Source organism: Meles meles, chromosome 4 (assembly GCF_922984935.1).
Source record: "Meles meles chromosome 4, mMelMel3.1 paternal haplotype, whole genome shotgun sequence".
Taxonomy (NCBI): Eukaryota; Metazoa; Chordata; class Mammalia; order Carnivora; family Mustelidae; genus Meles; species Meles meles.
The window spans coordinates 75,709,643-75,853,821 of NC_060069.1; positions in this window are offsets into that span (position 1 = coordinate 75,709,643).

The window sequence follows — 144,179 nt, forward strand, 5'->3', positions numbered from 1 at the left end:
GGTATCTGTGAAGGTGTTTGTCCCATTTTTTAATCAGATTGTTTTCTTATCATTGAGTTGGAAGAGTTCTTTATATATATTTGCATAATACCCTGTATTAGATGTGTCTTCTGTAAATATTTTCTCTCAGTCTGTGGCTTGTCTTCTTATTCTCTTAACATTGACTTTCACAGAGCAGAAATTTTTAATTTTAATAAAAACTAGCTTATCAATTCTTTCTTTCATGGATGGTGCCTTTGATATTATATCCAAAAAGTCATTATCACACCCAAGTAATCTAGATTTTTTCCTAGGTTACCTTCTAGGAATTTTTAGTTTTATACAGGTAGGTGGCTTTATTTGTTGATTACTAAAATAACGCCTAGTACACAGTAGACACTCAAATTTTAATGAATCAATTTACTTAAGTATTTGGTGTACCTCTGTGCAGTATAATAATTTCTTTTTTGCCTTAGGTTTCTGACAAGGAGTTTCAAAAACTCTTAGAAATTCCTAAGTGACAGGAGTCTTTGCAATGCTAATCAGGTGACTCCTGTGGACCCGTAGGTAGCTTCAGGATGGAGCTGGTCCCCAGAAAGACCAACCAAATAATTACAAGGTTGAACTTTCAGCCTGCTCAGTCTCCAGGGAGGGGTGGGAGAATGCAGACTGAGTTCAGTACCTTGGCCATTGATTCAATCAGTTGTGCCTTTATAGTGAAACTCGGTGATACTTCTTCCTGATTGGTGATCACAGCGACATGCTGGGAGAGTGAACCACCCCAGTGCTTCCGGTAGAAGTCATGGAAGCTCAGTATTCAAGATCCTCAGACTGTTCTTTGTGTGTGCCATATATTAAAACAAAACAAAAACAAAAACAAAAAACTAAGTCTAATGCTTTCCTGCATTGAGTTGTTCTAGTGAATTATCAAACTTGCACTGGGTTGTGGGAACTCCCTAACTGGTAGTCAGTTGGTCAGAAATGTGAGTGGCTTCAGGACCCCCGAATCTGTGACTGGCTTCTAAAGAAAGGGTATCTGGAGAGTGACCCCTATCCTTCAACCTGTGGATCCTGATCCTAACTCTGGTTTGTCAGCATCAGAAGTACAGGGGAACTGCTGTTCCCCAGATGGGAATAAAAGAGAATACTGTGTATAACAAACCATTTAATTGTATTTCCATAAGTGTGTACACTGTATTTGTCTGGTATCTACAACTAAGGCACAGTCTCAATCAAACTGCAAATTCTTGCAATTAATGCATGGAATAGTTTTTAAACTAACTGTACAATTAAATGACAAATAAGAGTCCAATCAATGCATTGATTTTTTCCATGCAGCTGAATGTTTGCCCTTATTTACTTTTTTTTTTTTTTTAAGACTTTATTTACTTATTTGACAGAGAGAGATCACAAGTAGGCAGAGAGGCAGGCAGAGAGAGTGAGAGGGAAGCAGGCTCCCTTCAGAGCAGAGAGCCGGACGTGGGACTCTATCCCAGGACCCTGAGATCATGACCCGAGCCGAAGGCAGCGGCTTAAACCACTGAGCCACCCAGGCGCCCCCCTTATTTACTTTTTAACCAGTGACATATATATGTATTTGTTTCTCTGAGTAGTGTCATTAAATAAAATTTTGTGGACATAAAAATAGAATTGAGATGCCAGGAACTACAACTTTGAAATGAATTGATTAAGGTAAATCAAGACATCATTAACAGTAGCTGAAATATATTGTCACTACATCAGTACATAATGAGACACTCATTAATTTTATGCACTCCATGAAGAGTACATTCTAGTAGCTTCTAGGTTAGCAGGGGTAAGTAAATTAAGCAAAACATCAGACAGGCATTAGAAAAGCAGGTGACTCCTATTACACTGGTTTTTCATAAGCTGAGATAAGGATTTACAATAGAGACAATCAATTATTTCAAAAGAAATTCAAATTCAAAAATCAATAACTGGCTTTCTTTGCGCAAGGGGAATATCTAATAGCAGCAATCAGTAACTAGGGCAACTACTAACCTGATACATTCAGCCAAAATGATTTCAGTTTCTATCTCCAAGTATGTTTTAGTGCTTCTATTCCATCGTATTACTTTGAAAATTTTCATTAGAGATTCAAGGCTTTTCAGAACTGAAAGTCACCATAGAAATCATTATGAGAGAACATCTGCAGGAGACACCTTATGAAATTAAATTTGAATTTGGTTTAAATATGTAATAAGGATGATTGTTTTATTACACTAATCCTCTTGCTTAATGAAAGCAAAGTGAATAAATATAGGTGTTGTGTTTCACTTGTAAGGACTGTAAGAATTTAGGATATTTTAGAAGTACTGGGCAGATTTTATCTTTATCTTTATCCTGTCAAATATAAAACAGATTTGTTAGCAAATCAATAGTGCAAAGGAAGAAAATGTTTCTTCTCCTGGAGAGTAAAGGACAACCACTGTTTCAATCACCACTTTAACAGCAGTGTTTGCATTCAAACAATGAACTGTTAATTACAAATGATTGTTATCTGTATGTAAAAACAAGTTCTCAAGATATATATAGCCTTCCTCTTCTTCCCTGAAAGCCATCAACAAAATATCTCTGTGCCCTTGAACCTAACAAAACTAAATTATATTTTAAAAACATTCTATACATTTGACTCTTCAGAAAGATTACCCTCTTGTCCACTACAAATTAAGAAAGGTTTTTTAGTGTGTGCAAAGAACTAACTAGCTTAAAATCCCTTTGATTACTATTCTTTCAGTGGAAGAATTTTAAGGAAATCTTTTTTAAAGAATCCAGAAATGCACCCAAACTAATTAATCCCTGTCCCAACATCATATTTAAAATTCTACATCTTTCTACCCTTTCAATAAAGATCATTGAAAAAGAGTTCTGAAAATAAATATATAAACAAATGAATACACATATTAAATAATTATAATTGCCAAATACAGGTGATACCTGCTAGAAAAGCGGATTTTAAGCTATTCTGTGTACCACAGGATTTCTCAACCTCAGCCCTGTTGACATATTGGGCTGGATAATTCTTTGTCATGGAAGGCTGTGCTGTGCACCCAAGGTTGTTTAGTAACATTTCTGGTCTCTGCCCACAACATGCCAGCAATTCCCACCCCCCTACCTCAGTCATGACAACCAAAAAAACATCTGCAAACATTGTCAAATGCCCCTAAGAATGGGGATAATATTATTCCTGGTTAAGAAGAGCAGATAATTTGTTGATAATACAGATTGATAAGTCCCATCCCCCTGCAATTCTTTTCCCCCAGCAATTCTGAATCAGCAAGTTTGAAGAAAGTTACTTTTTTTTTTTTCTTTAAACAACCATTCCGCATTTCCCTTATGTGGGTATTCCAGAACCCCATTTTGAGAGCCATTCTGGATTTATTTGCCAGCAACCTCCCAGGGTGAGGTGAGGCATTCACAAAGGTGGACTTCATGTTTAGCCATCTGATCTCAACAACCCTTCTGACAACCACAAACATCCTCTTATTAATCAGAAAACCATATAGCTTTTTGAACCCCTCATGTTTTCATGAGCTCTGAATTCTCCCAACAATCCTCTGGGGGAGATAGGGAAGATATTTTATAAATAGGCTTCCATACCATTTCTACCTCATTAGGATTTATATTTCTAGCTTCTGATCATGAATAACAGCAGAACAAAAGCTAATCAACTCTTTCATTGCATGGCATTCCTTAGAGAAAACAGATTCAGGGTTGTCTTATTGAAAATTATACACCGAAAATCTGTCAGAATTCAAAGCTTGGGATTTTTCATATGCAAAAGATTTTTTTTTTTTCATGATCCACATACCTCTTTCCTTCAGCGGGTATAACTAGATCAAACAGATCAGTTTGCTATAAAGTGGGCACTAAGGCATTCTATACTCTTACCTACGCTTACCACTAAAATTACATGTGAACATGGGCAAAGATTTTTTTAGTGAATTTTCAGATTTTTTCCATCAAGTAATTTACAAATACAGTAGTCATTTCAGTGAATGTCCCATCTTCCCTACAAGCTGAATTATATGTTTTTGTTGTTTTTTAGCAGTTACATGACTCCTTATCTAGCTTCTTGTCAGATAAATTCTCCTTTCCCACGGTCTACTGTCAAATCTATCCTGCACTGTGCCACTGACTTTTATGAACTAAATACAAGAGTGCAGAGTTATTGCTGTCAGATTTATCTTCTTGATTCAACCCAAAAGTCCATTCTATTAAACGAGATAATCAAGCTGGTGATCAGGCTAGATGTAAATTCCCGTACATGCCTGATATAACCTCTATCTTTCTTTTTAATCTTTCTCCCAATCATTATTAAGAGATATTTATATTTCTGAGAGCCTCTGAGCAAGATGAAATCATAAGGACATGTCAGGTAAGTGGAACAGCACCATAAATAACTTAGTGGATCAGCCCAGACTGTATTGGCTTTCAACAGCCCACTAAATAATGTCCGAGGACATGGTAGTCAAGTATCTCACTATCAGCTTTCAACCTCTCTTTTCAGGCTCACCTCACCTTGATCTTCATCCTCTTTGCTATATTATAAGCCAACAGGACTGTGTCTATTAATTGAATTTCACAGGATTTCTTAACCTCAAGTCTTCTTACCACTCTCTTGATTCATCCTGTCATGAGATTCTAACTCTGTCTGGTAAGATTCTCCTAATCCTTTAATGTCCAACACAACCATCTCCATATAATCTGCCATCATTACTACCTTCATTACCCAACTTTTTTGGAAACAAATTTCTCCTACTGAATTCTCATGGTAATATAGGAATACATCAGCCTTCAGATACTCATCAATTGCTAATACCCTGTTCATAGGTCATATCTATCTAATACCTAACAACACAATGTTTCTCACTCGGGAATTCTTTGTTAATTAACAAATTAATATTATACCTCAAACTTGAAATCTCTATGGGAAAACTAGGAAACGGTGGCAGCTAGAGTTGGCACAAATTAGGAGTAGGCTTAAGAGTAAAAATAAGAGTAAATCCAAGAAAATATTTCATAAAAAATCCTTCACTTAGAAGGAATAGCAATAAAAATGTTCCTCTTCTAATCCAAATTTTAAAAATGAGATTAATCAGTCTAATGGGCTTCCACAACCATTTCTGGTGCCTTAGGATTTTCATTTCTAGTTACTGTGATCATGAATAACAACCTAACAAAAGCTAATCAACTCTTTCAACTGTAGGGCATCACCAGAGGAAATGGAGTTTGATTTCAGAAAAAGCATTTCAGAAATGATGCAAAATCTATAGTGGCTACAGATGCCAAAGTAGGTTTGGGCCAAAATAGCAAATTACTTAACTAGTCCTCAGGTCACTAATTCATTTCAAATGGCTTGACCTGGAGTAAGCTTGGTGAGCCTAACTCTACTAGTTAAAAACTAGTTAATAACTAGTTAAAAACTAGTTAAAAACTACTTAGAGGAAGTAGGTAATTGATTCCCCCAAAGGACTCTAATAAAAAACAACTTAAGTTAGAGAAAAGAAAAGAAGCTCGATACTTGAGCCCAAATTATTTATGTACTTCCATCATAATTGCTGAAATACAATTTAAGTTGGGAAAAACTTCTAAGTGAAAACTTAGATTTTTTTCCTAGAACCAGTATAATAAATTGACCTGCAGTGAAATATATTTTAACAAACACTATTACTGCAAAAATAAAAAAAATTAAAATTTGCTTAAGTAACCTAACCACAGGCTTTTCTTAAGCAACAATCAAATGGCAAAATTCTAGTTTGAACAAGAGTTTTTAGAAACCTTCTACATTCACTTCATGGGATAATATCTATTTTATCAAATTAATTGACATAAATATACATTATAAAATAGAGCAACAATTTCCCACCAACATACTTTATTACATATATCTGAATATACATACATATATATGCATATACATATATATATACACACACACACACATATATATTTGCACACACTAATGTCAATGTGATGTGATATAAATAACAGATGCTTGAGAACCCAGAGATCTGATTTTAAATTCATCATCCTGACTTTAACTCACTTTATGCCTTATGGTCACTCTACCTCTTTAGAATTGATGTCAGTTGAAGAAAAGACAGATGCTTGGACTACATGAATTTTGGACATGGGCTTCCAGTAATAACAGTCCATGCCTTTATGATCTTACATGATGAAAGAGTATAGTGCTGAGATAATCTACATCTTAACCACAAGGATGTTAAATGTATTCTTCTTGGCACCAGTACTTTAATAAAATGAGAAAAAAATAATGAAATAATGTCCAAACAATAAAACAAAACAAGAAGATTTTCCCCTACACCCTACCAGTTGCCTTTGGTGTTCTAGTATTCATTCTATTTCTTACCTTTCAAAAGCACAAAAAATTAAGCATCTGTTTATTCATTGAATGTGTCATTTTATATCATCAGTTTTATGTCAGGGACTGTTCCTAGGCAGTAGGGATGCAGTAATAAACCATATAGACAAGCTATCATAAATATCACAGATCTCATAACTAGTGGAGGAGACAGATAATAAATAAAGTAAGATAGATATGGAGTATGGTACGGTGTGAAGGTGGCTGAGATATAGCTGGGTGATCAAGAAAGCCCTCTTTAAACACTTGAGATTTCAAGCTGATACCTGAAAATAGGCCATAAGCCAATAATGTAAAGAGCTGGGGAATGTGCATTCTCAGCAGAGGGACGTAAAGGCAAGGACAGGCCACCTAAACTATGCCACTTTGATGACATTATTTTTTAAATAAAAGTTAGAGACAGCCTGTGAAAGGACTCTCAGACCCTCCTCTATCCCCCTGAATGCAAGAAATAAATCTTCTCTAAGAAAAGTACCCTCCTCATACTAAACAGTAAATAGACATCTATATCACCAGAGATAGGGATGTTAAAGCTGAGAAAGCTGTATAAACAAAGCTTGTTGTTTTTACTAATCTACTACCTCAGCCCAAATTCCACTTAGAATTCCTTACTAACTGAAGCTCCCAGAGTTAAGTTTCCTTTGTCCTTTCCGTTCCTCACAGATTTATTGTCTCTTTATCTAGAAAGTATAAAAACTTCCTGCCTTGGTCATTTCTTGAGTTGTTAATTTCCTTATTGGTCCTTCAAGCATATGTAATGGAATTTGGGAGTTTTTTTCCTGTTAATATGTTTCAGGTAAATTACTTCTTAGTCCAGCTAGAAGAATCTTGAGCAGAGGAAAATTTCTTCCTCCCCTGAAGAGACCCATAGAAACAAGGGTCTTGGGAAGAGAAAGGCGTTGTTGTGTTGGTCATCAGGATCCATTTACTAAGCAAGAACATGGAACACTGATTTAGAACTTCTGTAAAGGATTATTATGAATCAGTTTTTGGATATAACAAGAAAAACAGTCTAGGTTTTGGAGTTCTTGATTAATATTCTAATCCCACTGGCCAGTTGATCACCAAGTCCTATTAATTAAAATCATGATAACTGGGGTGCTTGGGTGGCTCAATGGGTTAAAGCCTCTGCCTTCAGCTCAGGTCATGATCCCAGAGTCCTGGGATCGAGCCCCTCATTGGGCTGTCTCCTCAGTAGGGAGCCTGCTTCCTCCTCTCTCTCTGCCTGCCTCTCTGCCTACTTTTGATCTCTGTCTGTCAAATAAACAAATAAATCTTTTAAAACAAATCATGATAACTAACATAACTAAATGCTTAAAAGTGCCAGTTAGCCATCTATGAGTTTTATATCTATTAACTCATTTAATCCTCACAACCTCCCTACTTTGTAGGCACATTATTATTATTATCCTCATTTTATATTTGACCCAATAAGAGAGAAATGGATTGAGTAACCTGCATGAAACACAACTGTAAATGTGTAAAACCATTATTTTAAGTAGCATGTCTGGCTCCAGAGTCCATATTCTTCTCCATTACATTTCACCATCCTCTAACTATCTGTCAATTCTGTCTCCTCTTTACTATCCCTACTGCCTTGGATTTGTTTAGTTCAAGGACTCATCTTCTCTGGACTGGATTCTTGCAAGGGCTATAATCATTTTCCCTGACTCCACCAACTCCCCTTCCCAGAACAATGCTTTTGTCCACATTGATGCCAATGTGGCATTGAACACATAGCTATTAGACACTTAAAATGTGTCTGGGCCAAGTTTAGATATGTTCTAAGTATAACATACACACCAGATTTCAAAGACTTAATATGAAAAAATAAAAAGAATGTAAAATATCTCAATAATTTTCCCTTTGATTACACGTTACTGTGCCTTGTTGCTCGAAACCCAATGAGTTAGCAGAATCTGCAAACTTTTCAAACCCTCTAAAGAAGATGATATCTCCCAGTATTTTGTGAGAAAGCCCCTAAACAAAAAAGGTTAGAGACATAGGACCAAAGCACCCATGGTTCAGCATCTTGTTACTCCATAGGTCCTATAACACAAATGTTGGCATATTGGTCTAAAGAAATAGCATATGGAAAAAAGTAAGACAGAGGCTACAAAATGTGATAAACTTTTGGTCAAGAGCATAAAGGAGGCCAAAGAAGAGCATCAGAACAGATTTCCAAGACTCTGAAGCTGTCCTTTCTGAGAGCTTCCACCTCTCAATTTGAGACCAGTCAAAAATGAGATTTTCTAAGAGTAACAAATAAAACCAGATATTAAAATTTTTTAAAGCAACACATGAGGGACGCCTGGGTGGCTCAGTTGGTTAAGCGGCTGCCTTCGGCTCGGGTCATGATCCCAGCGTCCTGGGATCGAGTCCCACATCGGGCTCCATGTTCGGCGGGGAGCCTGCTTCTCTCTCTGTCTCTGCCTGCCACTGTCTGCCTGTGCTCACTCTCGCTCTCTCTGACAAATAAATAAATAAATAAATAAGCAACACATGAAGGATAGAATCCGAGAAATATAAACAGGAGGCAAGAGGAGGTTTTTGTTTTTCTAGAAGAAAATATATACATTTTAGAAAGGCTGCATTAAAGAGGTTCTTGACACACTACTTTTCTGGGCCTTGAATGTAGTGCTAAGGACATGCTTGCAGGACCCCACTACCTCCTTGGACAATTCTAAGAGGCTGTTAATACTCAGAGTGAACACATCTAGGGAAACACCTGCACCCATCACCTCAGCCTTTTCTGCATTCTCCTTCACATACGTTCTTACTAACTCAGGGTACTCTTTTCCAGCAGAAGGCCCCACTGGCCCCTATTTCCCAAAAACCTGCTTATGTGTCTGAGAAACACAAGTGAGCTCCCTGGGTCTCCATCCCTAAAAAATGTTTAAATTTTGAAATTATAATATTTGAATGTATTGGGTTAAATAAAATATATTATTAAAATTGATTTTACTTTTGTGATAAAAATGGGAGGGAGCAAGGGAGGGAATACATCCTGATGAGCAGCAAAATAGTGGAAGGAAGTACAGGAAATCTGTTTCCCAAGGATAATTAGAACTGAGAAAGACCATTTAAAGGGAATCCATAGAAAATGAAAACCCAAAACTTCATAACTATTCTTAAATGTTTAATGCAGATTTTATATTGAACAAGTAATACCAAAAATACTGCATTGATTTTTATCTTGTGTTTAAAAGATTTATATCTTTATATAATTAAAAAATAATAATTATTATTATATATAATATTTATATATAATAATTTATACATATAATTATACATTATATATTTATAAAATATTATATTATATATTATTTATATATAAATACATATTATTTATATATAAATATATATTATATAATATTTAATATATATAATATAAATAATATATTTCATATGAATATAGTATATATTTATAAATATATATAAATAATATATTATATTAATTTATATTATATATAAATATATTTATATATAAAATAAAAATATATTTTATATATTAAAATTAATATATATACTTTTATATAAATATGATATTATATATAATAGTGTATATAATAAAATAATTTATTTATATATAATAATTATAATAATAATTAAATAATTAAAACTATTCTGGATTCTTAAAATAAACTATAAGTATACCAATGGGGCAGTGCTGATTCTTTTTTAATTGATCACACCACAGAAGTTTGCATTCACATTTAACTTTCATAGTGTGACTATAAATAAGGGTCAGTTTCGCAGATGTATTCATGGGTTTCATTAATTTTCTCAAAGTCCTCTTATAACATTTTCAAAGTCAAATCATACTCTTTAAGATAATTGTCTTGGTCTCATCTTCACCAATTTTTATCTTATTATTTTTGGTTTAACTTCTACATCCTTGCTTGTCAATAGCTTTGTTCTGATTTAAGTAATTTACCAGTTTTACTTGCAAGTGATCTAGTAACTCTTATGAAAATTGTAATCTCACTTTATAATCATTTAGTTTTCATTCATTGTTGTACTGTCCTAAGTTCTATTAAGAGTGATCCTCAAAGATGTTGGAACAATGGGTCACAGATACTAGCATTGAGCAGAAAGGGACATTTGAGTGAGAACTAATTTTTACACTAAAGCTTATCAGTTTATACTAAATAAAAAGGTACAATAATTTTTTATAGAAAAAAATTTATTTTCTATAAAATGTTATAATTTCAGGGATACAGAAAACAAAGATGTGCTTATAAAAGACACATATTAAATTAAAATTATAGTCAAGATAGTCAAGATAGTATGCCATTTCATAGAAAACTATAAGAACTCAGGATATAGAACCTAGTATATTCAATGAAAGTCTTCATTTAGTAATTAGAAAAATGGTCTGTCAGACTTACAGAGGGAAACCTTCTGAGGAGAAGGAAGCCTCTGAGAAGGGAAGAGAGGCAGAGAGAGTACCCTGCATGCCTACATGAACTGGCGAGTGGCTCTGTTGTTCTAAGCACTGAAGTAGATCTTCTAAGCAACAGAGTCAAAACTATGTCATTCTACAAGATACACAGAAATAGCTCAAAAATTCAAATCATGGGGGCGCCTGGGTGGCTCAGTGGATTAAGCCACTACCTTCGGCTCAGGTCATGATCTCAGGGTCCTGGGATCGAGCCCCACATCCGGCTCTCTGCTCTGCGGGGAGCCTGCTTCCTCCTCTCTCTCTGCCTGCCTCTCTGCCCACTTGTGATCTCTCTCTCTGTCAAATAAATAAATAAAATCTTTAAAAAAAAATTCAAATCATGTATGGAGCCTGAAACTGAGAAAAAAAATTTTCTGTTTTAGAATTATAAAATATCCAATCTGAGCAGATTGTGTGGGAAGGGCAACTGTAAACATAGTTTGCTAGTGTCCAGATGAATATCAATCTTATTAATAATGTTTTTTTCTTCTACAAAAGTTTCCCCTGCCTTAGGCTAAGTAGGCTTCTAGCCAAAGGTGACACTAAACTTGGAGAAGCCAGTTATAATCAAAAGGATGCAAAAGGATGCTGTTGGAGTTGACATAGTCTCGGTAACTAACCATCTTTGTAAAGATTTATCCATAACTTTAAAAATCATAGCTAAATATCAAATCACAGTGTTCTTCCAGAACTCAGAGTTCAACCACATTTATTCAGCATACAAAAAAAAAAATGTTGAAATATACACAAAATAGCACTTGAAAGTGAGCTATCTGCATGAATACATCATATGTTCACTTCTCTTTGGCTGGGTCCACCTTCATGCACTTGGCAAATGCTGACTCAGAGCCTGCAATGTGTCAGACACCCTGCTAAGAGCTGGACAGCATGGATGAAAAAGGTTCAGTGTCTTCTTCATACAACTCAGCAGATGTATAAACCGTTTGAGCAGCTTGTCGAGCTAGTAGAACACACAGTTTGACTGTTGTTCCATTGATTTGGGATTGGTTTTATACTGATTTGGCAGACAAATTCTGTAGCATGGTCTGCATGATTCCCGGTCCCATATGCTCTACCTTGGCATGTGCAATCACTCAACCCCCACCTATAGACTGAGCTGTCTCCCAATACCTGGAATAAATGAAGAGCCCAGTTAAATGAGTTCCCTCAAATTAGCAATGCCATTCCCTTTCTGTTTGGTAAGTATGGTCCTCCTGAGATTCACATCCCTCACCTCTCTATCTCCCGATTCTTTGTTTCTTATCACTGAACCATCTAAACAAGCCAGAACACCCCCAGAATCATTCATCTGTTTGAAGTTTGATCAAGTGTGGTCAGTGAGTGCCTGCATCAGAATCACTTGGTTTCTGGGCCCCATCTAGACCAGCAGAATCAAAGTGTGTCCGGTGGTGTAGAGGGTGAGGGAGAGAAAGAATGAGTTCTAGGGTGGAATGTCAGAGTCTGAATTTCCTGAAGTGCCCTCACGGTGATTTTTACATTTTATAGGATCCCAAATTCTCCTGCTCTTCCTCTTACCTCAGCTGTTCATTCTTTGCCAGTGTTGTTTGTTGGTTCTTTTTTATCTGCTGACTAGGAAGTCACTGCTCAGTCCTTAAAATTCCTCTCTTTCTATCTACATTTATTTCCCCGCAGTCTCATGATTTTAAATACCATCTGGTTACTCCCATATTTATAGCTCCAGCTTGGACATCACCCTTGAAATTCAACTGCCTACTTGGTATCTACTGAATGTCTATTAGGCATCCAACACATAAAAATCCAGAACTGAGTTCCTGACTTTCATCTTCAAACGTACTCCTCTTTCAATGTTCCAATCTCAGCAATGGCAACTGGACAACCCAGTTACTCGAGCCCAAATGGGACATCATCTTTTACTTTAATTCCCTCCTTCTCTTATACTCCCATACCTTTCTCTGCTATATTTTCTCCACTGTCCTTACCATCATAGAACACAATATATTTTACCTATTTATTCTGCCAACTATTTGTCACCCACAGCCCCATTAGAAAGATAAAGATTTTGTCAGATTTTTTTTTCCTCACTGCTTACACTCTCATTTTCCAGAATGATGCTTGGTACACAGTAGTCACTCAGTAAACTTGTGGTGAATAAATGGAACAGTGCCTAACACAAGGTAGGCACTTAATAAATATTTGGCGACAAATAACGAATTATTACCTAATAATCCGTAAAACCGATTCCTTTGCAAACTCCCAAATTTCTGAGCAGTGTCACAACCCTGCATTTCTGGATTACCTCCAGACTATCTTATTTGTTTTCCAAGTCCCAGTAAGGCTACAGTGTGGAAGTCTGTAAGAAAGCAAAGGTGAATGACCTCAGAGTCTACGGGCCGGGCAACAAGAGATGTAGATACTCTCTACTATTATTCCTTCCTAAGCCCATCAAATAATTGATCACCAATAATGACAAACATTATTAGCATCACTACTACCATCATTATCAAAGTGCTGATAATACCTAGTTTGGAAAATTTTTGCCCTAACAAATTATGGGTGTATGACATAAGCATAGAATGTCATATTAACTCCAAAAGAAGATCTATTTAAACTGCAAGATTTTTACTCTAAGCAAGAGGCTCAAAACTGGCAGATCTCGAACTACATACATATTTGTTTGATCTACACGGTCTTTTAGTTCTTTCAATGCAATGCCAATATTTAAATATCAGGAGATAACATGTAAAAATCCAGATTTCCAGTTCACTCTCAACAACGGAGAAATCAGATGGTGCTGGCCTGCACTTCTGCACAACAGGCAAACGTATCTATCACCTGCTCCTTCCTGACAGGCGATGCTCTCTCCAGGTTGCCACAATTGCTATCCTGTCAGATTCGCCAATTCACAATGCCTTTCTGGTCTCTGTGAGGACTTAAGTTGGCAACTAGGACTCAAGAGCCCAGATTCTTGCAAAGAGAAGTAGTACTTAAGACCCAGACTGCTTAGTGTGGTGAAAGAGAAGAACATACAGAGGCTGAAATGCGATTCTTCTGGGGGAAATCCACTGGCTAAATGCTCTCTCAAGTTTGGAGACTACAGTTTTTATGACCAAACCAAATAGAAATGCTATACCATATTCTAAGGATTTCTCACCGGTGACATTCTGTGAGAAAGGAAAAAAACATTACTTAATGTTTCGTCCAAAGCAATGAGCAATGAGCAGGGACTCTAAAGGCAAAAGAATGCATCCCATTCTCCTTTCAAAGGAGTTTGCAGTGAAAAATCCCATTTCTCTTACACTGAACACACAGCATGCATTTGGTGACAGATGGTCATTCCAAGTGTTGTGGTCTGTCTCAATATATAATGAAAAATATATAAACCTTCTGTTGCACAGCATAGGCGTGAGGCTTAAACACCTGTTTCAAATTATTCTGATACTATAAACATTGTTGGAAATTGGAAAGCCTTGTGCTTTAAGAAAGTGAGAGGTGCCATAGCCAACTACACTAAATTGAGTAGGCTTGGGTCCAGTGAGCAGTAAAAAAAGAAAATTATGCCTGCAGCAACTGGCAACCAGCTGATGGTAATAATATTACTGAGTGAGAATATGGTTAAAATCTATTGCAGTAGAAATCCTGTATATTCTCCAAGGTGTAGTTAAACTAATGCTACATATTTTATTTTCCATCTCCTTTCTTTTCAATGCATTACTTCCGGCATGATCCTTGGGGGATATATTTTAAGGTGGTGATATTTTGATGTTCTAGTTAATAGCAAGATTAGTGACACTCTCTGCTATGGTTCCTTCCTATGTCCATCAAGTGATCGATTACCAATAATACACTCAAGAAACTGAACTGCTAGCATTTCAGCACATCTAGCAATTCTACCTGAAGAAGATATCTGAGTTCTTGTCATTCTACAATAAAGTTGTCACTGCATTTCCCTGATTTCTTCAGGGGAACATTTGCCTACTTGGAATAATGAAGCACTGTCAAATTATTGATGGACTGCACAACATCCAATAGCTAGCCTGCAAAGATCACTTGCCAATGGCACCTTGCCACGACAAACAGATATGGTCTCTGTTACCTCTCTGAAAAAGAGGTCAAGTGTTCCAAAACAGACATATTCTGCTCTCTACCTTGTGGGTACATATTAGTCATCTAATAAGCTTTTCATTTTGCACTGTATGAAAATCAGAGGTAGTTTTTCAGTTCATGGATTGACATATTAGATCATTGTAAAAGCAGACTATTCTTTAACGTAATTATGCAATTGAATCTGACTTCAAGACTGGAGCAAATAGCTTATCAGAATGTATGTCAGTTACCACTGCCTTTTACATTCATGACAGAGTTAAATGAACACTGTAATCAGAGTCTTGACAAAATATACAAAAATAAATTTAATAATAATAAATAAACAGTTGAAGCCCACTTTATTTTCCATGTGCAAATACTCTGGGTTAGAATATTACTATGGGTCCGACTAAACAAATTCTTTCAATCCTGAACCACTGGTCAGATTGATGATGAAGAAATGATACTTGCTAAACCAACAGCAGTTTCAATGGAGACTAGCATTTACTAAAATATATTAGGATCAAAACACTGTACTTGACCAAGAATATAATTTCTGCTCTTATAGGCATTCTTTCTAAGCAAATTTAGAGATTATATTTAGGAATTAAACCTCTGCAGAGACTTCTTGTTAAAACTTGAGCCCATAGATGGAGTACCTGGGTGGCTCAGTCATTAAGTATATGCCTTCAGCCCAGGTCATGATCCCAGGGTCCTGGGATCAAGCCCTGCATTGGGTTCTCTGCTCAGCAGGGAGCCTGCTTCCCCCCCCCCCAAATCCTCCTGTGTGTGTTCCCTCTCTTGCTGTCTCTTTTGTCAAATAAATAAATAAAATCTTAACAAACAAAAACAAAATTGAGCCCATAGAGTAAAAGTTTGTTTCAACACTAAAGAGAAAAAAAGTGGTCCTTTCTTATTCATTTTTTCTTTAAAAACATTTTGCATGTGTGGTTTTTAAATAGTCAACTATCAAAAAGATGTAAAATGAAAAGACAGCACTCCCCTCAGTTCCACGTTCTCTCCAGAGATAATAAAACATTGTGTGTGTCTCTCCAGAAATGTGAATGTCTACCTCATCAATGATACCGTACTGTGCTGCATCTTGCTGTTTTTATGTGTATATTTTGGAAAGCTTGTTATATTTTCATGTGAAGATAGATCTTCATTCTGTTTAGCAGACACATATGCATATACCATAATTTATTTAAATGTTCTCTAATGGATGCTCATTTCATTTCCAGTTTTTAGCTGCAGCAACAATGCTGCAATGAACAAGAGTGACTTTCTAATAGCATTTACTCAGAAATGGAATAAGTTTCTTTGAGGAATTGAGGAAATCACCCCAGTGTCTTCAAATGAGGAGGGCCAGAAGAACTTTTAGTTTCACGATTACTTCAATCAGCCTCAATTCTAGCACAAAGACAGGCTCATAGAAATTACTCCCAAATGTTCGTTTATGCCATCTTTGATGGTCTCACCATAGTCAGTTCCATCTATGAATAAGGGAATTTCATGGTTATTTAAGGCAAGAGTACATGAATTTTTATAGAGCTGCTCTCTTTGCATGTCTCCCCCATGTCTCTGTATGTGAGTATGTATATCTGTCGGTCTCCCTTTCCCTCTTTTTCCCTCTCTCTATCCATATAAAGAGAAGATAAATAGGTAGATAGAGAGAGAGAGAATAGACTTATGGGATATTTTTATTATGCTTGTAATATTTATTTTTAGTTCCCAAACCTACTGTATGTCCCTTTGATGTTGGGAAAGCCTAAAGCAGACAAAAGGTAGTCTGGCTCACAGAATCTTTGGAGACCTTGAAGTTCTCAAGACATCAGAGAAATGAGAGCCTGCATGCACTCAGCCTAGTTGCAAAATCAACATTTAAATAAAAACTTAAAAATACCTTTCTTCAATTTCACCATGTCCCTTCAATTTACAAGCCTTTCTTTAACCAAAAATTTCTGGTACTTATAGTAAAAACATTATAAGGGGATATTCAGGAAAATTAGCTGGCTATTGTCTTAACTCAACAGCTTTAATTTAACAACTTTGGTCTTGAAATTTCCTCACAGCACCTCTGTATGTTCTTCAGCCATCTTAAGACACTCAACTTGTGCTCCTTCCAAATTTCCAATATCAATCAGACATATTCATTGAGAAGGCACGCCTCACTCCTATGAGCTCTCCAGCTATTAGTCCAAGGGCAATAGCATTCCTGAATTGTGGTAAGCACCCTGTGGATTCAACCGGTTACTATGAACCCAAACTTGAGCGGCCTGCCAATATATAGATGACTCACTGAGTCAGCAACTTTTCTTTCACAAATGCATTACCTTTAGAAGTCTTTAGAGAATATCTAAAAACTTTTAAATAAGTCTCTGGATAATTAATAATTTATTGGTTTTGGCCACTTTATGTATCCATGATTTTATATATATATATATATATATATTTATATACATACATATATATATATATACACACACACACATATGTATATATATATATAATATAAAATTATAAAATCTATGCTGCTACATACATCTTTTCCCACTTACTGATGATTTCCTTAGGCAAATACCAGATGTGAATTATTTCTGATAATCTCATAAACACTACTATTCATTTGTCATTCAGGTATTTTTCTTTACTCTCTAAATCTCTGAACTTACTTCAGTATCTCCTTCTGTTCCTATCTGTTCCGTATTTAAGAAAGTGGGTATTCTTTATTTTGCCTTCACCATGACGCACTGCCTGCCCTAAGTGTGAAGTAAAGCTGATCTCTTGGGGTCCTGTCTGTTCCCTCCAACAAATATTGGACCAACTGTTTAACCCAGTGACTCTGGGCTGGAGAGGAAATGAATAGGAGCTTTCATGGAAGTTATGACCCTGAAAGAAAAAGCAAAATACCATGACCCTTTGGATACACAACCCTGGGATAAAAAAGTAATAAGAATATGGCAGATGATAAGTAGGATACACCCTATTACAATCTTTCAGACCTCAGCTTATCAGCCTGAGCTGCATATTAAATTCATGCGGTGAGACTTTTTTTTATTCTAATGTTAGAATATACTTCAGACTAAGTCAGTTTGGAGCACCAGTAGTTCTAAAACTCCCCCAAGTGATTTCAATGTGCAGCTACATTTAAGAACCAGTATTCTGGGGTACAGCAAAGCAGCCCTCTGATATAAAAACTTCAGACCTTTGCAGAGGTAGGCTGTGCCCATGTTTAATTAGTCCAGACCTTTCCGTAAGGAAGGTAGAACTGTATTAGCAATGGTTCAATGAAGGCTGGGTTGTGACGGAATCTGAAGCTATACTGTTTCACGGGATCCTACTTATGTCTTTGAGATAGATTTTAGGTCTCCATTTTATAGATGAAAAAGCTGAAGCTCTGATAACTCGTCCAAAGCTGACCAAACTAAGATTCTCTCCCAGGACCAGATGCTCTACAGTCCATGCTCGTTTGTGCAGCAAGATGCCTCCACTGCCCTGAAAAACAGAGACAACACCCATCGCTACTGCAAATCTTTCTCATTTCAGCCTCCTGTCATTAGATTTCATATCTGGCTCCCGGTAATCTTCCAGGAAGGGAAATGAAGAAATGAAGGAGTTCTAAACACACACAGAATTCTATTTTACTCAGAACAGCCATTCAATCAACCTGGCTCTGTGTCTCTGACATCCTGATAACAGAAAATAATTCCTTTCTTTTGCAGGCTCCCTGGCACATCAGCACCAAGTTTCTCGTGTCACGTCCGCTTCAATTTCAATTTTACCCTAGGACACATGTACCTCAGCATGGTCAGTGCAGCAGCATATCAATGATGGCAAAATTTAACAGCCTTTAAAAGAGAGCTGGATGAAAAGGATTCCTAAATGCTTTTCTGTGTCTCCATGAATCATCTGCTTTCAATGGAGTGATATTTTAGAATCGCCCACTCAAGTTGACACCAGTTCTGAATGGCGAGGTCTCACCTTTCTTACAAAGATAAGTTCCTGTGCCATTAGTCTCTTTAATGCAGCCTTAGTAGCAATGAAACTATTTTGGGCATGGAAAGATAGAAGAGTATTTTCCTGGAAAATACTCATTTTAAAGCTTTAACCCCATAGTTTAACAAAGCCCAGTAAGCTATATACCATGACAATCTCACTCTGGCTTTTCACAGAACTGTCTTTGCAGATCTAAGATATAAAATTACTTTTTCAATATTCAGTAAGGGCCAATGAAGATATACCAAGAGTCTTTTGTCCTTTCACCGTACATTGGGGAGATAATATCTATTTCATAGATTTGCTATACAGATTAATATAAGGGATGAGAGAATTTAAGGGCAGTTTAATAAATTACATAGAATATAGTAAAATTCAATACACATTAGCAATATTTCCTCAATTTTAATGTTATTTAAGTTCCCTTATTTAAAGAGCTTAAGAACAAATTTCATTCAAGAAAAGATTTCAGGAAAGCTTCCTCTCCTTGTAAATTAGATATTCACTTCTGCCAAACAATGGAGGCTGTGCAATCCACGGCACCTCCCTCTTTATCCTAGCTACAAGAAATCTCAGTGTTGTTTCTGCTAAATTACTCTTCCTTGAACCGAATAGAGGTTATTTTATTTTTTCATTCAGTTAAGTATGCTTACCTGTCTCTTCAAAGCATTATAAAGCAGCATACTATAGAAGCATGAATTTAATAGAAAATAATCTATATAAAATAATATAATTTTTTTAAAGTAATTTCTTGTCCTCAAACTCTGAGAGAAAGAGAGCCAGTAGGGCATTGATGTAATAGGAATTGAGCCCTGGTCAGTCTGCTATATAGATGGATGGACAGATGGTAGGATGGTAAATTGATGGATAGATGAATACATACAGTTCCCTCTTCCTGCTTTCCCTTTTGCTACTTGGCTTTTGTCTTTCACTTAGAGTTAAGTTTTTGATTTATAATGTTAACAATTTATTGTAAACTGCCTCAATCCTTCTGTGAAATAGAATATAAATAAATGCATTGATATATGCACAAAAAAGTATCCTCTTTTTCTCTCCTCTCTTCCTCTCTCCTTTATCTTTATTCCCACATCACAGAGTAAAAACCAGCATCATTCCATTCGTTCAGTAAATATTATGTCCCAGGCTTTATCCTGGGAAGTAGGATTACAGTAGTAAAGAAGAAAGGCAAATTCTCCTGAGAATGACATTTTAGTTCCAGGTAGGGTACACCAATGAACTAGAGTTGTACCAAAGATCGATCCTCTCAGTCTTTTGGTTTGTTAGGGGAAGTCTGGGGCCTGGAACACTGAACTCAAGAATCACATCCCCAATTGCATAGTAGATACCATTACTTGGTGTTTAGTAGGCATGCAAACCACCACATTTATCTCCAAATACCAAATACAGTCCACCTGCATTATTCAAGAATTCCATATTTATTCACCAAAATTTATAACACCAAAATCAATATTCCTTACTTCTTATAGTCATTCACAAATATGCAGAGCAGTTAAGATTTTGAATTATGTAACATGAATATTCCAGACTAAGTCTGAACAAGGTGATAGTCTTCTTCTTTTTTTTTTTTTTTTAAAGCTCATACCCTAAGCAAGTGCCTTTTCTGTAGTTTTAGTTTAGTGCTACATCTTCCACATTTCTGCTTTCGGTTGGTGGTTTGCTGTTTAATATAACTCCCAAGCATATTCTCACAGCGCTGTCGAATGCAGTGCATTATGCTTTACAGAAGGGGAAAAAAGGATGTATTAGAAAGTTTCATTCAGACATTTTAGTGCTTTTGGACCTGAGTTGAATATTATAAATCAACAATATATTTTAAATACAGTTCTTTAAACAGAAACAAATAAAAGTTTATGTATGATGGGTTGAGAATTGTGTGACAAGAGGTTCATAGGAACCTAACCCTGTATTTTCTGTATTTTCTGTAGGAACAATGGGTCACTTATTCACTAAGTCAGTGTTTATAGTGGCTTTATTAAAGATAACTACCATGATTAACAAAAATCAACTGAAATATTTCTTAGGTGTGCTATCACGTAAAAAAGTTGTGAAGAACAATTCTAGAGGGAAAAAAGACACATAATGGGGGCATACAGGTGGCTCAGTCGGTTAAGCAGCCAACTCTTGACTTAGGCTCAGGTTATGACTTTAGTGTTCTGGGATCGAGCCCCATGTCAGGTTCCACATGCAGTGGGGACTCTGCTTGAGGATTCTCTCTGCCTCTCTCCCTGTCCTTCTCTTTCTCTCTCTCAAGTAAATAAATAAATCTTTTTTTTAAAGACACATGACAAGCAAATAAAAGTGTATTAAACAGGGTGGGTTTAAATATTAAATTCCATGAAGAAAAAGAAAGAAGATTACTGAGGGGAATGAGACAACTTAACATTAGATGGTCAGAATGATCCTCTTGGATGTGGTAGCATTTATGCTGAACCCTGAATATCCAGAAGAAGCCAGCCATGAGAAACATAGAAGAAGCAGAGGATTCCAGGCAGAGACAGTGAGCATAAAAACCTAAGGAAAGATTAGGCTTGGTATATTCCAAGACAATAAAAGACCAGTGTAGCTGGAACACTTTTGGGGGGCAGGTGGTAGGAGGAAGGAGGGAGGCAGGGGTTTGGGCCCTGGTAGGGAATTTGTACTTTAAGAATAAATGGAAGCCATATGAGAAATCTAAGTGAGCAAATGATAGGATCTGATACATATTTTTAAACCTCTCTTTGGAAGCCATATAAGAAATGAATTGCAGCCAGGCCAGGAAGAAAACAGGAAGGGCTGGTAAGAGGTGTTGGCAAGATCCGGAGGAGAGATGGTGGTGGTACAAGGCCATAGCCTTGGGGATGTAGTGACACAAGTGGAAGAAAAAGAGAGGACTCACGGGTACATTTTAGGTGGCTTAAGCCATTTGACAAAAGTTATACTGGAGGAAAAACAGTTCTAGAGGGAAGAAATCATGAATTCTGTTGGAGAGGTCTAGAATGCAGTTTGAGAGCAGACTCTACAGAGTCAGTAAGAAAATTAGCACTGGAAATATAAATTTGGGCATCACTGGCATACAGGTGGCATTTGAAGCTTGGTACTGACATAATTTGTGAGCAAAAGGAGCAAAGAACTGAACAACCAAATCTGGGATAGGACACCATTAAGGACAAATATAGAAGAAAGAAAAGCCAGCAAAGAAAACCAAAAACGAATCTCCAGATAAAGCAAAAAGAAAATCAGGGCTTAAAAATATATTTTACAAAAGGGGTAGAATGATGCAAATTTGGTTGTCTGTATTATAAAAGTTTTGTTATAAAACAGAATGACAACTTTATTGTCATATTACTATTCTTGTTATTATCATTATGTGCTTACTCAATTACTATTAATATCAAGTATTTATATCTTAATGTGTAACATTTGTTCTTAGAATATATAAATATACAAAAAGAACAAAGTTTCTTTTCCTGCAGATAAATTATTCCACCATAAGTTGCTGGAGACCTTTAACTCTCAGGCATTGAAAAGGAGCATAGCAACTAAGTTCACTCTCTAGGATGCACAGCGATGGCGCATATGCTATGTTTGGTCCCTCTACACTGGACATTCTCAATTGTTTTCGGCAGCTAAGGTTACCTCTCTCTAAATTAAGCAATAAAATGCTGATATATGGCTACAGTTACAGATGGGAAAGTACACTGAACATAATGATAATTTTGGTGTGTTTTTATGTTATTGTGTTCTTATTATTATCATCTTACAACAGAACTTAGGGAACTTTTATTCACTGTAAATCATTTGTTGTTATAAACAATGGAAAACTAGGCTTGCTGCCACCAGCTGCAGGCATAGCTCAGGGCTTGAGAAAGATGAATGTAACGCCCTCACACAACATCATCTTACTCCATGTTGAAACCAACCGGAACCTGGGCTGACCACCTTTTGAAAAGAAAATGTCCCCCCTCCTGCACCCTTTGTGTCTGTCAGCACCCTAGGTGACCTCACCCCACCACCCACCTCCACCCCACAAAGAGCTCACCTTCACGTTCAGAAGCTTCGCATTCTTCTTGTTCTCATTCTTTTCCTTTATATCAAGGACTGTGTCTAATTTATCTCTCTATCCTCAGCATTCAGCAAAGTGGCTAGAAAATTATAGATTCTCAACAAATGTTAAAATTGTACCTTCAATTTGCAGTTGCCCTGCTTCCTAAAATCTTTTGTATTTTGGTGCAGAATCTCTAACACTTTTAGTAAAATTAGTTAATTTATAATTTGTGGATTTTTTGCTTTTTAAAAACTCATTTTGTAAAATCCTACCTTTGTGGAGTTGACAAGTTAATTATTGAATAATATAATTTAAAAATACCAAAATAGGTGCCAAATATATAGAATATGTTAAAAAATATCAAAGCAGTTCAAAGGAAAGAGAGATTAACATTATGTAAGAGTCACTGGAGAACATTTCTTAGAAAAGGCAGAATTTAAGCTATATATCAAGCTAGGACAGAAAAGAAGGACAGGGAATATCTTGCTGGAATAACAAATATGAGCTAGGGTCCAGAACTAGAAATATGTGGTAAATTTCAAGGACTAATGAGAAGAACAATTTGTGAAAGTGAAAAATCAGTACCCAAGAAAAAAAAAATGGAAAAAGCAAAATGAGAAAGAGAAGTCAGGCCCTTATCCTAGAAGATAGCTATTTTTCATACTTCAGTTCAGAATCTCTTTTAAAGCAGCAGGGAGCAACTGTGAGTTTTATAATCATTAAAGAGAAGAAAGATCAATTTGTAAGAAGGTTTTAAGATTGCTCGCAAGAAAGTAGATACTACTGAGGGCAGTGAATCCAGTGAGAATATGGTGAACATAATATAAGGATTAGGAATGGTAATGAAAACTAGCAGAATATATTGACTGATTAAATATGGCTGAAGAAGAAAGACATGAAAGACAGCACCGAGGTTTCCAGCTGGGACAGCTGGAGAAATGAGGATATTATTGACAGATATGAGGAAGTCGGGACAGATCAGAGGGAAGCTGTTTTAGAAAGGAAATAATTCTAATTTAGACCTACTGACTCAGGGGTGCTATTAAAACACCTCAATAAAGCTGTTAAGGACCAAAAAAAAAAAAAGACAAGTATTTTGTAAAAACATCTATCAAGAAGGTAGAGGGATAGGACTGGACACTAGACCAGAAACCTTCCCAGCCACCCCGAAGATCCAAGCAATCATTCCCAGCTTCATATTGTATATATTGAGAGCCTACTTTTCAACATTTAATACATATTAATATTAATTAACATATTAATTCATACTGTATGTATATATTGAGGCCTGCTTTTCAGCATTTAATACATTTTGATAACATTTCGAATTAATCTCTAAGATGAATCCATAGGAGTTCCTTCAATCAGAGAAAAACAGACAAATTTCTGAGCTCTGAAATACTTTTAAGGACCATTATTTCAGTGAATATTTACCCACAAGAAGCTTTTGAAACAACTACCAATAGAGGGGAGGTGTGTTTTTAGAGAGAATGCTAGACTAGAGAAGACACCGGTGTCTGCAGCAGTACTCGTTAGCGTTAGCCACGTCTTCGTAGGTAACTCACAAGTTGCCAGATCTCTGTTCCCCACCTGGAGACAGCAACCTAAGGTTTGATCATCTAGAACATTCCTTCTATTTCTCATTCCTGTTTTTATCAAAATCCATTGTACTAAAGCAACAGTGCCATAACTTAGGAAGAAAATTAAGTATAAAAGATTAAGGACACAGAGAAAGTTGAGAGGCTCTTCTCTTGAAGAGCTGCTTATCCATCAGAGCAAGCTGCCTCCCTTGCATTGCTTAGGCTTGTTCAAGAAGCATTTTCTGTGTCTCTGATGACTATTTAAGGTAATTAAAGGGTTGCTTAGATATGCAACAACATGGATGGAGAGAGAATTCTAATAGAAATGAGGATTAGCATTATGTTTTAGTACATGTGCATTTAATGAGTAAAAGCCCATATATTAATTTTTCTTCTTCCAGAGAGAAGTTAGTACACTCTGTATTTTTACTGCTCTGATCAGAGAAGAACCAGAGGAGAGGAACCAGTATCCACTGCTACCATTCAATGTTCCTGATGCTTGACATAGATAACATACATAATCTCACTGAACCCCCAAAACAACCGTCTAAGATAAGTACCATTTTGATATGAGACATTTCATAAAGAAAGAACTGAAGACTAAGTTAGAGTAACTTATTCAATTGTCCCTTGACTAGTACATGCTAGAAGCAAGACTTGAATGCTAATTTTATTCCAAAAACCCTTTCCTCCCTATACCTCTACCCTTACCCACACTTAAGAAACCTAATTCTAAATCACTCCACAAGACACTAGGTTAGAGGGCACCAGAGGCCTGGGATCAAATTTCAATTTCATGACCTAGGGTAAGACACTCGACCTCACTGTATCTCGGTCACAATGGAGATAATGGTAATGCCTATACCATAAGGCTATTTTGAGGGTTAAATATGTTAATATAAGTAAAATATTTATCTGCCTGTGCCTGGTCATATAAACGCTAACCAGGCACTGAGTTAGATGTTTTATAATCATTACTATACCTACTGTTTACAGCAAGCTCATGAGATGGCCAATATCGTCATCCTCATCTTCCCAATAAGATAACTGAAGCTCAAAGAAACCAAAGAACTGGCCAAAGATCACACCACAATAAATAACAAAACTTGGATTTTCATATAAATTCTCTGAAGTTCAAAGTCTCCATTCTTTTATATTCCATGTTTAAAACAGATGTGTCAGGGTAATGAACAGCAGGTTCCACAAAGGGAAAAAAAAAGACTGAATTTTAGGATCTTAAGTAGAGGTTTGTTAGCGTTGGACAGCCTAGTCTGTTATAGATAGACTATAGATCTGATATAGATAGAGCAGGTGGTCCTTTTCCAGTCGGAAGCTATACCAGATGGAACATGTACGCTCCACAGTTACCACGGCAGGGCACAAGAGAGATGGGGAAGGTGCAGAGTTTTTAAATGGCTTAGCCAGAGTCACACAAACAAACCCACAGAAAACCCACTGGTCCAAAAGAGTCACATGACCCAAACTTGATTACAAAGGAGGCTGGGGATCTCAAGGAGAACAAATAGGTATTTCATGAACTTTGTCTATGTTAAACTAAATCACTGCTTAATATTTGAATTCTCTGATATCTTCTATCAAGTAAAGAGTTTTGTATTTTGGAGAAGTACATTACGAAAATTTTAATGGAAAATATATTATAATGTATTTATACATTATACATAGGTATAATATGTGTTACACATATCATTTGATCTGCTCAATAAAACTTCCTTCCCTCCCTAGAAATTTTCACTAAAACAGAATGGAAAAATCAGTATCTATCCAATGATAATTTATACATGTGAACTTCTCTAGCTGTCAGTAGCCACTGGGATTCAGCCACTCTTCATTGGGAAGGAAATACAGGGAATACAATATAATAAAAGAAAAGAGACAGAAACAGTCTGTCAATACCTACACTTCTATTTCCAGTGGTTTCCTGGAAGATGGGCTAATTAATATTCAGTAAGCCTTTACCACATGTTGATGGTTCAGAACTAATCTAACCGGGTCAGCATCCTTACATATTGGTCAGTATCTGTTTTGCAATGTAGTCTATTATTTTAAATATTAATTTTACCTGGAGCCAATTTGCTGTCCTGGTTGGATCCTTTGGCCAAACCTCTTTTTTTTAATTTTTTATTTCTTTTTTTTTTTTATAAACATATAATGTATATTTATCCCTAGGGGTACAGGTCTGTAAATCCCCAGGTTTATACACTTCACAGCACTCACCATAGCACATACCCTCCCCAATGTCCATACCCCCACTCCCCCTCTCAAAACCCCCCCTTGCCCCAGCAACCCTCAGTTTGTTTAGTGAGATTAAGAGTCAATTATGGTTTGTCTCCCTCCTAATCCCATCTTGTTTCATTTATTCTTCTCCTATTCTCCTAACCCCCCATGTTGCATCTCCACGTCCTCATATCAGGGAGAGCATATGATAGTTGTCTTTCTCTGATTGACTTATTTCACTAAGCATGATACCCTCTAGTTCCATCCACATCGTTGCAAATGGCAAGATTTCATTTCTTTTGATGGCTGTATAGTATTCCATTGTGTATATATACCACTTCTTCTTTACCCATTCATCTGTTGATGGACATCTAGGTTCTATCCATAGTTTGGCTATTGTAGACATCGCTGCTATAAACATTCGGGTGCACGTGCCCCTTCAGATCACTACGTTTGTATCTTTAGAGTAAAGACCCAGTAGTGCAATTGCTGGGTCATAGGGCAGTTCTATTTTCAACTTTTTGAGGAACCTCCATGCTGTTTTCCAGAGTGGTTGTACCAGCTTGCATTCCCACCAACAGTGGAGGAGGGTTCCCCTTTCTCCGCATCCTCGCCAGCATCTGTCATTTCCTGACTTGTTCATTTTAGCCATTCTGACTGATGTGAGGTGATATCTCATTGTGGTTTTGATTTGTATTTCCCTGATGCCGAGTGATGTGGAGCACTTTTTCATGTGTCTCTTGGCCATCTGGATGTCTTCTTTGCAGAAATGTCTGTTCATGTCCTCTGCCCATTTCTTGATTGGATCATTTGTTTTTTGGGGGTTGAGTTTGCTGAGTTCCTTATAGATTTTGGACACTAGCCCTTTATCTGATATGTCATTTGCAAATATCTTCTCCCATTCTGTCAGTTGTCTTTTGGTTTTGTTAACTGTTTCCTTTGCTGTGCAAAAGTTTTGATCTTGATGAAATCCCAATAGTTCATTTTTGCCCTTGCTTCCCTTGCCTTTGGCGATGTTCCTAGGAAGTTGTTGCTGCGGCTGAGGTCGAAGAGGTTGCTGCCTGCATTCTCCTCAAGGATTTTGATGGATTCTTTTCTCATATTGAGGTCTTCATCCATTTTGAGTCCATTTTCGTGTGTGGTATAAGGAAGTGGTCCAATTTTCCCAGCACGATTTATTGAAGAGGCTGTCTTTTTTCCATTGGACATTCTTTCCTGCTTTGTCAAAGATTAGTTGACCATAGAGTTGAGGGTCTATTTCTGGGCTCCCTATTCTGTTCCATTGATCTATGTGTACGTTTTTGTGCCAGTACCATGCTGTCTTGATGATGACAGAGTTGTAATACAGCTTGAAGTCGGGAATGGTGATGGCACCCACGTTGGCTTTCTTTTTCAATATTCCTTTGGCTATTCGAGGTCTTTTCTGGTTCCATATAAATTTTAGGATTATTTGTTCCATTTCTTTGAAAAAAATGGTTGGTATTTTGATAGGGATTGCATTAAATGTGTAGATTGCTTTAGGTAGCATAGACATTTTCACAATATTTATTCTTCCAATCCAGGAGCATGGAACATTTTTCCACTTCTTTGTGTCTTCCTCAATTTCTTTCATGAGTACTTTATAGTTTTCTGCATATAGATTCATAGCCTCTTTGGTTAGGTTTATTCCCAGGTATCTTATAGTTTTGGGTGCAATTGTAAATGGGATTGACTCCTTAATTTCTCTTTCTTCTGTCTTCTTGGTGTACAGAAATGCAACTGATTTCTGTGCATTGATTTTATATCCTGACATTTTACTGAATTCCTGAACAAGTTCTAGCAGTTTTGGAGTGGAGTCCTTTGGATTTTCCACATATAGTATCATATCATCTGCGAAGAGTGATAGTTTGACTTCTTTGCCGATTTGGATGCCTTTAATTTCTTTTTGTTGTCTGATTGCTGAGGCTAGGACTTCTAGTACTATGTTGAATAGCAGTGGTGATAATGGACATCCCTGCCGTGTTCCTGACCTTAGCGGAAAACCTTTCAGTTTTTCTCCATTGAAAAGGATATTTGCAGTGGGTTTTTCATAGATGGCTTTGATAATATTGAGGTATGTGCCCTCTATCCCTACACTTTGAAGAGTTTTGATCAGGAAGGGATGCTGTACTTTGTCAAATGCTTTTTCAGCATCTATTGAGAGTATCATATGGTTCTTGTTCTTTCTTTTATGAATGTGTTGTATCACATTGATTGATTTGCGGATGTTGAAGCAACCCTGCAGCCCTGGAATAAATCCCACTTGATCATGGTGAATAATCCTTTTAATGTACTGTTGAATCCTATTGGCTAGTATTTTGGTGAGAATTTTTGCATCTGTGTTCATCAAGGATATTGGTCTGTAGTTCTCTTTTTTGATGGGATCCTTCTCTGGTTTTGGGATCAAGGTGATGCTGACCTCATAAAATGAGTTTGGAAGTTTTCCTTCCATTTCTATTTTTTGGAACAGTTTCAGGAGAATAGGAATTTGTTCTTCTTTAAATGTTTGGTAGAATTCCCCTGGGAAGCCGTCTGGCTCTGGGCTTTTGTTTGTTTGGATTTTTGATGACGGTTTCAATCTCCTTACTGGTTATGGGCCTGTTCAGGTTTTCTATTTCTTCCTGGTTCAGTTGTGGTAGTTTAAATGTCTCTAGGAATGCATCCATTTCGTCCAAATTGTCAAATTTGTTGGTGTAGAGTTGCTCATAGTGTGTTCTTATAATTGTCTGTATTTCTTTGATGTTAGTTGTGATCTCTCCTCTTTCATTCATGATTTTATTAATTTGGGTCCTTTCTCTTTTCTTTTTGATAAGTCTGGCCAGGGGTTTATCAATCTTATTGATTCTTTCAAAGAACCAGCTCCTACTTTCATTGATTTTTTTCTATTGTTTTTTTGGTTTCCATTTCATTAATTTGTGCTCTGATCTTTATGATTTCTCTTCTCCTGCCGGGTTTAGGGTTTCTTTGTTGTTCTTTCTCCAGCTCCTTTAGGTGTAGGGTTACGTTGTGTACTTGAGACCTTTCTTGTTTCTTGAGAAAGGCTTGTACCGCTATATATTTTCCTCTCAGGACTGCCTTTGCTGTGTCCCACAGATTTTGAACCGTTGTGTTTTCATTATCATTTGTTTCCATGAATTTTTTCAATTCTTCTTTAATTTCCTGGTTGACCCATTCATTCTTTAGAAAGATGCTGTTTAGTCTCCATGTATTTGGGTTCTTTCCAGCTTTCCTCTTGTGATTGAGTTCTAGCTTCAGAGTATTATGGTCTGAAAATATGCAGGGAATGATCCTAATCTTTTGATACCGGTTGAGACCTGATTTGTGACCCAGGATGTGATCTATTCTGGAGAAGGTTCCATTTGCACTAGAGACGAATGTGTATTCTGTTGCTTTGGGATGAAATGTTCTGAATATATCTGTGATGTCCATCTGGTCCAGTGTGTCATTTAAGGCCTTTATTTCCTTGTTGATCTTTTGCTTGGATGATATGTCCATTTTAGTGAGGGGAGTGTTCAAGTCCCCTACTATTATTGTATTATTATTGATGTGTTTCTTTGATTTTGTTATTAATTGGTTTATATAGTTGGCTGCTCCCACGTTAGGGGCATAGATATTTAAAATTGTTAGATCTTCTTGTTGGACAGACCCTTTGAGTAGGATATAGTGTCCTTCCTCATCTCTTATTATAGTCTTTGGCTTAAAATCTAATTGATCTGATATAAGGATTGCCACCCCAGCTTTCTTCTGATGCCCATTAGCATGGTAAATTGTTTTCCACCCCCTCACTTTAAATCTGGAGGTGTCTTCACGTCTAAAATGAGTTTCTTATAGGCAACATATAGATGGGTCTTGGTTTTTTATCCATTCTGATACCCTGTGTCTTTTGATTGGGGCATTTAGCCCATTAACATTCAGGCTAACTATTGAGAGATATGAATTTAGTGCCATTATATTGCCTGTAAGGTGACTGCTACTCTATATTGTCTCTGTTCCTTTCTGATCTACCACTTCTAGGGGCTCTCTTTGCTTAGAGGACTCGTTTCAATATTTCCTATAGAGCTAATGTTTGGTGTTTGGTGTTTGCAAATTCTTTCAGGTTTTGTTTGTCGTGGAAGCTTTTTATCTCTCCTTCTATTTTCAATGATAGCCTAGCTGGATAGAGTATTCTTGGCTGCATGTTTTTCTCGTTTAGTGCTCTGAATTTATCATGCCAGCTCTTTCTGGCCTGCCAGGTCTCTGTGGATAAGTCTGCTGCCAATCTAATATTTTTACCATTGTATGTTACAGACTTCTTTTCCCGGGATGCTCTCAGGATTTTCTCTTTGTCACTAAGACTTGTAAATTTTACTATTAGGTGAGGGGGTTTGGACCTATTCTTGTTGATTTTGAGGTGGGTTCTCGGCATCTCTTGGATTTTGATGCTTGTTCCCTTTGCCATATTAGGGAAATTCTCTCCAATAATTCTCTCCAATAGACCTTCTGGTCCCCTCTCTCTTTCTTCTTCTTCTGGAATCCCAATTATTCTAATATTGTTTCGTCTTATGGTTTCACTTATCTCTCAAATTCTCCCCTCGTGGTCCAGTACCCGTTTGTCCCTCTTTTGCTCAGCTTCTTTATTCTCTGTCATTTGGTCTTCTATATCACTAATTCTTTCTTCTGCCTCATTTATCCTAGCAGTGAGACCCTCCATTTTTTAATTGCACCTCATTAATAGCTTTTTTTATTTCAACTTGGTTAGATTTTAGTTCTTTTATTTCTCCAGAAAGGGCTTTTATCTCTCCAGAGAGGGTTTCTCTAATATCTTCCATGCCTTTTTTGAGCCCGCTAGAACCTTCAGAATTGCCATTCTGAACTCTAGATCTGACATATTACCAATGTCTGTGTTGATTAGGTCCCTAGCCTTCGGTACTGCCTCTTGTTCTTTTTTTTTTTTTTTGTGGTGAATTTTTCTGCCTTGTCATTTTGTCCAGATAAGAGTATATGAAGGAGCAAGTAAAATACTAAAAGGGTGGCAAAGACCCCAGAAAAATGTGCTGTAACCAAATCAGAAGAGAACCCAAATCGTGTGGGGGAGAAAGTGGATAAAAAGAGGTTCAGAAGAAAAAAGAAAAAAATTAAAAAAAGAAAACAAATAAAAAATATATAAAAAAGAAAGAAAAAATATATATATTAGATAAACTAGTTAAAAAACGTTAAAAAAGGGTAAAAGTTTTAAAAAATTTAGCAGAAGAAGAAAAAAGAAAGAAAAAAATTGAAAAAAAAATTAATTTAAACACAAGACTAAAGAATCATGGGGAGAAAGCCATGAGTTCCGTGCTTTGCTTTCTCCTCCTCTGGAATTCCGCTGCTGTCCTAGGTATTGAACCTGCTTTCCTTGGTACTTGAACTTCGTCCTGGCTGGATTTTTTGTTGATCTTCTGGGGGAGGGGACTGTTGTAGTGACTCTCAAGTGTCTTTGCCCGAGGCAGAATTGCACCGCCCTTACCAGGGGCCGGACTAAGTAATCTGCTCGGGTTCGGTTTCACCAGCTTTTGTTCCCTAAATGCTTTCCGTAGAGTTCCGGAGGACAGGAATGAAAATGGCGGCCTCCCATTCTCCGGCCCGGAGGAGTCAGAGCCCAGGGCTCCACTCCTCAGTGCGCCCCCAGAAAATAGCACCCAATCACTCCCATATTCCCGGTCTCCAGCAGTGCTCCAAGCTCAACCAGCCTGCGACCGGTTCAAGGTAACCCCGAGCTGAGGGCTCTGTCCTCGGCTCTGTCTCTGTAGCCGACTTCCCCGTTCTAATATCTGTGAGCTCTGCAACACTCCAACTCCCCCGAACCTTCTGTGACCCTGCGGGACCTGGGGCCATGCTGACCTCGCATGGGCTTCACCCCAGTTTAGCCTCTGGAGCAATGTCCCTCAGTGGAACAGATTTTTTTTTTTTTTTAAGATTTTCTTTATTTATTTGACAGACAGAGATCACAAGTAGGCAGAGAGGCAGGCAGAGAGAGAGAGGAGGAAGCCGGCTGTCCGCAGAGCAGAGAGCCCGATGCGGGGCTCGATCCCAGACACTGGGATCATGACCTGAGCCGAAGGCAGAGGCTTTAACCCACTGAGCCACCCAGGCGCCCCGGAACAGACTTTTAAAAGTCCTGATTTTATGCTCTGTTGCTCCGCTGCTTGCCGGGATCCGGCCTCTCTTCCCCCACGGTCTATCTTCCCATCGTTCTGGATTCACTTCTCCGCCAGTCCTACCTTTCAGAAAGTGGTTGATTTTCTGTTTCTAGAGTTGCTGTTCTTCTTCTCTTTGATCTCCCGTTGGATTTGTAGGTGTTTGCAATGTTTAGATAAGCTATCTAGCTGATCTCCTGCTACCTGATGTAGTCTCAGACTGCTACTTCTCTGCCATCTTGATTCCTATCCCAAACCTCTTTTGCCTTTTAGTTTGAATTAGATTTCTCTATTTCCAGCCAAAAATACCCGATTAATTGAGTCATTTAATAAATACTTATTAAGCACTCACAATGGACTAGACAATATTCTAAGTGTTGTGGGTATGGTAGTGCACTAAAGTGGACTGTTGCTATCTGTGAAAACAGTCATAACTCCGGCAGTTCATACTGTATAATCCACAAATCACTTTAGTGATTTCAGTCTACTCTTCAGTATGAGATTCAAGAATAAAATTTAATGTTGAATAACTGAATGAATAACTTTTACTATATAAGTGTGCAGGGTGTAAAAGGAAAGATGAGAATCACAAGGGAAGGATACTTATGGCAGGAAAAGTCACCTGAAGGAGCAGTCATTTAAGTGGAGATAGAGGGCTTGGATGAATATCCTAAGCTGAAGGAAGAGGAAACTCTTACTATATAATGAGCCTTAAGGAAAAGGAGCAAATATTTTTATATGGGTTTGGCTAGAGAGAATCTCAGCCGTGTATTGATTAAGAGAGAAACAGGCAGCCATATCACATAAAACACACAACACACACACACACACACACAATCCCAGAATGACTAAAGCAAAACATAACATTCTATAGTTCTCTAGAATACTGACAGTAAAATGTTTATATTCCTTTGTAATAGGTAGAATGCCTGCAATAATTATTGTCAGCACTAAGCTCAAGTCCCCATATGGGCTGAGAGTTGAGAAAGGGAGGTTCGAAAAGACTATCAGAGAAGGGTCACAGCTCTTCTCTCCTGAATTATTTCTTTTTAAATAATGAAGCATTAACATTTTCCTAAATAGTCTGATTAAGGTCTTCAGAAGTAAAGAACTACCTTGTGTGTGCATGACTCTAAAGAAAACACCTTGAGACGTGAAGGTATAAAAACTCTCAAGTCAGCAGTTGAAGGATAGGTCAGTTCAATTAAAAGTAAAATAATGTTTTGCCACATTTAAAATAGACTTAAATATCATGTTTTAAGGTATTATTTCTTTTATTCATTTTTCCTAGAAAAATCACAGTACGTGTTTTAAGATATAGGGCTTCAGAGGATTTAAAAATAAAAGTATTTCTTGGGCATCGAAGTGTTTTATGCAAAATACATATTTAAATTACATAAGCCTTAATGACTAAGATATGAATTCAATCTCTGCTAAATTATATGTTACTTCAAAAATTATGATGATGATACTAGATAAACATTTCTAAAAATAAAGTATCCAAAACTCAATGAACCCAAAGTTTATGGTCCATCTCTAGGATTAATGACAGACCAGGATTTTTTACCTTCTTTTCACTCAGCCATAAAGGTTGAGTTTATAAGTTTATTTTTATGCCAAGAGATTCACATTTACAGAATTTCTTTTCACTGTGCTGGAGCATCTTGTCTTAAACTGTCATTATACACCACTCATCACTATCAACGTCAAATGTAATAACAGCAGCTGCTCCTGCCTGAGAGAAAAATTCTCCAGCTTCAGAGTTTAGATGCTGACCATCCTATAATTTCTGTACTACTTATTAGACTGTCAGTTTGATTAGTAATGAGAATTTCCAGCTGGACTTAAATAACAATACCCCTTTAATTCTAAGGATGTGCTGAAATGGCAACTCTCCCCATCCCTTTCTGCTCTCTTCCTCATCCCTTAAATAAAGCCCCCATTCTCTTAGTCCAAGATGACTGCCAGAACTCCAGATACCCTATCCTTATTTCAGGTCTCACATGGCTTCCCTCTTCAAGATTTTCCAAATGCTACACACAATAGTTTCACCAAAACCCAATGGCTGAAACTTTGTCACATGACTGAGCCTTGGTTGTAAGACAAAGTGGGGAGTATAGACCTTTCCCTCATAGACGACATGCCCAACTAAAAACAAAGGTTATTACTAAGGAGGAAAAACAAGAATGGACAGTGGGAGACAACTAAGAATGCCAAGCAGACATTTGCATAAACTTAAACCTTTTTAAAAAGCACATATTATCACATGTGAAGAAGAAAGAGCTGATATTACTTTCATTTTATTGACAAAATTGAGTCTTAGGAAATTTTTGTAGTGGGGACCTGCTTGGTAATCAGTATTACCCATATATAGAGAAAGCTGGTCCACAGTCAAACAAAGAGGGAAATAAAAGGAAGAGAGATAAGAGTGGTTACCTCACTTTTCCTTAAGCTAATTTAGTGTGCTTCTTCTGTTCATAGCCACCAAAAGGCCAATGAGCAAAATCAGCTAACAGAAACACAAAAATAGGGAGAAAGAGAGCTGATTTTTTTTAAATACTTACTTCATATCAGGTATGTCAGTATATTTAGACCTTAAAATGTATACAGAGATATCATCTATTGAGTCACTAAGAAGCAAAGCAATTGATGTGTGAATCTAACCTATTTCCCGTGGTAATAAAACTGATTTTTCATTTGGAGTTCCACACCTGTACAATGAGGAGAAACCTACCTGACCTGTACCAACTCCCACTAATTATTTTGTCCTATGTAAACCAGTAATACTCTTTCTGCTATGTGGTCAAAGTGGCAAGCTCCTCACTCAACACTTACTCCCAACCAGTTTTCTTCTGGAATGGGCTTCTTTTTCCAAATTAAAAAAAAACAAAACAAAAAAAAAAAGTCCTTTAGAAGAAAAGGAATTTGGCTTCCATATATTTTTTTCTTTCCAGAACCTTACTACAAATCTTTGGGGTTCAGCAGTCATTTTGAAACCATATGGGAAAAAGTCACCAACTAAGAATGTCTAGGGAAAGATAAAAAATACCTAGGTTCCCTGATGACAATTTGACTAGCTGTGCCAACCTCTCTGACTGCCTATTTTGGAATTCTTGTTAGGTAAAAAAAATAAATAAATATTCAGTATTCAGGTTACTCCTTGTCATCTTCTCTGTGGCTTGCTGCTGAATATTTTCTTAAGTGAAACAAGTAGTTACCCAGATTCAAAAGCTCTTCTGGCTGTTATGTCAACCCCAGAATCTACTAAAATCATTGTGCTTTCTTCGTTCCAGAGACTGCTTCTCCATGTCACCACCTCCTTCCCAGGCCACCCTCAAAGCTTCTTCTGCCTCCTCCACTACAGTGTTGCCATGGCTTACCTGTTGTTCTGGTATTGGCAGGCTTTCAGTTAAGAAGGGTGTTGCTCAAATACTGGTCTAGACATGCAGAAAAACACATCTTTAGCTCTTCAGAAATTGTGAAATTTCCTTTTCTGTGTGAACCTAGTTACACAGAAAACCAGACACTTGCCTACCATAGTTTCTAAAATTTCATCCATGTGAGAGATACCTTCCCTTCCTCACTATTCCAAGGTAGCTGCCACTTCTATGGAAATACACACACACACACACACACAAACACACACACACCGCCCCCAAGAGCTAGATATTCAGAGATGCTGTATCCACCTTTGTTTTGAGGTCATCTTTAAATCTAAAATTCATTGTTTAATCACACAAAAATCTTATAGGATTTCAACCATTATCCTCACTATACAAAAAAAAAAAAAAATTAACATGCCTAAATTCAAGCAGCTGGTAATTGGAAAGACAAGATTAAATGCCATATATGACCCAAAACACTTTATTTTTCCACTTTATTTCATTTCCACTATTGGCTGGTATATTAACTAAATCTGTTTCTTTTTTTTTAAGATTTTATTTATTTATTTGACAGACAGAGATCACAAGTAGGCAGAGAGGCAGGCAGAGAGAAAGGTGCGGGGGGGGGGAGGAAGCAGGCTCCCCACCGAGCAGAGAGCCAAATGTGAGGCTCTATCCCAGGACCCTGGGATCATGACCTAAGCTGAAGGCAGAGGCTTTAACCCACTGAGCTACCCAGGTGCCCCTAAATCTGTTTCTAACTAAATTACAATTGAAAAGAAGAAAATAACAGGAAGACTTAAATCATTTTTAATACAGCAAATAAGTGCCAAAAGAGTGATACAATAAGTTACTCTAGGAACTCAGAGGGAGAATAAATGTCAAAAGGAAGATTGTTTCGATACTTAACAATCACCAATAAAATGAGTCATAATTACTTTCCTGAATAAGATTCCAACTGTTTGTCATGGCTCATGTTGTCCTTTGAGTAGTTCTCTAGTGAGCACCACAGTCATAGAATAAACAGATTATTCAACCCTTTTCAGGCTACTTGAGACTGATTGACAGGAGAGATCATTCAAGTTGCAAGAATGCAAGGAAGAGAGAGCGGAGTTGCTGGACAGTTTAGAAAGAGTGCGCCTCCATGATCTTTCGCCTGTGGGTGCTTGCATACCACTCATGCCAACATGATCTGTGTTACATCTTGTAAAAGGTTCTGGAATTTGTGGCAGCATGCTTTTACAAAATGAATGGCAGTTATTAAATAAATGCAGATAATTAAGAATTAAATTTGCTCAGGACACAGTATCTTCCAGTGTGAAAGGTTGTGAACATGGTACTGGATTTGTTTCCTCATTCAATAAATACTTTTATAGGAGACACTGTGCTAAAATCTGGGCATTCAGAAACAATTAAGACCTGTCCTTTTGAGAAAAAAAAAGTAAAGAATGAAAGGGATGAGGAACAAGAAATGAAGGAAGGAAGGAGATGAAGGAGAAGGAAGGGACGAGGGGAGTGGGAAGGGAGAAAGGAAAGAGAGGGAAGGGAAAAAAGGAAAGGTAGAAAGGACAGAAAGAAAATGTGTGAGAGAAGAAAGTGTTTCATACAGAACAAATATAAATGAATGGTCAACTCTATCCAGACTTTTTTTTATGGTGGGGTGTGGATTACTTTGTTTATTTATTTATTCAACAATGAATTTTTAAAAAATCAGGGCTGGAAATACTATCTTAAAAATATGAGATACAAATAGATACATGAGAAGATGTTCAACATACACCTGAAACTACTGCACTATATGTTAACTAACTGGAATTTAAATAAAAATTGAACAAGGAAAAAAAAAAGATACTCAATATCAGTAACCATCTGGAAAATGTAAATCAAAACCACAATGAGATATCACCTTACACCTGACAGAATGACTAAAATCAGTAAGATGAGAAATAACAAGTGTTGGTGAGAGTATACAGAAAAATGAATCCTTGTGCATTACTGGGGGAAACATAAATTGGTACAACCGCTGTGGATAACAGCCTGGAAGTTCCTCAAAAAGTTACAAATAGAATTATCATATGATCCAGCAATTCTACAACTAGGTATTTACCTAAAGAAAACAAGAAGATAGATGCACCCCTATGTTTGTTGCAGCCAAGATATGAAAGATATTGCTGTCCATCAATAGATAAATAAAGATGATGATAATGTTTGTGTGTGTCTAATAGAATATTACCAGCCATAAAACCAATGTGATCTGGCCATTTATGACAACATGGATGTACACCATGGATGGACCTAGAGGGTATTATGTTAAGTGAAATTAGTCAGGCAGAAAAAGACAAATGCATATGCTTTCATGAATATGTGGAATATAAAAGGCAAAAACAAGAATTAAGCAAGCAGAAACAAAATAAACACAAATTACAGTTGCCAGATGAGAGGTATGAGGGAAGGCAGTAGGCAAATGAGTGAAGGAGAGTGGGAGATAAAGGCTTCCAGTTATGGAATAAAGAAGTCATGGGAATAAAAGTTACAGCATGGGGAACATAGTCAATGGTATCTTAATTGTGCTGTAGAGTAACAGAAAGCAGCTGCACTTGTGATGAATATAGCGTAACATATAAAATTGTCAAATCACTATGTTGTACACCTGAAATGAATGTAGCATTGTGTATCAACTCTATTTCAAGAAAAAAATAAAATAAATTTTTTTTAAAGTTAGATAAGATCTCACTCCTGGTGGAGTTTATGGTCTAGTAGAAGTAGGAAGGAGTCAAGAGTTTCTTAATGGGCAGTGGTTCCTTTTCTTCTCGTTTTTCACATGCCGACTGTGGTATCTAAAGCAGGTCTCATAATCCCCTGGGCCTCAGTTTCTTGATATGTACAAGTAGTAGCTTTCCTTGCCTTTCCTAACTTGCCAGGTTTTGTTTTTTTTTTTGGCATAATAAAAGAAATGGTGTTTTTTAAATAATTTGGGGGAGATTGTAAAACATTTTACAAATAGATATGGAATATTTTTTCCACTTGGCCATCTTTCAACCAATGGAACTTAGCATTGAACAAGAAAATTATATGCTAACAAGAGTGAGTTCAGCACGGTAAACTCACTGTCAACACGAAGAAAATCAGAGAGAATAAATATGAAAAGCAAGCTTTTCTAGCTTTTAGCTGATGGCATTTTATCTTCCAAGCCTTTGCCATAGCATATCAAAACAAAGAACACCCATTGTGACATCCATATAATAAACCATCTGCCCACTTTCCTATATGTGACTCCATGAAGGTTTACCCTCAAACCTCCTAAAAATATACCCTATTAGGCTGGAAATGTGGTAGCTGTGCCAAAGCACATAGACGATTAAATGGTGCCTTTGTATGATTAGACACACAAACTTCCTGGAAGATTTATCACCTTCCAGACTGAAGGTCCAGATAAAACTCCATTGCTTGGAAAAAAAAAAAAAAAGTGAGTTTTGAAATTTTGTTTAAAACTACCACTGTGCATATTTTTTCTAAAGATTTTATTTATTTAGTTGTCAGAGAGAAAGAGACCACAAGCAGGGCAAGTGGCAGGCAGAGAGAGAAGCCAACACCCCACCATGCAACGAGCCCAACACAGGGCTCTGGGATCATGACCTGAGCTGCAGGCAGAGGCTTAACCAACTGAGCAACCCAGATAACCCCAGACATTCTTTTTAATTCAATTTCTCCTTCATTTCTACCTACCTAAATCTTGCCTATCCTTTATTGGTTAGTTTTAGTCTTGCTACCTTGAGGCAGGCATCTCAGTATCCTAGCTGGGATATGTTCTGTCGGCTCTGAATTCTTACAGAACTTTAGTTGCTCTTTTGTTTGAATACAAGTGATATCTTTCTTAGTAGATTCTAAGAGTCTTGGTGAGCAAGACCCTCTACTGTGTATTTTGGAACAGATTCTGTTCCAGTTCTATGAATATAAGTTATTCAATATTCATTTGTGGAGTGAATGGTAAAGACTACATATAGCTATTGCTCTCAAGGTCATCTGTAGTCTCAAAGTCAGCCCAAGAACATAATCAAAGCAAAGATAAATAAAAGTGTGTTGAAGCTTAATCATTACAAAACAAGTTTCTTTTCTTTCTTACTATGGTAATGCTTATTACCATTTAATCTACATTCTCTAGACTCTGGCTTTTTTCTCATTCTTCCCACTTTAGGCAAGAAGTATGACAAGAAGGTCAAGGACGAAGAGTGAATGTCTCTGTATCCAGATCAACCAGGGTTTTTCAATTTGCTCATATCCTGCATCAAGCTACTTACATATTTGCATTTCTCATTCCTGCTTTTCTTGACCTTTAATTGCTGTTACTCCTTTCCTCCTTGATAGGTATTATTAATCTTCATCTGCTCTTGACAGTAGAAAGTTATTTACCCCCAGACTGTGCATTGAGCTCCTCCTTCCTGTCCCATGGCTTCTCTCAGAACATGCCTTCCTCCTGCGCTTCCTCTAGACAAGCTGAGTATTGCCGCTTCTGCTTCAAGTTTACCAGTGGGTGAGGGTGAGAAGCTGAGAAAAGTGAGAAAGTTGGGTCTGTCAGAAAAAATGGGAATTACACCCTGAAACAGATTAAATAGGTGATATCACTGAGCCTCAAGATATTCAGTCACTTGCTCAGTGGCATTTAACAGAAGAACCATGCATTGAGCCCCCTGTACCCTTATCAATTAGGTAGAGAAATTAAAAATCTTTTAACCTGCAGCAATTAGAAATAATCTAACTAAAAAGTGTTAAATTGCTGGGTTTTTTGAGTTCCTATACAAGTATTTGAAGTAATATTGCCTTCAATTGAGATCATTGAAAGAGTCATTGGGACTGCTTAAGTGCTCAATGGTAATCGTATCAGTCTTCCTGGGAATGTTTGCTCCCCAGGTTAGAAAAGGCTTTACTGGTAAAGTTTTGGCAACCTAATAAGAAATTAATTGTAGGAGGGGCGCCTGGGTGGCTCAGTGGGTTAAGCCCCTGCCTTCGGCTCAGGTCATGATCTCAGGGTCCTGGGATCGAGTCCCACTTCGGGCTCTCTGCTCAGCAGTGAGCCTGCTTCCCTCTCTCTCTCTCTGCCTGCCTCTCTGCCTGCTTGTGATTTCTCTCTGTCAAATAAATAAATTAAAAAAAAAAAAAAACAAGAAATTAATTGTAGGATATGCATGGTGCTGGGTGGCTCAATCAGTTAAGCATCTGCCTTCACCTCAGGTCATGATCCCAGAGCCCCATGTAGGGCTCCCTGTGTGGCAGGGAGTCTGCTTCTCCCTCTCCCTCGGCCCCCCACCTCTAGGTCCTTCCCTCTCCTCTCTTTCTCTCTCAAACAGACAAAATCTTTTAAAAATTTTTTTAAAAAGAATGGACAAAAGTAGAGAAGGCAAAAACCCTAAAAATTGTTTGTGGAAGCAATGCAGAGTAAATAAACAACTTAAAAGAGAAATTGGAAGGTGAGGTTAAAAATCAAGATTCCTGGGGCGCCTGGGTGGCTCAGTGGGTTAAGCAGCTGCCTTCGGCTCAGGTCATGATCTCGGGGTCCTGGGATCAAGTCCCACATCGGGCTCCCTGCTCAGCAGGGAGCCTGCTTCCCTCTCTCTCTCTGCCTGCCTCTCTGCCTACTTGTGATCTGTGTCTGTCAAATAAATAAATAAAATCTTTAAAAAAAAAAAATCAAGATTCCTAATAAATACAGTTAAAATAAGAAGTCTGATTCTGATTAAGAAAATGAAGCTTTGCACAGGTCTACATGTGAATTGGTGCAGATCAGTTCCTTAATTCCACTATAATTAAACATCTCTGTAGAGTTTATTAGACACAAACCATGAAATGGACATTGCACCATACATTTAGAGAAACTAAGTATTTTTAGTACAATGGAACTTCATTGCTTACAGAAAATGATTTCACAATATGAACACAAATTTCCCCAGCTGTCCAGTAAAAATACTGTTAAAATATTCTGGGAATATTTTATACATAGATCTATCACAGTCGAGAGGTGCTGATGATCTGATTTGTAATACACAGGGTGACAACTGGCTTATCCCCCTCAGCATGCATATGCAGAAATTATAAAAGACATACACATGAGGCATTCAGTTCTTTGTCACCCAGTTTTGGCATTGCAACAAATTAAAAACTGTCCTATAAACTGGTTTGAAAAGAAATGTATGTAAAGATTGAGTACAGAAATAAGTGATGCGGATACAGCAGTAAAACATGACAGGCTTGCAGGCAGCCACGGGAAAAATCCCGAAAACAGGTTAAATATGTCTTGGCTTCCTGCAACAGGTACAGAAAGAGGTGGAAAGAGGGGATGACAAAGCCAGAGAAGGTCTATTCTGTCATATTTGCATGGAGTTATAAAGAAGAGAACTAAAATCAAACAACATTGTGTCGTGGAAAGAGACTTTGAGAGCTTCTCTTGATAAATCTGCAAACTCTCTTCAATCAGGACAGACAGAATAAAAACTAACCATAAATTTTAAGGTGATTTGGGTTTCCTTCCCACATCTCACACACAGAAATACTGTGATTTTCCAAGACAACGATAAGACCCAAAAGGCATAAGTCAGTAATACAAAGTCATAAGCACTCTTTACCATTTTGTCATGGTCAAAATAAAATCACGCTCAGTGAATAAGATAAATATAGTGAAACCCTACAGAGACATAGCAGTCAGAAGGAAGTCAAATACTTAAGTTTTGCTCCATGGAGAAGGCTATTTTGACAGTAGCATAACCTAATTTCTGAGTTATTTGGGTATTACTACTTTACATTATTATTGAAAACTAATCCGTGACATCTGGTTTTGCTATAGCAACATCAACATTTTACATTTTTGAAACATTTCCTGAGACATATATAATTTTTACAGTTATTATAAAAGGATAATCTATTGATTACTTGTGTTTAACTCTGCTTATATTTTCCCCTCCCCTTCTATTAAAAAAAAAATTAGCTGGCTTTGAACTCTGTAGTTGTCAGAAGAACAATCTCTATTCTTTTATTTCTGAAAACATAGTTGTTTTTTTTGGGGGGGGGGTTTAAGAACTATGTCAAATTATCCTACAGGGAAGAAAGACAGGAAAGTACCTGAGGTGAAGACAAGTGTTAGACATTAGCTCCTAGGTTAGAAAGACAAGACTGTCTTAAAGTTTTGAAAGCATCATTACCAAAGCTTTTTGCCTTCCCAGAGGTGAGAACTGGCAGTGTCTCAGAGGGAAATGCCTTTTCATCAAATCTAGGGAGTCTGGATGCCAGATATCAAAGGCCTCAGCCTCAGCAAATGTTGCCTCAAGACACCCTGTGAGTTTTAAACAATATGACCTCCAAATCCAGTGACTAAAATACCTCAGTCTGCATTAGATCCTCCCAACTTTTCCAAGACTTAGAGTTTGCAAGACTACTCACCGAAGGGGAGAGGGAGAAACCCAGTTATGACTAAGACTGAATTTCCCATCAAGCCCATGACAGTTTAAATGAGAGGTTAAAAATCAGATTTTATACACACATACCACTATATAGAATATTGTGATATTTCTTCTACATTTTCTTCCTCAATAAAATTTGTACATGCTTCTGAGCATGTGCATCATGTAGCGCAAATGCACTACCATATTCCTGATTGTATATAATAATTTCAACACAGAGCCAAAGGCAGAGGCTTAACCCACTGAGCCACACAGGCACTTCCAGAATTGTAGGATTTTGAAGCTGCTGAACTTTGAAATAATACTTTGGCATTTATCTCTCATCTAACATTTGGGAAACAAAATATTCAAAAATCCCTTTTTTTCCTAAAAATAATTGCTTTTACTTTGCAAATTCTGCCCCATTAGAATGTAGTTATTTATGTTTTTGTGCTTTCTACTGCCCATCCTCACTTGCAACAGACGATGCAAGAAATTCCAATTTGTCATCTTTAGCCATTCTTGGAATTAGTATTTATTATTAATCTGATAAGTCAAGGAAAAGTTCCTCTTTTGAAGACACAGTGAAAAAAATTTACTTAAGTGTTCACAGATTTCTGCTAAGAAATCCACAATGCTCTGGAGAAACTACTGGGAGGAGCCAATTCAAATTTGGAAATCAGTGCTGCACACCGATACTCTTCTGATCTAAGATCACTGTTATGTTCAACTTCATTATTAGTTCTACTTTGTTAGTTCCCTAGGAGATGCATTTATTTTCTTTTTCCCAGGCCCTGAACTAGTTCTCTGGTGCATTTATTTATGCGATTCAAATTGATAAATGAGCTAAAGGAAGAAAGATGTATTGTTAGTTGTTACAAGAGAACCATTTAGTCACCAACTTGCTGTGAGATCTTAGGCAAGTTGCAATTTCCAGACCTCAGTTCTCCTCACTGTACCAAAAATGAATATAGGTTTACTAACATCACTTCCTGATTTTATACTCCAATTCTCTGACTATACAGCAACCAAACAAACCCACCTACTCTAAGAGGCTCTGCAAAGTAAGTCTTAGAAAGTGAGGATAAAGTGAAATCTGTTCATCTTATGACATAAGAATACATTCGTTCTCCAATGTGTGAGTGATCCCCCCATAGAATCTGAGGAGCTCAACATTATTTCTATTTTTTTAATAACTTCATTTCCCCAAGTGATGTATTCAACTACATTTTTTATTTGAAAGTATTAAAGAGTAGAAATGTGGTAGCAAAAATTATCCAAAAGTTGGGAATAAAGTAGAATAATGATGATGGTGATTTTTTTTTTTTAATATAAGAGAACACTTTCTAATAATCCCACCTTATTAATTACTTTTATTCCCTTCAGGAAGTATAACTTTGTATGACTTACTACCCAGAAGTAGTTCACACCTGAGCATTTTACAAACCTATAAAGTCAGGAGTTAGTTTATATAAAATTGAAAGAGGTGATCTTTTTTCTTTGCCTGGTAGAGAAAGCAACCCCAAAGTTCGTGCTTGCATTATTCTATGGGATATAAACCTCATTCGTCATTCCTTTCCTCCCAGACTATAAATTCTAGTTCCTTACAACCCCTTCAAATCAGTTTTGGCTGTTCTGCTTGTTAATTAATGAGCTAGATAAAACATTAGCCAATGCTGATTGTCTATTTGTATAAGACTATGTTTTAAGCAGTTTGAAAACTGTGTTTTCAGAAGTAGGATACTCCTGGACAGAGAAACTTCCTTTAGGGAAGCACTGTCAGAGCCCCTCTAGGCCAGATCTCTACATTTTAAAGCTCTACCTTGTTAAAACAAATTTAATAGGTGGCACTGATCACATTTCCATGTGCTCTGTATCTAAGCAATTTAGTTTCTCCCTCTACTTACTTCTCTTATATATATGAATAAGTCTTTTAATTCCTGTCAAATGGGCTGTTCCTTCCCCCCTTAGCTTAAACTAAGCTAAGTAACAAAGACCAAATCTTGACAATTCACCCATTATAATACTATCTCTCTCTCTCTCTCTTTTTTTTTTAACAGAAAACAGCTTGTCTTCTTAATGGTAAAGAGTAAAGTGACAGAAAATAAATGAGTTTCTAAATTTAAAGCAAGCATTTTGTTGTCAAGGCAACCAGAATCTACAATTAAATAATGCAGATAATCTGCTAACATAAGAACACAACCAAATACAAGTTGGATATGAACTGATCTTGGAAATTATAATTATTGAAAGAAATGAAAAAAGTGGCATTTTAAAGTTTAACTTAAAGTGATAACCTGTTCTTATTTTCATCTTCATGAAAATGAAAACAAAATTTGATTTCACAACGTGACTTTTCACACAGAAGAGATGGATATGAAAACTTAGGATACCCCAGAAAGAAATCACAAATACTTGAAGTGCTGTCACATGGCCAGAGTTACTATGGTGACTCTGAGATTCATTGCCAATCAAGTGGAGTTTGGCCTTCATTTCATTTTAAACTTCAGATACATGAAATACTATAGCCATGATCAAACAAATGGAAGTGTATTCATGAGTGCACAAATATAACATCAAAACTGCAAAGAAACTCATGACTAACAATGACATTTTCAATTGAGATTCAACTAACACTCCTTAATATTTGATCATGTGATGTGAGGGCTATTTTTTTTTAATTTATTTATTTTTTCAGCGTAACAGTATTCATTGTTTTTGCACAACACCCAGTGCTCCATGCAATACGTGCCTTCCCTATTACCCACCACCTGGTTCCCCCAACCTCCCACCCCCGCCCCTTCAAATCCTCAGGTTGTTTTTGAGAGTCCATAGTCTCTTATGGTTCGCCTCCCCTTCCAATTTCCCTCAACTTCCTTCTGTGAAGGCTATTTTTATTGTTGGTTGTTTTTTAGCTACCTCTTTTTTAAAAAGTCCTTTTTTAAATTTTAATATTAAATTCAATGGACAAACTCAAGTTCACAGTTTTGGAAAAAGCTATACTAAAAGCTATACTTTCTGGTCTCTTAATGAGTCCCATAAAATTGGAAGGATCTTCATGTATTATATTATTCATTTCAAATGTTTTGAATTATTTTCCCTCCAATTCCCCTATTAGTACATTTGTTAAGATACACACTTGGCATTAGGACAGTTTAGAAATTGTTTGATATCAAAAGATTAAACTCAAAAATCAGATTGGTACTTGATATCAATTGTACAATATCCATATGTCATTTTCAGGGCAAAAGTTGGTACCTGATACAATGAGAGCTATTTTGTTTAATGTTTCTGTTCACAAATGATTTACTGATTATATTAAAAGCACTAACTCACAGCTACATAGTAGAAGTCCTGCTGCTGATTTCTTGGAAATATTGTGAGGCTTCCAGTTGGGAAGTAAAACATACCAAACACATGTAAGAAAGAATTTAGAAAATTAACAAGTCAGGAAATGACAGATGCTGGCGAGGATGCGGAGAAAGGGGAACCCTCCTCCACTGTTGGTGGGAATGCAAGCTGGTGCAACCACTCTGGAAAACAGCATGGAGGTTCCTCAAAAGGTTGAAAATAGAACTACCCTATGACCCAGCAATTGCACTACTGGGTATTTACCCTAAAGATACAAACATAGTGATCCGAAGGGGCACGTGTACCCGAATGTTTATAGCAGCAATGTCTACAATAGCCAAACTATGGAAAGAACCTAGATGTCCATCAACAGATGAATGGATAAAGAAGAGGTGGTATATATACACAATGGAATACTATGCAGCCATCAAAAGAAATGAAATCATGCCATTTGCGACGACGTGGATGGAACTAGAGCGTATCATGCTTAGTGAAATAAGTCAATCGGAGAAAGACAACTATCATATGATCTCCCTGATTTGAGGACATGGAGAAGCAACATGGGGGGGTAGGGGGATAGGAGAAGAATAAATGAAACAAGATGGGATTGGGAGGGAGACAAACCGTAAATGACTCTTAATCTCACAAAACAAACTGGGGGTTGCTGGGGGGAGGTGGGATTGGGAGAGGGGGAGGGGGCTATGGACATTGGGGAGGGTAAGTGCTATCGTGAGTGCTGTGAAGTGTGTAAACCTGGCGATTCACAGACCTGTACCCCTGGGGATAAAAATACATTATATGTTTATTAAAAAAAAAAAAAAATTTGGAAGGGGAGGCGAACCATAAGAGACTATGGACTCTGAAAAACAACCTGAGGGTTTTGAAGGGTCAGGGGTGGGAGGTTGGGGGAACAGGTGGTGGATAATGGGGAGGGCACGTTTTGCATGGAGCACTGGGTGTTGTGCAAAAAGAATGAATACTGTTACGCTGAAAAAATAAATAAAATGGAAAAAAAAAAGAAAGAATTTAGAAACAATGCAAACCTCTTCTTCCTCTTTCTTTGCTTCATGAACAATGTCAGGTCAGGCCAATAGCTGGGGCCAAGCAACATACACATCCACACCTGGCAAAAGGAGAGGAATGCAGCCAGAATGGTGTGGGGTAGGGTTTAGCACTTAAGGCTGTGGCAGGTAATCTACCTACTCAGAGGCTCTGCGTGGGAGCAACATAGCCCAGCAAGGGCAAAGGAAACCTTCTGCATAAGAATGCAGCCCAGCACAGAGTTTCAGAGATTAAGCAGGATGAGGAGGGTATCCAGACAAGTCAGGACATACCAGTTTGAGGTGTCTGAGCCAAAACAGGGTGAGGAAGATATCCAATTAAAGCGGGAGGGGTAACCTGGTAGAGAGTGTGGCCAAGAGACCCAGCTGGCTGGGGATAGTCTCCACAAGGACACTCCTAGAGTCAGAACCAGGCAGAGAGGGCATCTGTCCAAGTGAAGGTGTCATGGTAGAATAGAAAATGGAATACTTACAAGGTTGATCAAATAAGTCAATATATTAAACATAATGGAAGCAAGTTTCTCAGTGCCGGAAAAGATAGTTGCAAATAGGGAAAAGGAGAAATTCAGAATGAACTCTGTTCTATTAAAATGAAATTGGATATATTGGTTGAAACTCATAGCTTTTAATATACAATCATATGTAGAGAAATATATAACTGTGCATATATATGTTTACATACATATGTGTATCATTCATATGTGTGTGTGTATATCTTTCCATCTAGCTCTGTGAACAATGAGACCCCAAAAGCAAGAAACATCCTGATATTTAAACACCATTTTCCACTAAAGGAAATCAGTGCTCCTTGGAAAAAAGACTGGTCCTAAGTGTGGGGTAGGAAAAGTACAAAAGGACAATGGTATTGTGCCAAAAAGCAGAAAAGTGCTTCAACAACTAAGGGGACACATCCATAAGATTGAAAAAAAATCCAGTCTGCAGGAGTAACCATTGGCCAAAATAGATCAATTTTTGCTTCAACATTTATGATAACAGTAATAGATTATAAACCAATGATTAAAACAGGAAATCATTCATATTGATAAATGAGTAAATTGAGAGTTTGATGACAAACAGAATATTTATATAGTTTCAAAATAGTTCCCATAAAATATATAATAATTACAAAGAGGAGGAAGTATAATTTTACAGAGGAGAATCAAGGTAGACACCGCTATAATCAAATGATCAAAGAAACATCATCAGTAACAGGACAAATGGAAATAGTGCATTCCCTGAGAGATGCAGGAAGAATACAGTCTCTCCTAAAATGTTCCTGCCAAAATGAACAACCTGAATCTAATTATAGGAAAGTCAGACAAACCCAAATTTGCAGGATATTCTCTAAAATAACTGGAAGTACACTTCAAAAGTATCGAGGTCATGAAAGTCAAAGAAAGGCTTAGAGATTGTTCTAGAGAGAAAGAGAAGACTAGTGCAAAGTGTGATTCTGGACTGCATCATTTTCTTATAAAAGATACAGCAAGGATGATGACTGAAATGCAAACAGGGTCTCAATCAGGTGGTATCACGTATCAATCCCAATATACTGATTTTGGTGCCTTTATTGCAATATGTGGGCAAAATGTCTTCATAGAAAATACTAAAATATTTAGGAAGGATGTGACATCATGTCAGCAACTTAGTCTTAAGTGGTTCAGGAGAAAAAAGTTCTCTGTACTGTACTTGCAGCTTGTCGGAAAATTTGAGATTTTCAAAGTTACAAACACTGTACTTTAAAAATTTCAAAAATAAAAAGAGCAATTATTCTTACCCCCTTTGCTAAAATCCCCAGTCACCTTCATCCCATCCACAAAATTGTAACACTGTAAGTGTTGCATCTTAGCTTTGTGACAGGAAACATGCTTTAATTTCTTAGCTACAAGATTGATATTTAAGATTTTTAGTCAATTTCCTTTACCTTTTGATTTCTCAGTGTTATAAATCATGTTATTTTCCATAAGGCCTCTTAAAGTTTTTAGAAAAATGTTTTTAAAATATGGAAAACCTTGAAACAAAATATGGTACAGAGCTTCCTGGGAGAAAATGTGCGCCAATAGAATGCTATGTCTTTATTGATACTACAAATAGAAATTTATCATAATTGGCCTTCTTTCAATATTTTTACAAACCTACTTGAAGGAAGAAATCTTATGCTAGAACAAAAATGTTTTGAGAACAGTCATTTCTGTGGAATCAAGACAACTCTTCTGACACTAAGCAAAATACAGAAAGGGCTTGACTCACATTTGTGAAGACGGATTTATAAGTTGGACTTTTTTAAACATCAAGGTTAATTAGAATTACATGCAGTTCAATAGGTGCACCAAGATTAACTTCTAAAGGCTAATTTAACATAAGGTCACACAATCTAGTATCACAATCAGTTTTTACTGTATTATTCCTCACTAGAAAGTTTTTTTATTTTTTATTTCATGTATTTTATATCCTGTTTTTGTGTCAGTATATCTTTTTTTATTATTCAGGAATTGGAAACCACTACATAAAATATTCTAAGATGTAGACTTAATAAAATTAAGAATTTCTTTTTTTTGTACACTTGACCATATATTTTTAATAGTTTTATTTTAGAGGAAAATGCCACAATATGCCACATCTCAAATTACAAGAAATGTACATTTCTCCATGTTTAACATAACTATGAAGATCGCTTCCATCACTCAACATAATTTCAAGGTAAAAACTCCACAGTACGCCGCAGTGGGTCAGTTCAGTTCAATATGTGGGATGGAAATATATGCTCTGCCCGCAGCCTTTACTTCTAATAAAAGGCACAAGACAGGGCGCCTGGGTGGCTCAGTGGTTTAAGCCGCTGCCTTCGGCTCAGGTCATGATCTCAGGGTCCTGGGATCGGGTCCCACATCGGGCTTTCTGCACTGAAGGGAGCCTGCTTCTCTCTCACTCTCTCTGCCTGCCTCTCTGCCTACTTGTGATCTCTCTCTGTCAAAATTAATAAATAAAATCTTTAAAAAAAAAAAAGGCACAAGACAAATAAAAACACAATGTATAAACATTGCTATCTGTAAAGGGCACACTATGTTGCCACAGATTGTAAAATTCCCCTTTTAAGGTTGAATGGTGTTCCAATGCACATATATGCCACATTTTTGGTGAACCTTGAAGGCCTTATGCTAAGTGACATAAACCAGTCACAGAAGGACAAATAATGTGTGTTCCACTTATATGAGGGATTTCAAATACTCAAATTCGTAAAATCAAAGCATGGAATGGGGGTTTCCAGGGGCTGAGGAGAAGGGGAGAAGGGAATTACCAATCCACAGACATACAATTGCTGTAAAACAAGATGAATAACTCTAGAGATCTGCTGTACCTATAGTCAATACTGTATTATATACTTAATTTGTTAGGAGGGTTAATTTAATTTTTTTAAGATTTTATTTATTTATTTGGCAGAGAGAGATCACAAGTAGGCAGAGAGGCAGGCAGAGAGAGAGGGGGAAGCAGGCTCCCTGCTGAGCAGAGAGCCTTGCTGTGCGACTGGATCCTAGGACCCTGAGATCATGACCTGAGCTGAAGGCAGAGGCTTAACTCACTGAGCCACCCAGGCGCCCCAGGAGGGTAAATTTTATATTAAATGTTCTTACCACAAGGAAAATGTTTTTTTCAAAAGAGGATGAAAAGGGGCACCTGGTTGGCTCAGTGGGTTAAGCATCTGCCTTTAGCTCAAGTCATGATCCCAGAGTCCTGGGATGAAGCCGGGTGTTGGGCTTCCTGCTCAGCAGAGAGTCTGCTTCTCCCTCTCTCTCTCTCTGCCCCTGCCCATACTCTCTCTCAAATAAATAAATAAAATCTTTTAAAAAATAAAAATAAAAAGAAGTTGAGCAATAAGTATTGTACTAGTTCTATAGGTATTTCCCCAAATAGAACTTGCTAACTGGTGTGAGCAAGTTTAATAGTTTGTTAGTGTCCTACTTAGATGGTTAAAAATAATAATAATTTGTTTTAAGCCACCCAATGTTAGTATTCCAGACGTGTGTGTGTGTGTGTGTGTGTGTTATGTTAGGAGGCAGAGGAAAGGGTAATCCTTCAAACATAAGGTTTCTGAAGTTATTTTGTTGGTGAACATGTCAAAATTTTACTTTTCTCCCTAATGTCTTCTGATAATTGATCATTCATTTGTTTATTCTGAGTCTTGAAGAACAGTAACTGCTATCTGTCAAGAAGTATCTGGATAAGAACTTGGGAATAAAGAAGAAATTGCTCACACTGAAAGTTTGTAAGGGCCATAATCCTCTACACAAAAGCAGTTGCCTCTTCAGTGAGTTGTGATTAACACAAACATAAAAGAATTGCTTCTTGCCAACTTTATTTGGAGCACCCAGCCAGCCATGTGTGATGGAATAAATTTTAAAGTCCAGATGATGCAGGAGATACTTGGAAAAGATGGGCCAGGGCATTCAGTTAGCTTTCAAATTTATTTCCTCACACATGGATGACCATTCAGTTTAAATGAAAACAGAGAGGCACAATTCGTCTACAAATATGTCCAAGAAATGTTTGGTTTAGTTTCAGAAAATTTTTTCTTTGGCTCAACTGATTTGCCTGGCATGCTTTAAAAGAAGTACTCGGTTGTCTCAATTTTACAGCAGCAGATCAGATATTAGATCGTCTGAAATTGGATTCGCATCGGACAGTACAACATCTGAATCTTGATTTTAAAGTGGCAGACATAGAAAAGAAATACGCACCAGGAAATAGGAAAAGAAACTACAGGTCAAATTTTTCTTGAGCAGAATCTCCCACATAAAAGTGGTGACAATAAACTAAAATCTGTAGAAAAATTTTTCCTAAAACCAACTAATAATAAAAGCTAGCCTTAAATGTCATGAAAATATATGCCCTAATTTCTACATACCCTCAACTGCAACAAAGAATTTCTCTCCATCTCTGCTAAGATTTATTTTATGCTTTATCTCCTGGTAAGTGAGAAAATAAAAGCATCCACAGTTTATTTAAAAAAAGAGGAACGAGCCTCAGAAACATGCTGTATTGAACAGGGATTGACACAGAGGAGGTTCACAAAGGAAATGAGTCTTTTAGTTAAACTGGATCAACAGAGCAATCCATTAGGAATAACACAGACCTGAAAAACAACAGCATTTTTAAATAAGTTGTTTGTGTCATAGTCCATTTGTTGAATATTAAATGTTTGTCACTACAAGTAAAAAAGAGAAACTTCCTTTTCCCTCATTATAATTAAAACATAGACCAGTATGAAGGGGAAAAAGTGAAGTAAATGCAAAAGGAATATAGATAAAAAAAAAAAGTGTCCCTTTTACTAATAGATAATGTAATAAAAAACATTGAGTAAAAACAAAAACATCAGTCTGTCTCTAACCACTCATTGATAGTGTGTTTCTTCGAAGTCACTTCAGCATCCCTGTGTTATTTAAATAGTTGTACTCTAGGGTACAAATACATTTATGTGCTGCATCACTCAAGGTTTCAATCAGATTTTATTATCAACCTGTTTAATGACTACCTAATTCAAGAGATGTATGTTTAATTGTCCATATCCCTATCAGTGGATATTTAAGATAAGGAACATAATTTCTAAAATGACAAGGGAATTTTGGTCCCCAAATATTACATTGCCAATGTTGAAATATCCCAGACAGGGTTAAATACCTAGATAAACATACTTTACATATGGAATAGGATTAATGTGAAAATATTTGACATTTGATAACATGTCATTTAATCAACATTATTTATCTACCATACTCCATGGCATTTTTCTAATCTAGAAATATCCTTGGAGTACTTAAAGAATAAAGCAGACTGGAGCTTACTTTCTAGGCACAGATAACCACAGGTCCATTGGATATGAAGTAAAGCTCATTATCATAACTCAAGGTTGAGATAAGGAAGGTACCATCACACAAATTCATTCCACACCAAGAGCTTTTAGAGATAAAGTATAGACATCCCTCTCATTTTTGAAACGTAGAAAGATGATTCAAGAGCTCAACTGGGAATCAAGATATCTCATATCTGTTCCCAATTTTCTACTTTTTAATTCTCTGGCTACCGAGAAACCATTTGAATTCTCTGAGCCACAACGTTTTCATCTCTAAGATAAAAACAGTAATAGCTGTAAGCACAAAAGAAGAAAAATCCAAAATATATATGTACAGGCATACAGTAATTTATGACAGCTGGCTAATGAAAAGCTCAATTCAACTCTGCTTTACACATAGCAACATGTTTCCTACAACAAGATTGTTGAAGGAAAGCTTAGATTATTACATCAGGCCTATGTATGAACTTCTACTCAGAATCTTATTACTAAGAACTTCTTATAGATGATCAAACCTCCCAGATTTAAAATATGCTGGTCTACCCTTAAGTTCTTTATGTCCAGTTCGGGGTAGGGGAGAAGCTTTTAATAGATTCTAAGTTCTCTTGTGAATCACGTCCACTTTCAAAATATGTGCCTAATCCATTTTAATTTCATCATAAAAATATGCTTTGAAGGTACAATTATAGTTGAAGAATTTTACTTCCACCCAACAAAGGCCTTCTCTTTATATTGAATGTGTGTGTATTATGTCTATTTCTTTTTTCTTCCTGACATCTAAGTAATTATAAATTAATATTCTTCTTTCAGATAGAGAGAATTTCATATAAGAACATGCATGAATAGGCAAGCTTGGCCACTAGATTTTGTCTTTAATTAGTCTCTTTTGAAAACACAAGCTCCTTGCCCTGAAACAGCTTATTTTCTGTTTCTGCTACTGTTCTCTTAATTTCTTATGATCTGGGCTTATACCTTCAAAAAAAAAAAAAAAGTTTTGGTTCTTAGTGCTTCCCTTAATTGTTACTGAAAAACAAAAATAGAAACTTTTCATTTAAACAAGAGAATCATATGGGACAACTGAGTGGCTCAATTAGTTAAGCATCGGCTCGTGATTTCAGCCTGAGTCATGGTTTCAGGGTAGTGGGATCAAGCCTCACATAGGGCTCTACGCTAAACATGGAGCCTGCTTAAGATTGTCTCTCTCCTCCTCCCTCTGCGCCTTCCTGCTCACACACTCGCTCAGTCTAAAAAGAGAGAGAGAGAGAGAGAGTGTGTGTGTGTGTGTGTGAATAATGAGATCAATAATAAATATTCCACTCAAAATAGTTATGCCTTACTGTGAGTATAAGATGGAAAATATGACTGCCATCTCTGCTTACCTTTAAAAGTGTGAGCATCTCGCAGTGCAGAGGGCTATTCTAGTGCAAAATCTATGTTTTTTGGTATAACATGGTTCCCTAAATGTAAGCATTAGCTAAGATAATGTTACATATTCATGAAATCACTTAAGTATCTTCCTGGGTAGGGCTACATTTCCCAATCCCTACTGCATATAAATAGAATTATGTGACTGAGTTCTGGACAATGTAAACTGAGTAGAAGGGACGAAGGCTGATCCAGGTCTGACCTCTAAGACAACCCCCTCAACATTTTGTGCTCTCTTTCTTCTCCCATTTTGCTAAAAGGATAATGCCCCAGTGACCAGGACACCACAAAATAGTGAGACAGGATGGCCACGTGTTGGAAATAATCTGGTTTACCTGAGTGATCACTCTGAATAGAGCCACCAACCCAAAAAGCACAGGCAAAAAAATAAACTTTACATGAAGGCATTAAGATTTTAAGGCCATCTGTTATGGCCTTTCTGACAAAAGAATATATTGCCTGGTCTAATGAAAACATGGGCCAACTCAATAAACCAGAGCTCCCCAAAAGAAACAACCGATGTTTCAATGTTGGAAAAAAAAAACAAAATAGTACATTCCTTCCTTTGGGATTTTAAAGGATAGCTTTTCCTTTTCTCCTTACTAACCAATGTAGCAGCTAATACCTGCCTAACACATGACTTCAGTGTGCTAAAAAGATGATAGAGGCTCTCCCTCAGATCTGCCATGTTCGGTCTCCACGTCTCTGGGACTCAATTTCCTCATTTATTGAAACGAAAACGTTATGCATGACAATATTTAATGTTCATTCTGACTCTATTATACTAAACCTATACATCTAAAATATTACTACAATCTGCATTTTCTTAGGTAATAGAATTTATAAAAACTGAATGAACCAAGAAATTTCCAAAAACTTATCAAGAAAAATGAGTCAAGTTACAATTCATGTTTTGAAATAATTATATGAAGCTCTTAATATGAAAATATGGGTGTCAAGGATTTAAGAAAGCTAATATTACATAACAATTTTAAACACTAAATTGCCATGGGAATGAATATAAGCTTTCTCTGAAAATAGGCTGAGTATTAAAACTGGTTACACCCATTCAAATACATTATCTAATATAGTCTAAATCATAGAAATCATGGAAAATATATTTCACAGCAGGAGAAAGAAAAGAATATAATGCAGTTAAGGAACTAGACTACGGTTGAGTTTGACTCTCTCAACTCCATTCTAACCAGTGGTGTGACCTTGGCCAAGCTACTTTGCCTCACTGTGCCTTAGTGTCTACAACTTAAATGGAGAAGATTAATGACATCTCCTCCATAGGGCATCTGTTATGAGCATTAAGTAAGTGAACATATGTAAAGTACTTGGAAAAATGCCTGCATATAGTTAATGCAATACTAGTTTGCTATTATTATGCACTGAATTTGTATTAAAAGTAAGTTCCTTCTTTATCCAATTCAGATAGATTTGATATACAGCACAACTATAAAATTAGAATTAAAGAAATTTAACTTAATGTTACTTTTCAGTACTATCAAAAGCTGCAAATTATGCATCATGAAATAATAGTTTAATTCTTTTTAACTGACCCTTTGTAAGTCTCTCTAGCTAAGTACATTAACAACATTAAGCTAATTCAAATTAAGATTCTCTCATTAAAACTATTGTACTTTGGCATAAAACAAAAGAGTTATTAATATGAATATATCCAAGAAAAGAAAAAAGGCAACATCTTGACCTCATTGTTTAATATAGCAGAGCAACATTTTCAGGGAAGAACTAAGATATTTGCATAGGTCAAAACTTGTAATTATATCAAATTATTAATTTAAAACACTTATGTCAAGGACTAGGCACACAGTAAGTCAAGAATTTTATATGAAATTAAAACAATGTGTATAAATAAACTGATACCAAAGAATCCAGAATTGAAATGAAGTTGGATAAAATAAATTATAAAGTAATTAAGACCATTTTAATAAGAGAACACGCAAACATTTCTAGAGTGCTAGACTCAAGGCTAATAGCATTAATTAACTTCAAAGATATCATGTTGATAACTATTTCTCACTCTATGGCAAACTAAATAACCAAAAACTCCTTCTGTCAAAATACCTGGAAATACTGGTTAAAGTATAGAAAGCATGCTCTGAAAAGTGAAACTCAAAAAGGAGGAAAATTCCCAGAGCCCCCAAGATAAGCAGAAGCTGAACATTAGAGTGAAGTTGGCATTTAAGCATTTTGTATGCCCTGAGAATAATGAGAAGGTCTGAGTTTAAATACCATGGAAAAAGAGATGACTAGATCTAGGGCTTTTGGAAAGAAGGAAGTGAGGAATCAAATTGTCCCTCTATGTGAGGAACCCAAAGGACAATACAGGCAGTGAGAGGGTGGAGAAGAATAAACTGATCAATAAACAAAGGACAGAAGGAAGTTTATCTGTTAAGACCAGTGTATTCCAAGTGGGAATCAAGGAAGAAAAAGTAGAAAAGTAAAAAGATAGAGAGGGAGAGGAAAAGAAGAAAGGAAAAAGACAGAGACACCACAGAGAATTAATAAGCAGAGAGGTGCCATCATATAGGCTTAGCGGTTCAGATTTAAATGACTCACTTTGTCCTAGAAGCCCCAAGCCCCTGAGAAATTATCATTTAAATGTTCCCAAGAAGACATATGGGTGACCAACTTGTACAAGAAAAGGTGTTCAAAATCACTTGTCATCAGGGAAATGCAAATCATAATCACAATGAGGTATCGCCTTAGACTTGTCAGAACAGCTATGACCAAAAAAGGCAAGAAATAACAAATGTTGGAAAGGATGCAAAGAAAAGGGAACCCCTGCATACTGCTTGGGGGAATGTAAATTGGTGCAACCACCATGGAAAACAGTACAGAGGTTCTTTAAAAAATTAAAAATTGAACCACCATATAACCCATCAATTCCACAACTGGTATTTAGCCAAAGAAAAATAAGACACAAACTTGAAAAGATATATGTACCTTAATGTTCCCTGCAGCACTCTTTACTAGAACCAAGATATGGAAGCAAATTCAGTGTCCATCAATAGCTAAGTGGATAAAGAAAATATAGTATATATATATATATAGTAGAATATTATTCAGCCATAAAAAAGAAGAAAATCATACCATTTGTGACAACATGGATGGACCTTGAGGGCATTATGCTAAGTGAAGTAAATCAGAGAAAGACATATATGTGGAATCTAAACACAAAATGAAAACAGACGGATAAGGAAAACAAATTGACGGTTGCTGGAGGCAGGGGGTAGAGGGTGAACAAAGGGTGGAGGGAACACAAAGGTAAAATAAATGAGTCCTGGGGATATAATGTACAACTTGGTGACTATAATTAGCAATACTATATTGTATATTTGAAAGCTGATAAGAGTAGATCTTAAAAGTTCTCATCACAAGAAAAAAAAATTGTAATTATGTGTGGTGATGGATATCCACTAGATTTATTATGGTGATCATTTCACAATATATACAAATATTAAGTCATTATGTTGTACACTTGTAATTAATATAATGTTATATGGGGGCGCCTGGGTGGCTCAGTGGTTTAAGCCGCTGCCTTCGGCTCGGGTCATGATCTCAGGGTCCTGGGATCGAGTCCCGCGTCGGGCTCTCTGCTCTGAAGGGAGCCCGCTTCCCTCTCACTGTCTCTGCCTGCCTCTCTGCCTACTTGTGATCTCTCTCTGTCAAATAAATAAATAAAATCTTTAAAAAATATATATATATATATAATGTTATATGTCAACTATATCTCAAAAAGAACTCTAGAAAAAATTGTTCCCTGATTGGTAACATTTTTGAAGTCCTAGGGAAAGCAAAAGACAAAATCTCTCTAGGAAAATACAAGGATAATTTAGTATTAGATACTTGATTACTGTATTTCACTAAGCTAAACCAAATGAAGAATGATATGTAATTATCTCAACAGATAAAAAAATATCTTGGGGCACCTGAGTGGCTCAGTGGATTAAAGCCTCTGCTTTCGGCTCAGGTCATGATCCCGGGGTCCTGGGATCGAGCCCCACATCTGGCTCTCTGCTCCGCGGGGAGCCTGCTTCCTCCTCTCTCTCTGCCTGCCTCTCTGCCTAGTTGTGATTTCTCTCTGTCAAATAAATAAAATATTTTAAAAAAAGTCTTCAATAAAAATTCAAAACTTGTTCATGAAAAATGTAAATTATAGAAAGGGAACTTTAACATGATAATGGTTAGGTTGGAAAAGGCAACCACAAACAGCTAATTTATAGTGAAGCTTTTGAAATATTCCCATTAAAGTCAGGACTAACACATGGTTCCTTCTATATTTTGCTTCTTCTAGTCAAGATTGTATCAAAGGTCTAGCCTGTACAACAATGCAAGGAAAAATAATCAAAGTTATAAGGATGAACACAAATAATGTCAGCCTGCCTATACCATAGGATTGTCAATATCCCAAGAGAATCTACAAAAAAATTGCAAGCATGTTCCTATACTATGCAAATGCTAAAAATAAAATATTAAATGAAAACTAATTTAAAATGGCAGGAATAATTGTAAGGTATCTTGGAATAAATTTAATATATGTGAGCCTTAATAAAGAAAATTACAAAACCACTGGCATTAAACATTTATATAAACAAAGAGATTTACTATATTCACAGTTGGGAAGTTTCAATGTATAAAGCAATCAATTTTTTTCTCAAATTATTACATAGAATCAAAGCACAATAGAATATTACCCCTTCATCCAAAAGGATGAATACCCAGCTTTTGTATCAACATGGACAGGACTGGAGGAGATTATGCTGAGTGAATTAAGTCAAGCAGAGAAAGTCAATTATCATATGGTTTCACTTACTTGTGGAGCATAAGGAATAACATAGAGGACATTAGGAGAAGGAAATGAAAAGTGAATTGGGAGAAATCAGAGGGTGAGATGAACTATGAGAGACTGCGGACTCTGAGAAACAAACTGAGGGTTTTGGAGAGGAGAGGGGTGGGGGATGGGTGAGCCTGGTGGTGGGTATTAAGGAGGTCACGTATTGCATGGAGCACTGGGTGTGATGCATAAACAATGAATCTTGGAACACTGAAAAAAATTAAATTAAATTTTAAAAATATTACATAAAATCAAAGCAAGTCTAATGAATACCCTGAGATTAATTTTTATTAAACCGGATAAAGTTATTCTAAAAATTATAAAGGAAAAGCACAGAACTAAGATGAGCGAAGACATTCTAAAGAAGAATATGGTGTGTAGATTTACTATACCTGAAAAATAGAATGAAGGTTCCAGAAACTGATCCATGTATGTATGGAAACTGGTAACATTTCTTATCACTGAAGAATCAACTGTTCAGTAAATAGTGCTGGAACAATTTATGATCTATAGTGAAAAAATATAACTGGATCCCTACCTCATATATATAGAAAGTAATTCTTTGTTCATTACAGATTTAAATTGAATTTTCAATAATGTTATGAGAAAATCTTATATCCCAGTGACAAGGAATGATAAAATATCATACTTACATAAAAATTAACTTGATAAAACACCCCTTTGGTACAAAAATTTTGAAGTACAAAACCATATCCAGTATATTTTTCCTCCCATTAATGACTCTCAGACAAGCTTACTTTCCTTTACAAGTCATATGAGAACTTGTTTTATGTGTATTTCCACTAAGACTATACTTTCTTATTCATCCTTTGAGTTTCTCATATATCCAAAGTCATACCACCAATTCCTATATACTTTATCAATTCTTGTATATATACAAACTATTTCTTCTTATATAAATAACAGAATATGCATACACTGTTAAGTATTTTTTCTACATATTTGAGATGGTTTAGTATCAATATATAAAGTAAAATAATTCATTTTTTAAAACTACACGCTTATTCCATACAATACCAAAGATATGGAAACAAGCTGAATGTCCATTAATGAATAATGAAGCTGTGATTCATATATACAATGGAATCTTATTCAGTCATAAGAAAATCCTGCTTTTGCAGCAACACGGATGAATCTTCAGGGAATTCTGCTAAGTGAAAGAAGTCAGAAAAAGACAAGTACTACATAGTATATGTTACATGTGAAATTTAAAAAAAAAATAGCTAAACTCATATAAGCAGCATAGAGAAGTGGTTGCCAGGGGTTGATGGGAAAGAGGAAAGGTGGTAAGCAGAGGTTGATAAAAAGGCACAGATTTTCTGCTATAAAGTGAATAAGGTTGGAAACATAGTAACGTAAAACATAGTGATTATAGTTGTTAACATTGTATTGTGTAACTGAAATCAGCTAAGAGAATAGAATTTAAGTGTTCTCCCTAAATTCTATAGATGGACTGATAGAGGAAGAAAGAAATGTTAGTCAACTAGATGACAAGAACCCTTTCACAATGTATATACACATCAAATCATCAGGATGTATACTTTAAATATCTTATAATTTTGTCACTTTTACTTCAATAAAGAAAAAATGCATACAACACTATTATGTAAATATATGAAAATGTATTTACCCCACTACTAACAGGATTCAGTCTGTTTCCAATCCTTTTGTATAATGTAACTATAGCTACATAGTTGTGACAGTAATTTTGATAAATATTTCAAATTTCCTTTAGAGTCTGTATCAAGTCACACTTCTTCAAGCTTAATATGAGAGTTGTTGTCCCACATTTTTACCAACTGGATATTATCATACTTGTTGATATATGCCAGTGGTTTCTCTTTTGAGACTGAGCATCTTTTTCATTTAAGGATATTTTCTATTTTCTTTTCTGTGAATTGTCTGTTCCTTTGCTCATTGTTCAATGCTGTCATTTTCTTATCAATGCAGATTCTTCTTTATTGGGCAAATTGGTACATTGTGATATTGTTACATAAATTGCAAGTATTTTCCCTATTCATTCTTTGGTTTTGATTTATGGTAGCTTTCTCATGGTGAATTTTTATATTTTATGTTATCTAACTCATCAGTCTTTTATGCTTTCTGGGTTTTACAGGTACTTGGAAAGTATATTACTTTTTTAAATTCCCGCAATTTAGTCACTTTTAAGTGTATCTTTTTTAAAACCATTGATCTTTGGTTATTATTCATTTAATTTGGTATAAGGTATTAAGTATGAATCCAACTTTCATTTTTTTTACATGATCATCTACTTGTCCCAAAACTTATACTGACAATTATATCACGCTCTTTACCTCTGTTCATTTGAGATGTCACTTCCTTATAAAATATGTATCTGATTCCATTTCTGTTCTTATTTGGGTTTCATTGTTAGGTCTCATTACTCATATGACAATACTATATTAACATTTTTTTATCTTTGAATTATCATATCTTTGAAACAAGTTGACTCAGAATAAAATTCTAGGATCATTTTTCTGAGTACCTTGTAGAAATTATTACATTGTCTTCTAGAACCTGAACATACTTATGGCATTGTCTGAAGCCAGCAAGATACCTTTTCTCTTATAATTTAACTTGCCATGCTGTCCAAATTGTTACATAGTTCTTTTCAAGCTCATCTTTATTAGGCAATGTGAGTTTTTTCTCAGATATAGCATGTGTTTTTAATCTATAGATTAAAATCTTCATTTATTTCTGTAAAGTTTTAATGTAGGCATACCTCAGAATTATTATAGGTTCAGTTCCAGATTACTGCAATAAAGCAAATATCACAGTGAAGCAAGTCCAGTGAATTTTTTGGCTTCCAAATGCATGTAAAAATTAAGTTCATACCAGATTGTAGTCTCTGAGATATGTGATACATTATGGCTAAAACAGCAATGTACATACCAAAACATTAAAATACTAACAAAGACCACTGATCACAGATCACAAGAAATAGAATCATGAAAAAAGTTTGAAATATTGAGAGAATTACACAAATGTGGCACAGAGACAAAGCAAGCAAATGCATTGGAAAAGTGGCACTGATAGACTTGACTGCCACAAACCTTTAATTTGTGGAAAAAACAAAACAAGCAAACAAACAAAAAACCAGAAAGAAAGAAAAAACAGTGTCCCCAGAGCACAATAAACCAAAGCATTAGAAAATGAGGAACATCTATAAAAAAGTGTTTTGTTCCATTATCATCTTATTTGAGGAGCAAATTATGTATTTCTTTGCTTTCCTCCTTTTGTCTTCATATCTATCTTTGCCCTTCAATCCATTCTATTTCTATATTTTTTCTCACTTATTCTCATCCTATATGTTCTCCTCCAGTCAACCAATTTCTCTATTTCTGCACCTATTTCCTTCCTTTTGCTTTCACTTGAATTTTGCCAATTCATATTTTATCTCTTCTATTGTCTCATCATCACTTTCCTTTATATCTACTTAGTCCCCATTTCATAGACTCAATTTTTTCATATATGTAATTTTTTAATTCTTAAGAAGTGTAAGACTACAGTTTTATTTGTTTAACATTTTTCTGTGGATTGGTATTTACTTTTCATTTATCTAATATTACTATTAGTTCTTTCCTCATTTTCCTTGTATCTTTGAATATATCTTGTGCCAATTCATTTTTCACTTCCCAAACATTTTAGGGGGTAAGTTTTTCCTATCAAGTCATCTGTATTTGATTCATGAAGGGGAGAAAATACCGCTTTCCCTTTGGTTGGAATTCCCATTATGACAACTTTGTGAAAGTTATTTCAGTCTTTATTTCTTCCGGAACTAGAAAGTATCTTTTCTTGCACTCCCTATTGACATATTATTTCCTAAAAATATAGCCAGTCTTTGTTATTTCTTCTTCAGCCATACTTAGGCACAGGGAAACTCTCAACATCCAACTCTCATCCAGTTTCTGTATCCAATTCCCACCTACCCTTAGAGAGAAAGCTTTAAACACTGAATCTTGTCTTTTCACTTTGAAATGTTTTCTTTGTGTCTTCTTTTTGCACCCAGAGGTATTTCTTCTCTGCTTCTTCTCACACCCCCTGCCTGATAGTCACCATTACTTGGTACCATTTTGATCTTTATTTTGGTTTATATTTCAGTTTTGTTCCAGTTTCACTGAATCGAGTAGAAAAAAAGGTTTCTCAGTATCCTGCATATTTTTCAGGAGGAGTAAAAGTTGACTCTATGCCCCTTCATTAAACCAGAACTCCTATAAACGGATTTCTTAAGCAAATTATCCAATAGAAAATTTAAAACTAGACATACTAAGTACTATTTTAAAAAATAATGACATGCTGTCAAGTTTGAAAAGATGGCTGTATATTATATAAACAAATACAAAATTAGACTATATGATATAAAGAATTTATACAAATCACAGCAAAAAGACAACAGTCCAATAGAAACCACCCTTATAAAAGGCAATTTCTAGAAGAAATTCAAATGACCAAACAAACATAATGAAGGGTCCTGGGATCGAGCCCCGCATCGGGCTCTCTGCTCCGCATGGAGCCTGCTTCCTCCTCACTCTCTGCCTGCCTCTCTGTCTGGTTGTGATTTCTCTCTGTCAAATAAAATATTAAAAAAAAAAAAAAAGATGCTTTACTCCAATGCTAGTCAGGTGGACAAAAATTCTTAAAGCTAACTTTACAAAATATGGAATAGGTAATGAGAGACAAATTCTTACTCTTAAGTGTGCATAATTTTGTGCAAACACCTTGGAAAACAATTTGACAATTGTCAGTTTGAAGACCCACTAATTACATTTTTACCTATATACTTTATAAAACACTTGTTCAAGAACAGTTTTTCCCCCCCTCTGTTCTTATTTTTTTTAATATTTTATTTTTTAATTAACATATAATGTATTATTAGCCCCAAGGGTACAGGTCTGTGAATCACCAGGTTTACACACTTCACAGCACTCACCATAGCACATACCTTCCCCAATGTCCATAATCCAACTACCCTCTCCCTACCCTTATCCCCCAGGGACCCTCAGTTTGTTTTGTGAGATTAAGAGTCTCTTATGGTTTGTCTCCCTCTCCAGTCCCATCTTGTTTCATTTATTCCTTTCCTACCCCCTCTAACCTCCCACATTGCCCCTCAACTTCCTCATATCAGGGAGATCACATGATACTTGTCGCTCTCTGATTGACTTATTTTGTGCAGCATAATACCTTCTACTTCCATCTAGTTCCCTCTAGTTCCATCCACATCATTGCAAATGTCAAGATTTTGTTTCTTTTGATGGCTGCATGGTATTCCATTGTATATACCACCTCTTCTTTATCCATTCATCTGTTGATGTGCATCTAGGTTCTGTCCATAGTTTAGCTACTGTGGACATTGCTACTATAAACATTCAGGTGCACATGTCCCTTCGGATCACTACATTTGTCTCTTTAGGCAGATACCCAGTAGTGCGATTGCTGGGTCATACGGTAGTTCTATTTTTAACTTTTTTGAGGAACCTCCATGCCGTTTTCCAGAGTGGCTGCACCAGCTTGCATTCCCACCAACAGTGTAGGAGGGATCCCCTTTCTCTGCATCCTCGCCAGCATCTGTCATTTCCTGACTTGTTAATTTTAGCCATTCTGACTGGTGTGAGGTGGTATCTCATTGTGGTTTTGATTTGTATTTTCTTGATGCGGAGTGATGTGGAGCACTTTTTCATGTGTCTGTTGGCCATCTGGATGTCTTCTTTGTAGAAATGTCTGTTCATGTCCTCTGCCCATTTCTTGATTGGATTCTTTGTTCTTTGGGTGTTGAGTTTGATAAGTTCTTTATAGATTTTTGGATACCAGCCCTTTATCTGATATGTCGTTTGCAAATATCTTTTCCCCGTCTGTCAGTTGTCTTTTGGTTTTGTTGACTGTTTCCTTTGCTGTGCAAAAGCTTTTGATCTTGATGAAGTCCCTATAGTTCATTTTTGCCCTTGTTTCCCTTGACTTTGGAGATGTTTCTAGAAGAACTTGCTGCAGCTGAGGTCAAAGAAGTTGTTCCCTGTGTTCTCCTCAAGGATTTTGGTGGATTCCTTTCTCACATTGAGGTCCTTCATCCATTTTGAGTCTATTTTCATGTGTGGTATAAGGAAATAGTCCAGTTTCATTTTTCTGCATGTGGCTGTCCAATTTTCCCAACACCATTTGTTGAAGAGGCTGTCTTTTTTCCATTGGACATTCTTTCCTGCTTTGTCAAAGATTAGTTGACCATAGAGTTGAGGGTCTATTTCTGGGCTCTCTATTCTGTTCCATTGATCTATGTGTCTGTTTTTGTGACAGAACTGTACTGTCTTGATGGTTACAACTTTGTAATAGAGCTTGAAGTCTGGATTGTGATGCCACCAACCTTGGCTTTCTTTTTCAACATCCCTCTGGCTATTCAAGGTCTTTTCTGATTCCATACAAATTTTAGGATTATTTGTTCCATTTCTTTGAAAAAAAATGGATGGTATTTTGATAGGGATTGCATTAAATGTGTAGATTGCTTTAGGTAGCCTAGATATTTTCACAATACTTGTTCTTCCAATCCAGGAGCATGGAACATTTTTCCATTTCTTTGTGTCTTCCTCAATTTCTTTCATGAGTACTTTATAGTTTCCTGAGTATAGTTTCTTTGCCTCTTTGGTTAAGTTTATTCCTAGGTATCTTATGGTTTGGGGTTCAACTGTAAATGGGATTGACTGCTTAATTTTGTTTTCTTCTGTCTTGTTGTTGGTGTATAGAAATGCAACTTATTTCTGGGAATTGATTTTATATCCTGACACTTCACTGAATCCCTGTACAAGTTCTAGCAGATTTGGAGAGGAACCGGTTTTTGTTTTGTTTTGTTTTGTTTTGTTTTTTTATTTGACAGAGAGAGAGGTCACAAGTAGGCAGAGAGGCAGGCAGAGAGGGAGAGACAGGCTCCTCACTGAGCAGAGAGCCTGATGCGGGGCTCGATCCCAGGACCCTGAGATCATGACCTGAGCCGAAGGCAGAGGTTTAAACCACTGAGCCACCCAGGCGCCCCGGAGAGGAACCGGTTTTTAAGAGAAGTTTTATAAAAGTAAAAATTTGAAAACAATCTAAACATGCCAACAGAGAAATGAATAAACATTTGTAGCATCCCCAAACAATGAAATACTATAAAACTGTCAAAATGAATTCCATATATAAAATTACATATATTGCAAAAAATACCATAAAATTAATCATACAAGTATATACAAAATATGATACAATTTACTTAAACTTTATGATGTATAGTGACATTTTATATATTATTTAGGATTAAATTATTTTGCAATAAAAATATAAAGAAAAGCATGGCAATGGTAAATACTAAATGTACTATTTATACCCTAAGAATCCTCAAATATTTGGGGAAGGTGAACCAAGTACAAGGGCAGACTTTATGCAATCAAGAATTTGGACTACAATCATACCGACGTTGAAGAGAAAGCCGTAAGTAAGAAGCTGGTGATATCTAGGACATTTGAATGCTAATATATAACCCGGAGTAGCCAGATGAAAATACTCCTTAGAAACTCATCATTCAACCACTCACAAACATTTCTGTCTCTACTTCTTTTCCATTTTACTCCCTGCAGCAAATGAAAATAAAAGCTTAAACACTGAATAAGACTAGTAAATATGTCTAAATATGTATAGACAGACACATACAGTATTACAATAAATGAGAGCGCTGAGAGATGCTGCCAGAGCCATTCCATTCTGTAAAAAAGACAGTATAATGAAGCCACTGTTATTTTTTCAGGCTGAGCAGCCATTTTCAGGATTCTTATAACAAATTTCCATAGAATAATTGATGACAGATTTATCCATCTCCTGCAAAAATGAGACCAGACCACACTGGATATGAACCAGAGAATCATATTATTTTGTATCTGTATTTTTTCTTTATTTCCTTTAATCTTCTAAATTTTATTACAAAGCTTCCAAGATATCAAGATATAAAAGACCTCAACTTTTTAGTCACTTACAAAAATCTCATGAACCTAGCCAGTTATTAATAATTAAAATTAGTATTTGTTTCAATTCAAAGACAGAAAATTGAATTATAGATGGGTTTTCTAAGCCACAGAGGAAATTGATTAAGCCTGTAACTTCTCATCATCTTTCCATAGTAATGCTGAGTGAATCTTGCCAACCTGTACCCCAATCATAGGCAAATGAGCAAATGATCAGAAATCACACACATTTGATCTTCTAGAAGAGCATTTTTTTTTTAATAAGATTCACAAAGATAGGAGTAGGAGAGTTGTTCCCTCACTGCTCTTAACAGTCTAAAGTAGTTTGCTAGAATTTAGCAATACAACCATCAAACTTACAGGTTTTGGTACTTGGGCCAGAGACATTCAAGCCACATCAGCAGGGGGAACAACCCATCCCCTGGCACAACAAAGGGCACAAGCCTTGTGGATATAGCATTATCCAGGCCCCCAGACCTGACTCACCACCTCTACATTCTACCAAGGATAATTGCCTTAAGCAATGAGCTGTCACCAGCTTCACAGGGCAATGTTTAGATCCTAAATCATCTGCCAAAAAGGAGGTAAAGTCTCTTTCTGGGAGACCTGCCCACAGGAAGCATGTCATAGACAATTAACCCTACCTCTCACTACCAAAGAAAAAAGCTGGAACTCATTTCCCTGCCACTTCTATGGATAGAAACTGGCATATGACTTCCTCTAGGATAATCAGATACATCAGACGGAAAACTTCAGTTTGGAAATGAGCAACATGAGGACACAGCCACCACAGGGAATTCATTTTCTGCTCAGAAGAGTTGAGAGAAAATCAGTCTCTAGGAATCGGCATGAACAGAGTTTCTGCTGTCTAACACCGAATGTCACTAGCACAAGTGGAGCACTCTCTTCCCAAGGCAGCAGCCGTGGTGCAGTCGCTGAGGTGGTATTCCCAGGACCGTTTGTACATTTTCTCTGGCTGTGTAGCTTCAAAGCCTAGATCTCTAACCCTCCCAAAGATTACAGAATTTACCTAATGTGTTTTAACCATTCTTTTTCTGTTTTAACAAGCTAAGTAAGTTCTCTTACTTCCAACCACAATGTTGACAGATACTGAACTACCTGTAGGCATGGCTACGGACACCATATCCTTAAGAAAAAAGAAACTGGAGATTGTTTATGATGAGGGAGCAGGAGGCTGGCTGAGGACAAAGCAAAAGTTGGCACCTTGCACCCCCTTTCCATCCGCTCCCCTCGGTAATATGTGTAGCATTCCTCAGGCACCCCTGACCACCATAAACGAGAAATATTTCCCCTTGGTTTACAAATGTCCTAGAGATCTACAAACAAAGAAGTTACCTTGTGCTATTGATAATTTCCAGAGGCAAATAACTCAGGTCCTCAAGCCCTCCCCTCCATACACAAAACTGAAGGAGGCTGAGGTAGAAGGAAATGTAAATATAGTTAAATCTCTTCTGAACCTAAATCTTTCTAACAAAGATGCTTGATAACAGGATTGTGACATCTCACCAGGAATCTCCCAACTATCTTGATGTTAATAGCTTGCCAAAAGACAACATTGATCAAGCCAGGAGACCTCCGAAGACCTCCCTGGAAGTACTCCCCAGCACCTTGTAGGCCCTCTTTAGCATATGAAAACTACGTTGAAACCTCCCTTCCCCTCACCTTCCCCCAACCACAGGGTACATAACCTGCCATCCCTCACAACCTGGGACAGCAGCTCTTTCTGCCCACGGGTCCTGTCCCCGTGCTTTAATAAACCACCATTTTGCACCAAAGATGTCTCAAGAATTCTTTCTTGGTCATCGGCTCCGGACCTCAGTCCACCAAACCTCACCTAGGTTCTAGAACTTCATCATTTATATGGACAGATTGGGTTTAGAGGTAATAAGGATCCAGCCTCTGGCAGCCCATGAAATACAGTGATTGAAAATTTACTTAAATTATCACCTACAGTTATCTGGAATGCAGAGTTCATTGAAGGCTGGTTTCTGAGTACTGAGAAGCCACTGCCACACAGCAGTGTGGAGGACAAAAAGATCACAGTTCCTACAGTGTAAATGGTCTACTTCTAATTATATTAGAGACTCACGGAAGGGAAGGGAAGGGAAGGGAAGGGAAGGGAAGGGAAAGGATATTAACTCAAAAGCCCAAATTCTCAGCTCAAAGTACAGTGAGAGAAGCAGGAACCTTCCATGACTATCTTAAGAAAACCCTCTTCTCATGTAGTCACATAACTAAGGGAAGCAAATAATTAAAGTTTGTCAAATGACTTCATTGAAATGTTCATCCTTGCCAGGTCTCTTAAGTGAAATTGAGACCACTGACTGGGAAAGAGTAGAACCCTGAAAATTGGGTCACACTAGAGGATTTGTATGATCTCTAAGTACTCTGAATTTCCAAATCCTACTGAGACCCCTTTAGCAGGGGAAGCAGTTTATCCCCTTTTGCTGAGCAGTGCCTCCCTATGTAAATAGCTATTAAGGTCTTGGTCTAGGATCCTTGCCTTGGAAAAGCAGGCCTGTTATGTATCATCACCCCTTATTATCTGCTCTTCTAAGGCAAGAATCAGATTTTGTTGACTCTGTTGGGTAGAGCTAAGGGGGAGCAACCTTCATGTTTGACTTCAGGTGGAAAAATTTTACCCCACCAAAAAATGGTAAAATTTTACTAATTCGTATTAATAAAATCCTAGAGAATATGTATGTGTATAGAATCAGACATGCTAAGAAGGAAACTGTTTTTAAATAAACTAAATTTCTCATCACAGGTACAGTTAGCAGAGACGTACTTGTATCTACTCAAGCAACTAAAAATGGGCCTAAATATTTCCAGGTTAGTTGGCTAAAACCAGAATTCACCATGGAAAATAAAGTTAAAGGGTAAGAAATTCTTGGTATAACAGAGAAGGAACCCAGTATCTTACAGAGTTGAATTGAAGTGGATTTATAATGGGTAGACTGACATCTACTCTTCTGGTATCTTCAGGACCTCAAGCCATGTTCCTCCAAAGAGCCCATAAGAAAAGCCTTTCACAATAGTACTGAGAATAGCATTGCCTTGCATAGCACCAAAATATATTAAAAGTGCTAACCTAAGTGCTATCCTCTGTTGTCTGTGAATATGCATAGGTATAATGCTTTTGAAATGGGCTTTTTATTTCAAAGATGATGGTGAACCCCCTGAGTGATAGAAGTGGCTTGTAAACAGAAGAGAGAATGCAGGCATGGTTATGTTGACAAACAACAGAGTCAGCATGGCTATCAGAATGATCTGACCTACAGAGATCTTCTGTGGTAGATGTCTGATCACTAGGTTCTTGGGGCCTAAGCATCTGGGTAGTTCACTTGAGTTGGTTCATAGAGTTGGGGTGTCTTTTATAAGAAAGAGACCCTATATAATTGGGGAGTATCTTATAACACCATAAGCACCTACTTTAAATCTTTCTATATAGCTTTCCCACATGGACCTACATCAATAACCAGGCTAAGTGCTTACTAGGGAAAGGGACATAGCAAGATATTTCAGAGATGATGAGATTATTAATTAGCTTTAAACTCATATCCCTGAAAGCACAGAATATCATCCTCTACTGTTAAGAATGTGGGCTTTGTGGTTGTTTAAATAAAGTTGTGACCAGAGACCACCTCAAGTGGGTCTTATGGAACTCCAATCCCATCTGTTACAGTAACAAATTATTCTAAACTTAGTGGATTTCTACAATACCTATGGTGCTCATAAATTTGCTATTTGAGCAGGACTTGGCAGAAAAAATTTATCTCTGTTTTTTTCAGCATCAGCTGGGAGCTAGAGTCATCTGTAAGCTAGAGTCATCTGTAGGCTCCTTTAAGCATGTCTCACAGTTGATGCTGGCTGTTAGCCAGAGCACTTATAAGTTTTAAATGAGTCTGTTTGCCAGAGCACCTATACATGGCCACTGGATGTGGTCTGGACTTCCTGAAAACATGGTAACTATGTTCCAGCGAGCACAAGCATCAAGAGACAGGGAGGGAGACAAAAGAGGAGGAAGCTATATCTCCTTTTGTAGCACAGCCTTGGAAACAGGCACTGTCAGTTTTGCCATGTTCTATTTGCCAAAGAGGTGTCAAAGAGGTACCAAATATCTGACAGTATTCAAGGGGCAGGAACATAGACTTTTGATGAGGAAATAACAGGGTTTTGGAAGATGATATGGAACCAGAAAAAAATCATGGCAGTCATTTAAAAAAGATGTTTCAAATTATTCTTACATTATTTATCTGGTTCTAAAGTATATAGTTGGAATAGATACACTCAGTAACTGGAAAACATCTCCACACTGGCTCCCAAATGAACAAATCTTTTTCAATGACAAAGATTATCATATACTTAATTAGGCAATTTCTCCCATTGCAGCAGTTTTCCAAAATTTAGTCTCATTTGGGGAGTAAATAAGCACCGCCCCTGCTTGCCTGATGGTTTATAAATACTGATTTGACATTTTTTTTTTTAAGTTTGTGCTGTTCCTACACAAGTAGAAAATTTAAGAAGCAGTTTATTATTCTGGGGCAGGCCAATGGTACACTTTCACTGTCCCACTTCTGGGACAATTCATCTATTTGGCTCTCTGTCATAATATAATGTAAAAGACCTTGATTTCCCCATATCACAGAATATCATGCTGTTCACTGTACTAAGAATATCATATGTCCATGTCCCAGTGAAGAGAAAGAACTGAGTACTTCAAAAGCCCTGATAGCATGTGGGCATGAGGGGCTGAAAAAAACAATCCCAGAATATTTCAGAAGCCTGTCACTCCATGTATTTTTGGAATACAGTAGCCTGGGGGTAGTTAGAGACTAGTTGCTGTACCATGTAATACTAACCTCCAAGAAAAGGACAGGACACTTAAACTTTAAGCAAAAAAAACAAAACAAAAAAAAAAACATAAAACTACATTTTATGTGCTGCTGGAAGCCATTCACTAAGTGCCTTGGAGTGTTAACATGAAACAGGGAGGTAGTGAGGGATGGTTCCCAGCTAGTACAGACTTTAGTGCAAGCAGATCTTTCCCTAATCCCATATGACCCAACAGAACCAATGGTGCTTAAGGTATCTATGGCAACTCAAGCTGCTTGGTGGAAGTTAAGCCCTAACAGGAAATCCACAAGTCGGGTTTGAAAGAAATTATACCCTCTTTAGCTAGAAGTTAGTCTTTATTAGCTTTATATTGGTCTCCATTAGGGAATGAACACCTAACACTGCAGCCTGAGCTGTCCATTAAACAGTGAACATCTACCTGAGTTAAGCTGAGCATAGCCATCAATGTTCCAGCAACAAATGTAGTTTCTGGGATCACAAGAAGTTTTCCTCATCAGGTAGCTCAGTCTTCTGTGTGTTCTGAACTACTAGTGTCATCACTTCCTCAACCCATTCCCACAACCACATGGGTAGTTCGTACTGCTGGATTACAGAGAAAAGATCTCTGATTCGCAGAGTTCTGCCCAATATGCTGGTGTTAGTTTAAAATGGACTGGTGTGCCCTGACAGCTTTACTTTAGGTGTCTCTGAGGGATAGAAGGAAAGCTATCCCCCCCATGATCCACTCGTCCTAGAAAGAGAGATTGCATGAGGAACAATTCAAGGACAATGACTAATGGTTTGACCAGATGGTCTGAGACAAAGAGGTTTGGATAAACCTCTCAGAATTAACTCAGAACATTTTTGTACTATGCAAATGTCCAGCAAAAAGTTCCTAGTGAAGAGGAGGGAGGCCTCAATAATTAGGGGGACAAGTTGTTCTAACATGTGGGTGCCAATCAGTCTTTTTTTCCCTTGTCCCAGTAGTGTTTACTCAACAGACTCATTTAAAAAGTTGCCATGGTGGCATAAGGAGATTTTGAATAGACTCAACATATGGACCTCCCCACACCAATGTAGACTTGGCTTTCATCACTACCGAGTGCCTTGCTCTCCAGCAGCTATCCCTGAGCCCCTGAGAGGTGCCCATATCCTGAGGAGACCAGATAGCCACTTGGCAGCAAATTGATTATTTTGGACCCTTCTCCACAGTGGATTTTTCCTTATTGGAATAAACACTGATTCGGGGTTTGGATTTGACTTCTCTGCTTGCCATGCTTTGCCAGCAACACCATCTGTTGACTTACTGAATGTCTAGTCATCATCAACTTAAACCAAACAATATCACTTCTGACTAAGAAAGCTCAATCAACAATGCAAGAAGTAAGGCAGTAGGTTGATATTCATGGAATTAGGTAGTCTCATACCCCAGAAACAACTAGCCTTATGGAATATTGGAATGGTATTTTCAAGACTCAGTAACAATGTTAACTCAAAGACAATGCTTCGTGAGATTTAGATTTTATCCTAGAATATACAATCTACTTTTTGATGGTATCCTCTCAGCCAGAAAACAAGATCTGTGATCCAAGGGATAGAATTGAGAATGTCTTATTTAATCTCACAAAGTGACTGATACAATATCTACTTCAAATGAAGAGTTATATCCCTAAACTTTAAGATGTGCTTATTAAGATCATTGAATTTAATCTCATGATCTTCAGTTAGGACAAGTTGTTCTCAAAAACATAGAATTAGTGGCTTTAAGTTATCTATATACATATTTTACTTATGAAACACAGACGCATGAACATTTAAACAAAGAGATTTACCTAAGAATTGAGTTCTTCTATTTACCAAGTAATCACAAAATACCTGCTACATAGTAGGTTCTCAATTAATGTTTGTGGAATAAGTAACTTAAGTAACTCATTTAGTGAATATCTACTATAAATATTGAGTTTGCATAAACTTATTAGAAACATATCTAGTATGTTAAAATATTGCTACTCAACAGTTTCTGCTTTATCTTTTTGTTGGGTTTCTTTAAGGTCTTTTCTACCAATCGCCAATATTAACCAAAACTTATATTGCTATAAGGAATAGACTATTTCAGTCCATATTCTATAGAACTATATCTGATAAATATTTATTATTCCTAGTCATGATATAGTTTGTCTAAATCAAAACAAGTTAGCACCAACAATGAAAAATATGACAGTGACAGAATTTCTATAAAAAGGAATGCTATTCTAAAGAAATAAATGTATTTTATTGCTATTCTCGGGAATTTAAATATGTTTGCCCTTCTTAGAGCTATGAAAAATCTCTACTTTGTTCCTAAGTTTTATTTTTAAGGGTTTGAACCTGTGAAGTAAATAAGGTTATCTTTTTCTTTCTGTTATAGACATTTTTAATCCAATTCCTATCATAGTGAAACTGTGGGAATCTCAGTTATGAGGTTACATTTAATGGGAGCTTATCTCATGAGATTAGGTTTTTGATTTCCCACCTGGCTACCAGGAGAAAAATAAAAATAAAAAAAAAGTAGACTTAAACTCTGCATGTAAATTTGTATAAACTCTTCAGAGATCTACCAATTCCACGCAACAAAAATAAAACCTGTGAATAAAGTCAGCTTCTTACCAGAAGTAGAAATACATATTAGAATATTTGTCTTGCATCTCAAACACCATTTTTGTAATGGTTCAAAAAATTCTAAGTCACTAGAGTTTTTTTTACAAAAATAACAAAGCAGAAATCATGTAAAAGTTGTTAAATTATTTAAGAACTAAATATTCCCCATTTTATGTATTAAAATAAGAAAGAAAAACAGGAGACATATAGAATTATTAAGTATTCTAAACAAAATAGCTCTTCATACAGTGTATCAGTCATAACTCAGTTAAAATTCTCTTTTATTTCCATTAGGACTAATACCAAAAAAGAAAAAAAGAAAAAAAAAAAAACAACAAAACACTCATATTGAAGGAAAGAGCCAGCCATCAAAAGTTCATTTCTTAATTCAAGTCAACATTACTGTGTGATCCAAACATTATGACATCTTCAGAATTAGAGTTATTCTGATGGTGTAAATTAAATATGTATATAATGCAACTCTATCATTCACAGATTTTTCTCTCTCTTACTTGGCAAGGATCATATTTGTGTCATTCATTGTGTCCACATGCTAAATCAAAGCACTAGAAAGCATTGTTAGAAATGCAGATAGAGAAGACAGTTGTGTAAAATAAAAATAATATAAGAATGAATGAAGTATGTCTGCAATAAAGTTATCAGTCAAATCCTATGGGAACTAATCAATATATTCTAGCTCGAATTTGAAAGAATGTTCCAAAACAGGTGCCAATTTTTTTTTAAGATCTTATTTATTTATTTGACAGAGAGAGAGAAAGAGATCACAAGTAGGCAAAGAGGCAGGCAGGGGGTGAGTGGGGTGGGAGGTGGGGGGGGAAGCAGGCTCCCTGCTGAGCAGAGAACCTGGATGTGGGGCTCGATCCCAGGACCCTGAGATCATGAAGAGGTGGCAATTTTTTTTTATTTAATTAATTTATTTACTTTTTCAGCATAACAGTATTCATTGTTTTTGCACCACTCCCAGTGCTCCACGCAATACGTGCCCTCCCTATTACCCACCACCAGGTTCCCCCAACCTCCCACCCCCGCCCCTTCAAGACAACCCTCAGGTTGTCTTTCAGAGTCCATAGTCTCTTATGGTTCGCCTCCCCTTCCAATTTCCCTCAACTTCCTTCTCCTTTCCATCTCCCAATGATCTCCATGGGAGGTTCCCCCAACCTCCCACCCCCGCCCCGTCAAGACAACCCTCAGGTTGTCTTTCAGAGTCCATAGTCTCTTATGGTTCGCCTCCCCCTCCAATTTCCCTCAACTTCCTTCTCCTTTCCATCTCCCAACGATCTCCATGTCATACCCAACTTTTGTAGCAACATGGACAGGACTGGAAGTGATTATGCTGAGTGAAATAAGTCAAGCAGAGAGAGTCAAGTATCATATGGTTTCACTTATTTGTGAAATAAATTTTAAATTTTAAATTTTAAAATTTTAAATTTAAAAAAAAATTTAAATTTTAAAATCAAACTCTAAAGCTGTTTTACATCACTATATGTCCCAAAATATCTGCAGTAGTTTCTAGCATATGATAGTTACTCAGCAAATGGTTACTGAATGTACTTTGCTAAAAAATTACAGTACACAAGTAGCAAACTTTCACAACCAAAATCATTCTGACATGGCTGCTTATTATCAACGTTAATATGTGATGGTAACTAACCCCACAATTCATGCGATCATGCTATGCAAAGATGGAGGGTCATTCCTCAAGGGGAACACAACAGGATCCAAAAGGCCGTATCAATTCAGAGAACAGCAACTTTATTCTCAACAATGTGAATATCACTCTTAATTCAGTATCTCCCAGTTCAAGTTCATCAGAAATATTTATGATGTGTTTTTATCTGATCACTGCACCAGAAAACAATTTTTGTATGTTTAGAAAAGATTAATCCACTCTGGCTATCGTGGGGCTTTTGCAGCTATCATAGTCTGGTAAAAGATCATCTTCCTTACTGGGACCTCTTGTCTTTAAACAAACATTTTTGTTAAAGTATGACTTAAGAAATTTGGTGCAGGCAGAGACTAATGAGCAGGGTAGATAAAGAATCTCTGCTTTCAAAAGCTAAATGTTCTCCACCAAGTATATATTTTATCATGCCAGATTGTCAATGTCTCCTCATTTGACCTTTCAAAATTTCAGAAAGGTGAAGGGACAAAGCTATCCCTAATAATCCACCAATCTCACTGCATCTGCTGAAACATCTTGGTATCCACCGTTAGTGAGATGGATGATGGAAAGGGAAAATCAGCAGCTCATCTGAGAAGGGTCGCATTCACTCCTCTGGTGATGGATGAAAGCTATTTCTTTGTTAGCAGCAATCCTCCTTTATTGTCATGCAAGTCCTGCAGTGGGAACCAGTTTACTCAAGTAAAGTGACACATCCATTCCACCCTGAATAGATTTCTGCAGGAACTACTCTGTGTCCCTAAAAATTGTATTTCTCTGTGTGTTGTGGAATCTCCCTCGTGCCACCTCCGGCTGAATTTAAAGACCAACTCTCCTTTAAAATCTAGAAAGCACTTTAAATTCCTAAACTGGGAGGCAGGAGAACTGGCTTGTAGCTCCATGAGTCTCCAGCTAATTAGGTAATTTTGTAAAAGGAATTTGGTCATGCTATGGCTCTGTTTCCCTATGTACCTGCTTTAAGGGCTTTTTAAAAGGAGTGTAAAACATGTACCATGTGTAAAGGTGTGAGACGTAAAACAAAAATAAGAACAGTTATTCAACTAGAAGCTGGAAAAGATCCTAATTTCAGCTTTTAGAGAGATGAAAATGTTTAAACCAATTTTGGAAATTAGTCACTGGTGATTGACCTTAAACTATCAAAATCAAGAGCTTCAAGGAGGGGACTGGTCCCTGCTGAAGAAGCAGGTGATGTGCAGCAGAACTTTTAGATCTGTCCGCTATTTTATCTAATCCACCTCTGTTTTATCTAATCCACTTAATCTCACCTTAATATGCTGAAGTCAAGATCTCATACACCATCATTGTTATAACATTCTGCATAGAAAAAACAACAAAAATCTCAAAAGGGGGCATATAAGCTAACTCCTACCCTCTATTATTATTTTATGCCTCCTCACTATGTTCGCAGACTGACCAAATACTTTCACCCAGAAATCCATTCCTATCGAGAACTTTACAAGAAATACACCTCTCCTTCTCTTCCACCCACTGATAAGGCCCAAATCAAGACCATTCTTTCTTAATGACTTAAGAGATCACCCAAAGTCTCAGGAACCTTTCCATCCTCTGTAATCAATAGCTTGTAACTGGTCTGGATGCTGAAGAAATGAATACAAGGAACTCTACACATGATAAAGGAAGGTCTTAAAGGTAATATGAAATACTAGCTAAAGAGAAAAAGAACTAGAAGGTCTAGTTCTAAGGTCTAATGAAGACCCTTAGGACTAGATATGGAAACTAAGATTAGGACTGATCACACACAGAAAGGGATATATGGTGCTATACAGCAAGAGCTAACTTTGAAATAGAAACTTTCCTTCTGTGATTCATTATTGATTTTTCCCATGTTTTGCTTAATTTTTGTGTGTCTGCAAAACAGGGACAGAAATAAATAGAAAAAAATCTTAAAATATGAGCGAAAGTCTATAATCCCAAAAATATGCCTAGTACAGGGGGAATACAGAATTAGAAAGCACAGTGTGCATCAGAAAGTAATTTATAAGCCAATTTGAAGCCATTTAAGCAAGCAATGACCATAAATTTAATACTGAAATTTAAATGATGTGGTGTAGACCTCACATATTGCTCTTCCACCCAAGTGCCGGGGCACTGTGCCCAAGATAAGCACTGGCTTTATAGAGAAGGTGGGAGGAACCGATTCTGAAAGAACTGGGAACAGAAAGAGAGGAAGGAGAAAGGAAAGAGGACATTCAGGTTCAAGGGACAGTCTGAACAAAAGCTAAACCTGAATGCATAGAACATTGTGCATGGAACTATAAAGGCATGTGGAAGCGATAGTCCCAGTAGAGGGATAAGACATCCATCTCATTTCATATCCTGTACAGAAAATAGAACTGAAACAAAAGGATGAGCAAGGATTTTCTACTGAGCAAGTTCTCTTTAATAGCTATATCTATAATGGGGGACAGGGATATTACTCGAGAAAAAAATATCTAACTTTCAGTTATTTATGAAAATAGAAATAATGTGGGTAAGCACCAAGCCCAGGACCATGAATACGTGGTAGGTAGCTGTTAAATTTTGAAATTTATTTTCAGATGAATCAAAGCAAGAACTTCCAAATGACTTAGGGGTGTCCATTAACAGAATAGATCAACTCACGGGGAAATCTCCTCCTTATCATTGGATATGTTTATATACAGCCTGAACCAATGGGTTTTCCAAAAATGAATTGTGTATAAAATGATCCACTAAGAGAAAATGAGTTTTTCTGTCATTCTTTTAAATTTTTAATTCTGAATACAATTTACAATGTATAAACTACTTACTTAATACAGGTGTACAGGATCATTATTTTAAAGTAATCATATGTAATATTCTCAAAAGTTGCTTACTGAGAGAAGTAATCCAAAAAAGAGTGATTGTTATTTATCAAGGATGTTACAGAAGGAAGTACAATAAACAAGCTGAAGAATAAAATGGAAAGAAAGCTACGTTGCTACGAAGGGTTCAGGTTATGGAAGACTTTAAAAGTCAAGCCAGATATTTACCCTGTGTATGCGTGTCCATAAGTTGGATCTTTACATGCATTTCATTATTATTTTTACAGAAATTCGTTATAGAATGTGTTAACAGGAAATTCTAGCTATCTAGAATAATTTATTGGAGGAAAGAAAAATTCTTTTGGGTGTGTGTAGCTGAATACAAAAACATAAAGGTACATGAGTTAAAATTCTAGTTAATAGCTAATATTTATTGAGTCTGCTTCTATTTCAGTCACTGTTCTAAGTACTTACAGGAATTATCTCGTTTTCTCTTTTAACAAACTTATGAGGTAGGTACTGATGTTACAGGAAAGATTATGTAAGTTGCCTATGGTCACACAGCTAGTAGGGGACAGAGTCAGGATTCAAACTCAGCTCCAGAGTCTGCATTATTAGTGACTACAAAATTCTGCCTCTCAAGGTAACCATTGAGAAATTGTTTGCCTCCTCCCTAGTTTAATAGAATGATATCTGGTCTTTGTAACCCTGAACTTCCATCAAAGAATGTAGTTTGTAAACCCAAAGAAACAGTTTGAAAAGTGCCAACCACTTCCGTAAAGATAAAGGGCAGATGTGGCAGCTTTGTCACACGTTTTCTGTCTTTCATGTTCATCTGTCCAGGTGTCTGTCTATTCCTTCCTGCCTAACCCAAACTCATGTGAGACAAATGGAGCAAGACATCACAGGAGAAAGAAAATAGGAATCAAGTCTGAAGCAGGGAAACAAGAAATTACAGAGAAAGAAAAGGAAAAAAATGTTTATTGAATCGCCATTGTCTTAATACACACAGTCTTTGGCTTCTCAAAGCCTCTGCTCACAATGTTTCCTTTAATCGTAATTGCTTTTATTGTCTACGTAATAAGAGTACTCATAACTGCATGCAAGTTGAACGAGCACACTGATATGCTAAACTGTCTAGAATTTCCAAATCCACTCACTGTTTTAACCCACAGTGTCTACACACATGCATTCTGCAACTATTTCCCTCACTTGCCAAGTTTCTGTAAGTATTTCAAAATCAGCTCAAGAATAACTTCTAGGTCGTCTTCCTGACCACCTCAGGACTAATTACTTTTCCCTCTGTGCTACATCTGCCCCTTGTTTCATAGAAATTTCTACAAACTTGGCACTTTGTAATTAATGAACATTTTTCTCTTTAATTGATTTCTGGGCTGCCTTGAGTTACCTTGTATTTGATTCATCTATGACCAGTGCATGGTATAGTGCTTAGTACACAATTAGCACTCAGTAAATATTTTTTTGAATTGGCCCTGTGCAAAGCATGGTATTCAGAAGAGATAGATATAAACAAGATATAATTGCACCATCCAGGAGGCCAGCATCCAGCAAACCAACTCCACAGTGTGTTAAGTGCTGTAATAAAGGAGTAGTGTAAGTGCTACTATCACAGGGAAGCGTGCCAAGAAATGGAGCCCTGATCTGGAACTTAAAAAGTTCAGTAGGCAGGGGCACCTGGGTAGCTCAGTGCATTAAGCCTCTGCTTTTGGCTCAGGTCATGATCTCAGAGTTCTGGGATCGAGCCCCCCCATCGGGCTCTCTGCTCAGCAGGGAGCCTGCTCCTCTGCCTACTTGTGATCTCTGTCTGTCAAATGAATAAATAAAATCTTTTTTAAAAAGTTCAGTAGGCAGAGAAGAGACAGAAGGAATTTCCAAGAGGACATAGGAAAAAAAACCTCCAAAATATCATGAAGTCTGGGAAATTTTATGAAGTTCAAAATGGTTAGAGCCCTTGAGACATATACAGAAACATGGCTAAGATAAGGCTGGACAAGTGAGTAGAAGTAGATCAAAGGCCATCAAGAGTGTACAGTTTATGCCCTTTTTGAAGCAGAATGTGACCATTTCATGCATCCCAAGGTTGGATCTACTTCAATATATTCAGAATGGAAACACACACACACACACACACCAAGAAATGAATCCCAAAGAATTTATTAATTTTAAAAAGTCTTACTAAAGATTGTATGGGGAACATGCTTAAATATGTCACAAACTATTTTGTAAGTATTCCTTTTTAAAAACCCTCTAGAAAATAACTGTCATCTAAACAAAGACAAATGAATAATCTCCCTAGATCAATATTCATACTCCAGAACTGTCAGGTAGACAAGGAATGTTTTGTGACCCTATGCCTTCAAGCCCTGTTATCCCCAAACTTTCTCCCTGTAGTACTGATCACCTGTCCTTTCTGTCGCCCAGTCTCCCTATCACACTTTCCAAGTCATCTTCTTTATCAATCCCTCCTTCCCTATCACCTTCCTTTCCTTTTTTTTTTTTTTGCATCAAACATTTTTTGTTTCTTATATTTTTATAAACATATAATGTATTTTTATCCCCAGGGATACAGGTCTGTGAATTGCCACGTTTACACACTTCACAGCACTCACCATAGCACATACCCTCCCCAATGTCCATAACCCCCTCCCCCTCTCCCAACCCCACCTCCCCCCAGCAACCCCCAGTTTATTTTGTGAGATTAAGAGTCACTTATGGTTTGTCTCCCTCCCAATCCCATCTTGTTTCATTTATTCTTCTCCTATTCCCCTAACCCCCCATGTTGCATCTCCACGTCCTCATATCAGGGAGATCATATGATAGTTGTCTTTCTCCAATTGACTTATTTCACTAAGCATGATACCCTCTAGTTCCATCCACATTGTTGCAAATGGCAAGATTTCATTTCTTTTGATGTCTGCATAGTATTCCATTGTGTATATATACCACCTCTTCTTTATCCATTCATCTGTTGATGGACATCTAGGTTCTTTCATAGTTTGGCTATTGTAGACATTGCTGCTATAAACATTCGGGTGCACGTGCCCCTTCGGATCACTACGTTTGTACCTTTAGGGTAAATACCCAGTAGTGCAATTGCTGGGTCATAGGGTAGTTCTATTTTCAACATTTTGAGGAACTTCCATGCTGTTTTCCAGAGTGGTTGCACCAGCTTGCATTCCAGGGCTAGTATCCAAAATCTATAAGGAACTTAGCAAACTCAACACCCAAAGAATAAACAATCCAATCAAGAAATGGGCAGAAGACATGAACAGACATTTCTGCAAAGAAGACATCCAGATGGCCAACAGACACATGAAAAAGTGTTCCACATCACTCGGCATCAGGGAAATACAAATCAAAACCACAATGAGATATCACCTCACACCAGTCAGAATGGCTAAAATGAACAAGTCAGGAAATGACAGATGCTGGCGAGGATGCGGAGAAAGGGGAACCCTCACCTTCCTTTCCTAACCAGTTCTTCTACCACCTGACTCACTATTTCATTAATTGATTCTGTTCACATTTCATCACCTGGAACATCTTCACCGGTATAAGAATATTGAAAAAAGGCTGGGAACTTAATACAATCTCACTCAGTATTTATCCCTCTGCAACACATGTCACACATCTATAGGAGATTCTCCAGTGGCTCTATACAAGTTTTCCAAATCCCTCCTTGCAGTCTAGACCAAATTTCTTCAACTCTTTTTACTCTACATCCCTTTTGCTTAATATAAAACTCTCAAACAGCTCTCCTGACTCTCCACCCCCAATCAGGTATTGAGAATCGCTGACCTAGGCAATGGCTGCTACAATGCATTCCAACAATTGCGATTACATTTAAACTATTAGAACTATGTCTAGGCTACATGGATGGGGCACTGTTAGATGATTTATCACACAAGAAGTGTTTTTCTTGCTATACAAAAGCTTCATAAAACAACGTAATGACCATTTCATTGCCAAATAACTTGAGTGACGATTTTCTCCATCTGTAAAATTCGTATTAAACAATCTGAGTCATGTTATTTTAAAATTTCAAATGATAATTAAATGATCCAGTTACAAGAGGTGTCACTCTTTGTCTCATCTTTCTTCTTGGATCTGTTAATGGTGCTTGTGATAAATATCCTTCATGATCAGTCTGTATAGTAGGAGGTAAGACAAACACAAATTCAGCACAATAGCACTCACCATGGGAAGGGCACTGCATTTTGGTGGTTAGGAAATAACCACTCCCACCCCCAAAGCATTTGAACAGAAATTTGAATAAAGAGGATTTAACCAAGCAAATATAGGTAATATGGGCAATCCAGCCAAGGCAATATTTCACCAAGGATCTAGAGGAAAGAAAATGGCAGAAATACACTATGTACAGACCACGGAAGACGAAAGAGGACCAAGCCTGAGGTGGAGATGGAGTCACCAACTGCATCATGCAGGGGCTTTGGGGATTTTATTCCAAGGGCAATTGGAAGCCACTGAAGAATGCCAGGTAGGGAACTAAAATAAGTAAATGTTTTGTGGAGGAAATCATTTGGTCTCTCATGAAAAGCATATGGTGGTAAAAACAAAAACTGGGCACCGAGGACAGGTAAGACTGCATGTAGAAAAAGTGATTTAGGAACAACTGTAACAATCCAAGCAAAAGATCAGAGAGTAAAGTGGCTTAGACTAGTAGTATGGGAAGAGAAAAATGGATCTAAATATTATTTAGCAGACAGAATTGACAAGACTAGGCATAGGAAAAACAAAAAGAATAACCCTGGAAAAGAAGATGTTAATATATTGAGTTCTATCAGGTAATAGTATTCTAGGCAACTTTTACTTTGATCCTTATTCTCAAAAATGTCTACAATAAGGACTATTAGGAAAACTGACCTAATTAGAATGCACAATTTTCTTTATAGTCTACGATCACAATAAGGTAAATAACACAAGCAAATAATCCTTAAAATTTCACACACAAAAATTTATCAATGGTGTTATAGAACTGAATTTTTTTTCCCCTTACTTTTTGGTACTATTTGCAAATATTCTATAATTTATCTTTTTTTTAATTTATTTTATTTTTAATTTTAATTAATTTATTTTTTTTCAGCATAACAGTATTCATTGTTTTTGCACAACACCCAGTGCTCCATGTAATACGTGCCCTCCCTATTACCCACCACCTGTTCCCCCAACCTCCCACCCCCGACCCTTCAAAATCCTCAGGTTGTTTTTCAGAGTCCATAGTCTCTTATGGTTCGCCTCCCCTTCCAATTTTTTTTTATATAAACATATAATGTATTTTTATCCCCAGGGGTACAGGTCTGTGAATCGCCATGTTTACACACTTCACAGCACTCACCATAGCACATACCCTCCCCAATGTCCATAACCCCCTCCCCCTCTCCCAACCCCACCTCCCCCCAGCAACCCCCAGTTTGTTTTGTGAGATTAAGAGTCATTTATGGTTTGTCTCCCTCCCAATCTATAATTTATCTTTTATTCAATCTTTCATTCAACAGATATCTATTCGACACCTACACTCTGCCAGTCCCTCTGTTAGACACAGGATATAGCAGCAAAAATACCTACCAACACTTGCCTTCATAAAGTTCATATTCTGGTTGGGGTGGGGAGATGGGAGCCAAAAGGAAATAATGGTAAATACACAGTACACTAAATGATCATAAAATTGAAAGGAGGACTTCCTTTATTTATTTATTTATTTTTATTAAATGTTTTTTATTTTTTTGTAAACATATGTATTTTTATCCCCAGGGGTACAGGTCTGTGAATCACCAGGTTTACACACTTCACAGCACTCACCATAGCACATACTCTCCCCAATGTCCATAACCCCACCCGGGACTTCCTTTAATTGCCAAAATAAACTTTTTCAAATACAAATAAGGAAGTAGTGGATTAGAAACAGGACCGCCACGTGAAGTTCTAGCACACTCAACGGCTTTCCCCTCATTCTTCATTGTTCCCAACCCCCAGTGATCCAGCTTCCACCTCCACTATTCAATTCTATAGCACTCACCCGCTTTTAGTAGAATTATTGAACACAGACGTATCCCTCTTTTCAGTCTTAGACTTATGAATAAAGTTTTGAGCCAGTGGTAGAGAGACAACCACTGTTCTTGTATTTTAATAATAAATGTATCAAATTCACCTCATTTCATACATAAAGACTCAATTTATGAGCAATATCCACTACTTATTAATTAGGAAATATCCATTACAGACGCTATTTCTCAAAAAATACATGGATATAAATAGAAATTTCTATTTTGAAAATGTGCTATCATAAACATTAGCTTTTGAGTCTTGCAAACCTAAAGATACTTGCGTCTGACTGGTTTCAAATTTTATTTGGGAGATAATCTCTCAAATGGTTGGGATTTATTTGTACGCATGACCCACAAGTTACTCTGCCACCCACTGGCAACCACTCACATTGCAATCTCTGAGGCTCAAAACACCTGAGAATTGCTTATTTGGGACTGAGAGCAGTCAACAATCCATGTCAGCAGAAAAAATCAGTCATGCTAAATTTTTTGAATGATTTGAGATTTTTCAGGTGAATTATCTTGTGGCTAAGTGGAACAAAACATGTATATTATCCCTGTCTTCTGTTTTATACTGTGAAGGTGGAGCTTCTATCTTAACTACAAATTAATGTGTTTTTTTAAAGGATAGAATAAATGTATTCACTTAATATTCATGACCCATTTGGTAATGCATCTTAAAAATTAATAGCGTGCATAACGTTGTGTTTTTCATGAAAGGATTTGAACATTCCTTATAATGTTCAATGACTAAGTTTACTTTATATAATGAAAGTAATTCACCAAGTACAGTATGATTAGCTGTTAGCTGCAACGGGTACTCACAAATCCCCATGCTAGAGGAATTATGATTTGGGGGTAAGCTATTTCAAACCTCAATAACTTTGTTCCCTTTGGGTTATGGTAAGAATACGGTTTATTGATTTTTCTAAAAACACCCAGTGCTTTTCAATGATACAAAAGTTTCAAGCATCTTCACGCAGTAATCTCAAAACTCTCCTCAAATTATAAACAAAAGGATTTTTTTTCTATACAGTTTAGTGAATATAAAGCAATGCATATTATAATGAGGATCAGGCTCTCTATGACAGCAGAAAGGAAATGTAATTATAGATAAACATCATGCTCCAAAGTAATACCTTTCCCAGAGAGCCAGGAGCATAGTTCTACAGCAATGATATTTAACCTTTCTTTTAACAGGACATGCACTTCTTTAAAAAAAAAAAAAATCTGAGTCCATACAGCAGTAAGGAAGATTAAAACGAATTGCTTACTTCATCTAAGTGTAAAGTCTTTACATAATAATTATAATGACCTTACTAATTAAAATGAAAAATAAGCTACTCCAAAATAGAAAGTTTGTCAAGTATGTGTTAAACAATGTAGTAGATTATTTTCAACTGGCAAAGAAAATGAACTATGGTGGCATTTTTGAGTAGAGATCTTTAAAGGATTTCTTCAATTAATAGATAGTACTTCTGGTTACTCATATAAGTACTTTTAGATAACCTGAAACATATTCCTATAAGCAAGGACTAGGTGAAGAGTGAGATTTGGATGATTTTTGTTTTTCCCTGTTACACATTTTGGGATACCAGACAGAAGTGATGTCTCTAAAAAAGTACAATCTTTTATGATAACATTATATGAACATTTTATTTCTCTGTTGATCAAATTTTGATATAACTTCTCTCACCTACAACCAAATTATCATGAATTTCAAATTATTCGTTTCCATTTTAATTGTATATTCTCATTTTATAAACATTACTTATAAATATGAAATATTAGTAAACTACATTTTACTATGCATGTATATCAGACAGCACATTAGTTATTTCAATCAGTGAAGAAATCCTCTAAAGTAATGGGATTCTTATTCTACAAACAAACTGGAACCCAGGTGGATTTTTTCCCTAGAGTTGTCCAGCCCGTAAGTCATGATTTTAGTCCTTGTGTCAAGGATCCAGTCTAGCGCTCTTTCAACCTCACTTCACTGCAAGGTTGAGAGCTGGACATTATAGAGATTTAAAAAAAGCAGAAAACATCTGCTCTACTATGAACTATTTTACCATCTAGCTTTAGGGAAGATACAAGAATGCCTAATGATGGTTAATCATTGATAATTCTAATATTCCTAACATCCATTTGGCATGCACTGTGCTGAACATTTCACATGGATTGTGTCTGTTATTCCCACAGCTGTCATCTGACAAGTTTCTGCCTAAACGTCACTTTCTCAGAGAAGTGTTCTTTGGCCTCCTCAGCCCTACCAAACCCCCATGTTGTGGGCTCATCATAAGCTATCCTCTTCCTTCATGGTTACTCCTTTCAGTTTTAGATTCTCTACTTATTGGGTGAAACGTTCCATGAGGGAAATGAAACTGGCTCTTCCTTCTCTGGCTTCTTCTGCAAGGTACTGGACACATTTTAAAAAGTCGCTAGGCAGGGGAAAAAAATTGAAAACTGTATTAATCTTTCCTGAGTCATTCAAAATAACAAGAGGTTTTTCTACTCATAATCCACAATAAGGTATCTAAAAACTCTTTATCTCATTTTTCTGCTCTCTTACACTCAGTATCCCATTGGCAGCACAGCTGCCACCACAAGCTCTCTTTCTCTCCTAACTTCAAAAAACTCCCTCCCAAAGCCCACTTCTGCTACACCTTTCTTCCCTCTCCAACCTCTCTCACCTTATAGAGCCCTCAAGTTCCAAATCTGGGCTCCTTTCAATTCATTGGCTCTAATGTTTATTCTAATTCTTCTCAACAAAGTTTCAGAGGCAGGGATGAAAAAGATGGTGAGCAGAGGACACAGATATACCTTGCAGGTCTGTTTACATCATGTTAGTTCATCCTGTGCATGCAATAGGACCTGAAAAGTTTTTTTTTTTTAAGATTTTATTTATTTGACAGAGAGAGAGATCACAAGTAGGCAGAGAGGCAGGCAGAGAGAGAGGCAGAGAGAGGGGAGGAAGCAGGCTCCCTGTGGAGCAGAGAGCCCGATGCGGGGCTTGATCCCAGGACCCTGAGATCATGAACCGAGCCGAAGGCAGCAGCTTAATCCACTGAGCCATCCAGGTGCCCCGACCTGAAAAGTTTTGAGCAACGTCAGGATGACAGCAATATTGTATGAAAAGTGAAGTAGGTGATAGTTCACAGAACAAATTGGAGAAAAGGAAAGGCATCCAAGGCTAGGCCTCTGTTAGAGGGTTCCTGTAAGATCATAAGAATAATGTCCTTATTTTGGGGTGGAGGCCATAATAATGGAAACAAATGTATGGATTAGAAAAAGTCTGAAAGCCTCTAGTTCCATCCACGTCGTCGCAAATGGCAAGATTTCATTTCTTTTGATGGCTGCATAGTATTCCATTGTGTATATATACCACCTCTTCTTTATCCATTCATCTGTTGATGGACATCTAGGTTCTTTCTATAGTTTGGCTATTGTAGACATTGCTGCTATAAACATTCGGATACACGTGCCCCTTTGGATCACTGCGTTTTATCTTTAGGGTAAATACCCAGTAATGCAATTGCTGGGTCATAGGGTAGTTCTATTTTCAACATTTTGAGGAACCTCCATGCTGTTTTCCAGAGTGGTTGAACCAGCTTGCATTCCCACCAACAGTGGAGGAGGGTTCCCCTTTCTCCGCATCCTCGCCAGCATCTGTCATTTCCTGACTTGTTCATTTTAGCCATTCTGACTGGTGTGAGGTGATATCTCATTGTGGTTTTGATTTGTATTTCCCTGATGCTGAGTGATGTGGAGCACTTTTTCATGTGTCTCTTGGCCATCTGGATGTCTTCTTTGCAGAAATGTCTGTTCATGTCTTCTGCCCATTTCTTGATTGGATTGTTTGTTCTTTGGGTGTTGAGTTTGCTAAGTTCCTTATAGATTTTGGACACTAGCCCTTTATCTGATATGTCGCTTGCAAATATCTTCTCCCATTCTGTCAGTTGTCTTTTGGTTTTGTTAACTGTTTCCTTTGCTGTGCAAAAGCTTTTGATCTTGATGAAATCCCAATAGTTCACTTTTGCCCTTGCTTCCCTTGTCTTTGGCGATGTTCCTAGGAAGATGTTGCTGTGGCTGAGGTCGAAGAGGTTGCTGCCTGCGTTCTCCTCAAGGATTTTGATGGATTCCTTTCTCACATTGAGGTCCTTCATCCATTTTGAGTCTATCATCGTGTGTGGTGTAAGGAAGTGGTCCAATTTCATTTTTCTGCATGTGGCTGTCCAATTTTCCCAGCACCATTTATTGAAGAGGCTGTCTTTTTTCCATTGGATATTCTTTCCTGCTTTGTCAAAGATTAGTTGACCATAGAGTTGAGGGTCTATTTCTGGGCTCTCTATTCTGTTCCACTGATCTATGTGTCTGTTTTTGTGCCAGTACCATGCTGTCTTGATGATAACAGCTTTGTAATAGAGCTTGAAGTCCGGAATTGTGATGCCACCAACTTTGGCTTTCTTTTTCAATATTCCTTTGGCTATTCGAGGTCTTTTCTGGTTCCACATAAATTTTAGGATTATTTGTTCCATTTCTTTGAAAAAAATAGATGGTATTTTGATAGGGATTGCATTAAATGTGTAGATTGCTTTAGGTAGCATGGACATTTTCACAATATTTATTCTTCCAATCCAGGAGCATGGAACATTTCTTTGTGTCTTCCTCAATTCCTTTCATGCTTAGTGAAATAAGTCAATTGGAGAAAGACAACTATCATATGATCTCCCTGATATGAGGACATGGAGAAGCAACATGGGGGGTTAGGGGGATAGGAGAAGAATAAATGAAACAAGATGGGATTGGGAGGGAGACAAACCATAAATGACTCTTAATCTCACAAAACAAACTGGGGGTTGCTGGGGGGAGGTGGGGTTGGGAGAGGGGGAGGGGGTTATGGACATTGGGGAGGGTATGTGTTATGGCGAGTGCTGTGAAGTGTGTAAACCTGGTGATTCACAGACCTGTACCCCTGGGAATTAAAATACATTATATGTTTATAAAAAATAAAAATTTGGAAGGGGAGGCCAACCATAAGAGACTATGGACTCTGAAAAACAACTTGAGGGTTTTGAAGGGTCAGGGGTGGGAGGTTGGGGGAACAGGTGGTGGGTAATAGGGAGGGCACGTTTTACATGGAGCACTGGGTGTTGTGAAAAAACAATGAATACTGTTACGCTGAAAAAATAAATAAATTTGAAATATTAAAAAAAAAAGAAAAAGTCTGAAGAAAAGAAACGTATAAAAACTGCTGACTGTCTATAAGTGGTGAAGGGAAGTCAAGAATTAAGGATTCCAGTTTCAAGCCTAACTGAACATAAAAATAGTACAAATGAACAGGCAGTCCTGAGTTATGATCTCCATCAAGCTTTGACTCTAGAATATAAAGTTACACTTACTACAAATGCTTAAGTATAATTCAATATACTTATAATGTCTGGTTATAAATGTGCTGCTGTGCTAATACATTTTCATCAATGATCACTCACTGGCAAAGTACATAATAACAAAGCAGTGCAGAAAAAAATATAGATTTATCTCAAAGTAAGTGAAGAAACTAAGAAGAAAAAGACTAATAATAAAGTGGCTGATTTTTTCACCTGTAACTCTATTTAGTAAGAAAAGGGGGAAAAATACAGAATCTTACTGTTATTAATCTTACCAGAGGTTTCGATCCAGTTACCATCCCGAGCACAATAATTACTGGGTACTATGTAATAACTGTCTCTAATCCAGAGAGGAAGTCTCATTTGCCTCAACAAAGTGCTTTATTTTGAAAGAAATTCCTAAAAGGCCTGCTAACCCTAGGCATCTGTGTGGCTCAGTCAGTTAAGCATCTACCTTAGGCTCATGCCATGGTCCTAGGGTCCTGAGATGGAGCCCCATGTCAGGCTCCCTGCTTAGCTTCCGCCTCTCCCTCTGTCCTCCTGTCTGCTCATGCGCACATGCTATCACTACCTCTCTCTCAAATAAAATCCTTAAAAAAAAAAAAAATGCCTGCTAACCTAGCATGTAGGCAGAACAAATTCCATGGGAATTGGTCTTATTTCAACCCTGTTCTAACATATATAATGATATTTGTGAATCAAGACTATTATGTGCAAAGTTTTTATCCACACCATTTAACAAGGTGGAAAGGGAAAAGGAGGGAAGAAGATTCCTGTTACCAAAGAGGACTGAGTGAATTTACCTGGCAACCTGAGTGGGAAAAGTACTAGTTTTTCCTCCATCTATTCAATGCCAATCTTGTTTGATCATCAAATATGAACTATTTTTGGTAATGGATAGTACCTTCCTACTCTTCAAATATCAAGAACTTAGCAAAGATGTCACATAAATCGATGTAGTAAGTGTGCTCAAAAAAAAAAAAAAAAAACTCTTAAAGAGACAAGTTACATTAGACCTGACTGAAGATATTATCTTAAAAAAGAATGTGATGGTTAAGAGAGAAAAATGCCTATAATGAAAGGAAGAAAAATGAGTCAAAGAGCCATCTTTCGGGGCACCTGGGTGGCTCAGTGGATTAAGCCGCTGCCTTTGGCTCAGGTCATGATCTCAGGGTCCTGGGATCGAGCCCCGCATCGGGCTCTCTGCTCCGTGGGGAGCCTGCTTCCTCCTCTCTCTCTGCCTGCCTCTCTGCCTACTTGTGATCTCTCTCTCTCTGTCAGATAAATAAAATCTAAAAAAAAAAAAAAAAAAAAAAAAAAAAAAAAAAAAGAGCCATCTTTCATTGGCCTTGAAAGTACAGTTGCAAGCATACTTTAGAATGCTTGGCAGAGACACACACACGTGTGTGGGTGGAAATATGTGTCCAGTATGAAGGTATAGCAATAATAAGATCATCAAAACCTGATATCATTTAACATCCTGATTATGTGTTATCCCTGGTTATAAATTCATGCTTATTAAGCAATTTTTAAAAATCTGACATCAAAAGAGAATAAACAGTAGTGATTTTATAATGTGCCAGTGTAGCTAGGCTAAACTACACTTCTCAGAATTCCCTTCTCTGTATGTTTCTGGTTGCAGTGAACTTACCATAGTAGAGAGTCTCACTGGGGAACTACAGGGTGGAATTTAAGCAGGAGTCATTTTGTTGCTCATTCATATGACTTATCTTCTAACTCATGCTGTTGGCATGAGACTGAATCCAGGCCTGTACCTTCTACACCTTGCCTTTGGTTCTCCTTCATTACCATCTCCTAGACCAGGCATGTGTATTCAGCAACATGACAACAGAACCCTTGATGTCAGCAGAATGCACATACCATCCAAAACAAAAGAAAAAAGAACTGACACTTAAAAGAACTGACACTTCAATCAGACCCCACAGACTCTAGTTGGTATATTCCAGCTTGCTCTTATTCTCTCCCAATTTATATCTATCTTTCTTCCTGAACTGCTTGTCCTGTGGACTTTAGGCCCCAGTATGTGAAGAAAATGAACAACATAGAGAAGACCTAATTCCCAAAATGCATAATGTAGAATTCATGTTTATCCTAGTGGTTCTGCTCCTCTGATTAAACCCTGACTGATATATATACTGTCCAAGTCAACTAGCATGAGTACCCAGTCTAATCATTCATTTAACCAAGAATTATTTAGCACCTACTCTGTGTCAAATATTATTCTAGGTACTGGACACATGGATATAGCAAGATGTCCTTTCCTTCATGGAACTTGAATAGTAATTGGGAAGATGAAAATTAGGTTACAATTAAGCAAGTGTAAAGTTTTTAGATAATATATTAGCTTCCTATTGCTGTTGTAACAAAGTTAGTGGTCAGAAGTCCAAAACAATTTTGGATAATCTAGGAGAGAATCCATATGCCTTGCCTTTTCTGATTTCTAGAGGCACCTGCATTCCTTGGTTTGTCAGTCTCCATCTTCATAGTACATCACTCCAACCTCTGTTTCCATTGTCGTTTTTCCTCTTTCTGACACTGGCCCTCCTTTTTCTCCTTGCATAAGGACCTTGTGATTATACTGGGCCCACTCAGATAATCCAAGCTCATCTTCCATGTCAAGATTCTCAATCACATCTGCAAAATCCCTATTACCGTGTCGGGTAACATTCACAGACTCCTAGGAATTATTTAGCATATCACATGTTTATTTTCTGGACACAAATAATGAAGATCAGGGAATATTCTATGTTGGACAGTCAGAGATACCCTCTCTTAGGTTATTTCTTTGAGCATAAAACTCATTGATGAGGAGTAATCTAATCTAGACCAAAAGACTAGGAAGTGTTAAGACCCAAGGCAGAAAAAGTTGGACCTGCTGAGGGAAGAGAAAAACTGCTTTGGGTAAAATGTACTGAGTAAGATGTGGTAGTGGCAGACCTCAAAAATACTTGAGAGCAGATCTTATAAGGCCTTATGATAAGCAAATTGGGTTTTATTCAAGGTATAATGAGAAGCCAAGGAGGTGAGTGGTATTGACACAGGGACATACATGAGCTGATATACTTTAGGACATCACACTAGCTAAATAAAAAATAGACTGAAGATGATTGAAGAGAAATTATTCTCTATTCTCTTACCCTGTTTGAAGTTCCTCATAGACTAATCACAATCTGAAATTTTTAATATTTATATTCTAGTGAGTGTCATTGACCAGCAGCACTCATATTACTTGGGAGCTTGTTAGAAATACAGAATCTTAGGCCATATCCATGACTGAGAATCTGCATTTAATTTTCCCAGTAGAGGGGCGCCTGGGTGGCTCAGTGGGTTAAGCCTCTGCCTTCAGCTCAGGTCATGATCTCAGGGTCCTGGGATTGAGCCCTGCATCAGGCTCTCTGTTCAGCAGGGAGTCTGCTTCCCTCTACCCCCTGTCTGCCTCTCTGCCTACTTGTGATCTCTGTCTGTCAAATAAATAAACAAAATCTTTAAAAATATATATATAATTCCCAGATGATTCACAGATATAATTTTGTGAAGCACAGCTTCAAGAAACATTGCAGTACTCCTAGAAAGAAAAAAATAGCGGGTTGCCGTAGGGCTGAGACAATGGAAATTGTGAAAAGTAATCATTTTCAAGATTCATTTTTAAAGTAGAGGCTTATAAGAACTGCTGTCAGCTTGGTTACAGATGAGAAGGATGGGGGACAGAAAATCTACAAGGATAAAAAATTGGGGGCCTGAATAATTAGAGTTGATTGTCGTATTGTTTACTGAGATGGAGAAGATTGAGAGAAGAATGAAGGTTTTATAAACCTGTTATGAGTGCCTATTTGACATCCAAGTGGCCATGTAAGTCTTTTAATTAGCCACATCAGCATGAAAGCCACAATAGGGCATGCACAACCAAGAGCAAATACTTTATTTCAAGTGACCTGTGACAATTAACAATGAATAGTAAGCCTATGAGCACCTATCAAGAAAAATGTCAAGCAAGAAGAACATTTCCTAGGACTCTTGCCCTATAAAGAACCAATGTTATCAGAATCTAGATAATCTCGACTAATCCAGGGCAACTGGCTGGCTTAATCTAGGTGTATTTTCAAACATTTTCATATCCCATACAACATATGCCATCCTAGTAAGGTAACACTGGCTTAGTTGGGCACGTCATTCATAACTCCTTTGCTTTATTCTGCATACTTCTGGTTTAGGAGTCATGCTGATTAACATGAAATTCAGAAATGAAGCCAGGACTAGGGATATAAACATAGAAGACATGAAGGTATGGTTGGTATTTAAAATCATGGAGAATGGAGGCTCTCCTTTTGTGAGAAAATATAGACAGAAGAGCCAAGAAATGATCCGAGGAGCATACCATCTTGTAGAGGCAAGAAAGAGTAAAGAGAGTCATCAAAAAACTCTGACACCAAGTGGCCAGTGAGCTATTGGAAGCCCAGAATGCTAGGGAGGAAAAGGTTTCACAGAATCAACCATGTCAAATGCTTTTAAAAAGCTGAGTAAATTGAGATGAATTCACCATTGAATTTGGCAATATGGAGGCGGCTGCTGACCTTGACTAAAGTGAATCACAGCACAGGAAATAATTGACATTGGCTCACTGCTAATTTGTCACTAATCAAAGGTTTTATTGCTGTGGCACTCTATAGGAAAGACTTTGTCTAAGGCAAAGATGGACCATGTTCTGAAGTGAGCCAATGAGACCAATATTACACAGACACATGTGGGCTTTGTTTCATGTCACTGACTCTTACAGAAGATCTGTATAAATCATGAATCACAAGAATAGCACAAATATCTATACTCCACACTATTTTCCTGACTGGTTAGCAAGCTACATCTCTCCAAATAGCTCTTAGCAAACAGAAGCAGCTAAGGGAAAGAATCTTGACTGAATGTCGGTGTAGTTGAGCCAGCCTATTTATTGAAAAAGTAATGACCTTTTTTTCTTCAAGTACAATTTGAAAATGAGAGTTTTATAAATACAGTTTCTTCTGAGGAGAAGATATGCCCTTCACAATGCTAATTTTTTTTTCATACTTTTCTATTCTATTGCTTTCTAGTGGAATGAAGAAGGGGAAATCCTATCCAAAGTGGGTTGAAGAGAGAATGGGAAGTGAAGAAGCGGAGTCAAGCATGTGTTTCACTTCTGTGAGGAGTTTTTCTGGGAAATGAATCAGATAAATGAGATGGTACCTGAAGGGGATTATAAGATCTAAAGAGAGTTTCTGTTAACATAGGAGATATTATGTAGTATGCTTACAGATGACAGAATAATGAGGAGAAACTTGTTGATAGAGGAGAAAACAAGAGAATTGCAGATGCCAAGTACTTAAAGTCAGTAAGAAAGAGTAGGATATATGAGCAACTTCCTGCTCTAGCCTTGAAGAAGAGCAAGGACAGTTCAAATTGAAAGTCATATTTCTCATTAACTAAAAGATTGACACATTCTGTTTTTGTATCTTGGTCTCTTGTGAGTTTTGTTAGCAGAAAACAGCCTCCTAAATCTGAGTACTTCAAGACACTGACAAGACTGAGTTTTTAAGTCTTTAAAGCTGACAGGATCATACTGAACTGTGGCAAATCCGCTGAGGAAAAGGCCATCTCAGAGGGGACCTGTCAGGAAGGACAGCTGACTTTCCCCCTGGTGACATGCCTTTCCTCTCTGTGAGCTAAGTTCATCACCTTTAGATCTCAATTCATAGGAGTCTGTTGGGGTTTTTTTTAATGTAACTTTAGCAAATAATAACTATATACAATTTTAATTAATATACTGAATCAACTAGCATGAAAGCTGTTTTTCCCCCCACTCATACTTAACTGTGAGAATTTTCCAAGTGTAAGAATTAGCAAATTAAAACCAGATGGCAGAAAACATAACAAGGTGGCTTCTATGGTTCCATACAATTGTACAAAGATATTTTGCTACCAACCATATTACTGGAGTTAATATGTAGATGTTTTATTTGGTGTTCCACTTTATTACTGATTTCTGTGCTTAATTGGTAGTTGACTAATATACTTTTCAAAAAAGGAGTAAGTCCAAGAATGCATTAAGGTAATGCAAATCTAAGTTCTGCTTTAGTGGGAAGCCAGAGGAAAAAAGAATTGTGGGTGGTATGTATGCTGTTGGTTATGCAAATTAGAAAAGCACAACCAGTAAGAGTTATATCATTTCCATGATGGATAGAAATGGGCTTAGGGTTGACAGGCAATCTAAAAATTACTATTACTTCTCATTATATCCTTCCGAGCATTTCCGTTTGTGCAGAATGGGATTTTAAACATCTTGATCAAGCAACAGGAATCGGCTTCATCTCCTGATACTGATGATCATCTAGCAGGGCAATATTGTTGCTCTAACTAGCATCCTGTTGCTGTTATGAAACTGCATGAGGCATTACTCAAGAAGTGGGTTGTGAATGGGAATAGCCAGCAGAAATTTAAAGGTAAGTATTTTATAACTCATGAAATGATCAAAGGCTTCACACAGAGTTATGTCTATGAGGGCTCGTATACAGTATAAGATTCACTCTGATATCCTAATATCCAATGTAAATTTGAATGTCTTCGGCCATCTTAAATTCAGAGAGTTGTAAGACATTACAAACTGTCCAGTTTCAAACGTTCAAATAAGGAAATGGAAGCCAACAGTAGTACTATAACACTCCCATTATCATAGGGTAACTGCAGGAAGTGGAAATCAATGGTCATGACACATAGACATTGATCTTTCTAACTCATCATTTTAGGGCAAAAATATGATAGGTGTTTCTTTGATCTGAAAAATTCAGACTCCTACAGTTTTAAAAATTATTTGGGTATAATTTATCTAAAACACTTGAAGCCTTCTAACAATTAAGTCATGCCAATCACAAAGTAGATCTGAGAAGAGTAAGGGTAGCAACAACTCTCTCAGCCTCTTAAACTTCAGTTCCCTTCCCTATAAAATATGGAAAATAATGTTTAGCTCCTGAGCCAGTTAAAAGGATTAATTGGAGAATTATAAAATGCTGGGTTCAAAGTTTGGCATAGAGTGACTGCTCAAAAAAAAAAAATGGTAATGGTCATCATCATCATTCTCTTTGTGCAAAAACCAAAAAGCCATGTTTCATCATAGACTCAAAAGCCTGAAAGAAATGTTCAAAAGACATCTATTCATCTCTCCTGTTTTGCCAACCTGGGTTAAAATTCCACTTATCCACCCTGACTCTTCCCTCAAATGATTCTAAGGAAGAAGATGACACTTCTTAGTGGATTGTTAGGACTATGTAAATAATGCTGTTTAATTGTTATGGTCATGTATAGTTGTTTTCCTGTAAGAGATTTCTGTCATTCTAAACTACAGCAGCTGACAGCTTCTGGGGACAGTATCTTAATTAAGGATTATTGTGCAGAAAGCTTTTTTTCTGACTAGGAAGGGGGAAAGAGGCTGTTAGGAGGCAGGCAGAAATGTATTAGAGAAGTCCAGAGAGCAGAGGGCCTTTGTGAGCTTAAAGGGTCGCCTCTTTGCCTAAGAAAGCACTCTGATTAGACAGAAAACTGTCACAGGAGCATGAAAGCCATTTTTAGCACCATGTAAGGCAGTCTCTCTCTCTCTCTCTCTCTCTCTCTCTACTAGACCAGGGAAATGAGAACCGCATCTCTCCAGTTGCAGTTGTCAATTATTTAAGAGCAAAACTCAAGAGAGTCAGGAATAAGTCTCAAACATAAAATGATAAAATTGCAAACAGAAGTAGGTACAGCTTATGGATGACTTTATGGTTGTTCAGTAAGACTAGGCTGGAAGCAGCCAGAAGAGAATAAACTCTGACTTCACTTAATTGGAAGTAGATGCCTCAATATGGGTGAATGCTTTTTTTGAAATTAGCTATTGCCAGGGATGCCAGAGACAAAAGTCACTATGTCTCATCCATACTGGGTATGGACAACTTAATAAATGAAAGGAGGTACATTTTAAGGAAAAATGAAGAATCAGACTCAGAAGGCAGATAAGAGTTTCCAACACATCGTAAGCACAAAACAAAGATAAATCTAACCCAAAACATGCCAAAAAGGATCCTATTCCTAGGATTATCCCTAATTAAACTATAATAGATAATTATACTCAAGCTATACCCTGCTAGCTCTAGGTTTGGTGTTTACACTTGACATCTGGTCTAAACAGGTAGAGAGGATATTTGACTGGCATTGTAAAGTACTTTAATCACTGATGATCTGACAAGTATTTATGAAATGTCCAGTGCAACCAGGCATTGTGCAAGGCTCCAGAGTTGCAGAGGGGAAAAGTATACAATCCCTGGCCCTAAGGAACTTAAAATACAGCAAGAAAATTAGCTATTGCAGAAGACAAACAGCTTGTGCCATGATGAAAAAGAACCAGATTTCAACTGAAGAAGTAGAATCAAGCTCTAACCTGAAAGACTAGTAACAGCCACAAAGAGTAGGATAAATAAATATTGTGAGGCAAAGGCCCTGAGGTAAAGAGGAAGAGAGGAAGAAAAGTTGAAGTAGCTGCAAAATGAAAAGGCAGTCCTATGACCCAGTATTGCCTTACTGGGTATTTAACCAAAAGGTACAAATGTAGTGATCTGAAAGGGCACTTGCACCCCAATATTTATAGCAGCAATGTCCACAATAGGCAAACTATGGAAAGAGCCCAGATGTCCATCTGGGATGAATGGATAATGAGGTGGTGTAGATATACAATGGAATACTACTCAGCCATCCATAAAATGAAATCTTGTCATTGCAAAGATGTGGATGGAACTAGAGGGTATTGAGCTAAGAAAATAAGTCATTCAGAGAAAGACAATTGTCACATGATCTCACTGATATGCGGAATTTAAGAAACAAAGTAGAGGATCCTAGGGAAGAGAGGAAAAAATGAAACAAGATGAAACCAGAGAGGGAGACAAACTATAAAAGACTTAACCTTAGGAAACACATTGTGGGTTGTTGAAAGGGAGGGGATGGGAGGATGGGGTGGTTGGGTGATGGACATTGGGGAGGGTATGTGTTGTGGTGAGTGCTGGGTATTGTGGAAGACTGATGAATCACAGACCTGTACCCCTGAAACAAATAATGCATAATACGTTACTTTAAAAAAAAAAAAAAAAGAAAGAAAGAAAAAAGGCAGCCAGTGAAGCTAGTGTTGAACAACTCAAGGGGAGATAATAAAAATACATAGCTAGAGCATACAGGCCATATAAGGAATTTTTAACATATCCTAAGTGCAATGGGAGTGCCAATGAATGGTTTTGAGCAGAAGGGGTGAAATCATTAGATTTCCATTTCATAAAGAATTGGCACAGTTCTGTATAGAGCACAACAGCACATAAGGGTATATGAAAGGATGAGTTAGTAGGAACCGTAGTGGTCTACATGATGCATGTTAGTGGCTTGGACTAGATGAGAGATGTGGAGAAAAGTAGATGCATTTAAGACCTATTCTTTTTGTTTGTTTGTGGGTTTTTTTGTGTTTGTTTGTTTTAATTTTTTAATTAACATAAGATATATTATTATTAGCCCTAGTGGTACAGATCTGTGCATCTCCAGGTTTACACACTTCACAGCACTCACCATAGCACATACCTTCCCCAATGTCCATAACACAACCACCCTCTCCTTATCCTCCTCCCCCTGGCAGCCCTCAGTTTGTTTTGTGAGATTAAGAGTCTGTTATGGTTTGTCTCCCTCCTGATCCCATCTTGTTTCATTTATTCTTTTCCTACCTCCCAAACCCCACACATTGCATCTCCACTTCCTCATATCAGGGAGATCATATGATAATTGTTAAGACCTATTCTTGAAGAAGCCACAGTAGGCCTGGTGATAGAGATGCTGGATATGTCTGAGTAAGGAGTCAGAGTCACTCGCTGGTTTCTGGTTGGAATTACGAAATACAGTATGATGCCATTTGCAAAAATGGGAAGCACAAGGAAGTCAGAGTTGGAGGAGTGTAAAGGGAAGAAAAGTAATAGTTTAGTTAGGAGAACAATTCACCATAGACTAAAAAGGGGAAATAGGGAAAAGTGCTTCCAGGGAAGTATTAGAATATGTGGGGTAGAGAATAATTTGAAATAATATATCCAATTTTTATAATTATTTTTAATTTTCATCTATATATACTTTAAAATATAAGCCACAAATTCCAGAAGTCTTTTTTGGTTAACGAGAACAGCATGACTCCCTAGGCAATGAGTCCTCGGTGGCTGATGGTTACCAAAGAAGACATGAAATCAAAAAGATTAAGAAACTCCAGGTAAGAAGGAGCCTCAAGACCAAACAAATTATCAAAAACAATTTTGAGGTTTTACAAGAAATAGACACAGTTAAAATATGAATAGTGGATTGAAGGAAAGCAGAGGCATCCAAAAGAAATGAATTAACAAAGACCCCATTGTCAAAGATGGTACCTTGATGAGGTACCATCATATAAGGAGAAACAAAACTTTGTGATTAGTAAGTCTTGAAACAAGAATGTGGCAACCATGTGCAGATTAGCCCAAAACGAGGTGATGTGGGACACAATGAAGAGATACACATTAGATCTGCAGAACCAATGCAGGACAACTGATATTTCCCAAAGGGACCCAACAGGAAAGGATTATCACCAGTCCCAGAGTGAGGAAGTCCTGTGTTCTGAAACTGGTTTCAGAAAAAACTATTTGTCTCTATCAAATGTTTTATGAAAGTATACCAAGTAAAGTGTATATAATTCTCATTACAGAGTATGGATTCAATCAATCTTAACAAAACTTTTCCCTCCGTCAAGTCTAAAATTAAGGAATTCCTCATCAAGGTACCATGAAAAAGTGATGTTATGCCAGGATCTTAGATATGGTCTTCATGCACTATCTTAATCCTGACTGAAAATATGTAAGCTAAAACCATGAAGTAACTATTTGAAAACAACCAAACTCCAAATCACATACCTGAAGTTCTAAGGTACCAATCATAGCCTCATTTCTGCCAACACACACACACACACACACACACACACACACCCCACTAACCCTCTTTATTCTTGTCTCATTTCTATGAATATAAGAAATCTGAGTTGAATGAAAGAACAGAAAGACAATACCATAAATGACTAGTAACTAGAACATAACATGCAGAGGCAAAGGCTGAGTATATTCCGCATAAACCATAGAGGACTTACCAAAGAAAGGGAAAAGAAGCTAATCTGGTTAAGAGCATAACACTGGTTCCAGAATTCTGAATTCTTACTCCACCGCTGACCAGTAGTTTGCCATTTGATAAGTTACTCTGCCTCTTAGCCTCAGGTTGCTCATCTGTAAAAGGAGCCTAATGATGGTATTACATTACAGAGTTTAACAATCAGATGAGCTAAATATCTATAAATGTCTACTAGATCTGAAGCACAGTCATGTTATAATCTATATATACTTTTGCATCATCTTAAAAAATATTCATTAACTCGTGCTCGCTTCGGCAGCACATATACTAAAAATATTCATTAACTTGATTAAAATAAGCATATAAAAAGGGCAACTTAGACCATCTTTGCTGTTGAAGTATTGAAAGAATCCCAGGTGATTGTCAGTTCTCCATTAAGTATATAAATTTTTGACCAACATTGTGACCATTGCCATGGGCATTAAGTTTGCTGTTTATATAAACCAATTCAATACACGATAGGCAGAAAACAAATGGCAGATTTCCTGGCCCAGGTCCTGTTAGCCAACATTCCTACTAGCAGCATTAATTTAATCTGTACCTTCACTGAAGTCATTTCTTTTCTACCAGGGACTAAAAGCTAAATCTTTTTAAGTATTTGGAATTTTATGTTCTCCACAGAAGGTTATTTTGTAGAGAAAACACAGGCTCATTCAACATTTTTATATATGCATACTTACACACAAGACACTTCTCACTTAAACTCATAAGGGATTACCCTTCAAATTAGTAGTATACACTGGACCAGGTATTTATGAATTGGCCACCAGTGCTCTCAGTACAGTTGTATTTATAGATCTTAATGTTTTAAGTTAAAATTTTTTACTTCATTTAAGTCACAAGAAGAATGAAAAGGCCAGACACAAATAAGGATATACTTTATGATTCCACATGAATTTCTAGAAAATGCAAAATAATCTATAATAATGAAAAGCATGTCAGCAGTTGCCTAGGGGTGGGGTGGGAGGGAGGAGAACTGTGAAGGGCCACAAGAAAATTTCAAGGTGATGGAAATGATCTGTATATTTATTGTAGTGGTAGTCTCATGGTATAGAACAGTCAAATCTAACCAAATTATACAATTTTTAAAATATTTTATTCTATATAAATTGACCTCAATAAAATTGACTTGAAGAATAAATGTCACAGGAAAACGTTTATAACCACACACAAAATATAAATGAAATTCATCAAGAGTTTTAAAATCAAGTTCAGTTTTACTTATCTAAAATACAGAAATATGATTTTTACTAGCACAAATTAAATTAAAACTAGCATCTTAAAAAGGGTTGTAGAACCAGGATGTCATTCAAGAAAAGATGAAAGTCTGTGTTTTTATAAACCTGGCACAAAGGGGAATAAAACAAGGAAATGCAGACAAGTTGGAGGTACTGTCTCCTCACAGAAAATGAAATGGGTTATTGCATGCAGAGTTGTCAGGAATATTACAGTTACTGATGGTTCAACCTGAAAATTTTATGGAATCAGATGTTAAAACTCTTCGCAAAACTCTTGGTGGAACCAACATAAAGGATACTTGCTGAGTATTTTCCCTGTACTTCATAAAATCCTCCAACTCACATCACAATTTTAGAGTCCACATTTTAATTAATTATGCTTACAGAATGTTGGCACACGAAAGAGGGTCATAGAGAAGCCTTTATGCCACACGTAAAACACCATCACAGGATTACAACATACTATCACACTCATAACAATTTACCATGAGCCTGACAAAATAACTGGATTAAAACTAAATTATCTCCCTCGTTTAAATAGTACAGCCTGCTTCACAAACTCAAAGTTCAATTATGGCTATAATTCTTTACCCTCTTGCAGTCCCTTATTCAATCCATCATACACCAAATAGCTTTAAGTCTGTTCAAGTCTGTCACTTGAGTTTTCTCCCTCCCCCTGAATTGCTGGGGAAGGGGAGTTGATTAGAGCAGTCTAGGAGCCAAGCAAGGGGTATGCAATCCAGGTGATCACAGGGACCCCATGAGTCCACCACTGTCATTGTTTCTTGTTGCCACCCAGCGTCACCACAGTGCAACTGACAACTGTTCCGCTTGCCCGATTCATTCATAAACACATGGTTCCTTGGGGATGGTAAACACTTCCCAGGCTTGGACTCCCTTAGGAGCAGATACCATTATGCTTGGGCATTGCTTCCCAAAGTTCAACCTTGTACCACAGGGACAGAGTTGAGAGGGCTTTCAGTAGTAGGCATGTTTTCTGCCAAAGTCCGACTCCTTCATTCATTACAAAGTCTTTGTCTGGAACCAGACGTTAACCTAAAATCTCTCTCAAGCTAACTCTGCTCAAGACAATTGTATTTCAAGAGCCTCACTGTCCTTCGCATCACAGCCTTGTCCAGAGCAACTCTAGTCCACCTTTAACCGGTTTTCCCAAATCATTCCTGGGAAATGAAGTTTGAAGTACAGATTACTTCCCTTCCACGGGGCCCAATGATGCTGACATAGAATAATCCATCTCATCTGCAAAACCTTCATATACCAGGACTCTCAAGGGAAGACTAGCTTTAAAGGGAAAAATACATTTTGCTAAGCCCTAATCACATGAGAATGGGTATCCACCATAACAGATGCTGCTGGTGTTCTATTCATATTTTTAGCAGTCACTATTTTTGGATACACCTCCTTCCTTCCTTCCACCTGCAAGCACTTTGCCTAAGCACTTTTTCTGGACACCAGTATTTACTCTGCCCTTACACCAAACAGGCCAGAAGTGCTTACCATGCCCTAAGAATAGCCCTCAACAAATGCTGAGTGAGGTTTGTTGGATGTATACCATAACCCTCTTGTCCTTCAAGTGGGACATTCAAAGGAATGTTCTACAGTGATTCTCAGAGTTACCTCAAAGGATTGGGCTCCAGTTGCACGCAGTGATCATTTGCTTGGTAACTCATTTTCATTAGCTTCCCTCCCTTAGTCCCTTCCATATGTCTTACCAATGTTTCCTGAGATCACCTCCCAATAAACTATTTGCACTCAAATCCTTCTTTCAGAATCTGTCTCGAAGAACATAAACTAAGACACCCACTTACTTGCTCAACATAACCAAGAGGAACAAGGCTGGAGAGCAGTCAGGAGAAATGTCAGACATACAACCACAGGTCACAAAGGGAAATTAGAGTCCAAAAACCAAAGCAGGGAAGTTTTAGGACAGGAAAGCCAGGCAGGTAGACAACAAGCTCTGGTCATAATTAGAAGGAGTTAAGAGAAAGGCAGAATGGAGAGGAAGCACTGGGGGAGGAATTCATGCATAAATTCTCTGGGCTGTTAGCCCTATCCCCAGCCACCAGGCAAAAGGAAGCCTTAGGGAAGAGTGCACAGGTTCCCTAATCCAACATTTCTGCTTTCCAGAGCACCAGTAATGAGACCCCTTCACTGCAGGAGAAAGTGCTGCAACCAGGCATATCTGAATCACTTCCCCAGATTACCCAAGTGTAGTCTCTCATATTATCCCAAGAGACCTTTGAAAATAAATCTTGTCTTTCTAGTAAGATAATACATTAAATAGATTCCTTGTACTAAGCACTGTCCAGGGAATTCAAAATTAAGTAGGACATAAAAATAGCTCAAATGTACAAGTGGATACCTGTGTATATAAACACATCTCAGATAGCTACAATTGCACTGATTTATCATTTATAGATGATGGTGTACATTATTTAATCCTCACAACCACTTTGTAAGGCAGGTGAGGAAAGTGTCTTTTCCATTCTCGATGTAGATATGGTGTCTCTGGGTTTGTGTGCAGGCGTCTTGAGTTACTATGTACAAATCAAGTCACTCAGAATCACTGGAATCACAGAAGTCTGGTGGTATATTCCATCCAGCCTAAATTATAAATGCCAATATTCATTCTCTGATACTGACTTTCAGCAATGCCAACTTCTGGACTCTAAAATATATCTCCAGCTCAGAATAAAGGTAATATAAAGTTAACTACATTTTGGGAACTTTACAAGAGACCAAGTCTTTCCTTCCTTTACTCCCTCTGTTTTCTCCTAAAGATATAAATAAATTCTATCTTTAGAAAATAAACAATTATTCTTTGGAAAAATTGTTCTATTGAGTTTATTTTCCCATCCCAGTCTAGCTTGATCACTAGACATGTTTGATATGAATTTGTCACCAGCTAGGGACTACTGGATGAAGAAATATACCTGATGATTTTTTTTATAAGTATGAACACTTTGAGACATTTGAAAACTAAGAAAAAGATTAGATCAGTTGCTTAAATGATATTTATCTATTTATCTCCAAACAATAAGAAGCAATGCCTATTAACACAAATTTTCATCACCACATTCAGATTCTAACCCCAATTCTATTAGATTAGATTATATTCAGTATCTGTTGATTATTCACTGTAGGAAAAGAAATAAGTACTTTTCTTTATTTGGTGGAGGGCAGGGGGTGGGGAAGAAAGTATGAAAGATGAATATACATAGTATAGAGCTTACAGAAAAAATTTTGAGCCAGACAAAACTTTGAGCAATTTGGTCAAGTTATTCAACCTTCCTGCGATGCAATTATCTAGACCAAGTACTAATACCTAATAATACTTTCAATTGTTTAAATCAAAGTTAAAGAAAACGATTCTTAAAAGTTGGTCATTGGGACTGACACAGTATATATCTACTGGGATTTAGTGAAAAGTGGCTTTTTCTTTCTCCCCCTTTTTTTTTTCTTTTTTAAGTAGACTCCATGTCCAGCAGGGAGTCCAGTGCAGGGCTTGAACTCACAACTCTGAGATCAAGATCTCTGAGCTGAGATCCAGAGTTGGACACTTAACTAAGCCACCCATGTGCCCCAAAGATTGGCTTTTTAATATCAAGTAGTTAAGACACATAAACAATCAAAGTTGGAAAAGTAGAACTCTCTAGGATTCAATGGAATTTTATCATTCTCCCCTCACTCTACCTTTTAACTCAGCATTTGGACTCACTTCACTGTCCTTTTTGAGAAGATCTTGGAACTGCCTCAAGAATTTCCAGTCAGTCTTAGGTAATTTTTTAATCTTCTGGTCACATCTAATTACAAAATACACTCATATCCATGCTAAAAAAAAGTCTTTGGGTCAGTTTCAGCTAAACATCTGCATAGGAAAATTGCTCTATCTTGAGATTACCCTCCTAACCCTACTCAAACATTTCTTGCCATGGTTCTGAGCCTGACTTCTAACTAGAGATGATCAGGTTAAAATGAAGTCATTAGGGTGGACTTAATCCACTTGGACAGTTGTGGGGGTAGGGGGAGGCTGCATTTAGACCTAGAGACAGTACACCCTCAGGGAAAACACTTTGCAAAGACAACTAGATGGAATGATGCTTCTACAAGCCAAGGAATGCCAAACTACTGCAAAGCACCAGAAACCAGGGAACATGTGCAGAACAGATTTCCCCCCACAGCCCTCAAAAGGAATCAACTCTGCCAGTACCTTGATATCAAGATTCCAGCCCCAAAACTGTGAGACAAAAAGTTGCTGTTCTTTTAAGCCACTCAGTTTTTGATATTTGTCATTGTAGCCCTAGCAAACTATACATGTATTTTGCTAGTTCTGTATACACTAGTTTGCATATAAATACCTAAGGATATTTACACATATATGTGTCTGATATATAGATTACATGTACAAAATTTAAAAAAAAACTTTCAACTCTTTTGAATATTTTTTATGAATAGCCAAGGAATGTTGTTTTCTTGTTTTTTATGTCAATTTTTCAAAGTAAAGGAAGAGAGTCAAATTCTGGAGGCAATTTGTCATTTCCTAAATTATTTATTATTTCTTTTTTTGTAAGATTTTATTTATTCATTTGAGAGAAAGAGAGAGAGAGAGCATGAGCAGGGGAGAAAGTCAGAGGCAGAAGGGAAAGCAGACTCCCGGCTGATCAGGGAGCCCGATATGGGGGCTCAATCCCAGGACCCCAGGATCATGATCCGAGCCGAATGGAGATGCTTAACCATCTGAGCCACCCAGATGCCCCACTTATCATTTCTTATGTCAAAGCTGTTAATTTTCTTTCAAGATAAAAGTTATAATTTAAAATGCAAGTGGCAGATATTAAAGTTTATGACATAGAACCAAGTCTTCCACCTTGACATTCAAGATCAACAAATGCTTAGAAGACTAGGTTTAAGTCAATTTTTTTAAAAGATTTTATTTATTGGAGAGCTACAGCATGAGTGGGGGTTGGGGGCGATGGAGGGTGGGACAGAATGAGAGGAAGAAGCAGACTCCCATGTGGGGCTCCATGAGATCACGACTTGAACCAAAGGCAGACATTTAACCAACTGAGCCACCCAGATGCCCCAAGACACAATTCTTCAATTAAAATTTACTCCAGTAACTAGAGTAACCTAGTCCATAATATAAGAAATAGAATTCATATTTAAAGAAATAAAATAATGGAATTACTAATTTCAAAGAGCAACTGAGTTGATTTTTTTTTCTTTTATTCAAGCATTTCCTGCTAATGCACACTTACCCTAAGTGTGGCTAAGAGCCAAATGAGGTATAATAGGATTTTGGATAGTCCAAAAATATTTTTTCTTATCGAACCCTAATCAAATAAGATTAGGCACTCTAAAAGGTGACTTACTGGGTGACGGTTTTATTTATCTTCTCTAAGTAACATCAGTCATTTATTTTTCATTTGGCACACATTGTTTTCCGAAGAAAGACAAAGAATTAACTTCTTACTCATTTAGACATCCACCCTAATTGTTTTGAACTTTCTTGGCCATTTTTCCAGCCTTAAAATAAAACAGTAGCATTTTTCCCCAAGGAGAATTAATTCAGACCACAAAAGGGATGCACTCCAGTTCAAGGGAATGTGTGAATTAATTAGTGTTAGAAGAAAAATCCTTTCTCTAATTCACATACCTTTTGTTTTGGTTCTTCCAAACAATGACTGCTTTTGTGCAGTATTTGAAAGAAATGGGGTACATTTTTCAGGCATGTTTGGCACAGAGAAGGATAGACAGCATTACACCTCTCAGAAGAATTTCTATATGTTTGATTTAACAACTTTCTCAACACATCAATCAATTTGAATTCCTACCCAATTAAAACTTAAGTTACAATTAAAAACCTATTCTGATAAATCAATCGTGGAACTTAACAGAAGTCCTTCTCTCCTGACAATACCGGCCCAGCATCATTAAAACAATCAAGTCCCTGAGTTCTAGTCTGGGTTTGGTTTGGCGGGTTTTATTGTTGTTGTTACTGTTGTTTTATTTTTGCTTTAAGATTTGAGAGTAGGCATAAAGAAAGTAACAAATTCAAGCAAGAAAATGTAGGGTGCTTCAAATGAAAGGCTTCAGCAAATTGTCAATATAACACTTAATTTCCAAACATCTCAAATAAACAGGGCTCCCATGAGGCTTTAGTTTTCTGGGAGCTGTTAACAAAGTTTAAACATAAAGCTATGTCATTTTCATGCTAAGTCATTTTGGAGTACCTGAAATGCAATTTTTGAGTATGGCACATAAATGGGAATTAATCTTACAATACCTCGAAGGCTCCAAGTAGGCTCTAAACCAGGGCAAGTTAGTAGTGGCTCCTTCCTCAAGGAGAAACCACAGGGCCATTAGGTAGGGAGAGCACTAGGTTTCCAAGGCAGGACGCATGCTATTTATAAGGCTCAACCCATGATTATACCACTTCCAGGTGAGTCAGAGGATGAATCACTCATTACTTAAACCAACCACCCTAATTTCAGCTACTCCTTCATGGAGCCAGAATAGGCCTACAGAAAATAAAGTTTCCCTAATAAAGTTTTATGGCCAGTTATTTATATTTAGCCCTTCAAAAGGCAACAAAGTAGCATGGTAGTTCACAACATTTGCTGCTTATTAGAATCACCTGTAAAACTGCTCGGATCTCTCCCCTACCAAGTAAATCAGAATGCCAGAGAGTGGGAGCTAGGTGTTAGGAATTTTTAAAGATCTTCAGGTGATAGCAATGTGTAGCAAACTTTGGGATCCAAGGAAGCAGAATTTTAAAGGAATTAACGGCAGAAATACAGACGAAGATGGAACTAGAGCGTATCATGCTTAGTGAAATAAGTCAATCGGAGAAAGACAACTATCATATGATCTCCCTGATATGAGGACATGGAGAAGCAACATGGGGGGGTAGGGGGATAGGAGAAGAGTAAATGAAACAAGATGGGATTGGGAGGGAGACAAACCATAAATGACTCTTAATCTCACAAAACAAACTGGGGGTTGCTGGGGGGAGGTGGGATTGGGAGAGGGGGAGCGGGCTATGGACATTGGGGAGGGGAGGCGAACCATAAGAGACTATGTACTCTAAAAAACAACCTGAGGGTTTTGAAGGGTCAGGGGTGGGAGGTTGGGGCAACCTGAGGGTTTTGAAGGGTCAAGGGTGGGAGGTTGGGGGAACAGGTGGTGGGTAATGGGGAGGGCACGTTTTGCATGGAGCACTGGGTGTTGTGCAAAAAGAATGAATACTGTTACACTGAAAAAATAAATAAAATGAAAAAAAAAGAAAAAAAAAAGAAATACAGACGAAGGATAAAGGAGGAAAGGACCATGATTACCTCATCTAGAAAACATAGGCCCAAATATTTGAATATGGTGCCTTTTGACATGGAGAATGAACATGCATTAGAATATGATGCACATGTGTAGACTCCCACACACCAGTGAATGCTAAATAAATGCCTGTTTGTAATTCTACGAGAATCTACTGCTTGGGCACATATTTGATAGTGTGTCAAAATGCTATAAGGAATATCAAAGGTATTGACTGATAAATCAATAAGTGAATGACTTAGAATAAATGACCTTGGGGCGCCTGGGTGGCTCAGTGGGTTAAAGCCTCTGCCTTTGGCTCAGGTCCTGATCTCAGGGTCCTGGGATCGAGCCCCTCATCAGGCTCTCTGCTCAGCCGTGAGCCTGCTACCTCCTCTCTCTCTGCCTGCCTCTCAGCCTACTTGGGATCTCTGTCAAATAAACAAATAAATCTTAAAAAAAAAAAAAGAATAAATGACCTTACACACTATATTAGCTCAAAAAGTAGCAGCAGCCTTTAAGATCAACTAATAGTTTGACCCTGCTGTTCTCTTCCTGTGAAGAAATCTCCTTGAAAGGACCTTGAAAGCTCCTTTGAGCACAACTGCAATCAACAGATTGATTTCCAAAAATAAGCAGGGATGCCACTGGTTTTCAGAGAATATGGGGAGGAAACAGGAAGAGGAATTGCACCCAGAGAACATGATTGTCCTCTTTGGGAACTATCTTGAGGTCTATCTCTCCTTTCTGCAAGGAAAGGCAGGAAGCATGATACACACTTAGACCAAGTAAAACCATTCATAATCTTTTTTTAAAATTAATATTTTATTTATATTCATTTGACAGAAAGAGACTGCGAGAGAGAGCCCAGGCAGGGGGAGAAGCAAAGGGAGACAGAGACACAGGCTCTCCACTGAGCATGGAGCCCGATGTGGGGCTCTATCCCAGGACTATGGGATCATGACCTGAGCCAAATGCAGATGTTTAACAACTGAGCCACCCAGGTGCCCCAAACCATTCACAATCTTATTTGAAGGTACAGCAGAAAAATAAATTTGACAAAGTCATGGAGAAGAAACAGCTGAAACCCAAATCACATGCAAAAACCTCATACCATAGGTTACCAAACTAGTTTTGCAAGTTGGTTTATGGTCTTCAGAGTTAGTGATCTACCCAACAAAGGCTGACCTGCAGTGAGAGAAATAAGCTCTGACTCCACCCCCATGTTAGCCTACACTGAAACATCTGCTTTCCTTCTCAGTCTCTGGTTATGTAGATACCAATGTCCCTATGCCCTGTCTAGAGGAACCTCTCTTTGGTTGCTTCGTGGACCGCATAAACAACACTTACTCACCCAGGAAAATATTTGACTGCTCCTAGAATCCTTTTGGGTCTCACGGGGTCCCATGAAGCTTCCTCAGGATTTCTGCCTACACCCAGTGAAACACCCTGCAGCAGAGCTATCTATCCCTCAGGTCTCAGAGGGGAAGAAGGGAACAGGTTCATGCTACTCTTCAAATCTATTTTTCCTTCAGTCAGCTACTTCTTTTGGCAGCTTCCATCTCTCTGCTCCTCTAGGTGATCTCACATATCATGGGTGGAAGTACCACTAAGGGCAAGCTCTGCCTCACTTGCTCACCTGACAACCAGTCCTTGTGATGAAGATACGAATGCTGGAGAAGTGAGTCACTATCACTGATGACTGGGCCGGGGGTGGGGGTGGGGGGTGGGGGGGGGGTTCCTCCCAAATTCTCAAGCATATTTGAATTCACATATTTTCTAGACCCAAAACTTCTTCCTTTGAGGGTCTTTTTCTTAACTCTATCCTGGATTTCCACCCACTACTTCCCTTGGGGTCAGCTGTTTCACCCCTTAGGTAATGCCATAGTGCTACTACCACAGAGTACAAGTTAATTTGTACTTTCAGTTCTTGCTTTACCCCTGATGAACACTGGCGTGGTGTCCTAAGCAAACATGGCCAGCTCCTTCGTTGATGACAGTAATAATGCTAGTTTATTTTTTCCATGTTATAGTCTACATAATATATTTCTATGACCCAAAGTTTGGCATAATATCAATATTTACTTTTTATCATGTCTTATATTCACCAAGTGCTTTTAAAATCAACATAACTTTTTGTATCTTTATACTTCTTTATCTTTTTTTTTTTTTTCAGGAGAATCTGTTTTTCTTCAGGTGATAAAGTCTACTGGTTTCTAAAATTTCATGATTTTAACCATTCTGACATATTTTATCTAAAATTTACCTTTTATTTTTTTAATTTCACAACTTAACAAATACTTATTGAGCATCTTATATTTTCCAGGAAAAGTGTCTGTCTAGTGAAATAAATTTAGAAATCACCAGCATACACATGATGATTCTTTCCAAGGGGCTAGAAGGTATCACCTAAGAAAATAGTGTTGAAAATCAGAATAGAGTTTTAAAGTTTGAACCCCAAGACGCTGTAATGGTTACAGTTCAGGAAAATGAACTGACTCTACTAAAAGGGATGGAGATAGAAGGATAACCAATAGATAATAAGATCCCAGAAGCCAAATCAAAGAAAAATTTCCAGGGAAGCCTGGGGTAATCAACTGTGCAAAATACACTGATAAATTGAGTAAAAAGAGGACTGAGAAATTGCTATGAGATTGAACAATACAGTGTTACTGGTGACTCTGTTAAGTACAACTTAACCAATGGTAGAGAAAGCATGATTTTTGTATGTCGTGGACATACAGAAGCAGTACAATAGTGTCTCTCCCATTCCCAACTTCTTACTTCCAAGCTGGGATACACCTGATATTGAGTGAAAAATTACAATACCCAGCTCTAAGAAATAGCCTATGTTTATTAACTGTGAATGAATCGCCCTTGCTATACATACTTAAACACAGGTTCTTATTCGAATGGGTTCATCTCTAAATAAGCAAAGACTGTATCTTCTGCTTTGCAATCCTTATTTTTCCCAACTCCTGGCAATGCAGAAGACCCCAACATGCAAAGGCCATAGCACCAAGGAAGGCATGTGCTCTGCTTTTGTCATCATCCAGACCATAAAGTTGGACACCAAAAAAAAAAAAAAAGTGCTTAAAATGATTATGATTATGGTAGACCATCTGCCATTAGTGACAACAGGAAAGTGATTTAAAGAGGTTACTTCAGGGGCACCTGGGTGGCTCAGTGTGTTACAGCCTCTGCCTTCACCTCAGGTAATGATCCCAGAGTCCTGGGATCAAGCCCCACATCGGACTCTGCTCAGCAGGGAGCCTGCTTCCCCCCTCTCCTTCTGCCTGCCTCTCTGCCTACTTGTGATCTCCGTCTGTCAAATAAATAAATAAAATCTTTAAAAAATATAAAAAATTAAAAAAAGATTACTTCAGAATGTGAGAAATAATGTACTTCTCTATCAATATGATTGGGAATTATTCCTCTGAATTGGTCACATTTTGTGATGCTCTAGATCCACATTATACAATGAGACACAATCTGTGTCAGAATCAGGAGCCAAGAACTCCAACTCTGCTTTTACCACTAAATTACTGAGTGACATTGAGCAGGTCATGGAATTGTCCTCTGACTTCATTTCCTTATCTATAAATGGAACTGTAATGATACTTGCCCTTCCTTCTTCATAGAATAATTGTGATGATGCACAGATAAAATTAATGTGAAAGATTCTGTAAAAGCATATATTGCTATACAAATGCAAAGTGATATAAGATTATGATTAAATCCAAAGCCATTAAAACTAGAGACAAAAGAATATTTAAAAGTTACAATCTATAAATTCCTACCTGTTCTGCAAAATCCTTCAAGTTATAGCAATAGAAAATGAAAAAAAAAATTCCCTAACATCAAATTTGTATGTCTATATAGGCTAAATACATTTGTTCTATTATAAGTTTTTGACAAGCTTCAGATACTAAGAATATATAATGAATTTAATAATGTAAAATGAGGAAAATTGAAGAAAAACTCAAGATAAAAATGAAAACTTAAGGTAACAGATAAGATATATATTAGGGATGAAAATTTTTGGTTAAATAAAAGCATATTTGTGTGTTGAAGAAATATTTGTACTCTCGTTTCAACTAATATAACACTGAATATTGGATTTTTAATTTATGGATGACTTCTGTGTTTATATCCTTTTTTATTTTATTATACAAAGCCTTGAGGTACTCGCATGAGAAGTTACTCATAAATTATGCTGTGTAACTTCATACAGCATAGCCATTAATCACAAGCGTTAAACTTTTCTTTTCTTTTCTTTTGGCATTGAACAAAGAAATCTTGAAAACATAAAGGAAACAGGTCAGGATAAGCTTCCATGACTATTTATTTCACTTTAGAGTTGCCTCAGAGCTGGAAGAATGTGTTCGATTTATCGTTTCCGACTTCACTAACCATTCTAGGTTGGGCAAGAGTTTTCTAAAACATTCCCCCCCAAAAAAAGAATATTAGTTGTTGCATGAGACTTTCAACATTCAACCTAGGATAATCTTTAAGAATTACATCTAAATAAAGCTTTTAAGTTACCCTTCTGCTCTCATAATGTTTGGAGACTTAGAAAATTAAAATTCTTATAAAATTACTGAAATTTCTTACTGAAATTATTATTCTTATAAAAATAACAGACTGCATGTTAATTTCTCATGGATTTCTCAGATTTTTAGTTGAATACATGAGGGTATCCAAGTCTCTTAAGATCATTACACAACATTTATGCTTTAGCCACAAATGAAATAGCACCGTCTTTTCACTAATAAGGAAAGGAATTAAATTTCTGAAACCTAGAGTGTTTCGAACAGTTTACTTGACATATTGCTTTTTTCATAACTCTGGAGAGGGTATTGCATGTTGTAAATCCAATTTACGAATATATGTAGCAGAAAATATTAATCATTTGGGAGGATATGGATAAAAGGGAACTCTTGTGAATGACTGTTGGTGGGAATGTAAAATGGTGTAACTGCTGTGCAAAACAGTACACAAAACAGTTCCTCATAAAATTAAATAGAACTACCATCTAATCCAGGAATTCCACTACCAGATATATGTCAAAAAGAACTGAAAGCAGGTTCTCAAAGAGGTATCTATATATCCATGTTTGTAACAGCATTATTTAAAATACTCAAGAGGTAAAAGCAACACAAACGTCCATCAATGAATGAATGTATAAGTGAAATGTGGTATATACATGCAATGGAATATTGTTCAACCTTAAAAAGTTAGGAGAACCTGTCACATGCTATAACATGAATGAACCTTGAGGACATTATGCTAAATAAAATAAGCCAGTCACAAAAAGTATGAGTCCATTTACATGAGGTATCTAAAGTAGTCAAATTCGTGGAAACAGAAAGTAGATTGGTAATTACCAGGGGCATAGGGAAGGGGGAACTGGGACTTATTTTCTAATGAGTATAGAGTTTCCATTTTATAAGATAAAAATTTTGTAGATATCTATTACACAATAATGTGAATATACTTAACACTACTCTACTCTTGAAAATGGTTAAGATGGTAAATTTTAGTTTATTTTTTTTTAAGATTTTATTTATTTATTTGACACACAGAGAGAGATCACAAGTAGGCAGAGAGGCAGGCAGAGAGAGAGAGGAGGAAGCAGGCTTCCCGCTGAGCAGAGAGCCCGATGCGGGGCTCGATCCCAGGACCCTGAGATCATGACCTGAGCCGAAGGCAGTGGCTTAACCCACTGAGCCACCCAGGCGCCCCTAGTTTATGTTTTTTATAACAAAATCAGGAATACATGTAGCAGCTATCATAACAGTATCTGTATGCTTTGATATGCATTGCTATTTTCCCCCAAATATTATCACATACAAATCTCTTAAATTTATAATAAGAATCTGAAAATAAACAATAGATATAAACAACTGTTAAAATTATCCAAGAAAAAGATAGACTTGATAAGTAAGGAATAGAGCTATGGAAGGAGGGCACTATTTGGGTGATGGATAATAGCAAATGTATTAGAATAGTCAATGCCTTAGGCTTTACAAGAATGGAACTATATTTTAGTGTCGGTGCTAAAGACAGCAACCATGTGATTTTTATATTCAGTTTTAATTACTTGGTTGTGAAACAAAAAAATTGATTTTAGTGGGTTGCGATATTATAGTTTAGATAATTTCTTAATGAAACTTTGTGCAATTTCTTGCTAGTTGTTTATCTGATTTGCATGTATATAAATATATAAAACAACATTTTCTTGATCATTGGTTATATTATACATATACAAAATCATAAACATGTTAGGAAACAAATTTTAATTACTTTGTGATGTTTCTTTGGTTCCTTTATGGCTCGCTATACTGTTTAATAAATAAAACATTACCAAGAAAAAGAAAATTCTTTTGCCCTAAGGAGTCAGGCTTGATTATTAACACATCAACAATAACTGCAAAGTGTCCATAGAGAATGAGGGAACCGTGACATAATACTCCTTTTTTTGGAGAGATATTTTAAGGAAAAGAACAAAGGGGGAGAAAGTTCATCTTCTTTTATGAGGGAAATTGCTGAGACAGGAACTTTCTGGGTTTTTTTTTTTTGTATAAAATATTTTACAGTTAAAAGATAATTAACAGATGATGAAAAGATGTAATAGCATATAAAATATATAGAAGTTGGAAGGCCTAATAATCTTTCAGAGAAGGAGACAAATGGTAAGAGCCAAAGGAAAGGAAATCTGGCATGTTTTATAAAATGCTAACGTTTGGGGTCACCTGGGTGGCTTAGTTGGTTAAGCAACTGCCTTTGGCTCAGGTCATGATCCTAGAGTCCCAGGAGCGAGTCCCACATCAGGTTCCCATCTCCATGGGGAATCTGCTTCTCCCTCTGACCTTGTCCCCTTTCATGCTTTCTCTTACTTGATCTCTCTCAAATAAATAAATAAAATCTTTTTTAAAAATGCTAACTTTGGATAATATAAGGGAAATACCAGAGTAGAACATTATAAGAAAGAAAGAAAAAGAGAGAGAGAGAGTAAATAGTAAGCCAACACCATGCAGACAAGTCTTTTCAATTACAAAATCACTGTAAGGTTTACTCCAAATAAAAATGAAGGGTATTTTTTTTTAATAAATAAAGCAATTGTATATAAAACAAAAAGAGTTAGAGGATGTGTGAAGATGCAAGTGTCAGTGTATGGTTCTTCATTGAGTCTCCCCACATCTAGTGCATGGCAACTCTGTAACTGGGAGACATGCTGTTCTCAAGGGATGTCTAACTGCTGATGGCCACTCTTCCTGCCTGTTGCCCACCAGCAACCCCAAGAAATACACCATCTAAGATTCCTTTCAACCTGTGATCACATGGGTGTTTTTGCTGGCTCCCTCTTTGAGCCTGGATTCCACTCTATCCTTGCACAGAAGGGTTCCTAGATATGGGGCTCACTTGTACATAACACTGTTACTTTGTTTCTTGATGCTAATCTTATTTCAAACATTTTAGTGAGTTTAGTGAGGTTATTGAGCTTGCAGAATAAATACATAGATAATACCTTCCACTCAAACAGCCCAGGCCCAGAAGTGGATGCAGAGACTCCCTTCAGAATGATTGTCTGGCTCTGCCAGCCCCAACCTGTGGGAGTACAACCATTCTTTCTTCAGGTAGGTTTGCTTGAGAAAGCTCCCTTCCCTCTTCTCCTAAAAGCCACCTTCACCCTAAGGCCAAGAAAAAACAAAACAAAAAAACCTACAGCAGTCACATGTTCAACTCTGATTGGATACAAATGAAACTCCATGCCTCCTTTTTCTAGATTAGTGTTTCTTAGCTGTTAGGACATGGCAGTTATTGCATGACTCTTGGTCTCATTTTTTCACTCTTCTGATAAATTTTTCAGTCTAAGTGTCAATATAGAAAATTGAGATAATTTGTTTGCAATAACTATGGGTTGGAAACACTTCTCAATCATTGATATTATAATGATTTCACAATTCTTTGATGCAACAAAACATGAATCAGGATCAAAAACATGGCTCTTCCTCTCAGTCTATATCCTAAGGCAAACATCTGAAGTAAATATGTGTCTCTATATGTGTCTGTATGTGTCTATACCTGAATATTGGCCATGCCTCATTTGTGCTACATCTGGCAATACTGCTATATCCTAACATCTTACCACATCATACTATGTTCATAGGCTTCTATATTATCCCATATTTGACCTGTAAGTCCTTGGGACTTCTCTTTTCAACATCTGGCAAGTCCTGGTAACAATACTTCAGCATAATGGTTAAAAGAACAGACTTTGAAGACAAAGTAGCTTTGTTTGGAATTCTAGTCTGTCACCTCCCAGCTTTGTAATTTGTTTAGCTTTGTCTTAAATTTTTAAATGAGCCCATTTTTCTCATGTGTAAAATAAAAGAAATAATATCCACTTCACATATTTCTTTTATATACCAAATGATATTACTTATGTAAAATAGGTATCAGGAATGCAATAAATAATAGATGTCACTGTTTTGTGTGACAAAAAAGCTATTATTCATAACATTGTCATTGAGTCAAAGCAAGATCTTGAACTGCCATTTAAACTATTAAAAAAACAATGAAATTACTTTCAAATTAACATTTAATATACTTTAAGTACTTTCTTTCCTGCTTTTTTTTTTAGTAATCATGATATATTAAATAATTTTCAGTAAACCAAAATATTTAAAAAATTGAAGTAAATGTTTATCCAACCACATGAGCAAATAGTTTTATTAAATATCTTCCTCCATTTATTCATGAATAATGGTTGTTAGTTATAATTTTTAATTATAAAAGTTCAATTCTTCAAATCATATTTTTCAAATGTGACATTTCTAGATTTATATTCCCAGATATTAACAATGAAGAAACAGTCTTGTCAATTCATGGGATACAGGTGAAGATGGGAAAAATCGGAGAGAGTAAAATTATAGAATTTCAGAACTAAAAGTTACCATAAAGATCCTACTTTCCTACATTAAATGTAGTATGCTTGAATCTAACCAGAGGAGGTTTTTATTAATGTTTAAAAAAAGAAAAAACCATTATAATGAAAATCAGGAGCTTTGTTTTTAATTCCAGGTAACTAAAAGTTTACTGTTATTAGTAAAATTTTTAGGGGATAAATTGTATCTGTCAAAATTCATATGATGAAGTCTTAACCCCCAGTATCTCTGATTGTATTTGCAGATACAAGTTTGTATTTGGAGGGCTTTTAAGGCACAAATTAAAATAAGGTCATTGGGGCTGGCTCTAATTCAATATGACTGATGTCCTTATAGGAAGAGGCAATCAGGATGTAAATACTCACAGAGGAAAGACCCTGTAAATATGCAAACAGGGAAAAGGCAACCAACTATAAGCTGAAGAGAAAGGTCGCAGAAGAAACCAAGTCTATCAACGCCCTGATCTCTGACTTCTAGAAAATAAATTTCTGTTTAAACTTGTATGTTATCAGTAGCCCCAATAAAATAGTACATGATCCAACCTTAAAAAAAAAAATTAAATTAAACCTGTAGACTTTTTTGAGATATTAACTTATATCAAAGGTCAAGATGTACATATAAAAAAGTAGGACTCAAATATTTATGGAGTGCAGCTAACTCCAGGCATGTGTGAAATAGAAAGACTTACATGATTAACCCATGTGGGGGAAGTCAAGTAAAAAAAAACTATTAAAGGTAAAAACTGCTGTGATAGAAATCTTTATAAGGTGCTATCCTATAATGAAAGGTTAAAAACATAGCTAATTCCAGAGAATAGTAAGTCATAGCTGCAAAGCCTCATGCAAATTGTAAACAATGTTTAACATACACTAACAAAAAGCAACCAAAATTAATGGGGATTAAAATGTTGCAATTAGTATGGAATTATATATATTCTACATACATTAACTTTAACCTCAAATATTTACCTGAACTCCTGTCCTCATGTATAACTAAATTTTACCAATTAATTTTTCTCAATCTTTTCCAACAAACACCACAGTTAATGTTTCAGGGAACATCTATGATCATGTTTATGTTGCTGTTGATAATCTACTAAGCTAGTCAGAATTCACCAGCAACATGAATTACTATATATGTATGCCATGCTGTTTTGTTTGTTTAAACTCTGCTCTTTTCTTTATAGATGTGCAAAAGCTAAATGAAGAAAGAAATGTTGATTTTGAAAGATTTTAGTTTTACCCTTATATACATACAGTATATATATGAAAAACACTTTTTTTAATCTTCTATTTCACCAACACTGGGCATCTTCACTTGTTTGCCACACACATACATACACTCACACTCACACAAATACATACTGAGAACTTTGGAATTAGCACTGTCATTTTGTTCTCACATAAATAAAGGAGCCTTTTCCAACAAGGACACAAAATTGATTCTGAGACCAAAGAAATAGATGGGAGATATCTTACAAAAGATCCATGTCTCCTGGTGTTTAGATGATATGTAAGTCTTACTTGCCATGCCCACCCTGAATACCAATTGTGTAGCCTCCAATTTAACTCGTGTTGACACTTACTGTCTGGAGTAAGAGCAAAGAACCCTATTCCTGACACAGAGCTCCTAAATCCCTTGACATTTTCTGATGATAAGACTGTCTTTTGTTTTAATGGGTTGGCTCTCAGTGGGGAGGGGAGAAAGGGGCAGTCCTGGATAGATTTAGGACAGAGGCTGGTCACTAGAAGCATCAAGCCATGACTGGAAGCTTGAAACTGTAAGCCTATAAAAGAATTTTGATCTAAAATGGAATCAGAAGATATAAAATGTAAAATCTCATGCATGCACCCTCAAGAAAACAAAACTTAAGAACTGAAACTGATTTCCTAAATGACTGATTCATAGAAAACTGAAAATATTGGGATTTTCTTAAAATATAAGGAGTTGGTCAGGAATTGGTTCGTATCAACCTTGGGAAGATTTACTTATGATTTCCAAAGGCTTGAACAAGCAATGATCCAGGTTGGCCTGGTCTCACAAAAAAAGCTGAATGCAGCTTTGTTTGTATGACTGGGCTGGTTTTGCCTGCTTAGAGAAAGCTGGTCTGTTTATTTACTTTTAACAGACTCTAAGTGAACACTCCCCTCTTTGCATTCCTTGCTACCCCAAACCTACAATGGGATTTGCCCATAACTTGCTACAGTTTACAAGTCTCAAACTACAATTCCTCTGCTATTCTACTACAAACTCATCTTTTTCACAACTTTGAGCTTGACTTGGTTTACTTCTTTATTTATGTGAGCAAATCCCACTGCCCATCCTCTAGGGAGTGAAGAGGATCTAGAGACTGATTTCAATCACCAGTAGCCAATTATTTAATCAATCCTGCCTTCATAATGGAACCTCCATAAAAAAATCCTAACTAAAGGGGTTTGAAGAACTTCCAGGTTGGTGAACATATAGAGGTACTGATAGAACTAATACCCTGAGAAGGCATGGAAGGTCTATGACCCTTTCCCATGCTTTGCTCTATGCATCGTGTCCACTTGGCTTCTCTTGAATAGCATCTTTTATGGGTAACAGTAAACAAAATACTTGCCTAAGTTCTGTGAGCCATTCTAATAAATTATTCAACAAAAGAATCTGGTCATGAGAAAAATGTGGCTGGTCTATCAAAAGAAGAGACTCAGACTCACATTTGGCACCTAAAGTGGGGGGCAGTCTTGTAGGACTGAGCCCTTAACTGGGGGTCTGCACTAACTCTAGAGGGTTAATGTAAACATAAGTTAAATTGGAGGATACCCAACCAGACACCCACTGAGAATTTTAAAATTGCTTGGTATGGGAAAAATCCATATGTTTGGTGTTAGAATTGGTGAGAATAGCAGCAATGCAGGGTGGGTGGGGGAGGGTATTCCTTTACAAGGTCATATTCCTTACTAAGAGAGGCTAGTCTAGTATCCAGTGGTTACTGGAGTACAAAGTCCTAGCTGCCTTATTTCAGCATGTGATAACAGGAGGCTCCAGAGCTCTCCACTGAACTGGTTAAGGTTTTGTGGTATCCACAGAACAGTTCAATTTCTCCCACTGCCTCGCCTTTCTTTCCTTGCTCCTACATACTGTGTCCAGTTAATTTCCAGCGCACAAATCCCAATCTCAGAGTCTGTTTTCTGGGGAACCCAACCTAGGATACTTGTAGCCCTAATTATGTAAAAATAACCATATAGGTGTTTTAAACTAATACAGGGTTTTTAATTTGATTATTTGTATGTTAATGCATTAGTAAATGATTACATGCAATATAGCCCTCAATGTGTCCATTTCCTTCCATTTACCTCTACTGTTTTTTTGCAATTTTCTAATGATCATATTTCATTCTTACACTCAGAAAATATATACTTATTATAAAAAGTTATACAAGTAGTCATTAGAATAAACTAATAAATGATATTGTTCTTATAAAATGAGAGAAAAATCAAAATAAGAAACTAATACCTTACCTTTCATAGCAGGGATTGATAAGATACTGTGTAAAGTTTATTAAATCACAAAATGGCAAATGAACACATTATTTTTTTTAAAAGATTTATTTATTTATTTGGGAGAGAGAGAATGGCAGGAGAAGAAGGGAGAGAGAATCTTAAGCAGAATCCGCACTGAGCAGGGAGCCCCACACTGGGAGCCAAATGCTGGGAGACGAACTTGGGGCTCCATCTCACAACCCTGAGATCACAACCTGAGCTGAAACCAAGAGTTGGATGCTTAACCAACTCTGCCACCTAGGCACCCCAGCATGTTAAAGCTTTTAAGATAACCTTTAGAAGAAGTATAAACTAAAAATTATTATTTCCAGAATGTAAAGCTTAAGGTAAGAATGGTGAGTAGGGATAGTTCCTTTTGGTGTTCATTTACGTTTCTCAGTACTGTTTAAGTTTATTTAATCCTATGTGTTATTACTCTGGTAACATTTTCTTAATTTCTTTGAGGGAAAATAGCACTCATTAAAATAGGGCATAAATAGGGCACCTGGGGGGCATAGTCAGTTAAGTGTCTGTCTTTGGCTAGGGTCATGATCGCAGAGTCCTGGGATCAAGTCCCATTAGGCTCCCTTGCTCCTCCCCTTCCTCATCCTCTATCTCTCTGTCTGTTTAATAAATGAATGAAATCTTAAAAAAAAATAAAATTGGGGCGCCTGGGTGGCTCAGTGGGTTAAAGCCTCTGCCTTCGGCTCAGGTCATGATCCCAGGGTTCTGGGATAGAGCCTCACATGGGGCTCTCTGCTCAGCAGGTAGCCTGCTTCCCCCCTCTCTCTCTGCCTGCCTCTCTGCCTACTTGTGATCTCTAGTTGTCAAATAAAAAAATAAAATCTTTAAAATAAAATGCACCACAAATAAAATTTTACAAATAGTGATATTAGAGATAATAGAATTGTGGTTCATTTATATCTTAACTGTCAAGTTGCCTTATTATTGTTTTCCATAATTTATATAAATACATAAAATTTTAAATCAGTCTTTGCTATGTACCAGATTTGGAATCTTGGAGAAGTTATTTAGCCTCTATAAACTACATTTTCCTTATTTAGAATATGGCTGTAATAATAACAATTGAAGCATGAATTAGATGAGATAATACATATACAGTGCCCAGTAGAGTCTCCATTACATAGAAGTGTTTGATAAATGCTAACTTGAATGAAGGGCCTGATTTTTCAACTTCCTCACCAATTTCAGTTATCCATGTAGATTTATCAGTAGGTACCATATGTCCTAGTTAATAGCTACCATTTCAGAGAACTATCAGTAGTACCACTTTCACTTTCCAAAGTGTCCCAATGAAGTTGATAAATTATATGGTTATACTACTTATTCATAGTAGCATTAACAAAAAAAGAGAAAGAATCAGATGTTCTTTTCAAGGGCATAAGGTACTTCTCTTCACATACCACTTAGCTAATATATGGTGAATGGTGAGTGAAGATTTTCTGTAATATGGAATAGATAATTCACACACAGACCTACAATTATTGAAAAGCATCTTTGAGCAATCAAAAATGACAACACCACTATTAAAGTTCTATAATGATACAAATAGATTATTTCACATTGGAGTTCACTGTCAACAATTCTAGAAAAGGTTAAATCGAGTAGTAATGATTACTTTTCCTATCAAAGAACATTCTAGGTCACCCTAAATAGGAAAAAATAATCACTAGACTAATGCAGGATTGAATCCTGTTATTTCTGTCTTCCTCACCCTCCCTAAACAACTGACTGCTCCTTTGAAATACATTTCAAGTTACTGGGATACAAAAATATAAAATTAACTTTTTTAATTATGATGAAGCCACATGTGAACACTAGGACATTATGAATTGACTCTCATTTTAAATAGACTGTATCCTTTGAAAGATTTTATTATCAATGTCTTATTTTTTAAAAATCAGGCACATTATCTACTAGAATTACATTGATTGAACAGAGAAAATTAGAGTTTTACCTGCGCATTTTTACATGACCTATCTGTACTGTTTAATCACCTCAGACAAAGATATTATGTTCCAACTTAGCAGAGCCTCTGTGATGCTAGTCTTAGTAATTAGGTTTCAATCTTCCAGCCATTATGCTCACAACTATCAGCGACCCAGAAAACTCCTGCTGACATTGGAGGAACATAATGAATGCATAATAGGTCATTCCCAATCTATCCTCTTTCCAGATTCTGTGTATCTCTTCTTCACACAGGTTTTCTTCTACCTAAATGAAAACATTAAATGCTGAAATACATACCACAAACATAAGGAGAATAAAATCATCAATAAGAAATTACTCTAGATGGTCAATACTACTTAAATGGCTCTAGAGTACAACTCTGTAGTGTGAGCAGCATTAAAAGACTTCTCCTCTATTCCAACATCCTTAGTCATCATTAATTTTTCTCGATTTTGGGGCACCTGGGTGGCTCAAGCAGTTAAGCCTCTGCCTTCAGCTCAGGTCATGATCTCAGGGTCCTGGGCATGGAGTCCTGCATGGGGCTCCCTGCTCAGCAGGGAGTCTGCTTCCATCTCTCCCTCTGCTACTCCCTCTGCTTGTGCTCTTTCTCTCTCTCTCTGACAAATAAATAAGTAAAATCTTTAAAAGAATTTTTTTTCTTGATCTCTAAGAAAAATCTGTTATAGGCAAGCCAATCTTTTTACTGCCCTTCAAACATGTCTCTTGCCCCTACATGTTTACATTTGATATTTCCTCCAACAGGAATACATTCATCCACAATTTCTGTATATCAATTCTGTATTTTATTCTCATCAAGTCCTATTTGATGTCTTTCCTATCCATATCATAATTGGTGTCTCTTGCCAAGCATTTCCCCAGTCACATCACAGGCTGAGCTCTTCATCTCTATTTCTGGCGCTATGGCCAACTGCCTGATACGGTCTCAGGGCTTCTACCTACCTATGTGTCAATCTGTGTGCTTAAAAAGACACAAGTGTGGCAGAGACTGGCCAGCTGTTCATCACACTTGTTTCTTTGTTTCCTTAGGCTTACAGCTCTATCACATTTTCCAACCTTCCCTGCAGTCAGATTTGGCCATAAGATTGAGTTGTAGCCAATCAAATCTGAATGGAAGTGAGGTGTACCATTTTGACCTAACCCATAAAAAAACCTCACAATACAATTCTTTATGTTCTCTTTCTACATCCCCCAACTTGGGTTAGACAATCATATCAATCTCGAAAGACAAAAATTAAAGATAATGGAAACACAATATGGACTCACATTGTAGAAAAGGGTACTCCTGGGGTGCCTGGGTGGCTCAGTCAGTTAAGTATCTGCCTTTGGAACAGGTCATGATCCCAGGGTTCTGAGATCAAGCCCCAGGTCAGGCTTTCTGTGCAGTGGGAGCCTGCTTCTTTCTCTCCCTGCTGCTCCCCCTGCTTATACTCTCTCTCTCTCTCTGTAAAATAAATAAATAAAATTAAAAAAAAAAAAAAACTTAAAAATTAAAAAAGAAAGAAAAGGTATTCCCAACTGGAATGCCTGCTTTGGACTATTACATGAGTGTATTATAAATTTATGTTGTGTTAATCCACTGGCATGTTGTAATTCTCAGGTCAGCTGTTGGCAATCCCCAAATGAATACAGAAATTGGAATCTGATGTGGCATTAGCAGCCAGGCAATCAATAGCAAAGGAATTGGTATTGGAGGCTGAAAAGATAGAGACCTATATTACACAAGGGCAAAATGGTTCATGGTATGGTCACCTGAGAGAATCTAGAGAATACAAATAATATCCCTATTGAGGCTGTATCCCTAAAGAAATGGTTGCAAAAAGTTTAGAGGATGTATTACATTCCCTTTCTGCTTTTTTTTTTTTTTTTTTTTTTTTTTGCAAGGTGCTATGGTCTGCATGTTTGTGTCCCCTGTCCAAATTCATATGTCGAAGCTCTAACCCCCAATGTGCTGGTAGTAGGAGGTAGGCCTTTGGCAGGTGATTAAGACTAGATGAGGTCATGATGGGGAAAGCCTCATGATGGGATTGGTGTCCTTGTAAGAAGAAGTGAAAAGAGCTCTGTTTCTCTCCCATGTGAGGACACAGCAAGAAGGTGGCCATCTGCAAGACAGGAAAAAACTCCCACCAAACTTCACCAGGCTGGTACCCTGATCTTTACTTTTCTAGTCTCCAGAACTAGGAGAAATAAATATCTACTGTTTAATCCACTTAATCTATGTTTTGTTATAGCATCCCAAAGAGACTAAGACATAAGATATAAAATTGAAGAGTTACACTAAGAATTAAATTGCTTGAAGGAAAAATAAGGAGGAATAGATAATCCAGAAATGTGAGGCCTTGAAGGATTGGAAAATTAACTGCTTTTAGACCTCAATGTAAGAAAAAATGACTGAAAATGATTTTGAAAGACAAAAGCTCACTATGATTGTTCAATTAAGTAGTGTCATAGCCTTGAGCAAATCAGATTGAGAACATGTCCTTCCATGAAAGACTTTTTTACTTTAGATGCCCTATAGTCTCCAATTAAATTGAGAAATATAGGTATGGAAGTCCTCTCTCAAACACTACCAGGAAAACATATTGATCAAGCAAAGAGAGGCTTATTTAACCTACTACAATAAAGAATAATATCTTCTTGACAAAGTCTTGGTAGTACCTCAAATTATAAATTCTGGAAATTAGGAAATAGAAAATTTTTAGGGCCTGGGTTGAGTGACTTTAAAGTGGATGTTGTAAGGTTTAGAATGGGTTTAGAATGACCAGATTATGACATACTAGCTTTGGGTTTGTGTACAGAGTGGGGCAATGGCCTTAAAGCAGCCTTGATAAGAAAGCTGTTGTTCTTAATGAGTATGTTTGTTGCTTTATAGTTTAATATTCCAGAAAAAGGTATTTTCTGGGGAAAGTAACTACCTGTGCTTGGTCTCAGTACTATTTAAATAAGAACAGGGATATATGCTTATTTTCATCATTGGTTAATTCAGAGAAAAGAAACTATATTCACAGGGAGAGGAAAGTATGGTGTAAGTATTGTTTAACATAGAGACAAGAAATTATGGTGGTTTCAATTATCAAGAAATTACATTGGTTTCAGTTACCAATTCCCACTTTTGGTCTTTCTCTAACCTATTCTAGAGGATTGATCTGTTATGCCCCAATAATGGGTCAAGCAAAGCTTTATTTCGCACAAAGCATCAAGAATCTAACCAAACTTTCGGGGATGTACCTCTTACAAGAGAGGGCACCCCTTCTCTGTTTCACAGTCTAGCTTTTAAGGGCAAAGGCCATGCAGTTGGGCCTGGCCATGCACAGGTGACCAATGAGATTGTAACACACACAGGAAACTCCACAGTGATGCTAGGTGACCAGTTGAATTACAATTTACCCTAGTAGACATTTGAACCAGCCTATTACACCTTGATTAGGATTGGCACCAAAAAGGGTTCCCAAAGGGTGGGGGCCCTACTCCTTGGTACCTAGGGAGACAGTATGCAACCCCCACTGATCGGATGTCTCCACCTAGCCTGACCCACCCTTGTATCTGGGCTTTGTTACCTGAAGCTGGTTTCTGGGACTTGTCTCCAAGTAAATCCCCTGGGAGGAAGGGGAGCAGGTACAGTTTAAGAATAAACAAGGTTTTTGTTTAACTTTAATGAAAGCCTCTGGCTAAAATATAAAAATATAAAATAGGTCCTTACAGATCATTTATCATGTGGGGTCATGATCAATCCAAATGTGCATTGCTATTTAATGAGCCACAGCTATGTATTAAGATTCCTTGTTAGATGATAATCTACTGAATCATTTAACAGAGAAGTAGTTATATAACATCATTAGGACTCTGAAGATAACACACTTGAGGACTGTGACACAGACAAATACTAAGAAAAGGATTATAATCAGAGTTTATAATCTACTTCCTAGCCAAAAGTAAAGAGTGCCTAAATTAAAGCAAGAAAATAGATCCAATTCCCAATGTGAAGAGCCTATAGTACACACTTAATTATTTGTCAGATGTTTTAGAAACAATCAGGATTCTAGAAAACTCTGTAGGGTTAAAGAGAATAGAATAACATCTAGGGCTACTCCATTTTGAATCACCACCAATCTAGTCCCATGAACTTCTTAGGCAAGCAAATCTACAACCTTAAAAGCATTGTCATACTCTCTTGTCAATATGTGAACTATCACATTTTGGACAGACCTCCACCTTACAGACACATTATAAAGCAAGCAAGAGAAGGCTCAAGAACAGAAGAAAGAAGCTCCAAATCCCTCTTAATACCTAAGTTTTGGAGCCTTGATTAAGGACCAAGTTTTTCTTCTTTTTGAACTAACTTACCTAAAGATTTCTTTGTTTTTTTTCTTTCATTTGGTTTTTTTTTTTTTTTTGAGGCAGAAAAAATGATGTATCAAAATGAATTCTGTGTGATATCAGACACTATCCTAATGTAGGCATCAGTTACTGAGTTAATAACACCTTTACCCAGTGTTGCAGGTAGTAGCCAATGGATAAACTTTTCATGAACAAGACCAATACCATTTGTTGGGAGTCAGTCACCCAGTATTTCTCGTTTTGAGGGTATTCTGAGCCAAAAATACCTTTGGGGGCTATCTAATTATTTTGTAAATGTTTAGTGCCACTCAGTAAGTGTGGATTAGAGTCAGATGGTGAGACTTAAATTAGGTAGATCATTGGTAAGGGGAATAGTAAAACAGCATAAGATTAAGTTTAAGAAGTAAGCCTTCTTACAGCTCTGTTAAAAATTAGGTGGTGACTTAGCATGGGCTGCCATAACAAAATACCATAGACTGGGTAGCCTGAACAACAGAATTTGCTCACAGCTCTGGAGGCTAGAAGTCTGAGATCAGCATGCCAGCATGCTGAGTTGAATTCTGGAGAATTCTCATCCTGGTTTGCAGATGGCTGCATTCTTTTTATGTCCTCACATGGCAGAAACAGAGACAGAAAGACAAAAGAACAAAACTCTCTGTGTCTCTTCTTATCATGATGCTGATCTTATTGCAAAGGTCATGACTTTACCCAATCCTAATTACTTCCCAAAGACCCCTATCTCCAAATACCATCACTCTAGAGATTAAGGCTTCTCCATATGAATTTCAGGTAGATGCAATTTAGTCCACAGCAGGTAGCTTTCACTTGTAGGCTGTATTTTCCTAGTCATATCTAGGCTCTATTTTTGTGAAAATTCTATTACAAAAGCCAACTACTGTGAAAAATTCCTAGATGCTGCTTTAACAAAGACAGAAACCTCCAGTAGGAGTAGCGATATGATATGTTAAAACTTTGGACTTTCGGCTGTCTGGCCTTTTGGATTATAATTATTCTTAGAATAAGAAGTAGCTTAGTAGTTGAGTCCAACCAAGATACTGGTTAATTCATCAGAAGAAACTGGTACTAATTTGATTGGGTTAGCTAAAATATAAATCAAAATCACACAAAAAGTATATCAAGGCCCTGAACATATACAAAGGAGTTACTAGTTATGCAAAGAGCAGTATCAATGGTAGGAACTTTGTGGATATCGTAGTTAAAGGATAATAAGTGTTTGATAGTAAATCCAGAAAGTTAGAGTAGCATAGAATATATAAAAGAGGTGGAAAAAATCAAGAACAAGTGCATGCCGACTAAATCATGATAATCTGTGGCTCTAATAAGTTGGCCCTTGGTCTGTGGGTTGTACAGAGGCTGTCTACTTCATGCAGTTGTCAACCTGGTCTAAATATCTAGACTCTGTCTTTTCTCAGATTATTTGCTTTTGGAGGATACCTAAAAATAATCATCCTAAGGCTTTTGTCCAGGAGTCTTCCAATGAGCTGCAGATGGTTTATATCTCTTAAATGGGTAGATATGCACCAAGGATCAACCCTCAAAGTTTTAATATGGCACTAATCCTTAACAATGGCTACTAATGTCTATTCCATATGAATTCAAGTGTTGTCCATCTTTGATATATCTTCCAGAAAAGCAAATCTCCACATTTTAAGTTATGCAAAGGTGGTTAAAAAGATATTAAAGAAAGGCTGCCTATATCTGGTGATGATAAGACTGAATGTGCTACATAAATCCCGTGCAGTTTTTGGTCATGTCTGCTTCCGATAGGACAGAGTCTAGGATTAAAAGTAATGTTCCTAAATTCATGAATCACCCTGTTTCTAACCCATTACAAAAAAAGACAATGAATGTGAAAAAGAGTCAAGCTCATTATCATTAAGGTCAATGGGAATGCTTTAAACCACAGAAGTTCAAAGGACTCAGATCTTTAAAATTTTTCATCTTAAAATTCCATTTGTGCTTTTCTCCTTTTCAAAGACTGAGACTTTTAGAGACTATGAAGTCTCAATAAGTAACACGTCTCAAAAAGTAACAAGTCCTTGAAAATCTCTCAAATGAGAGCTCCAGCAAAACGGATGCTTTATCACTGGAGAGAGAGCAAACAAAAATCAAGCAGTTGTTTTACTACCATCATGACTTAGCTCTCTGGCTAGAAAAACTCCAATCAATCCTGAGAAGAAACAAACAATGATCAAGACATATTTAAATTTTATTCTAGGTGTTTGCTAAATAAAATGCATTTTGAGATTTTCAAAGCTTTAAATTGCTGGACACAGCACGGTAAAGGCATTGATGAGAAAGCCATGAAATGTGGCTATGTTAGTTGTTTCATAATATTATCTTTCATGAGCAAGAATGTCCTGGAGCAAGCAGCTAAATTATGTTTTGCTTGGTCTCAATATTGTTTAACATAGCAACAAGACAGTAAGCTTAGTCTCAGTACTGTATACTACAGGTACAAGAAATGATGTTGATTTCCATTTTCAAGAAGAACAAAGGAGTAAAAGAAACCAAACCAGAAAACTATGTAAGAATTCTGGGGATGGTTCCCAACATTAGAACCAACTAAAAACAGATCAGAAACCTTGTATGTCTCTAAGACAAATATATTGCCAATGAAACACCAGACTGGGGTTTAAAAAATCCTTTGCTTTCTTCAAGCCTTAAGGCACCCTTTGGGCATAGTAAAATTGTAACAGCACATAGTAATTGTGAAAGTTGCACCTCCCAGGGAGGGCATACTCCCCAGTTCCTACTTCTGTTGTGCCTATGGAGAATAATGGACAAGAAAGAATCTTTCATCAGATAGAACTAAGAGCTATAGAAAATGTTAGACTAGAGAGCTCCTCCAGAAAGCAGAATCAAAATCTAATAAATAAACTTCCTTCACGGGCCAGAGAGAGGGTCTTCTCTAGGTCTGCCATTAGAATTTGTTAATGTTATAAAACTGAGACAACTGTGTCTTTCTCAATATTCTGTTTTGGTAATGGGAGTTTTTAGCATGTTATTTTGTCTTTGTTTTACCATTTTATGTGAGGCATGTATGAAACCATGGGTATAACATGGGGAGAGTAAGTAGTTTGTCCTAGTTTTTCTTTTTAATTCATCGACCACCAGAAAACATGGACTGACATTCAGAACTGAAAAGGAGGATGCTGTGCAACAATGGATCTGACTTGGAGCTACATATTACCTTAGGTTGACTCCACTGGGAGGCATAGGAGCACAGTTTCCTGAACTTGTGTTTAATAATATCAAGACCAAAGCAAAATTAACTTAGCTTCTTGCTCTGGGCCATAGTTGTTCCTAAAAGATAAGATTATGAAACAGCTATCAATGGATATAGATATATACAGATACATGTGTAGATATCGATGCAGGCACAGATAATATATGTATGACCAGAAGAGCAGCATGGCAGAGACTGGCCAGCTGCTCATCAGACCTCTCCCTCTTCTTCCCAAGCTCACAGCCAGACCACATTTCCTACCCTCACCTGAGGTTAGGTATGGCATTGCACCAAGTACTAGCCAACAGAGTGTAGGCAGAAATGGGTGTCCCTGCACTTTTACACCTTCCTACATGTGACCGTCCACGTTCTCTTCCCCTGTGTGGACTGAGGTAGACAACCACAGTGATGTTGGAAATCATTTCGTGACAATGGCAGAATCACAAAATGCAAGGAGCTTTAGTCCCAGAAACATGACCTGAAGGAAAACCACCTGCTGACCGGAATTATAAATTGTGGGTAGGTTTGTCAACTAGAAATAAACGTTCTGTTGAGCCACTGAAAATTTGGAAAATGTTTGTTACAATGACTAGCACCATTCTGATTAATAGATTAGTTAACAGACCTTTGGTATACTTTCAGATTCAAAGGCACCTGGTTCAGGAAGCATAACAAAAGCAGGGATTTCCTCCCTACACTGGCTCAGCCACACCCCTTATACAGGGTGCTGTGAACAACTAAACAGAGTGGCACTCTACTGTCTTCTTTACTTGCCATTCCTTTTTAAGTGAACTGGTTGAGCCTATAGGGCAAGAATTGCATTTTACATTTCTTTTTATAGTCTGCACTGTAAACCACATGGTGGGCATTCAGTAATATCCACTGAATCCAATGTAAGTTCTTGATGCTTATATTCAAACATAAACTGCTTCTCTCTAGCAGCTTGAGGCCTCTCGAAGTTCTTTCTAGCAAAGAGTCTACCTCACTATAGTTCTTCTACTTTGAGAGAAAGCATGAATTCAATTATGTTTCTAGTAGAGAAGAAAGAAAACCTTACCAGGAAAACAAGGCTTTCAAATGACAGGTCAGTACTCAACTGTCAAAATCCACCAAGCAGTTAAGAAAAATCCTTAACTCTTACAAGTTCTGTAAATGGGTGTCAGTCTCAGGTCATAATACCCTGTTCACACTGCCCTGACAGCGAATGTGCATGAGGAATATCTATGTTTGTGACCATGGGAAACTCCATATACAAAATCTAATACTAAAAAAATTAAAAATCAAGAAACCTGGTCACTTATGTGTAGTTCAAAAAGACTGAATCTTTTATTTTTAACCCATTTCCCATTTCCTCATAAGTAGATAGTTTGTTAAAAAGAAAAAAAAAGAGTAGCACATTAAAAGGTACCAGCCAAAAGCCAAAATTTATACCAAGGAAGTGGCTCTGAACTAGTCCTAATAATAAGAAAATCTAGCAAAAACACTTCTGTAATTAGCCATTTCTTTAGATGTACGATACCTCTAAAGTCAGCCAGAGTGCTTTTCCTTTTTTGTAGTTTACCAGCAACCAAAGAGCCAAGAAAACAAAACTATTTTAGTTATACTATTTCATTCTGCTTCTGTTTTGTTTATCAACCACAGAATTTAAGCAAACCATGCCTTGTGTCAGTGTTCTCAGGAAGGCAACAGAGGAATATCAAATAATTGCTGTGCATTTAAGTTTACCACATTAGCCAAGAATAATTAGCAATGGTCTAAAAGGAATTTTTTTTAAGGCAACAATTCACACTTCAGCATTTACGCAAATTTGGGTAATTTAAATGTATGAGATGATTAAGAAAGAATCTTCTCTTTAATTCCCCAAAAGTGCGCATGTTCTTTTCTCCTTATGCAAATTTCTAGGATAGTCTCTTCTTTGATTCTTTTCTTAGATCACCACACAGCTTAAAATAAAACATTGTAAATAGACACAATAGAATCAGAATCTTGCCTATGGCTTCATGTGAAACTATGTAAACACTTGGCAAGAGTGACATTTTAACTATATTTGAATTGTGACATGCTTATGTGGGAAAATGTTGATGGAGGAAAATATAAAGGCAAATATGTATGGAAACTCTTCAGGATAATTTGTCAAGGCTGAAAAATGCAGTGCCCACATCCAAACTCTTAAGTGCCTTACTGCTTTGTGCCCTTGCATCAATTAACATTTAATTTGACTTTTTAACATCCTCACTTATCACTAGTTTTTTCATGACTGTGAAGCTAACAAATGTTAGCTTTTGAAAGCTGACAGTTTATGATTACTTATATCCAACACAATTTCAGGGTAATGCAGTAAGAGATTAATGGACCACAGGGATGATGCAGCCACAGGGCTTGCTATAAAAAGAGAGATGAACTACAGTCCTGGTGAATGCCTCTTTTGAATAAATATATTTGAAAACCATCTTCACCAATGTTAAGAGGGAAGACTTCAACCTAATTATATTAACAGTGCCTCTAATTGTACACTTCAGAAGTGATTTAAAGCCCTTGTTTATAAAAATCATTTCACTAAATAATGTATCTGGTATTAGAAGTAAGGTGAAAAATATGTCAAGGAAAAGTTGGATTAAACAGCGTGAAGAAAGCAATAATTTTAGACTCAAGTTAATAAAACAGTATCACTATTTTGCTACAGGAGAAAGGAATAGGTTTCAAATATACATACACATACAGCCTGAGTATTTAGGAAACATACTGAGGTATTAACTGCACTAAACTGAAGAAAAATATTTCAGTCCCAAGTTAATTAAAACCTGAGAGAAGTCACTGAGCTGTCTTTTCAAAGATGCTTGTAGCATTTTATACTTCTAAAGGAAATTTCTTGAACACAGGACCAATGTTAAGAAAAAAAAAAGGAGTTAGAAGATGATGATGATTTGTGTAGGTATTTGGGTATCACACAGAGATAGACAGATATAGATCATACCAATGAATATATAAATAGCTTTACTTTATAGGAAATTAGTAACTTGGCATCACCACATTTTCAAGCTCTTTCTATCCTGTAGGATTCACCCAATAAATATTAATTTTTCAATGCTTTTTCACTATCTCTCTCTCTCCAGAAACTCAGAGCTTTATTCTCTATTATTTATTCTCTGTACATTTTAATATCCTTTATAACTATTTGCATTGAGGTTGATGAGGGAGCAGGAGGCTGGCTGAGGACAAAGCAAAAGCTGGCACCTTGCACCCCCCTCCATCCGCTCCCCTCCATAGTATGTGTAGCATTCCTCAGGCACCCCTGACGCCATAAACAAGAAACAAATAGTTAACTTGCAGAGATCACAATCCTCCAAGACAGGAATCTCCCAACTATCTTGATGTTAATGGCTTGCTAAAAGATCACATTGATCAAGCCTGAAGACCTCCGGGATCGTAGGCCCTCTTTAGCATATGAAAACTCCGTGAAACCTCCCTTTCCCTCACCTTCCCCCAACGACAGGGTACATAACCTGCCATCCCTCACAACACAGCAGCTCTTCCTGCCCACGGATCCTGTCCCCATGCTTTAATAAACCACTATTTTGCATCAAAGATGTCTCAAGAATTCTTTCTTGGTCATTGGCTCCAGACCTCACCCACTGAACCTCACCTAGGTTCTAGAACTTCATCAAGGTTTTCTCCTATTTTTACATTATAACCTCCTGTTGCCAGGGCCAATAATAATAATTGCTTTATGCATAGCAACTGATAAATACATTTTTCTTAAATGAAAGAAGTGTATATATTTGAGATATATCTGAAATATATAGGCTTGGATATTCAAATAAGTATGTAACTGAACAAACAGCCTAAATGAGGTTTTTTTTTTCAAAGATTTTATTTATTTATTTGAGATAGAGACAGAGAATGAGAGAGAGAACATGAGAACCAGAGGGAGAAGCAGACTCCCTGCCGAGCAGGGAGCCAGATGCAGGACTCAACCCTGGGACTCCAGGATCATGACCCTAGCTGAAGGCAGTAACCCAACCAACTGAGCCACCCAAGTGCCCCCAAATGAGATTATTAAAAATTTAAAAATGCATACACTAAGGGAAAAAGTTGTAAAAACAATTTCAAAAAACATGGTTTGATTTAAATGATCTGAATAGATTTGCTTAATGGTATATCACACAAACAGATTATATAAAACATTACATATAGTCTTTGAAAAACATAAAAGAAACTAAGGCATTTGCTTTCAAATTAGACACATGTTGAATGTGTGTTATCAGCCAGGCACTGAGCTGAGTACTAAAGGATGAAGGATACATAAGACAAACTGCCCACCGTCAAGGAGTATTTTTTAATTAGAAAGGGAGACATTAATTTATATAACTGCTCAATCCATCCACCTAATTGGAACCTTCCCCAGAAAGTCAAACTTTACCTTGGAAAAATTAGGAAAAATGTCTTCTACAGATACAAAGCATGCAATTTCCGAAAGCTGTATTGGAAACACATAAAAGCATAAAGGAAGCAATAATCTTGAATAGAAAAGCAGCTGTGTGCAATGGTTAAAGACTCAAGTGCTGGGATCAAGTGACCTGGGTTCAAATCCTGCCTCTCCTACTCATCAACTGTTATCTTGAATGATTTTCCACCCTCTTTTTGCTTCTTAGTTCACAACTGTAAAATAGTATTATTATAATACTAATTAAGAATTCAGCTAAGGGGGCGCCTGGGTGGCTCAGTGGTTTAAGCCTCTGCCTTCGGCTCAGGTCATGATCTCAGGGTCCTGGGATCGAGCCCCGCATCGGGCTCTCGGTTCAGTGAGGAGCCTGTTTCTCCCTCTCTCTCTGCCTGCCTCTCTGACTACTTGTGACTTCTCTCTCTCTGTCAAATAAATAAATAAAATATTAAAAAAAAAAAAAAAGAATTCAGCTAGGAAGCTGATTACATTACTGGAATAGTAGAGAATTTCCATCATGTCTTTCAAATAGTAAGTCCTTATATAATGACAAATGATATTATTATTATCTATTAGTATTTTATTATTATAATTTCTCTGGGGAAAAAAAATCTCTTCCAAAAGAAGAGATCTTTCCAAAAGAACACAGAATTGCTTCTAAATCAAGAAAGTTAGTGGCTTAGAAAGAGAATACATGAGAGAGTGTTGGAGACTGTGACAAACAAGAGCACATGTCATATCTGAGGGACAACACAAGTCCAGATTTGCTAGCCCTTCATACTTTCAAAGAAAATATAGAAATCTATGATTTCACACAAAATTTCCCAGTTTTTACTACAGTGATTGGTTTGTAGCCTCTGCTCTAAGGAAAAACTGACTATGATGTGATAGGGTTCAGGACACATTATCCCCCAAGTGTGGCATCTTGGCATATTGTATATTTTAAGCTGGAAGAGGTTGAGAAAACAACAAAAACAGGAATGTCTCTCTGACCTTCCCCTAATCCTCTCCATTGAAGCAGGTCAAAAGACCCTCACCTGAGAGGAGCCCTCTCTATACCTGGAGAAAAAAACACCTTTATTTCTAAGATGGAGGAATGCCAAGAAACATCCAAAGAAACAGGTCCTGCTAAGTTTCCCCTAGGCTACTACACTTACCTCATTCTCTTCATCTTATTGTATTTTTCCATATCTATCCATTCTTCATCAAACCTGGCATAAACACATGCAGATTTAATGATTTCCTTGGGTTTTTATTCCCTTATGAAAGCTCCCACGACATGTAAAATTCACATTAAATAGTCCATATGTTTTTCTCTTGTTAATCTGTGTTTGTCATTTTAAGTTTTTCATGCTGCCATAAACTTACAAGATCGAAATGAATTTTTTCCTCCCCTACAACTGCAATAATTTCCATAATCTTCACACTCATCTAAATCTTCGTTCACTCTCAGAAGAATAGAATTCTCACTGGGGCTATAGAAATATGCACCAGATATTAGTAGTAACCAAATCCTCATCTGTGTAAACAAACAACCAAGAATCACTAACATTTGAAAAAAAGCAATAGGTGGTCTCAAGCCCATGAAGAGAAAAAGTAATGTATGAAAACACTTATTATTTCAGAAAAATAATCAATAAGTATAATGAAAATATTCAGAAATGAGGGATTCTTACAAAGAAGTTAAAGGAGGAATAGATGGAGGACAAAAAGAGACAAAGGAGAAAAAGGAGAAGAAACTGCTATAAAAAAGAAGCAATGAGAATTTTTGTAAATTATATCTTTTTTCCAAAGTCAATAGATCAATAGATAGACCAAATAGTAGAAAAATCAAAGCTAAAGATAAATCAGCTGAAGAAGCCAACACAGTAATAATCTTCAAGCATAATACAAAAGAACAAAAAGCTGGAACTTTTTAACTAATGTAATTATTTCTGGGAAGTCTACAATAAAAGTCACAGGGACTTCAGAGGAAAAAGAAAAAAGAGGAAAGGGGAAGAATTAGACCTGGAAGAGAATTTCCCTGATGTAAAAATAAAAAAGATTTCAGATGAAAAAAGCCCTTTGAGTAATTAAGTAAAAATTTACCTAGACAGTACCTGGAAAGTAGCAGGATATACCACCCCAAAATATATCTTTTTGGCATAGAGATTACTGTGAGCTTATTACTTTAAGAAACAGCAAATGCAAGAGTAACTCTGGAAACATAGTAGAATTTATCGTTCTGTAAAAGAAACATATTTATCTCAAAAATTTCCATTTGTAAGTGTATTTCCCTCTCTACGCCAGGAAGAGAAGAATTTTTCCAAATCACACACTTAGTGCGCACCTGAGCACGTGCACACACACACATACACATTTTATCAATGGAGAAGACACTAATTTATATCTGCATAACAAACCTTACCTTTGCTTGCCATACTTCTCCCGGTACCCTTCTCAAAACTGACCTCTCTCACACCTTTCTTTTGTTTTTAGTTGAAGACTGTGTTTAAGCTAGAGTTCTAAGCCAACTCTAAGAGTTATACATCTTTCCCTGGGTATCTCCCATATACACATGAGGTGTGCTTGTAATAAGTTTCTGTTTTTCTCTGTCTTTTATTACAGCATCTCAGCCAAGAACTTAGAAGGACTAAGGAAAAATTATTATTTCTCTCCTACACATACCCTGGTAAAATCTCTGAATTCCAATGATACAGAGAAAATTCTAATAATCCATAAAGACAAAAGAAGTTTTTCTAAAAATTGACACCATTTTTTAAAAGAGTACTAATAAGAAAATGTGTGAGGAAAATTTAAAGATATTTTTAGAAAGTTCATTGTATATTAACACTTCTGAAATAATTCTTTAAGAATTTACTCAATATTGTATTCCATTCAAAATAACTAGATATAAAAAGAAAAGATGCAAGAATATAGAGATATCAAAAATATTAATAGATATCCAAATTTTTTTAAAGACATAGAAAGTGAAATTTCAAACAGATTTCTTAAATTTTATCTAAATTTCTGGGAAGAAAAAAATGGAGGAGGAAGAAGAGGAGGAGGAGAAGAAAAGTAACCATAACAAGTAAGTAAGATAAAAATATAGTAGGAATAGGGAACGCCTGGGTGGCTCAGTGGGTTAACCCTTTGCCTTTGGCTCAGGTCACGATCTCAGGGTCCTGGGATCAAGCCCCATATCAGTCTCTCTGCTCAGCAGAGAACCTGCTTTCTCCTCTCTCTCTGCCTGCCTCTCTGTCTACGTGTGATCTATCTCTCTGTCAAATAAATAAATAAAATCTAAAAAAAATATATGTATATATATGTATGTATTTATATATTAGGAATAAATTCAGAATTATCATAAACATAGAAAATGTGACTGGGTTATATTCTACCATTAAAACAGAGATTGTCACATTGGATTCAAAACTATTAATCTAGCTGTAGATTGATAACAGAAGATGATAGTTAAAACAAGATGACACAGATAGAATGAGAATAAAAGATGGAAATAATAAATAAATACATAACTATATAAAAGAATATAAATATTGGGATGCCTGGGTGACTCAGTTGGTTAAATGGCTGCCTTCGGCTCAGGTCATGATCCCAGCATCCTGGGATCGAGTCCCACATCAGGCTCCTTGCTCAGCAGGGAGCCTGCTTCTCCCTCTGCCTCTGCCTGCCACTCTGTCTGCCAGTGCTTACTCGCTCTCTCTCCCTCTCTCTCTCTGACAAATAAATAAATAAAATTTAAAAAAAAAAAAAAGAATATAGGGGTGCCTGGGTGGCTCAGTGGGTTAAGCTGCTGCCTTCAGCTCAGGTCATGATCTCAGGGTTCTGGGATCGAGTCCTGCATCGGGCTCTCTGCTCAGCAGCAAGTCTGCTTCCCTCTCTCTCTCTGCCTGCCTCTCTGTCTACTTGTGATCTCTCTCTGTCAAATAAATAAATAAAATCTTAAAAAAAAGGAATATTATTATAAATATTTAAGTAACATGTAAATAAATATATATATATATGGATGGATATATGATATATATGGATCCACAGATAAATGTTTGTCCCCTCCCCTCCATAAAAGCAGCTGTGGTAAGGTAGAATTCAATGTCTAGAAATTAATAAAAATGACACAAGAAAAAATCTACCAAAAAATATTTACAAATAGCTAAATATCTTTATAGAACAAAAAAATATTAACATCAAAATATTTCACAAAATTATAGAAGTATAAGGAGAAATTTACAAACTAATTGTCATAGAGGCAAACTTCCATACATGTCTCTAAAAATGGTCAGATTTAGAAAAGGATTCAAATAAGGTAAATTATAAGCATAAGTTAAAATTTTTTCACCCATTAAACAGAAATGAACATTTCTATGTAGGAATACAACTTTCAAAGTCTGTTCACAAAATATCTAAAGTTTCAAAAAGCGTAAGTCACAGAAAACTAGTTTCTTACCAAATGCAATAAAACTGGAAATTAAAAATTAAAGTATAAACCAAAATATCTATCTATTTATAAATTTTAGAACACTTCTTGTTTTTGATCATCTACCATCTACATTCTTAAATCACCAGAAATGCTTAGGATTTAGAAAAGAAAATTTTTTGGCAGGGGTTCTCAACACCTGGGGAACATTAAAAAAATGTTTAAAGTTCATGGTGTACCTGGGTGGCTGAATTGGTTATTCAGCCAACTCTTGGTTTCAGCTCAGGTTATGATCTCAGAGTTGCCCATCCCCAACCTACATGCATGTGTACTCTTTCTCTCTAAAAAAAGAAAATTGAAAGCCCAGGTCCTGTCCCTGAACAGCAGCATTTAAAAAAGATTTTGGGGGCACCTGGGTGAATCAGTTGGTTAACCATCTGCCCTCAGCTCAGGTTATGATCCTGGGGTCCTGGAATCAAGTCCCAGGTCCGTCATTCAACCAGCTCACAGCTCAGTGGGAACTTCCTTCTCCCACTCCCTCTCCTTCTGCCCCTACCCCTCACTCATGCACTCTTTCTCTCAGAATAAATAAAAATCTTTTTAAAAATGAAATAAAAAAATAAAAAAGTTTTTTTGAGGTGATGCTAAAATGCAGAGGGTTTAGAGAAACATTAGTCAATTCAAAAGCCGCTAGATGATTTGCCATGTGGGATGAAGCTTTGAGGAGAGGCTGAGAGGTCACACAGATTTGGGGACTGGGACTAGCAAATAAGATACTAAGGATTGAATTCATTTGGCAGACCATTTTATCTGGCCAATCATAGTGGGGGTTTTCCCCCTAAATATAAGTTTAGATATCTCTAGTCATTTCCAGTATGCCTCAGACTCCATCATTTCCTATTTCTCACACTGATCCAATTCACACATTATCTGCCTGCCTCTTACTATTCAGGGTAGTTAAAAATCATAAGAATATGTAAGAAGACTCAGAGAAAAGGAAGAATGCCAGAAAGCCCTGCAACTACTTCGAATGGATAGGCAGTGGAAAAGACCCAAAGGAAGAAAATCAGAAGGAAAGATAAGAGAGGTAAGAGGAGAAATCAAGGGATGCCTGGGTGGCTCAGTTGGTTAAGTGTCTGTCTTCAGTGCAGATCATGATCCCAGGGTTCTGGGATCGAATCCCACATCTGGCTCCCTGCTCAGTGTGAAGCCTCCTTCTGCTGACTGCTCCACTTGCTTGTGCTCTTTCTCTCTCTCTGTGTGTCAAATAAGTAAAAAAAAATAAACTTTAAAAATAGGAGAAATCAAGAAAGGGTACAATTCAGTACATAAATTTACTATGGATCAATGCCTGCATATGCAGATTGAAACTCAATTAATTTAGCCCTTATTTTATGGTCCTCAGCACAACCAGTGGCTGAATGGTTGAAAGGGATTTTTTTTTTAATTTTGTAAAATTATATCTTATGTATATATGTATTGCACAAGAGGAAAAGGAAAAATTTGCAAAGTCACGGATTGAGTCCATGGTGAATCTTTGACTAAATGCTCTACAACTAGCAAGTAGGATCTGTAAGTTCTACTTAAAAATAAAGTGATTTGGCAAGGTGTAACTTTTATCACCAATTTCATCCAGCCTTCAACTACAGCAACCACCTGCTGGATCAGATGATAAGAAAACACTCTCTTTTTCATGTCTAATTAATGCT